The sequence below is a fragment of the Elaeis guineensis genome, chromosome 16 (assembly GCF_000442705.2).
Source record: "Elaeis guineensis isolate ETL-2024a chromosome 16, EG11, whole genome shotgun sequence".
Lineage (NCBI taxonomy): Eukaryota > Viridiplantae > Streptophyta > Magnoliopsida > Arecales > Arecaceae > Elaeis > Elaeis guineensis.
The window spans coordinates 44,204,939-44,349,117 of record NC_026008.2 but is presented as its reverse complement, the minus strand read 5'-3'; the positions used below and the strand labels follow the sequence as shown (position 1 = coordinate 44,349,117).

General features: G+C 37.2%; 9 protein-coding genes and 1 long non-coding RNA gene across 23 annotated transcripts; 3 read left to right on the top strand and 7 right to left on the bottom strand.

The window, feature by feature from the left end:
- Positions 1 to 1,346: 1,346 nt before the first annotated feature.
- Positions 1,347 to 1,984, bottom strand: LOC105059115 (auxin-responsive protein SAUR50). Its single transcript, XM_010942329.4, has one exon. The coding sequence runs from the start codon at positions 1,944 to 1,946 to the stop codon at positions 1,578 to 1,580; it is 369 nt and encodes a 122-aa protein (XP_010940631.1). The 5' UTR covers positions 1,947 to 1,984; the 3' UTR covers positions 1,347 to 1,577.
- A 9,053-nt stretch (positions 1,985 to 11,037) lies between these two features.
- On the bottom strand, positions 11,038 to 21,126 carry LOC105059113 (dolichol kinase EVAN). The gene is made up of 14 exons (XM_010942328.4): positions 20,900 to 21,126; positions 20,191 to 20,303; positions 18,681 to 18,887; positions 18,454 to 18,558; positions 17,835 to 17,905; positions 17,655 to 17,732; positions 17,351 to 17,580; positions 15,957 to 16,146; positions 15,811 to 15,876; positions 13,616 to 13,704; positions 13,404 to 13,518; positions 12,206 to 12,257; positions 11,994 to 12,094; positions 11,038 to 11,468 (listed from the first exon to the last, which is right to left on the bottom strand). The coding sequence occupies exons 1-14, from the start codon at positions 21,085 to 21,087 to the stop codon at positions 11,355 to 11,357; spliced, it is 1,719 nt and encodes a 572-aa protein (XP_010940630.1). The 5' UTR covers positions 21,088 to 21,126; the 3' UTR covers positions 11,038 to 11,354.
- Positions 21,127 to 22,689: 1,563 nt separating this feature from the next.
- Positions 22,690 to 29,699, top strand: LOC105059112 (cell division cycle protein 48 homolog). Its single transcript, XM_010942327.3, has 9 exons — positions 22,690 to 22,888; positions 22,992 to 23,157; positions 23,809 to 24,037; positions 26,553 to 27,319; positions 27,421 to 27,642; positions 27,742 to 27,813; positions 27,921 to 28,202; positions 28,293 to 28,652; positions 29,174 to 29,699. Exons 1-9 carry the CDS (start codon positions 22,854 to 22,856, stop codon positions 29,471 to 29,473), a joined length of 2,433 nt encoding a protein of 810 aa, XP_010940629.1. The 5' UTR covers positions 22,690 to 22,853; the 3' UTR covers positions 29,474 to 29,699.
- A 988-nt stretch (positions 29,700 to 30,687) lies between these two features.
- Positions 30,688 to 32,891, top strand: LOC105059111 (uncharacterized). Its single transcript, XM_010942326.4, has 4 exons — positions 30,688 to 30,841; positions 32,158 to 32,369; positions 32,449 to 32,597; positions 32,667 to 32,891. Exons 1-4 carry the CDS (start codon positions 30,790 to 30,792, stop codon positions 32,752 to 32,754), a joined length of 501 nt encoding a protein of 166 aa, XP_010940628.1. The 5' UTR covers positions 30,688 to 30,789; the 3' UTR covers positions 32,755 to 32,891.
- Positions 32,892 to 32,935: 44 nt separating this feature from the next.
- LOC140854338 (uncharacterized) lies at positions 32,936 to 38,408 on the bottom strand. Its single transcript, XR_012137544.1, has 3 exons — positions 37,445 to 38,408; positions 37,141 to 37,224; positions 32,936 to 36,900 (listed from the first exon to the last, which is right to left on the bottom strand). It is a non-coding gene; the product is annotated as an uncharacterized lncRNA (long non-coding RNA).
- A 34,831-nt stretch (positions 38,409 to 73,239) lies between these two features.
- Positions 73,240 to 89,603, top strand: LOC105059110 (pumilio homolog 1). 2 transcript variants are annotated; one of them, XM_010942325.4, is made up of 11 exons: positions 73,240 to 73,582; positions 73,697 to 74,366; positions 77,760 to 78,630; positions 78,722 to 79,307; positions 79,405 to 79,546; positions 79,632 to 79,739; positions 82,382 to 82,594; positions 82,689 to 82,799; positions 86,850 to 87,044; positions 88,901 to 89,075; positions 89,187 to 89,603. In XM_010942325.4, the coding sequence occupies exons 2-11, from the start codon at positions 73,707 to 73,709 to the stop codon at positions 89,219 to 89,221; spliced, it is 3,096 nt and encodes a 1,031-aa protein (XP_010940627.1). In that variant the 5' UTR covers positions 73,240 to 73,582; positions 73,697 to 73,706; the 3' UTR covers positions 89,222 to 89,603. The 2 variants fall into 2 exon arrangements, with proteins under 2 accessions (XP_010940627.1, XP_073106179.1); XM_073250078.1 differs by having other exon boundaries at positions 73,240 to 74,366.
- Positions 89,604 to 90,206: 603 nt separating this feature from the next.
- LOC105059109 (P-loop NTPase domain-containing protein LPA1) lies at positions 90,207 to 102,833 on the bottom strand. 8 transcript variants are annotated; one of them, XR_012137519.1, is made up of 10 exons: positions 102,638 to 102,833; positions 102,249 to 102,413; positions 101,323 to 101,639; positions 98,129 to 98,210; positions 94,735 to 95,151; positions 93,803 to 94,543; positions 93,119 to 93,311; positions 92,910 to 93,018; positions 92,419 to 92,523; positions 91,628 to 91,657 (listed from the first exon to the last, which is right to left on the bottom strand). XR_012137519.1 is itself a non-coding variant. In XM_010942321.3 (8 exons), the coding sequence occupies exons 2-8, from the start codon at positions 102,399 to 102,401 to the stop codon at positions 91,277 to 91,279; spliced, it is 2,196 nt and encodes a 731-aa protein (XP_010940623.1). In that variant the 5' UTR covers positions 102,402 to 102,413; positions 102,638 to 102,833; the 3' UTR covers positions 90,207 to 91,276. The 8 variants fall into 8 exon arrangements, 2 of the variants coding, with proteins under 2 accessions (XP_010940623.1, XP_073106180.1); XR_012137520.1 differs by having other exon boundaries at positions 92,910 to 93,012; XR_834227.4 differs by lacking the exons at positions 92,910 to 93,018; positions 93,119 to 93,311 and adding an exon at positions 90,207 to 90,816 and having other exon boundaries at positions 90,903 to 91,657.
- Positions 102,834 to 106,097: 3,264 nt separating this feature from the next.
- LOC105059108 (ruBisCO large subunit-binding protein subunit alpha) lies at positions 106,098 to 114,993 on the bottom strand. Of its 2 annotated transcripts, none has more exons than XM_010942319.3 (8): positions 114,737 to 114,993; positions 114,401 to 114,563; positions 111,446 to 111,567; positions 111,062 to 111,269; positions 110,761 to 110,906; positions 110,376 to 110,682; positions 106,744 to 107,195; positions 106,098 to 106,588 (listed from the first exon to the last, which is right to left on the bottom strand). In XM_010942319.3, exons 1-8 carry the CDS (start codon positions 114,788 to 114,790, stop codon positions 106,301 to 106,303), a joined length of 1,740 nt encoding a protein of 579 aa, XP_010940621.1. In that variant the 5' UTR covers positions 114,791 to 114,993; the 3' UTR covers positions 106,098 to 106,300. The 2 variants fall into 2 exon arrangements, with proteins under 2 accessions (XP_010940621.1, XP_010940622.1); XM_010942320.4 differs by having other exon boundaries at positions 114,401 to 114,560.
- A 2,299-nt stretch (positions 114,994 to 117,292) lies between these two features.
- LOC105059106 (OVARIAN TUMOR DOMAIN-containing deubiquitinating enzyme 12) lies at positions 117,293 to 130,537 on the bottom strand. 5 transcript variants are annotated; one of them, XM_010942316.3, is made up of 12 exons: positions 130,340 to 130,537; positions 127,082 to 127,358; positions 126,893 to 126,988; positions 126,621 to 126,790; positions 125,658 to 125,731; positions 124,950 to 125,004; positions 122,060 to 122,134; positions 121,834 to 121,907; positions 121,705 to 121,753; positions 118,649 to 118,733; positions 117,865 to 117,921; positions 117,293 to 117,611 (listed from the first exon to the last, which is right to left on the bottom strand). In XM_010942316.3, exons 2-12 carry the CDS (start codon positions 127,221 to 127,223, stop codon positions 117,550 to 117,552), a joined length of 939 nt encoding a protein of 312 aa, XP_010940618.1. In that variant the 5' UTR covers positions 127,224 to 127,358; positions 130,340 to 130,537; the 3' UTR covers positions 117,293 to 117,549. The 5 variants fall into 5 exon arrangements, 4 of the variants coding, with proteins under 4 accessions (XP_010940618.1, XP_010940616.1, XP_073105810.1 ...); XM_010942314.3 differs by having other exon boundaries at positions 126,893 to 127,358; positions 130,340 to 130,535; XM_073249709.1 differs by lacking the exon at positions 130,340 to 130,537 and adding an exon at positions 130,115 to 130,319 and having other exon boundaries at positions 126,893 to 127,358.
- A 6,095-nt stretch (positions 130,538 to 136,632) lies between these two features.
- Positions 136,633 to 139,212, bottom strand: LOC105059107 (uncharacterized). The gene is made up of 2 exons (XM_010942317.4): positions 139,060 to 139,212; positions 136,633 to 137,348 (listed from the first exon to the last, which is right to left on the bottom strand). Exons 1-2 carry the CDS (start codon positions 139,136 to 139,138, stop codon positions 136,870 to 136,872), a joined length of 558 nt encoding a protein of 185 aa, XP_010940619.1. The 5' UTR covers positions 139,139 to 139,212; the 3' UTR covers positions 136,633 to 136,869.
- Positions 139,213 to 144,179: the final 4,967 nt, after the last annotated feature.

The window sequence follows — 144,179 nt, the reverse complement described above, 5'->3', positions numbered from 1 at the left end:
GATAAATAAATTTTTTAAAATTAAATAATAAATTTTAAATATTAGAATGTGAAGGACTGCCGAATAGAGTGTATTCTGACAGCTCCCGCTGCTTTCTTTTTATTTTAATAAAAAAAAAAAAAACGTGGCCTTGCCATTCGGAGCTCGTCTGGGTGACGTATCCTGAGATATTGATGTTGATAGATTGTGGATTTCTAGAAGGATCCTCTGTGAATGGCACGAAGAACGCTGCATGATGACGTTTCAAAGTTATATTTATACTCCACCAAACATATTAATGCATGTTTTCTTGATCCACGAGGAACGTTGGTTTGACAAACTATTTTACCTGGGCATCTTGTACGTTTCCTTGCTAAACTTGCGATGGCCATACCTCCCTCTTGTCAAAAAAATAAAAATAAAAATAAAAATAAAAATAATATATATATATATATATTATAATATTTAATTAAAAAATTAATATTTATTTTAAAAATTTATGTAGATGTGCATTTAATCCAACATCGATTATTCATTGAAAAAATTTTGGATACTTATACAAAAATAAAAAATTTAAATAATACTTTGCAGCTAGTCTTTTCGAATGAGGTCCCGAATCATTATAAATAGTATTAGAATGGATCCGATTCATAATTCATGTAGATTGAGTGGGTTGATCGCGGGCCAATTGTAATGTTTATGGATGAGTGCATGAATTTGAACCCTTAGCTTAGTAAGGATGTTAGGATTTAAAAAGAGGGAGTATGTGATGATCCATACGGACGTATATTTAGTCTCATATTAATTATTCGTTGAAAAGATCCAAGATATTTATACAGGATCAAAAAATTTAAATAATATCTTCTAACTAATCTTTTTGAATGAAGTCATGCATCGTTACATTCATTCTTCTACCTTCTTAATTTATATTTTTTAAATATTTACTTGATAAAATCGAACATAAACCTAGTCCCGAGCTTAATGTCGAATTACTTTGATGCCTTTCACTAACAATATCATATACTGCCAACTCTGCCACCAAGGGATACTAGAACTCAAAACTTTATGGCTTTCCCATAGAATGTTGGCGTTAATTAGACTTGCATGTGCAAGCGAATAATGAGCACATCCGAACTGCTATGTCGGTCCTAATCAATACCAGACATGAAACCAACGGAGGAAGCTTCGACGGATGCAATTTAGGCACAATGTGTGAAGGTAATTTAATTTAAAACAACATGTACATTCAGTATTAATTCCTCGTTTCATACACAAAATTGATGAAGATATCATCGATCCCCCGGTACACCGATGCTGGTTCGGTAAAGAATATCCATCATCACCAATCACGAGAGTTTGCACATGCATTTGATCTTAATCATCCATATATATATATGCTACAATCATCATTCGCATTTTAATTGCTGGCCTAACAGTAGCATACCACATAGTACATGCTTCTCTGATTTCTGGTTGATAGGATCCAATGTGATCCTTGATCTTGTCATTAGATCAACAGAACTACATAAATATGTATATATATAAAGAGAAAAGTAGTGATGGAGGAGAACCAATTGACATGAAACTTGTCCTCTTCCTCATAGCTCTAGGATTATCTTCTCCAGGTCACTCGGCCGGCAGGGTACAGCAAGGGGCCCCTCTTGCCGGAAGCCAAACTCCTCTTCTGCCAACTCCAATAACCTCAGAAACATAGGATGTGAGAGGCAGCTCAAAGACACCACAAATCTTTTTGGCTTCTCATCAAAGACTGCCACCACTGCAAAGTGGCCTTCCTTCACATCCTCCGGCACCATTCCAGTTCTGTCAGCCTCCTCGAACTCACCGGATAAATTACCCCGCATTGGAGGAGCAGGCTTCATCTTTGATAATGGAAGACTGATCCTCTGCAGCACTCGAACTGCATGCTTGAGAACACTGCTTCTCCTGATGAAGTTTGCCTTGGCCATAGTTTTCCTTGGGGTCCAAGTCTTGGTTCCTTTGGCTGCTTTATATAGATGATCAAGGGAGAGGAACAGGACTGCTGTCTTATCACGCGAGATATGTTTGTGTTGGCCACTGGAATGCTTTCATAACTTGTGGTTTAAAGCATATCTATCTATTCGGATGCGATATTATTTATTTATTTATTTATTTATTTTTAATAAGATGGGTGAATCAAATCCTTCTAATATAAATACAATCATAATAACCAAGGCTTCAAAATATCTCGAAGAAAATTGGGGGCCAAAGATATTATCCAAAGTGCTCCACGATATATGTAGCCACCATTGGAAATGTTTACGAGCAGGAAGACATCAAATTAAACCGGTCATGTGAATACGAAAATTTCAATTGGCTGACAATGTTTGATTTGGCAACTTCATAATCAACCAATCTATGTGTTTAGCAACAAGTTTTGTGAGTCGCACCCATCCTCTCTTATCACATGGCTGGATATTTGTTCACATGCATATGATAGAGCTCCAGAAACATTACTCAAAATGTCATTCTTTTCTAGTCTGGTAGGGTACTAGGGTGAATCAATTATTGGTTATGGGACAACGACTCCTTTTCAGACCAAGAGTATGGAACTAATCTAGTAGGTTTTGATAGCACCCAACTTTGCATCATTTGTAGATAGAATTGGTAAAATATGATCCAATCGATCAATTCGATCCGTATTCGATCCACCATAAATAAATTTAAATTTGGGCTAAATAAATTTGGATCATAAACAAATCGATCTATTTAACCCGTTTAATAATTAGATCGGGTTTGGATTTTAGATATCTGATTCGTTTAACTGGTTTAATCCGTTTAATATTCAAATCGGATTGAGTCAGATAATCCATTTAACCTGTTTGATCTATTTCTGACCCATTTAATCCGATCTGTTTAATTTATTTAATCTTTTTTTTTTTAAGATCTGTTTAACTTGTTTAATCTATTTCTGACCCATTTAATCTGATCTGTTTAACCCTTTTAACCCATTTAATCTAATTTGATCTATTTCATAAATGAGTTAAATGGATCGAGTCGGATCAGATTACCTGTTTAATAAACAGGTCGGATCCAGATTTAAATTTCTGACCTATTTAATAAATAAATCAATTTGGGTTAACGATTTTTTGATCCAATCCATAATAATATGATCCGTTTATAATCCGATCCGACCCAATTGTTATCTCTATCCGAAGGGACATAACATATCTTATCTCCCGAGCACTGACCCACTGCAGATTAAATTGGATGGCTATGTCATGACCGTCAACACGTGTATGAGTTTTTCATGTCTATGGTTATAGATGACTCGTACCCTTGTCACATGTAACCAAATTAGAAATAGAAGGAAAAAAAAAAAAATGAAAGCCTCGTCAAAACTATTATCATGCAAACTCTCGTGGTGGGGCTCGTGGTCTCTCGCTTTTGCCATCTTCTGGCCTCCAGCCACAGTTCGATTGGTTTCACATGGGCCTTTCAAATGAATTGCTTGAGTGCGTCACTGTATTCTCTTTCAAATATATGTCATTATTTTTGCAAATATATTTCTTAATATCTACTCTAAAATAATTTTAAAATAAAAATTTGGGTATATGGCATTAGATACTTATCAAATCTACCCTTGTACCTAAGAACACAGAGATCCTATACATAACACAAATCAGCGTTCTTTCTTTTGTTTCTGGAGTGATAATAACAAAGAGGGGCACCATACAACAAAAGTTCTGTTGGCCTTCTGGTTACCAATCTCTTCATCAATAAGAAAAAGAACAACAAAGAGTAGGATAGATAGGGACGTTAATTGAAGCCATTGGTTAGCAGGCAAAGATCCTGAGACTTCTCTTTCACCTAATGGCCATTCAATTGATGGTGGAACCTTGTCTTCTTCTAGCTTGCGAACTTTGGTACAAAATTTAACTTGGAGGGTCAAGTTCCATAGCATTAGCAAGGGCATGATCAACCAAAACCTATAATAAAAAGCTATGATATGTGATATCCACAAGAGTTTGGAGACAAACCATGTGCTTGCCGCATTTATAAAGAAAGATTGCAAGTAATTCCTTGCGCGAGCAGCAAGCTCACCAAGGGTCCAAATCGAACTAATCATTTAATAAAAGCTGCATGATTCTTTGCAGGGGCAGGTAGAGATCGCCAATTCACCATCATGAAAATATAATACTCATAGCTTGAAATATCACAAATCATTGATCAAGTTAATACTGGCAATTGTGAATCCAAGAAGTTTGTCAAATAATTTTTAGAGTAAAACAACTAAGCGCTATCATAAATGTATTTATTTACTTTGCATATGTGCATCATGGAATTAACAACTGATGCCACGTAGCTATGCAAAAATTATCTGCGATGAAGAAAAAAAAAATTGTCAATGGCTGTCATGTTTTTTCCCTAATTGTTGATTGAGGAGTTGGAGAGAACTATTTATATCATCTTCTCATTTTCCCCTATATATCAACGTATCCAAGAAAATGCCATTAAATATTTATAAAATTGCCCCTGGTCATTAATTTCCAGATAACCCAAGTCACAGTGCAGTTGTAATCGACAAACACATCATTAGGTAAAGATATAGTCACCTCATCAAAATAACATTTAACAGAGATTGCATTCACCAAAAACAGAGAGACCAAATCAACCCCAATGACCTCCGGCCAGCTTCCTACAGGCCCTGCCACCAACCGAACAAGAAGAACCACTCAAAAGATTAGTGATTCGACCAATTTATGGAGAATTTAGCAATTCGTTTAGTCGTGAGCCATTGTCTACGTTAGCTCCTTCTGTTCCACCAGTCAGAAAGGCCAAGCTCCAAGTCATCCGAGTTGTTCATTTGAGAGAGGACAAGCTCCCCCAGCCTTCCTGTCTCCCTTTTTGTCCTCCACAATATCTTATAGCAGACATTAATTAGGCCTCCGAGTCCCCAAACTTGCTTCGCTTGAAGATATCCAGCTTTGAATGACTCCCTAATGGGAGTCGGCTGACACCTTGTCCCATGGTATAAGATATCCATGGTCAAACCCAGTCTCAGGATTGGTGGTAGGCCGTCCCATGTCAGATGGTCTCCCGGGCATCTTTTTGCCGCACGTTTAATCCAATTTTTGAAGATATTTTAAGCAAACGACGTGGCTTTGGAACGATCATTGCCGATATCCGAAACATGTGGGAATGAGACAATATGATATCCACTTGGATAAGGTGCAATAAGTGCCATTATAGCGAGAAAGGTGCATTAGCCGAAATAATTTTCAGCAACTCCAGATACATAATTGGTGGTGAGAGAGATGCCACACCAAACTAAGGTCTCAACGTACCTAATTTATGACAAGGCATGTTTGGTTGGAAAGAACTGGATTCTAAAATAAAAACGAAAATGAATGACTCTTATTTTAATAATTTATTCGAAAAAAAATTTATTTCCATTCTGATTCTCAGAAAAAATGAAAATATCTCAATCTCCTAAAATTCAATCCCCACTCTTTTATAGCAAACAAATCATCTTCAAATTCTATTTCTGATTTCAATTACGGATCAAAAATATTAGAGCACATGTTCAATTTGATTCCTATTTCGATACATTTCAATTTTGATTTCAGTTACGGGTCAAACTCATCCTTTGCATTGAAGTTTCTTCTAAGATAGATGGTAGATTAGAGCTAATTTGGCTCATAGGATTAGAAGAGTCGCTAAAGAATTCTAATCTACAAATTTTGCGGTCTTGGACTCGAAAACCGCATGCAATTGTGTGCGCACTAAGTATGCCATCATCTATCTGGGTACAAACAGGAAACTGCAAGCTCCGTAGCGCCGGCTGAGTGGAGCGCCGGACCTGAGTCACACCCGCCATGGTTATGTGCTATTGACTCGGTGTGTGTCATAGATTTTTCTTTTTAAAAGAGCAACCAAAGAACTTGTAAAAGGATAAGAATTCATAAGCTTCAGCTAACAGTCTCCATCCACCGGTCAGAGATGATTGAAAGAAAGATCACTCCAAGAAAGATATGAAAGAGAGATTTTATATCCAAAGCTCTCGGTCTTGCTAGGTCTCAGAAAGCCTCCAAACAGAAAGATAGCTCCAAAATTCTGCAAATTAGTGAAAAGAGGCGAAAACATACTTGTGCATCCTCTGAATACATCACACCAAAACAACGAGCATTTTATGTATCGTCATGGAATCAGATTATAGTATTTGGCATCCGCACTACTTGCGTACTGATTGCATGATATGTCATCAGCTGAGTTTACTCTTTGCACTGGCCATTCATATTGGTCATACATCTTATTCTTTTTGGAAAAAAAAAAAAAATCTCTTCGTGCTCCCTAACCTGTTGAATTTAGTGTGCTTTTGTTTTCAACATTAATGTTTCCACCTATCAATTTTTCAGCAATAAGTGCAATTGATGTAACAATCAGTTGGAGTCGAGACATTTTTATAGATTTAAGTTAACAAAATATCATGTATAAGAATCTGTGCAGATGTGTATTTAATTTCACATCGATTATTTATTAAAAAATTTTAAATATTTATGAAGGATTAAGAAATTCAAATAATATCTTCTGATTGATTTTTTAGATGAGATCATGGATTGTTACAAATAATATCAGAGCCGATCTGGTCCATAGCTTATGCTGACTAGAGGATATTGCAGCATAGATTGATTATGTTTAAAAAGAGAAAGTATGTGAGAATCTGTGTAGACATATATTTAGTTTCACATTGATTATTCATTGGAAAGATCTTAGATATTTATATAGGATCAAAAAATCTAAATAATATTTTTTAATTAACGTTTTTGGATGAAGTTCTAGATTATTACATCATGGCATCCTTTAAAAATATGGCCCATGAGACATTAGGAGGGGAAATTCTTTGGATAACTCAACCCCAATACTTGATTCTTTTTGCACGATAAACTTAAATTGAGTAAAGATATGTTTGAGAGGAACCCATTTTTATTATGGTTCTAGAGGGAATAGTAATGTCCCAATCCTTCAAAATCTAATTCTTGCACTTTCCTAATATTCAAATTCTATCCCAGTTCCAATTTTGAATAAAATATAATAGAAGATATAATCATTTTGATTTTCATTCTCATTTCTTCCAATTATGAATCTTGTGACGAAGCAAACGCACTCTAGAATGATTGGGCTTTATGCATTTTGATTGTGGGGCTCGCGCCATTTCTTGGTTAGGTTTCAGTGTTCCGTTACTGGAAGGAAGACAGAGAATGAAAGGATGCAGAAATGGAAAGAAAAGAAAACCTAAGCAGTAGTAAACATGTAATTGATATCATGGCAGATAGGTGGACCATGGATAATTGATGTGTTGATGAAATATTTACTGAAGAAAATATGACTAAAGGGCATCAACAAATGATTTTTTTTTTTTTTTTTGCCCCCCTCAACAAACAAGTGACTAGATTTTGAAAACGCTTGGTGGACTGCCAATAAGGCCAAGTTGTTTCAAACCACGGTCTCTCATAAGTGAAGGGGGATGCCAACCAGCCATTGCCAAACTAACGTACATCGAGCTAAGTGGCAAGGAACTATAGAATATCCAAATAGGTAGGAGGGAACTAATAGGATGAGAAGCCAACACAAGCACCAGTGCTTCTGGCAGCAATTGTCTCATAAAAATTATATAACAAACGTAACAATGTTGGACAATGTCTAAACATTATATAAATACCTTCATCCTAAACTATTCAGCCATGCAACCTGAAATGAAAGTAGATATATAGCAAATATTCTTTGTGATTCTCGTCACAAGTGTACGGTTAATTGCTCGTGATAACCCAGTTTTGTACATTCTTCAATTGCCAAAAAAAAATTCCCTCAGAAAAAGGAAATACCGCAAGAATTATGCATATTACTTGTTATCTGATTCTACTTTGATGTTCATTCTTTTATCATGTTAATAGATCGAATTTGAACATACTTAATAAAACATGTAAGATTATTTAATAATACTATCAGAAGACCTTCTACATTCATGATCTTTTATATCTTGTTTCAGTCTAAACCCTAAAGCATTAGACGGAAAATGCCAATTTCCCCTACCAAAACCGGAAAAGTTTCCTATGGTTAAAATTCCTGTTACAAAAAAAAAAAAAAGAAGAAGAAAAAAAGAAAAAGATGTCCTTGAATTTGCTTATGAAAATTAGAAACGCTGCATATGTTAATCATCATTTGTTTTCCTGCCATTCATTTCTTTGTTTCAATTTAACAGAGAAAACCTCCTTGCTTCTTTCAAAGACACTAAAATAGTGGTAAGCCACATGTCCATACCATGCTAATCTGTTGGTTCAGAAATTTAGGGGGAGAGAGAGAGAATGAGAGAGAGAGAGAGAGAGAGAGAGAGAGAGAGAGAGAGAGAGAGAGAATAAATAGAACAAGAAAATTAAGTAGGAGATCAAAAGAAGCTAGCATGAGATACAGTGCAAGCATACTTGTTTCATGTGACAACTCCAATCCTCAACTCCTTTTAGGACCAAATAGCCAGGAAGCCATACGGAAGAAGATAAGAAAACTTGGGAGCTTCATGCAAAATAATACAACCCTTCACTGAAAAATGGCTGGCCGCCTTTCTCTCCTAATGGCTTCAAATATGGTATCATGACGACGGTCTTTGGTCGTATCAATAAATGAGGTTGGGCTTGCAATAAAGGTTTGTCTACGGAGAGCACGTTCCATGTGCGAACATGCTTTTCTACCATTGGATCATTCTGACATTCGGATTTTGGTAAAATATATGGCCGATCTGATGATGAAAAATCTCATTCGCATATGCGAACGGGCTTTCCGAAATCCAACCCAAACTTAAAAGGAAGCCGAGCCGGTCGTATTAATTAATGAGGCAGCTCCATGAGTTGGGTTCGCATTAAAACTAACTTAAAAAGGAAGCCTAGTGGAGAGACCTCTCCGTGCCGTGCCAATGGCCACGATCCACATCCAGCTCGCTCTCGATTTGGGCACGCGTGGCATGCAGCCAAGCGCATGGTCATTGTGAAAATTGACGCCGTGTTTGGCAGCACGTTGACGGGGTGCAGATTGTGTCGCAGATAACATGACACGGAGCAATCAGGGGAAGGTGCACCAGCTTCAAACAGCGTTGTGAGGAGGAGAACACGTAGACATGGATAAGGATCTAATTAATCAGCTTAGTAGTTGGTCAATCCAATCACAAAAGAACACATTAACATGATCAAAAAATAAGTAGGAGGAAAGATGGGGTCGTATGTTTCGCATGAAAAAAAAATACATCTTGCTTCATATGAATTCATCTTTGGACTCATTTGATTCACGAGAAAAATTTTTCTTTCCAGAAAATAACTTTCTGAAAAGTAACTTCTCAAAAAGTTACTTCTTGAAAATAAAATTTTGATATATTTGGTTGATCATAAAAATGTGACTTATTATAAAGTAGCTTATATTTAAATGAGCACTTTTTTTAAAAAAAAATTATATAAATTATTTATTATATCCTTAGTAGATATAAAATCATATATTTTTACTCATAAATTTTATATAAATATAAATATTATATTTATATTAATATAAATATAATATTAATATATTATAATATAACATTAGACCATAATAATTTATTGTGTTAATATAATACTATTATATTAATATAATATGAATATTTTAATATAATAAATTTATTAATATAGATATAAATATTATATTAATGTTAATAAAAATATTATATTAATATAAATATTAAAATAATATTAAAATATAATAAATATTTATATTATATTTATATAAATATTAGGATAATATTAATATAATATTATATTATTATTCGGTATTTTATCCTAACCATCTATTGATATTTTACTAAATTTTAGCTATGGATCTTAAAAGGGTATTTTAGGAAAAAAAATACCACCACTTCTCATGTCAGAGAAAGTGCTAAAACCTACCTCTCCCATGAGTTTCCACTTCTCATAAAATATGAAAAGTTACTTTTTATGGGAAGTACTTTTTTCATTCTCTCTCCTCTTAAAACTCCAACCAAACAAGAGACCCTTTTTCCACTTCTGAGGAAGTGTCTCTTCCCCTCTCCACTTCCTGTCAACCAAACAAGTCTTTTGGAATGTGCAATGGTCATTTTGAGATCTGTATGATAAGATGAATAGTATTTAGAGTGTTTTGAAAGATGTGAAAGATACGATCTAAACCTAGAAGATAAAATAAGCAAATCTAAACCTAGAAGATAAAATAAGCAATATAAGCTTATTCCTTTGATCTATCATTGAGATGGTGGATTCGGTCGGACCAATAATATTTCATGTTGGGGTTCAAAAGAAGGCATGATTTTTCTCTACTTCTCTTATTCTATGTTACCGATGAATTGCATATGAATTGAAGTTATTCTCATGAGAATCATTAGCTTCCTCTAGAAGGAATCCAATCCAACAAGAGATCAAGCACGATGACTTTGTGCATAGGAGAGAAAATCTTCTTCGACAATATGAGTGAGATTCTTGGCTTTCATTGCAGAGAGACGGCAGCAGTCGCAAATCCATGTATGCAAACAAAAATTTTATCGATAGAAGGGCCTCACCTCGCACTTCCACTCACCCAGGCGCTGAACCAATTTGGTAAATGGAATTTATATAATTAGGTTGTCGTATTGCTTTAATGGAAAGGAAAAAGTGGACCTCTGGATTTAATTAAGAACCGGGTATGTATTTAACGATAATGGATGAGGGTATGGAGATACCAGACATTTGGCATGGCTGTGGCTCAAGAGCAAGCTGCAGCAAACTTCAAAGAATCTTTATGACGGTTCACAAGAAATAGAGGCTAAAGGCCAAGTTTTGGAGGTGAGGAAATCATCTCAAGCAGTGCCATCAATTTCACCACACATCTTGCTCACCTTGTGAATAACATACTAGCATCCCTCAAGCATCCAGTTCTCTTGAAAGATTATTTTATACAAGAATCATTTTCATGAATATCTCTTTTTTTTTTTTTGGCGTGTACCCTTCTGACACAGGAAAACAAAACAGTAGCAGTATTACAAAAACCAAGAAAAAGAAAGGAGGGTATTCCGTGGCACAATGGTGCCTATATATGCTTAATTAGGAGGAATTTTGGGTTCACACCAAAGAAAAAAAAAAGGGAGGATTTACAGATGCAAGGAAGTTGTGATCATTTAAAATGGACGAATAAAGGCGAAGAATAATAACTATGACAACAACGTAATGATACAACTGACTGCTCTACTACCTCCTGTTGCTTGTCGTGCTTCTATGTACACTAGCGCTTGAAAAAGCACAAGACTGTCAAAATCATAAAATTGGGATAGGATGGTGAAAAGCCACCCCGGGAAGGTATTCCTCGTGCTCTCATAAGCAAAGGAGGCTATAGAATACAAGGGGGATGAAAGCATTGTCAAGCTGTGCTGTATAGGCCTCCAATAAACCACTCACAGTGACTGCCAGAAGCAAAGATAACCAGTGCTGCACCAATAGAAAAGACAAGCTTGAGCATGATGTGATAAACTTGCAGACAGGAAGCATAAGCATTCATTAAGAAACCCCCCCCCCCCCCCCCAAACAAAAAAAAAAAATGGTGTCGTGAATGTCTTTTCAGGTATCACTGGCTTAATTGCAACATGGCCTATCCAATTATTACCCTTGAAGGCTATGCAATTTCTGATAATAATTTGATGAGAAAAATGCCAGCGATCACCTGGCAATTCACTGGTCCTGTGTGGAAGTGGGTGATTGGCTGAGCAGTACATGGGGCCTCGACACTGCCACCACCTATCCCCATGTACCATACCAATTCCCAACTGCCACATCAGACTAAAGAAACTGAGCAGTGAATGGATGGGTGATCGATAGCAGTACTTGTTTAATAAACATATGCAACTCCATATACAAAAACTGTGGAGTTCAGTCTTTCGTAGCAATCCAAATAATATCTATACATCAGGCAAATATCCACCTTAAAGTTTGATGGATTGAGGAGAGAGATTGAACCTGGGACAGTATGTAACCAGTGGATGCTAAAAGAGGAAGGAGTACTGAGCAAGCAGCTAGGACTGATGTTATGCCAGCAGCAGTACCTTCAATAGTTTTCTCTAAGAATGGAAAATGCACATGTTAGTAGCCTGAACAAGGAATATAGGCTCAAACCAAATTTTAATGATCCATGTAACCAAAAATGTACAGGACAAGAAAGTTCGACTCACTCCCAGTTTTGCTCCACCTGAGAACACCATACTTGTGGCCAACCATTGATGCCTGTGGAAAAACGAGCCACCATTGTGGGTAGGGTCACAAAGCACTCGGCACAGCAGAAAAGCCATGGCAATACTTCAAACATACACACACAGAAAAACAATTTACCAGTACAATAGCACCAGTCATCAGGAAAATCAAAGTCGCATCTATAATTCTTTCTTATGATTTTAATAGAAAACGACTCTTCTCCTTTTGCTCTAATATTTCACGTGCAAGTGGATCATAACTGCAGTTCATTAGCTACTCAAGCCTCTCTAAACCATATCCTAAAATGTGGAAAACTTGGTTCTCTTTCCTTCTCTTTCTAGCAAATTTGCTAAAAGTTACAAAATAATCAGAAGAAAATGAAAGGAGATGTTCATTTTCATTTCTTTTGTCTACAATTTTCTTTCAGCAAGTCAATTCAACACTGGTGAGAAAGGAAGTTCTGTTGCTTATTATAAGTTTGGGATTATTACTCGTTAATCTCAGGGAGAAAATAATGAAAGAGATGAAAAATAAGATAGAGGAAAACAAGACATTTTCCTCTTTGAGCATCATCATCCATCATGTCAAAGTGAATAGTTTTGATCATCATCAAGATGATAACTAATATATCTTTTCCAAAATATGAGATTAACAATAAGAAAATAGAATGTTTTATCCTATCTAGATGGGATTGGACAAAAGCCTAAAATAGAAATATTTGTTAAAGAATATACAGCAGCCTAAGTTGTCCTTTTTCACAACTATCTGCTTCACAAACACTCTGCATAAATGCATAAAGATAAAAATTATTATAGTAGTTTCTTACCCACTTAACAGTATAATGCCATATTATGGTACAATGATTTCTCATGCACCATGATATAGTAAAAAATAAAATGTCAAATCAATTACAAAAAATCCTAGCCTTTGGCAAGGTTCAAGATGACATATTCAAAAAATATATATATTGATTGGACCTACATCATAAAAAAAAAAAAAAACAATAATATGAGAAAGTAACTAATAGCAAATCATCAGTGTCATACTTTGTTATTTCATAAACATAATCCAATTAATCCCATTTTCTCAAATCGCAACGTAAAAGTCAGAGGCATGCAAGACAGGGATAAGTGTACAAAAACTACCTAATGAAAGATGAGTATAATACTGAGTACTGACCATGGTATCACCAATTCCTAAGCTCAAAATTCCAGCAAAAGGGGCAAGTGGTCGATCATTGAACCCAGAAGACATCCATTTCGGAAGAGCACATCCTAGTAAGAGTGAAAAATGACTGAACAAACCAAAACAGAAACCCCAAAAAAAAAAAAATCAATAGTTAACCAAAAATGAAAAGAAATGATTTGATAAAGTGCTAGAAAAATTCATGCCTGATGATAAGAATCTCAGAGTCACGATGATCAGTAAATGCGGTCATGAACTGATGTACAAGGTGCCCAAGAGGCCATATCTTCCATACCTGTCCACACAGTGTATGTTTAATGAGGCTTGAGAACAATTCTTTGGTTCTGTCATTAATCATGTGATGCATTCAAATGAAGACATTTACAAAGCTATGTGTGTACACTGTACAGACATACACATGTTGACATTGCTAAAGTTAGAAGAGTAGATAATACAGTCTAAAGGGAGCTTACCGTTTAACTTAACTTTTAAATATCTTCCTGTACAAAACCTTATCACAGATTTTCTACGAAGAACTCACAACCACTCCCTGTGATGAGGAAACTGTTTTTATATTAGGGTTTCACCAATATGATGTCTTGCATGAGCATACCACCATAGAGGGCTCATCTAATCAATTATCCCAGTTTTTTTTCCTAGCAATCGCTTCTGATTCAACTGCCTTAGAGAAGTGATTCTTTACCATTTTCACAATTATCTTCCCAGCCTAATGCATTATCATAGAAAACTGAAAAAAGACGACTCCTTTGAGAAGCAAAAGTACAAAGGGTAATCAATGAGGATCAGTTTTGTAGAGTTAAGCAAAAGAAATTGATTCCATCTGAATGACGATTACTCGGTTCCCAAAAACATGAAACATTTTGTCAAAAACCACCATTTACCCCACTTGCTGGCGATGTTCTTGATAGAACTTGAGTTGTTTCTAGTTCTAGACAAGTGCATCGGAAGGTTCAAGACCTGATTTTCCAACTTGACCGAGGACTCACGGACATGCATTCCTTCTTCTATGATCTCTTCCACCAACACCAAGATGACGAACTCAAGATAAAATCTTTAAAAGTCAAGGACCAAGATAAAGATGACACCTTCCCAGACTTTATCAATTATTATCAGATAAATATGAGTTAGTCCGACAAGTGCTTCTAAACCACCTTTATCACCAAGGATAATTGTAACTGATTAACATTCTTTCTGATTATTAATGCATCATTTTTCCATCCTACCTACTACATGGCAGGATAATGAGGTCGTAAATGGCTACAAGCATATCTTGCAATCTTTTCTACAGATCAAAAGTTCTAACCATTTAGGATGATCTTCAGTAGCTAAAGGACATCAATATTTTGCTTTGGTGCTTTGAAAAGCCCTTAAAGGACAATGTAACTGTTTGTCAATAATCCACAATTAGAAGATGATGTACCATTATGGTTAGCATTTGGGTCCATAAAAAATATCCTGGTTTGAACTCAACAATATTCATAAGGTGACAAAATAGGAATACATCATCATTGTTGACAAAACACTAACATATGTATAATTGGTGTAGACCATAATAGAAGTGTGTGCAATGAGAAGATCGAAGTTAAGCGTTGGTAACTTGATCTAACATAATTGTACCAATTTTTCATGCTTATAAATGGGAATTATCCAACCATAAAAGCATTTATAGGATAATGTTGCTGTGGGTGTTCTGAGGCTGGACCACACTGGCAAGTGGGACTTCAATCAAAATTTCATTTGGTTCAATTTCAGGAAGAAAGATAGAAAGCAAAAATGACAAAAATGATGTGGTTTTGCACTTCTGTTATTTAATTATTCACATCTTAAATCATGTGCCTATCTTTTCTAACGTTTACGTGGGTTGGAATTTTATCTTATTTATCTACTAATTTACTAGTATGCATAGTTGAACAAAACTAGAAAACAAAGATTCAAAAAGCTAATTTTTCAAAACAACTATTCGTGATATATCTGTCAAGAATAGTGGAGACTCATGTAAGGACCAAGAAGCACCGGGAAGCACAATGAAAGTTGCAGATGAAGTGGTGGGCAGAATACTCATGCAACTACTTAACTTCAAAACTCCATAATCAGAAAATATACTTGCTTCAATACTCTTTTAAAACACTAAGAAGAACATAAGTCTGAAAATCATTTGACACAATTTGGATAGGTAGTGGGCCATTTCTTCATTTAAAAATTTAACACAAGCAGTAAAGGCCATATAATGCATCAGCAGTAAAGGGGCCATATATCAAGTTTATACCATAGTGAGAGAGCTAGACTTCTTTCTACAGATTGATCATGTTTCAGCATCTAATTATGGAAGTCAACATACACAATATTTTAAATAATAATTACTATCTCGTCGAAAACTTACTCGAATCATTTCCAATACTAAGAAAACTGCCAAAGCTGCACCAAATGCTAGGTCCAGAAAAAATGGCTGCAAAGTATGGATACATTAAGCATTAAGAGGAACCTTGGGACTACCGAAGGCATCAGCTAAAAGATTTAAGACATCACCTGAAACAGAAGAGCAGGCAAAAACATTAGAACTGCCACTAGATGGTAGTATTTTCGGAGAAGAATCCTCTCAATCTTGCTGTGCTTTGATATCTTGTAGAACCGCAAAACAGATGCACATATCACAAATATCCAGTATATGCATAATGCCAGCCGTTTCAGTGGATCAGTGAACACAAAACTAAATACCCTGCCAAAATTCATATGATATACTTACACATCCTGATCATTTGGACCGCAAAAGTAAGATGTATTGCACCATAACTCTTCAACCAAATATAAAGAACTCATCCATCCAATCAATTAAGTTATTATAAATAACACAAATTATAGTCAGTGATACCTATAAACAGTAATTTATCTTAAATGGTTCTCAGACATCACATGCTAGCTATCATCGGTCAGCTGGAGGCTGAAGCATGCAAATAACTAGAGGTGAAAATCGGCATACAGGCAGTGAAGCCTAGCCTGAAACTAACAATACTGAAAAAGACAGGTATCACTCAGAAATCAAATATATATTTGATGCTTATATGCATTCTTCGAGTGTTCAGTGCCTGCACTTACAATTATCTGCTCTCCACTACATATTTTATAATAAGGTCCATATCTTGAAATGCAATAAGAAAGATTCATTAATTGATCACCTAAAGTAAGAAAAATTAATTAACCTTTTTCTTTTCTATCCAAATTAGAGTTTCTTCTTCAAATTAACATCACCTGCAGCTGACATGTATTCAGGAAAAATAATTATAGATCAGACAAATACTCCCACTCTCTGCAGGTTATTAAAGGTTAGGGCAATCTTAGGTTTTGCAATTTAGAATGGTAGCCGCCTTTTGTTCATAGCACTATATCTAATATGAACACCAAGAATTCTATGACTGGCAGAAAAGTGATACACTAACAAGTGATCATAATCCCAACAGTGTTTATAAAGCCATTCAGTTAGCATATTACTAGCAGTTTCTATCAAGAATTTAATTGCTTAAAGATAACCCTTTTTGCAGCAATATAAGAAGCCCTCTAGCCTTCTGACATGGATAAGCTTTCTCCTCCTGTCATGAGAATTTTCAAATACGAACGTTTGTTATTTATTGAAAATTTTAAAAATATCACTCCAACAGGAAATCTTAATCTGCAACTTCATATTTGCATGGTCATGTTCCAGCAGAAAATCCACAGCTTTAAGCATGACTTGAACTAAAATGAATGACATAAGAAGTGCATTTAGAAGTACAGGTATTCTTTCTGCAGCTCGAAGGGAAAAGCCATTTATAGCTATATTATGGACAGCCTATTTCATTTACTCGATGTGCTTGCAACTGGGAATAAGACTAAAAGTTTCCGCTCAAGTAAAAGCTACCTAGGATTCAAATGTCAGGGATGCTTACCATAGCAAAGGATGCACATGAAAATCCTGAATGAAGTACATCCATGCTGGAACTAAAACCATCAACATAACTAATAGAGAAGCATAAAATACAGCAGAACTTCCAATCCTTCTATATGTCCATCCTGCAGCAGCTTGCTTTTCAGGCTTATTCAAATTTACAAAGTAAATCCAAATTTGAAGTAGACTTTTGTAAAATACTGGCAAAATGAGAAGACCAAGTATGAATCCCTGCAAAAAAGATATATCCTCCCATTCATTCAAAGAACTGATAGAATTCATTCAACCATTATAATGGATCTTACCTGAATAACTGTGGCTATTTCACTTCGAGTTCCATAACTTATGAAATTTAATTTTGATGGTAAGAAGAAAACATTGATCTGTTAAATTATTCATAGGAAGCAAGTTAGTTTTGCTTGGATTTCTCAAAACACGAAAGGGAAGCAAAAACCAACAGTCAACTTATGAAGCAAACCATCAACCTTTAAGAGAGTCTGTCCCAACATATCGCCAAAGTAAAGAACCAGACCACTTGTCACCAGAAGTGCTTCTCCTGACATTAAAACCAAGGGCTAAGCTTTAAAAAATAAAAAAGGCAGTACTTCATATTCAACTTAGAAACCGAAGAAGGATTTTTCAGCAACCAATAACAGCATAGTCTTGCATCAAACAGTCTAAATTAGGAATAGGTTTAATCTGATTGTTTGCTGCCTTAAAACCTGGGCAGCAGTGATAGATTTTCAGATTATGGGAAATAAAAGGTCAAATAAACCTATTCTAGGGTTTTGACGTTGGGAACAGAGAAGACGAATGTGGTTTGAAAAGGTTACAGGTTAAAGGAGAGTCCATAATATATAATTGAAATTTAGAAAATAGTGTGTGTGGAGGCTATTTCCATGTTTCAAGCCTGTGACACCCAGATCAAATCTTAAAATTGCACCAAGGCCTGCCTTCGTGCAATTTCAAAGATTTGTTGATTAAAATCTTAATTTAAAATAAAAGGCAATAATGCAACTTTAATAGTATATAATGTCATAAGACCAATGCAAATATGCTTAGGCTATAAAACACGCCAGTAGAATGTAGGATTCAGATACAAACCTAAGGAGGCACATGATGGAAACATGTGAAGAATATGCTGGATAAGAAACACAGTAGCCAGTCCATGGTTGAGTAACCACAATAAATTATTTGTAATAAACCAGCCTGTAAAAAGATCAAGAGTTAGACCAGCTTCATAACATGAGATAGATTGTTTACTATAATTTAAGCCAATAACATGTCAGCATGTTGCAGCAGAGCAAATCTTAAAGGACTTATGGACTGACCACTGTCTGATTTTGTTGCAAAGGACAGATAGCACGTAAGTACATACAGAACTGTGTGGAGTAAGCTGTATCTTGAAGCTCGAGAACTCCCCACATGAAAAGAACTTGCACTGTTGCGAGAATGCTTCAGTACTAAAAAGATGAAGATTAGCACACCAAAGCAGCTAACCGACACGGTCCAATATTGCATGTTCTTATAAGCAAGCTCTGCCCATGCAAAGAGAGATTATTAGATTCAGATAAAGTAATAACATAAATTATTCAAGGCAAGAAAATGAAGATGAAATATAAAAGAAGTACAAGACACTGCTAATTTTTTTTCCAATAACAATAGACAATTTAATTTCTTTCTCAGAAAAAGGGTGCATTCCCAAGATCAGACAACCTTCATGTTTAAATGGAGACCACAAATCCACAAGCTTGCAATCAATCTAGAACAGTAAAAAATTATTAAAGAACAAAATAGACTACATAAGTGTATGCAACCAACCACTTTTCTAGTCTAATAATAAAACCTGCGAATGAAGGCAATTGTTTATCATTTCATCTATATCGGCAAATAAAAGACCCAGCAAATTGCAATATTGGCAAACCTCTTATCCAGCTATTGATTGATCTCTGGACAATTCTCTGGTTTAGAAATAGAAAGCATTTGATAATCGATGTATTTAGATTAGATGAAATCAAGTTTAGTTTAAAGCACGATGATAGAGACTAACTAGTTCGGAGATGGACATTTGATGCACTTCTTCAATGGCTCCAGTAGAGCTTTGTTGTTGTAGAAGGTATAAATCATCCAGTTGCCATATTAATTTAGAGGAAATATTGTCTCTCAAGAAGATTCAGGAGTTTGCAACAGTTGTTGCAGTATGCCCTTGAAAGATGTCATTTTAAAGTATACTTGGTTCTTGCAAACATTAGTCATAAGTTTTTCATCGGCTCGCATAGCTGGGAAAGAATAGCTAGATATTTGAAAGAAAATTTGAATCCCCAAAGGAATAATTCAAGGTGTGTTTTGGGGTATGGGTTTCTGGAATTGCTGCTTGCAGTCCTAATTCTATCTGTTATGATTTCAGAAATATGTCATCATATGTATTTATTGTTTCAATTTAGTCAAATGGCAGCACATCATCCTTCTTTTGGCTTTTTCTTGAAAATCTATGAACCAGTTGACAACTTCAATATAAATCTAAATCCATCTTCTGTTGTAAACAAAAACAAGGGCTTCCCGAATCAAGTGGATAAAGTTAAGATCTTATTATACTATTTCATATAATTTATCATTTCTAGATTGACAACACAAGAGTTGTTTGATATTTGCATATCAATCAATTCTTAACAGATATGAGCACATAACAATAGAATTAAGCAACTGCAAAAGCTACAGGTCTACAGGGCAGTGGCCTCAGTTGCAACAACGCTGTCAGATTCAAATTTTGAAAGTAAAATCTGATTGATCTGTCAATAGTAATACGAGTCATGAAACTCAAGCAAGATCAGGCACTCTTACTTTCAGGCCCAGCATCTTGCGTCAATAGTGCCCTTGAGAGTTGTATCAACCGTGATAGCATGACAGTAGGCAGTGTGACGGTACCAAGTAGTATCCCAGATGAAGCGCCAGGCCTAAAAAGACAAGGGGAGAAAGAAAGGTCACAACATCGTCCCAAAGGAGAATTTTCGAATTCCCTCCAGCAACCTACGGCTTCAAGATGTCATAAACTTCTTCAAAAAGAAAAAAAAAAAAAAAAAGAATACTGTTCCGAAAATCATATTTCACGCAGTCTTCTTGCCGAAAGATACGAAATTTATCCACTACAGTTTGCAGAAAAATAAATTAAGAAATATTAGCACATAATAAGTAAGGCATTAGATGTATAAAATGAGAAACATCACTAACACTAAAGCATCATTGTTCAGCAATGGAGTTCATACGCTTTTTAAACCTAAAAGAAGACCGAGAAAAATGGAGTTTTTGGGAGGATATTAAATGAAAATGAAACAACAGCATCAATCGTACGACCAAATTATCCCTTTAGAGGAAAACAGAAATCAAACTCAAAAGAAACGCCAGAGGGGAAATTTGCCAATTAATCGGTGAAGACCGATCTACGATCCGTTTCTTGGAAGCATTCCTTCGAAAGAAAACTTTTGTGATTTATTACGAAATCTTAGCAATAATTTCTGAAAGAATTGTGGGGATGGGGAGGAGAAGGGCGGACCTGGTCTTGAAGCGGTCAAGGGCGGTGGAGCTCTCGGCGGAGATCTCGACGACAAGGCCGGACACGGTGAGAAGGACGAGGGCGGCGTTCTCGAAGAAGAGGGAGAGGGGGGCGGAGAAGAGGACGCGGGAGACGAACAGGAAGACGACGGCCCTCTCGCCATTGCAGAGCTGGGCCACCCCGGCCATGGCGCAATGAACAATAATACGAGGGGAAAAAAAAAAAAAAAAAGACAAAAAAGTGTTGGGTCCGGAAACGGGGTGTATACGCCAGCCGCCGTTAGCGACCCGGGCACGCGTACACGGACGACTCCTGGGTAAACGGCGGTGTGGGCCCGGTTTACGTCATCATGTGGGTTTCGGTACTCGTATTGCATGGCGACATTCGTAAGCATCTATTATTGTACCAACTCTATGAGAACCGACGTGGCAAGAGTCTATTGGAGTAATCTATGGGAACAACTAGTTGGCGCGCCATCAGGAGGCGACACATCAGGCTGTCATGGTTTGGTAAGTACTTTGGGCCTCAAACTTTTCTTTTATTTTTGTTGGTTAGTTTTTTTTTTGGTGGATAGCTTTTCTAATATATAAAAAAATAGCACAAGGATACCTCCACAATGACCGGTAGATGAACTATTATTGAAGGAGACCTAGCTGAGAGGACTGGTTCAAACAAACACCATTTAAACGCAAGCTTCGTTTTAGTATCCATCCATCTAAAGTTGCTGTTGAGATGGATCTAATCTTGTATGGATGAGTTTATTTTGAACTCGAGCTATGCCTAAATGTTTCCTGATGCGGCTAAGTTCATTCCAAAGCTCCGCTCATTTTGATTAGCTCATTCTATGATTAAATTCAGGAGTTTACTGTGATTGAGTTACGTCAAATATGGATAAAACTATCATTGACCATGGAATTGGGTTAAAACCACTTGTTGCAATGTGCTCTTGCACAAAACCAAAGGCATAAAGATATGCCGTAGTTTGGGGGGTAAATCAAGGAATCTTTTGAGAACTTTTTCTTTTTTTTTTTTATCGATGAAAAGACACTGTCGAAATAGATGGTCATGATTTATTTTATTAATTGAAGGATCCAGATTACTTCTGAAAAAAAATTATTAATATCATATAATTGAAAATCATAACCAATGCTATTATATTACAGTCATGGAGCATTCAAGAATGTGATTGAATGGTCAGTCATTGTGCTCATGTACGTTAGCTGTTGAGCCATAGCAGGGTCAAGCCCTTTTGCATGTACCCATGCAAGATTGATTGTTAACAATTTATTAAGACATAAACGACAGAAGTCACAAGTTCTTGACACAATTCACAATGGTCTATCTGCTCGTTTGTTTGGAAGGAGGCATGCTGAGACCCAACTGGCTATGTTTGAGACTACCTTACGACTTGTAAGTTGTAACGGGGTATGGGAACCGCATTCAGTCTTCCCACCAAGATTCGAAATACTGTAGATAACGGTGCTGATCCGCCCACGTCAAACCAAATCCGTTCTCGACTGTGAGTGGCCCAGCTGAGGGGAAGGAGGGTCCGGGTTGTATCCGAATGATTCAACTTCTTTTGTGATTTTAACCGTTGGATTGAGTTGGGCTGGCCGATGAAAGACCGTTCGCATGCTTTGAGATCTGTGTAAGGTATGATCCAGTGGTTGAATTCCTGGAAGAACATCAATCATTCATTCGAGCGGAAGATACAACCCGAGCTTCGGGAGGAGAGGCCACGGAGATCTCATAGTACTTAGCACTCATCCAACGGCCGAGATTTTTTCTTTGAGAGCAAGCAGAGTCCAACTCTGACCTAGGCCAGGAAGAAAAGCATCCCCCCTTGGAGTAATCCCCTTCGGCTCCTATAAATACATACCCGGGAGAGCTCTTTGCTACCCATTAACACTCTATTTATTTATTATTTTTTTTCTGCATCGATTTCTTCTCCTCGATGGCGAATCAGGGCGAGGCCTCCTCTTCCGATTCGTAAGATTTTTTATTTCATTTTTTCTTTTTGGGTTCCTTTATCTAGGGTTAGGGCTTTGATTCATGAAGTTTTATTTGTTTTATTTTGTTATTTTAATCGCAGCAAGGGCACGAAGAGGGATTTCAGTACCGCGATTCTTGAGAGGAAGAAGGCCCCGAATCGGTTGATCGTGGACGAGGCTGTCAATGACGACAATTCGGTGGTCTCTTTGCACCCAGAGACGATGGAAAAGCTGCAGCTTTTCCGTGGCGATACGATCCTGTTGAAGGTAACGGTGTATTTTTTGTGGTTATTATTAGGTTTAAAATTCTTAAAGGTATTTTTTTTATTTTTGGGTATTGGAAACCTGGGGTCTTGTAATCTTGATTTGTGTGATGGAGTTACTTTTCGTAAGTTCGAATCTATCAGATATAGTTTTTTTTTTTTTTGTCTGTTGTTGTTGATGCCTTCGTTAGTGGTGGAATCTGTGGATCTATAAATTTTGTGCATTCGTCCCCAGTGAAAAGTTATACAATTTCCTTTTTTTTTTTTTTTTTTTTTTTTTGAGGTAGCTGAAGGATTATGGGTTTTCTTAGGATCTTGAGTTTTGAGTTATAGAGACCTTAACCTTATAGAAAGGTCGCGTCTTTGCTTTCGTCTCTTTAGGGTTTCGTTCTAGTTTTTTTATTGCCGATTAAGTTTCCAAGCTCCAAGACACAATATCTGTGCTATGAGACATACTACGGATATCTTTTCAAATTTTTCAAGGCTTCCGTATATATGTGGTGTGACACTTACGTATATCTGTCGTATGATGTGAGATTTAAATTTTTTTGGGCAAACTCAAAGATCAACGAGTTTTGTTTTGATATATTTGTTTCTGCTGTTTGCTTACGTGGTAGACCTGTCTAAATTTTACTTGTTAATTGGATAATTTTAGGGCAAGAAAAGGAGAGATACTATTTGCATCGCACTTGCTGATGATGCGTGTGAAGAGCCTAAGATAAGGATGAACAAGGTTGTTAGATCAAATCTCAGGGTGAGGCTTGGCGATGTTGTTTCTGTCCATCAGTGCCAGGATGTGAAGTATGGGAAACGTGTGCATATACTTCCCATAGATGATACCATTGAAGGTGTTACAGGAAACTTGTTTGATGCATATTTGAAGCGTAAGTTTAATTTTCCATTTCACACCAATCTATGTTGTATTATTTCTAAAGTTCAAAATCATTCAATTTTAGTTTTTCTTATAATTTCTTTTTTGTAAATGCTTGATGATTTGGACTTCAATTTTTTTTTTTATTGAATTATTATATAAATTTCATGTAATCAGCTTAGGGTGCTTTTGCGTCAATGTATGACATGCATTTTGCTTTTGATTTATTTATATGTGTGATGATTTGTACAAGTTTATATGGCTGCTATTATCTATTAATTGTATAGCCTTTTGAAGGTGCAGTGCCTTATACTCCAGCGGAGTGGAGTCAGTATGGTTGCTCACAATGATTGTTATTACTTATATCAAAAATTCCAACTTTTGTGCTGTTATTCATGCCTTTCTTCACGGCAAACATCTTCTCCCACAGTGAAATATTTGGTCGAACCGGTTAATTTGATCAAGGGCTCCACTGGTGATCACCGGTATGGGGAGCTAACATGTAGATGATTTTAGGGGGATGTTGCAGCCTATTGTTGCCTGTGTTGTCTTGCATAACAGGCATGCTAAAATACGATTAGAGAAGAAATCTTCCCACTAGATAGCACATGAAAGCAGTTGAGCATCAAATATGATTTTCCTGTATACTGTCATAACTTGCTGACTGCAGTTAGATTGCTCGAGATATTGATTTCTTTTGCATTAACTTTCTTAACTTTATCATAGCTCAGTGCTTACATGAGAGGGAGAAGTGCCTATAGTAATTTGTGTTGGTGGGAGAATTGGCACATCTCAAGTAAATTTGCAATGCCTTTTTATTCATTTGTGTGGAACCGACTTTGAAGCTAGACATCTACTTCTGTTTTCACAAGGACAAACTGTCTTGCTACCTAAAAGAATTTGCAGATGTAACTTATACTGGTCATATTCAGTTTCAAGCATCTGTATAAAATTGAATGGCTGGAGTTGAAGATGAGTGTTGTGGTCTAAAATTTAAAAAAAATACAAGAAGAAAGGTGGAGATTTTTCAATAGATTGAAATGCTGAATGATTGGTGAGGACAACCTTGGAGCATAAAATGATGGTAATGCAGATGAGGATGTTGAGATATATTTGAGGTAAGTTATTAATGAGTTTGCTAGTGAAAGTATGGGAATGGCACCAGCAGTTGACATAGTGAGGGAAAACACTATTAAATGGCACACAGTTGGAAAGGAAGGAAAAAAAAATTATCATATATAGTTGTAGAACTAACCACAGTCTATCCTGAAGGTGGAGATATGTTGGCTAGGTAGGACTAAGGAGGATCTCTGGGCATGTCTTGTGGTTGAGTTAAGATGTTGAATACATAAAATTAATTGACGTATTCTATCCTGTGAGGTTTGCTATTATTAATTGAATCTTAAGATCCTATAGTGTCAAGTGTAGCTTACTTGTGATGATTGATAATTATTCTTTGCCTGGTTCATCACCTCTATTAAAGGGTCTTTTTCTAATTTTTGACCTTCTAATGGAGATAAAATTGCACATAGTAGGTTGAATTCTTTTGTGATTATTTTGCATTCACCTTTTGCAATCATTGGCTAAAGGAAATTTCAATGATGCTTTTGAGCTTGCATGTGCATAGAAAGCCGCATGTTTTAGATGAGCTTGTGTTAGTTCGTCCCTTATTATTTGATGTTCTATAATCTTAAATAACTTATGACTCAACTTTGAAATCTAGAAGAACAGTTCAAAGATATAAATGGCATATTCTGTTGACTCTCTTCTTGGAAAGCTAGAAATGACCAAAAACTTTGATATGAGGTTGTTTGTTGAAGGATCATGGAGAAGATTTCCAGGATTTCTCTTTCTACTGGATTTAAATATTTTCACTCTATCTGTTAGAAGATATATTGGTTGAGTAGTATGCAATATTTCATGGGACATACACTGTACTCATTGCCCATCTGACCAAATAACTTTCTCGAGCTTAATTTTGAATGTTCTTTGACTGTTAGTATGCTTTTAGGGATTAAGTGATATGGGAATTCTTGTGCGTAGCCAGGGGTTGAGATTTCTTATTTTTGGGTTTGGACAAGGTGAATTGCAATTTTAGTAAGTTAAAATTGAGAACCATATGTGAGATTCATTCTTTTCTTTACTCTCCCCTTTGCATGAAAAAGACAAAGTTGTAAGAATCTTTATGTGCTTTACGTGATATTGATTTACAAGGCATCATTATTTAAAATGAGTATTTTTTGGCATTTTTTAATATCTGGGCATAACGTTGGTCGCAAGCATCTGCATGTGCTTTTGGTTTGACCCATATTTAGTTAATGTAATTCTGAATTGTGTCCTTCTCTTTCTGAAAGTAATGTATAGCACTATATGAATATGATGTTTGTTTGGGAGTTTGCAGTCCTGCTGGATGTGTTGTGCAGTCACTGTCATTCCTTCTCAATAAAAATATTTTGGTAGCATTCACGGACCTTTTGTACTTGCTAGATGTTTTATCTTGACCTTTTATTTTCCCATATGTTTTGCAGCTTATTTTCTGGAGGCATATCGCCCTGTAAGGAAAGGGGATCTTTTTCTTGTTAGAGGTGGAATGCGAAGTGTAGAATTTAAGGTTATAGAAACCGACCCGCCCGAGTACTGTGTTGTTGCTCCAGACACTGAGATCTTCTGTGAGGGGGAGCCTGTGAAAAGAGAGGATGAGGAAAGACTTAATGAGGTAGGATACGATGATGTGGGTGGTGTGCGAAAGCAGATGGCTCAGATTCGAGAATTAGTTGAGCTTCCACTAAGGCACCCTCAACTTTTCAAGTCTATAGGTGTAAAACCTCCAAAAGGTATCTTGCTGTATGGACCTCCTGGTTCTGGGAAGACACTTATAGCCCGAGCTGTTGCAAATGAGACTGGTGCATTTTTCTTCTGTATTAATGGCCCTGAAATTATGTCAAAACTAGCTGGAGAAAGTGAAAGCAATCTTAGGAAGGCTTTTGAAGAGGCTGAAAAAAATGCCCCATCAATTATTTTTATTGATGAACTTGACTCCATTGCTCCGAAGAGGGAGAAAACTCATGGAGAAGTTGAGAGACGTATTGTTTCTCAGCTGTTGACTTTGATGGATGGTTTGAAATCTCGTGCACATGTAATTGTCATAGGTGCTACCAATCGGCCCAACAGTATCGACCCAGCTCTCAGAAGGTTTGGGAGGTTTGATAGGGAAATTGACATTGGTGTTCCAGATGAAGTTGGACGTTTGGAAGTTCTTCGCATTCATACAAAGAACATGAAGCTTGCTGAAGATGTAAGACCATTGATTGTTCCTTGACTTTCACAGTTTTCCATCCTTTTCTCCAAGTTTTTCTTGAGTTCATGGTAGTGATTGACGTTCTATTGCATATGCAGGTTGATTTGGAAAGAATTGCCAAGGACACACATGGGTATGTTGGGGCTGATCTGGCTGCTTTATGCACGGAAGCTGCTCTTCAGTGCATACGGGAGAAAATGGACATCATTGACTTGGAAGATGAAAGCATCGATGCTGAGATATTGAACTCTATGGCTGTCACCAATGAACATTTCAAGACTGCTCTTGGAACCAGCAATCCCTCTGCACTCCGAGAAACAGTAAGTGACATGTTCCTTTTTTTTTTTTCCCCCAGCATCTGCAATAATTAAGCGAGTACTAATATGGCTGAATAACAATCTGTTTCCTTTGATGAGCAGGTTGTTGAAGTGCCCAATGTCAGCTGGGATGACATTGGTGGTCTCGACAATGTTAAGAGGGAACTGCAGGAGGTGTGTGGAAGAAATGAACTTATTGTCATTCTAGCTATCATGCTGTAGTTCCTCACTAATGCTCTTTTTTTTTTTTTTTTGGTCTTTTTTTCTCCTTTTTTGAACAGACTGTTCAATATCCAGTCGAACATCCTGAGAAGTTTGAAAATTTTGGCATGTCACCTTCAAAGGGAGTCCTGTTCTATGGACCTCCTGGTTGTGGGAAAACCTTGTTAGCCAAGGCAATTGCTAATGAATGCCAAGCAAACTTTATCAGTGTCAAGGGTCCTGAACTTTTGACCATGTGGTTTGGTGAGAGTGAAGCGAATGTTCGAGAAATCTTTGATAAGGCTCGGCAGTCTGCACCATGTGTCCTCTTTTTTGATGAGCTTGATTCCATTGCTACTCAGGTTTGTTTTGACATGTATATAACAATTAACTGGTTTCTGACTTCTTATTTTCTTTTATTGTTTTAATTATAATTTTTTGGGGTACTGCAGAGAGGGAGTAGTGTTGGAGATGCAGGAGGTGCTGCTGATAGGGTTCTCAATCAGCTGTTGACAGAGATGGACGGCATGTCCGCGAAGAAAACTGTTTTTATCATAGGGGCAACCAACAGGCCCGACATCATAGATCCAGCATTGCTCAGGCCAGGCCGTCTTGACCAGTTAATTTATATTCCACTCCCAGACGAAGCTTCTCGTTACCAGATATTTAAAGCTTGCCTAAGGAAGTCCCCTGTTGCAAAAGACGTGGACCTGGGGGCTCTTGCCAAGTACACTCAAGGCTTTAGTGGGGCAGATATTACAGAGATTTGCCAACGGGCTTGCAAATATGCTATTAGAGAAAACATTGAGAAGGTAAGTTTCAGTTTTGGTTCTAATTAGAGCAACTTTCATATGCTTTGCAAGGACTTAATTGACATAATGAGCTCGTTTGAGGTTGCATTTTCCTGTTCTCTATTTTTTCCGTTTAGGTTTAGTGCATGATGCACCTGATACTAAGTATTTCTGATTGTGTGGAACATTACACTGACTTACAAAACCAGCCTTATCGCATTAATTTGCTATCTACGTTGCCATTGTCGCTGTCCCATGAAATTCTGCAATTACTTCACACTATCCCAATCCAATTCGCGCTCTTTGATCCCTCGTATTTGTTCCAGCTGTTCAACTCTCTCTCTCTTGTGGAAGGAATATGGTATTAGGTGACCTTCAAAATTCTCAGCCTCATAACTTGGTTCACTGATTTCTTTGTCAAAGGTGCAAGGACATCGTGCATGTGTTTAGCTCTTGCATTGTGTTTTTTGAACGGACGTCCATGCATAAAACTTTGAAGCCATCTATAGGGACTTGATACATCTCCATTCGGAATGCTGTAGGATATTGAAAGGGAGCGGAAGAGGAGCGAAAATCCAGAGGCTATGGAGGAAGATGACACTGATGAAGTTGCAGAGATCAAAGCTGTTCACTTTGAAGAGTCCATGAAGTTTGCCCGAAGGAGTGTCAGTGACGCCGACATCAGGAAATACCAGGCTTTTGCACAAACTTTGCAGCAATCGAGGGGCTTTGGAAGTGAATTCCGTTTCTCAACTCAGTCGGACGCTGGTGCTGGGACCACCGGATCCGATCCATTTGCTACGTCAGGTGCTGGAGCTGATGATGATGACCTATACAATTAAATTATGAACATGTATTCATGTACTGTTCTACCATTTGTCGTTTGTTAAATGATGACGCTACTTATTGAATTATTATATGTTAGGATGGCTTTTGGGGCAACATATACAAGACTTACCGGCCGGTTTAGAATGGAGTTTACAGGAATTCTATGGTTTAAGATGTATGGCCTTTGGGGCCTACAAGACTAATGCCAAAATTTCAGATTCTAGTATCTTAAATTGTTTATGTTGTTTTGCGTTTCTGTTGTTTTGCATTTATTTCGTCAGAACCATCTCACTGCATGTGTTTTGATAAATTTCTGTTTTAGAATGCATTTTGGATCTTAACTGACGGTTGAGATTAGAACAAGTGATATATTGAACTGGCCCATAAGGTAGTGGCACATACTGTTCTCGATGGACGGTGACCAGGTTAGCGAGATGAAATATGCGCTTTTCCTCTCATGGAGAACAAATGGAAAGCTTAGCTGTATTGGCTGTGCGCTATGATTATAGTTTCAAGCCAGTTGATTTGTCAGTTGCATCGCTTACCTTGGCAAGTCAGGAGCACCTGACCAAGTTTACTTGAGAGACAATCTCATGCACATTGTGTCAGAGACCTGATATTCTCAAAGGTAGTATAATATGGAGATCATGGAGTTCCTTGGTTGCGCACTTTATGCAGGTCAATAGAGTTCTTTTTTTTTTTTTTTTTTTTTTTTTTTAAGCTGTTTGGTTGGGAAGGGCGGCGTGTTGGAGTTTAGCAATGAAGAAATCAATTTAAATTAGAGTATCACATGGAAGGAAACGTTTTTTTTTTTTTTTTGCCCTCCTCCGAAAGAATCGTTGATTAGGGTTTCTTCAGGCTATAAACTTGGAACTTGAGATCTCTTCATTAAGGAGAGGAGGGTGCTATATGGCTGAGATAGGTCCGGATGCCTTCAAGCCATGAATCAACGAAAATTATCACTGCCTTGCAAATATAGCGGGTGATAAAATTCGAATAGTTTCATTATCCTGTAACACAGCACCAATTTATCCCAATGCTTTGTCCCACCAATAACGGGTCAGGTCTTGTGCATATCCCAGTCCGAGGCGTATAGAAAACCCAGCCCGTTAACAGCCTGCTGGAACGTGGTCGAATGCTGGTGCTTATCACCCGACAATGTCGCCAAAGATCGTGCAAAGCCGGTCGATTTTGCCCTTGGATGTTTCAAAGAAAAAACCGGGTTTACACCTAGCACTATTTTCCTGGGCGGTCTTCCCCTTCTTATCAGCTCCACGATAACGAGAGGTGAAGGCGAAACTCCCCAACCCCTTCTCTTCCTGCTCTCCAAATGGAGCTCAGACCACTGACCCCTCCATCAACGAATTGCTTTACCAAAAGGGGTACTCTACTAGCCTTTACTCTTTAACTTTTGTAGATGGATTCCTTTGTAACGCCTCGATATTCTGTACCCCTCCTTCCTCCTCTGGATTATTGTCGGTACTTCTTTGGGTTGGCTCCATCTGATAATCTGAAGCATTAATTCTAATTTAGATCGTCGTTGGACTCTATTTTGTTCTTTTGTTTGTGTTGTTTGGAATTTGATTCATGCTCAATTCATTGCTGGCCTTTTGTGACGTTAACACGCGTACTTTGTCAGATTTTGGTGAAGTCCGTATAAAAATATTGCTACGAGCTTTTAAGCTCTTCGATGTTTCTTTTAGCACGATTTTCTTCGTCTGATGCTTTTAAGTGATCCAGTGGTGATGCTTAAAGGACTATTATTCTGGAAGAATTATTCTTTGTCAGACTTGAGATGCCGGTGCGTTTTAATTTATAGTTCGGAGAGGTTTTCGACGCTGTGTGTTTAAGCCAAGGAGAAATGAGGACTCTGGGCAGAAGGTTATTAAGAAAGAGAAACTTTCTATACATCTATATTTTGTGAATTATATGGTTCATGACTCAGACTAGAATAAGTAGGATTAGTTGGAATAAGAAAAGGGCAAAGAGAGGAACATGAGAAGTTGGGAGCAGAGAAAATGAGAACGCTGGTGTGTAACTGCTACAACTTGTTTTCTTTGTTCATGTCTAAGTAGCTTGAACTTGTTAATGGTTTCATCTGGATTTATTTATGTCTCTTGAGCTGGAAATGGGTGTAATAAAATGTTCTGACACAGTATCAGGGAAAGCATATATTATTAGTTTATTACTCTCCAGAATGTTAGGATCATCCTAGAACATAATAAAAATAACTCCAAATGCAGCACAACAATTTCACAAAGAACACTTTGTAGCCTTTTTCTGAAAAAAATGAAAAAGTGGTTTGTATATAAGAACCATCATACATGGAATTATTGATTTATTGATGCTGAATTAATTGAAGCAAGAACAGACAATCTTGACAGAGTGGGTATTGAGGTGTTGGACTGAGATTATGTGGAGAAGGTAGGTAGCTATATCAATGTTTCTAGGTCTCACCCATGGTTCATGGATACATTGAGTGCAAGGAAAGATAGCCCTTTTTTTTAACCATACTCACTTCAGTTATTCCAATATGTGAGAGATTAAGTTTTGATTTCAAAAGTATATATTTTGTTTATGTTTTCATCTCTCTCATGGATGTTTTTCCTTGGTGAATTTCTTTCAGACTTTTGCACTTAATTTAATTTTTTCCCACTAATTTGTATTCATTCCTGATAATAATATGTATGCCTTGAAGCCATTATGATTTCAAATTTCAAAGTGCAAAGTGGCAGCAATCCTTCCACAGGGCCTCCATTTCACTTTAACTCACATGGAAGGGCACAAAAAAATTGCTTGGTGTCCTCTGCATTACCCGAAACTGCTGCATCAGTGATAGTTTCTGCAATTGCTGTGAGTGCTGCAGCGGCACTTCTTGCAAGGAGAACAAAAGCTTCTGATCCCACCATGGTGTGTTCTCTTATCGTCATGTAACATGGATCCTGTTGTTTCTATTATTATTTCCCTAACTACATTCTCAACTAGGCAGAGCTCTTTAAAAATTTGCGAAGATTGTGGTGGTTCTGGTATCTGTGCTGAATGTAATGGAGAGGGATTTGTACTTAAGAAACTGTCAGAACAAAGTGCTGAGAAGGCAAGAATGGCTGCAAAGAACATGGCCACTCGGTACACTGCAGGGTATGCCAGACTTTTCACCGTCCTCCACACAATATGATTTTGGAACTCATACCTGTTTTGGTTCTTCAGGCTTCCGAAGAAATGGAGTTACTGCTCAAAATGCTCTTCAGCTCGGTCTTGTCGAACTTGTGGAGGGACTGGGCGAGTAAGCTTTTAAGCCTCTTCAGATTGGGTTATAACCAAGTACTAAAGTCTTGATTCTGTGTTTGTTGCGAACATATGTATCCTATGCATAACAGCCCTGTAAAACATCAAAGCATAATGGATATGAAAATTTTCTTTGCCAAGCAAAAAGTTTATGAAATGGATGGATTGTTGATTTATGATATATAGCTTGTTGGTTGCATTGTTTCAAGTCTGTCCTGCTTTATGTCTTCTGTAAAAGTTTAACAAGACCCTCTTCATTACACATGCAAGGATGTCTTCCTTCCTCAGAGCCTGGCATTACTTGGAAAACAAACACATCATCATAATTTTTCTCCAAAAAGAATCATACTTTCATATTATTTCCTGTTAACATGTGGTTGCTGAAAGATCCCATATTCGTTCTCAAACTGTGATCCTCACCCGAACATCAGAAAGCACTCTGGCTTCTCTCTTTTAACTCCCTTTCTTACTTCCTTGATATGAAGAAGAGGAAAAAAAGGGTCATCACAACGCTTGTTGCCTGCTGTTGGTAGCTGCCACTCTGGCTCCACTGCTGATGGCTCAAGATGTTCTGAGATACAACACGACCTGCTGAAAACCAAGCTGAACTTGGTTGGAGAAGAAACAATGTACCCACTGCCATAACCTTCACATCCACTGCTGCCACTGAATCAGTGAAAACGATCCAAGTTCTTCTCTCCGAGCTAACATGCAATTCCTTCATATCATATTCAATTGGCAATATGGATTCATGCAACAAGAAAACAGAAATAAGTAAGGTAGTATAGACTGGAGAAGAGGGAGAAAACATCGCAATCAAGAGAGGTGAGCAAAAGAAATAATTGGGTTGTCCTGAGCATATTTCTTCAAAGAAGGATACAAAACGTGAAAGAGAGGATTCTGGGTAATCACCTGCGGTGCTTGACTAGCCAATGGAAATGGTGATGACGACGGCATGGGAAACACATTCTGGGGAGGTTTTGGGACACTATTTCTGACTCTTGTGGTTGTTTTTGAGATTAATTTAGCATTGCTCAGTGTTTAAATAATAATAATAATAATAGTAATAATAATAATAATAATGAACTCCCTATGATGAACAAGGGGCTTAGTAGAAGATGCCTCTCAATGATAAATGCATTAACAAACTCAGCTATAATTTAATTAGAAGTAGACAATATGATCATATGAATATAGTAAAAAGAAAATGAAAATGCATACTGGATATACATTGTATTGCATCCAAGCAGAAAAGCTAATGCATAACTTCCTAGGATATTGATCAATAGTACTTGTTAATTGGAGTTGCTATACTGCATCTTGAAAAGATGATACAGCAACTAACATAGGTATTGTTCTTTGAGGAGAAACTAACGTATATGTATTCAAACACCTCTTTTGTAGGAAAACCTATAGGAAACTTGTATTTTCCGTTGGCCAATGCAGTATCTGACATGAACTCTGGATGAATTAATATGCGCATTTTAAAGAAAAACAAATGAAACAATGTTACTTAGCAGTGATTCGGAAAGAATAAAAGATTAAAAGGAAGTGTGTGGAAATTATCTTTTGCGTACGTTAATGTACTACACGGGCATGAGTTTAGCTGCTCTTGTTGAGTGTTTAGCAAAACATCGCATGGTTCAGCAGTCTCTGTAGCCCCCACGAGGGCCTGCGCCTTCACATGCAATGCTTGCAGGCTAAAGTTATATTCTTTAGCTACTTTGTACTAATTACCACAGCAAAGCAATCAAGCAAACAAAAAAAGGAGCGACGTTAAAAGATTATGATCTCAAGCAAAAGAGTCAGAGAATTGGTGCAAAGATCTTCATATGGTCCATTTTCCTTAGGACCACTATTTGAGTTGACACACAAATTACCTTGGAGTTGGTGGCTGTTTTTTTTCTGAAGATTAATGAACCCAATAAAGATTTGTTATGGTAAAGTATAATAACAACATACTTCAATATAAACATCACCTTGAGAGATTAAAAGCCTGAATTAATCATAATCCAGTGATAAAGAGATAAGTTTAAAGAGATCTGAAAACATGCAGTACCAAGGCCCTTTCAAGTCCACTCCTTTGAGAATAAAATCAATGACAAGCTGGCATTGCAATAATAATGTGTACCTTCTAATCAATTATCCTCCAAGGTCTCTTTTGATGGCTTTCGTGCTGGATAATACCAACATAAGCTTCTTTATTTTTTCTTTTAAAAAAAAAAAGCTAATATTGATCTTAAAGCATAAATCTTGTCAAAAATTCTAAGAGCATAAATTCAAGGAAATACAAAATGCAAGTCTCTATCAAAAATATTGTCAAATCCTTGATCAAAATATTCTAGTGAAAGCTCATTGAATAAACAAATCAGTAATGGAAAATGTAATCCTATTAGGACCAACCAGTTGAGAGCTTTAGGTGTGCAATGGAAAAGGTATCAAAGAGAACAATGAAGGAGCATTGCAGGCAGATTTTTTTTTTTTTTTTTGGTGACTTACAAATAAAACGCTTCAGTGACACGGTAAACGTTGCCGGTCCTCTAAGGACACTGTTCATAAAGCTACTTGCAGTGCCTTGAATGAGAATATCACCTTGCAGGACTAGGTGTAATTCATGAGCTCCTAAACTTACCTATGAGATTCTGCACTTTATCACAGGTACGTAATGACAAAAAGTATCTGCATGTCCAAACTTATATGAAGACCAAACTAAATCCAGTCTGGTGCATATGAGAGAGAGAGAGAGAGGAGCATATGTTATGCAGTAAGTGAACAGTCACATACAAAGGTTTTTGTGTATGTTTGAGTTACAGTTATTTCTTTCTTTTTATTTTTTGGACAAAATTTATTTACTATCATTTCTACAATAGATAATAAGATATGTTAGAATTTATAAAGCGTTTTAAACACAAAACATTGGAGAGGCGGATTGTGCATGAGTTTATGCTCTTCCAGTGTATATATTCAGAGTCAATTAATTAATACGTGAAGAAAAGGGGTGGAATTCACTTTCCAGACACCTACCTGTAAGACGTCCTGAGAGTTCCACCACCTTACATACAATTATTAGCAAAATGTGCCTTATGCTGGGTGCCCGTGCATGTGTCATGGGTAAGTTTTAATTAATGGATACCCCTACCTTGCCCTTGATATCTCTTTGTTCTTTTCATTCTAAGGGCATTTCCATGTGATCTCCTAGTTGTTTCATCCACAAATAAGCTCTTTCAGAAGGCTCAAGAAAGATTTTCCTTCACCTTGTGTGACTACATTTTTTTTTGAAAAAAAAAAAAAGAACAAGAAATGAAAAGATTGAGAGGATAAAATAGTACATCCAGAAAATAAGTAAAAGAAATAGCTGATATACTCAAAACTCGTCGATGGCCATTTGCACACATACAAGAGGATGAAATATTGCAATCTTGAACACAAAATAATATGCACTCACAACTTGTAACCATACAACCGTATACATGCAATGGATAGGAATACTTATAATTTGTTGCAGCAATATTGTATTGATCTCTTGGACACACTTAGTTCTCTTTTTTCCATAACTTAGATCGATCTTAGATATAAGTTATAATCTGTCACTCTGATTAATTAAAATTGTGTAAAACTTTTAGTAATATTGTTTTAAGGTATCCACTGCTACAGAAAGACAAATATCCAAAAGGATCTCTAGACCATTCATCCAATATAACCCGTATTATCATTTGCAGATGTACTGGAAGTTCCACAGATAGATAAGGAAAGCTCAGAAACAAATAAACTTATCCTTTTGATGCAAAAGATGGAACAATCCATCATCCATTCATTAAGAAATTAAAGTTGATAACAGATAAACTTAATAGTCCGAGGCTCAACCATCCAGAAATGGATGCTTAGAAGTGTGATCAATGATGATATATCTGCGATGTTATCATTGCAATAATGTAGTATATATATTTGATCTACAAAGCAAGAAGGGCATGGAATCATTCTTAGCAGGGAAATCAAATGCTTTGCAAGTTCTCAAAAAGCTTAGGTGGGTTCTTTCTCCCCTTTTATCAAAAAGAAATGCAAAATGGGGAGATCAAGAGAAACCTCTCTCTCCTTTTATGATGTTCCTTAGATTGATGGGGTTCATATGCCAAAGCCACAGAGTCCAATAATCCATCTGCACAATTAATGAATTCAATCATTGTGAAAAATCAACCTTAAGAAGTTCACTAAAAATTTCCTCAGAGCCGAATGCCAATATCTAACAAATTAGGCATAACAAGTCTTTGGCCCTTCTTGTTTGCTCACCTATATTTCAGTAAAAATTCGTTTGATGCAACATTTCCAAAAAAAAAAAAAAAAAATCAAGGCCATAAAAAGATGAAACCAAACTGTAGTGATGCTGGAGTTATATTACCTGCAATGGATACTCACTGGAATGTGCCCTTGCTTCATGTGGCATCACTCCTCCTTGATGTTACTCTCCCCGATTCCCCAAAAGCTAACATCCAAAGGGCCACAAATGAAGAGGAAGCTACTAATATAAAGAATCAAAACTTTGGCACCAAATAATCACAACTTATTCATGGAAAGATCCAGCATAAAATCATAGGCATGGGTTATATGAAATCATTATGAATTCCAGAGACAACGCATTTGAATCTCTACCAAATAATAGAAAAAATATATAATATATACCAGCTCGAGAGAATAGTGAGAACCTGGAACTTATCTTGCCGGATTAACAATTAATCCACCTTGCAAACAGCATAGCATCTTAGGCGTCAAATACGCATTCCAAATACTTAACCCATCAGGTTATTCTCTTTATACTCAGCTAAGGAATAAGCATCCTCATAGACAAATAATAGTCCCAAAAATTATATGAGAAGAATGACATAAAGAAATCCAACCTCAGTGGAGTGGATAAAGAATGGCAGTGAAGGCAGCATCTTCCAGATCGTATAGTCGCTTATTGCTGATGCAGCATCATCAAGATTCCCATTTGGGACCATGACACGAGCTTGGATCGCCCGGCAAATGTGAATCTTGATGATGCTACACCCGCAAACACCGACTGTTTCCATCCATCCCATGCAGTATCGTTGCATCCAAATGACATGGACAATAATAGTCAAGTCCATGTACTCGGATATAGATCCAAAAGAACAGATAGCAGCAACAAGAAGGTAACGATAAGATCTATCCCATCTATTCCATGCACCGCTCCCCAACCCAATGAACACAAGATCCAGCCGTGCTGTGGGCTCCACAAAGGTCCGGATTCTGGCTTGCACGGTGCCACCACCCAAATCCCATCCCGGAAACCAAAGGAATCGAGATGGAAGAAAAGAACAAGGAGATCCAAGATCTCATGTTATTCTTGCCTCGCTTCACCTCTCCAGAAGAGACCAGGGACTAAGAATAAACAGATACGTTGGAAAATAATGGGGATCATAAAGGCATGAAAGAGAATAAGAGAAGAAGGATAACAAACGAATAAAGCGGAATAAGAGAAGAAGGCGGCCGGATTCCGGCCAGGAACCGGCTGGATCCTAACTTTCCCCCCAAGATCTGACACATCTCTACCCAAAAAGCCATGGCTATCTAATCAAGGATAGCGAGAGAAGCCACCACCTGAGTGGGTGGAGGGAGGGAGGGAGGAAGGTAGAGAGAGGGGGATAGACTATAGAGGGATCGATAGCGAGAAGGAGAACTCCTGGGGTATTTATAAATGGAGCCGCAGATCTGGGTGATGATATTTCAGCCCACATCTTTCGGTGGGTCCACGCGCGCTTCTTGTTTCCTTACAGCTGTAGTTTTTTCCTTCCCCACAGTGATTCGGTGAACAACTAGATATTTAACAATATATAGATATATATAGGTTTTTTTAAGACGAGAAGACAATTATTTCATTAAGTCATAAATAAAATACAAAATAAAATTTCATTACGATAGTATCAGAATAACAGAGGGGATATCTTCCAAACGTTATAATAATTTTCAGTTAAAAGATGCGCACATTCACAACTAGACAGAATTCTTTTGCATGCATAAAATGTTATCGTAGACTAATAGTTTTCTATAAAATTGAACTAGCTAGTATAAAATGATTATGTTATATTATTATTCTGTCATGCTAAGCTAGCTGTTATAATAACATATAATAACTTGCATAGAAATAGCATTGTCATCTAATAATTAATCAAATTATACACACACACATACACTTGGATATTATTGAAAAAGGAACAATAATTTTTGATATTTTCTTGGTGTCAAATGGTGATCTAATGTTTGTAAGATAACAATATTACTGGTAGCTGCAAACTACCTCCTATACCTTTCAAATATATGTCATTATGTGATCCTGTGAGGAAAGCCTTTTTTTTTTTTTTTGGTAAATTTGTAAGGAAAGCTAAGACTTGCTGTATGCGGTTTGTGACAAGTTGCCAAATGCAAATGAACAAAAGGTCTAAATGAGTCAAAATGCTCTCCGATTCAGTATTGAACAAGAGAAACCCAATGTTCCAATGATAGCTACGGTCAAAGAAGACAGGTGAAGGTTACAGTGCGCGTGAATGGGGTATACGCGGCTGCCGTACTGCCATCACCGTTATCTATTCGTATACCTTATTCGCTTGTTCCACCGAGAAGGAAGAATAAATAAATAAATAAATAAAAGAAGAATCCTGACTATCTAATTTCGGGCTTATCCTAAACAGATGTTCCTCCAAAAATAAATAAAACTATCTAATTCCGGATTTATCCTAAAAAACAGATGTTCCTCCAATGGTTGGTCGGAGAGAGAAGGTGCACGAGATGTCCCAGTGGGCTCCTATTTCTTGCTTCACTACTATCATAAGTTTTGTTCACGCTCGGTGGGAAAAGGGATGCAGCAATGGCATTGGTGAATGGCAATGGTGGTCAAACTAATTGCAGGGAGAATTGTCCATATTGAAGTAAATTAAACATGCAATGCAGACTGATTCGTTGGCATTTGATCTGACATATTCGTCATGGATAAAAATATCCATTCAAGCATTAACAATGCCATCATCAATTTAAATAATAGGCTTGCTTGTCCTATCCATGGATGTACCGAGGAATCATATACGAAACATCAATCACTTGGTAAGTCATGATCTTGCTCGAATCCCGAGCAACGGTCGTGAACTGCCAAGCTAATCCCCCCTCCACCCCCCACCGCCCCAACAAAAAAAAACGCCAAACCATACTTCCAAAATTGCATTTGATAACACGCAACCTATCCAAAATACTGATAATTTAAAATAAATCTATCAAATTATTATATTTGATATATTTTTTCGATGTTAATCTAGATTATCTTTTAAGAAATAATCTAGATTGTCTTAGAGAAAAATGACTAGCTATCTAGATTATCACTTGTTTGGTAATATTGAAAAAAAAAATTTAGATAAAATTATTCTTAAAAAAAATCACATAAAACTCATCCCTCCATCCCTCTTCCCCGATGGCTCTCACACTCTCCTTATTATATATAACTAGCTTAAAATCTCGTGCAATACACGGCATATATTTATTTCTTCAAATAATATTTTTATAAATTAAAAACTCAATATAATATAAAAAAATATAATAGATGATATTAAATAGTTTAGAGGTTATAACCCCATGTGACGCATAAGATGTAATTTTAATAAAATAATATAATTATTTTAAATATATTATTTTTTATTATTTATATTTTTAATTATTTTTAAATTCTTCTATCTCTTCTTTTCTTTCTTTCTCGATCCTCTTCTTTAAAAAAAGATACATTTTAAAATTTTTTATTTTTTTGATTTAGGAAGAAAATAAATTAAATAAAAATTTGATCAATTATTATATTTGAATCCATCTGAATATGAATAAAATTTGAACTTGTATATAATATCTATATCTATATTTATTATAATTATTTATTTATTATAATTATAATAGATAATTATTTATTATAATTATTTAAAGAACAGAAAAAATAAAATTAAATTAAATTTTATTATAAAAAAATTATATTGGACATAAGCAAAAGATATGATATTAAAATATCCAATATATATATATATATATTTTAATGATCTAAAACTTTTAAGTACCAAATATGAAATAAATTTAATAAATTTTTTAACCTATGCAATCTCAATGGAATTGAACCCTCCAAATTCTTTCTTAAGATGCGAGCTAGGGATTGCGAACTTTGACATAGATTAAAAAAAAAGTCGATAAAAACATAAAAATTGAGAGGAGAGAGAGAAAGCAGCAGCTGTAGCTATTGGAAAGAGAAAGAAATAAAATAGCAAAAAAAAAAACAGAGAGAGATGATGGTATAGGCGGTAGCGAAGAAGGGTCGGATCGCACACCCCGATCTCCCAAGCCCCATCCTCCTCTGCCGTGCCCCTCACCCTCCCTTGTCGGTAGCCAAACCCCCTCGCCGCACCCTCCACCCACGCAGGCTGCGCCGCCCCCTCCACGACTTCACCGATGACGAAGTAGATGGGGTGGAGGAAGCTCAAGCTTGCGGCAGTGGAGCAGCGGAGGTCTTCCTCATCGTCGTGGAGTGGTGAACCCTCCCTTCCTTCCCCCCCTCTCCGCAAGTCGCTCCATCGCCTTCCTCTTTGATAGCACCAACGGCCTCTCCTGGCCCGAGTGAGGCTGCTATCGGTAACGGGCCTCACCACCACCCACTCTCTCTCTTCACGAGGGCCCATAAGATCAACGCCCTTGTCCTCTCGTCACCATGTTCCTCTGACGGCGACCGCGGACGAATAGGGAAGCTTCAATGAAGACTATTTTTTTCACCGACGATATCACCATCGGCACCTTCGGTCTCATCGACAGCATCATCATCTGAGAGGTGGGAGGCTTTCGTCGGGGTGCTGCGGATGATCAGGGAGCGAAGAAGGGCAAATCGCAAAAGAAGTGCAAGGGTTGGATCGCACACCCTGATCTCCCAGTCCCCTCCTCCTCCGCCATCCCCCTCACCCTCCCTTGTCGGTGATCAAGCCCCCTTGCCGCACCCTCCACTCACGTAGGCTACGCTGCCCCCTCTACGACTTCACCGATAACGAAGTAGATGGGGAGGAGTTCTCTCTTCCACAAGCCGTCTCGCCACCTTCCTCTTTGATAGCATCGGTGGCCTCTCCTGGTCTGAGCGAGGCTACTGTTGGCAGCGAGCTTCACCACCACCTACTCCCTCTCTTCACGAGGGCTCTGCTTTTTCTTGTCCATGTATCTACCTTTTTCTGTCCCTAATAAACCACGTGTCAAATGGAGGCTTTTCCATTGAGAGGCCTCCATATATATATATATATATATATATATATATATATATATATATATATATATATATATATATTAGATATTATGATATAATATATTATAATATAATATACTATTATTATACTATTATTATATTTATATAGTAACTATATTATATTACAATAATATAGTATATGATAATATATTATAATATATATTATATAAATCTTATTATATATAACAATAAATTATATTATATTATTATACTATTTTACTATATTATTATAATATTATAGTACTATATATTATTATATTATTATTATATATTATAATAATATATATTATATTTATATTAATATCTTAAATTAATATAATATAGTATATAATATAATATTATTATATATAATAATATAGTATATTATATTATATTATAATAATTTATTATTATATTATCATATAATATTATATATTGTAATATATATTATATAAATATTATTCTATTTAGCAATATATTAATTATATTGTTATATTATTATATTATAATAATTATAACATATTAATATATGAATATTATAATATGTTATAATAATATCTTTTATTAATATAACATAATATATAATATAATATTATTATATAATAATATAGTATGATATATTATATTAGTATATTACATTAAATAATATAATATATTATATTCTAATAGTTTATTATAATATCATAATATAATATTATAATATATTATATTAAAATATATTATATTATATTAATTATATAAATATCATTAAGATTATATTACTATATATTATTATATTATTATAATAGTAATATATATTATATTAATATCTTATATTAATATATTATAGTATATAATATAATATTATTATATATCATAATATAGTATATTATGTTATATTATAATAATTTATTATTATATTATCATATAATATTATATATGATATTAATATATTATAATATATATTATATAAATATTATTCTATATAAAAAGTATTAATTATATTGTTATACTATTATATTATAATATTATAATATCATAATATATTAATATATTATAATAATATTTTTTATTAATATAATATCATATTATTATATATAATAATATAGTATAATATATTATATTGCTATATTATTAATATAATATAATATAATAGTTTATTATAATATCATAATATAATATTATAATATATTATATTAAAATATATTATATTATATTATATTATAATAATTATATAAATATCATTATATATAATAATATATTATATTATATTATATTATATTATAAAGTTAAGGAGATATTTTAGAAATTTAATTTTATATTATCGGTAATCTGATTGTCCTATCAAATATGTCAATCAAGATTTTTAATAATTTTACTGCAACATTACTTATATGTATTAAACACAGTAATTAATATTATTAATAATTTAATGATAGCAATCTATTTTAAAAGTAATCCAGATTATCTTCCAAGATTGTCTGACAATGTACCAAACGCAACACAATGTCGAACCTACTGCATTTGGACCTTAGTAAAATTTGTTTGTGTAATCTTTTGATTTCTTCCCTTCAACATAATAATAATAATAATAATAATAATATTATTATTATTATTATTATTATTATTATTATTATTATTATTATTATTATTGGATAAATAAAAGAATCTCCAACAGTAAAGCTTCATAGGATCTTTCTGTCCAGGTGCAGGTAGTCCGCATCTTCACAGACATATCTATTTCATCGAGCTTCTCTTCGAGACAGTGCCCAGATCGTTATGCCTTTCGTGCGGGTCGAAACTTATCCGATAAAAAATTTCGCTACCTTAGGACCGTTATAGTTGCGGCCGCCGTTCATTGGGGCTTCGGTCGCCGGCTCTCCTGTCATCAGGTCACAACTTCCTTGATCTTCCGGCATTGGACAGGTGTCAGCCCCCATACATGATCTTACGACTTTACAGAGATCTGTATTTTTGGTAAACAGTCGTCCGGGCCTGGTCACTGCGACCCCCTTTGTGAGGAGGCACCTCTTCTCCAGAAGTTACGGAGCTATTTTGCCAAGTTCCTTAGAGAGAGTTGTCTCCATGAGGCATGGAGAATCTCGCCTTCATGGATGTGATCATGGCATCATGCATGCCTTAATTTGCCATCCGCTAAGAAGTTGAAGAATGGCTCAACTATAATGGAGGGGCATGATTAATGTCTCCTTTAGAGATGATGTTGCTTTATCAGCTAGTGTTGGCAAACATTATGAGACTCACCAGTTAGATCAAGGAGGAGCAACGCACTTTTACCTTCATACTTGAACACCCCCCTGAAATGGATCAGAATTTGGCATGGCCTAGGTATGCAAACATTTCTTTCATGAGTTCAATCGATCCACTTTGTGACTGTAGTAGTACACCTACTAGACTAGCTACCACATGCATATATTCTAGTGATTTCCAGAGGAGTAGCCATTTCTTGCGAGTTTTAGCAAAATGATGCTACCTTCATATTTGGTTTGGGTTGGCTCGGGAATGCTGGAGCACCCAATAGCTGATTTAGCATATGGTGATCCACCAACATGGAGAACAAGATTCCAATCCACCTTCGAGTGTTGGGCTGAAGATTCGAAGGTTGCGTGTGTTTGATTCTTGCTCACCGCGATATTTTTTCCATCATTTTGGTCAAGCAGATTTCAATCCACATCCAAAAAGCAACGTTCATCTTTGAATTGAAATGACAATAGTACGGTCAATGGTGATGCCTGGACAAATTATATTCTATACTGAATCCACCAACATGGCTGTACACCATTTCTTCCGATGCATTAAATCATCCTTAAGACACGTGGCATCATCATACGAGATCAAAGAGATATCAATCTTGAAGCGTCAGATCCCAGCATATTAAGTTACCTGTAAATCGGATTTAAATCGGTATTGTATCTATAAACTCTTCTAACAAAAATGTTCAAATCGGGTATATGTCGATCTGAACCCCGATCTTCTCTATCTTGGAATGTTACGGTATTCTTATTTCATCCTGATCTTCTACCGAGGTGAACTATTTTTATGACAGACTTGGCTATTCTGCAAACACCCATAGTGGTTTCTTTTACCAGACTACAGCTGGCCATAATCTCATATCCAGCCTGTATGCACAGCTGTACACCAGTTCATTTACAGATAGCTCTTTAATCGCCTAACAAACTCTCCTAATGGCTTAAAAAACTCTAGAACGGCCTCATCATTCCCTCTATAAATAGAGGGTCAAGAATCCTCCATCCGTAAGTCCAACTCTTGAAAACTAGAAAAAATTCTGTCAGTAGGACATCAAGCCAAATTCTTGCCTCCTACACGTTTCTCCTCCAGTTCCATCCAAGTTCTCTTGCTCTTCAACTTTTTTTCATCTTTGTTCTCAAAGCTCGAACTGACTTAAGCGTCGGAGGGTCAAAAACTGAAGGATCTCCATTCGATTTCTTGATTGATTTTATAGATTGAAAGAGTTTTCATCAGATCGCAAGGATTACTCCAACTCTATCTCATCCAAGTCAATTCACTCTACCTCAAATTTTGAGCTCTGAAGCAATAGATTGGGGCTAGAAGAATGGCTTCTAATTTCTTTTGTGGAAAAGATAATCAAAGCAAGAGCTCAGCATCCTTCTCCCTCTGCTCTAGAAGGAGCACCGGAGGTGCCACCACAACAGTCAGTTGCTGTTGATCCTCAGTAATTCAACTTTCTTGTTCAGCAAGTCTAAGTCCTGACGGCCGCTGTTTAACGGCTTCAAAAGAGAGAGGAGCAGCCATCGAAAGAAGTTTCTTTCCTAAATACTTTATTTCAGCATAGCCCTCAACCAACCCATCAAGACAAACACCACATTGATGAGGTTGACAGCGAATTTGTCCCCAGCATTTTGAAAGTTCAAAAAGGGGGTGACTTGGAGCACAAAGTCCTGGATCTTGAAGGGTGGATAATGAAACTTCAGATAGGGGGTCGATCTCAGAATAAAGATAGTTTCAATCTTCGATCTCCTTTCTCTCATAAAATCTTAAATGAACCTGTTTCGAACCGATTCAAGATACCCGCCATCGACTCTTTTAATGGTTCTGCTGATCCGATGGATCATATCGAGGGCTACAGGACCCTCATCGCTTTACAAAGAGCTTTTGATGCCTTATTATGTATTGCTTTTCCTACAACCCTCAAAAAGACAGTGAGGGTTTGATTTTCTGAACTCTCACAGAAATCCATCTCTTTTTTTGAGCAACTTGAGAGATTGTTTGTCACTTATTTTGACACTAACAGATCTCATTTGAGATATGTGGATAGTCTCTTCTTTGTTCAACAGCAGGAAGGAGAAGATCTTCGAAAGTACGTGGCTTGTTTCAATGCAGCCACCCTAAAGGTAAAAATTTTTAATGAATCAATTGCCATGTCTGCCTTGAAAAGGAGACTCCAGAGCAACCGTCTGATTTTTTCTTTGAATAAGAACTTTTCGGATACCTATGATGAGATGCTCGATCGGGTACATAAATACATCTAGGTCGAAGAGGAAGAGGCTATCTTAAGGTAGGCGAAGAAGGATAAGAATGGAAAAAAATGGCCAAGGGAGAATGATGAACGGGCTAAAAATTCAAATCAACCCCAAAAAATTTTGAGGTCAAGGAGCCCACCTCTGCGTTTTAATTTCTATGCCCCTCTGTCTGCTCTTCGAGCTCAGATCTTGATGAAGATTGAAGGGGAGAGATATCCCTGAAGGTCAGATATTTTGAGAGCCCCACTTGAGAAAAGGGACAAACAAAAATATTGTCGCTTCCACAGAGATCATGGCCACGACATCGAGGAATGTAGATAGCTGCAAGATGAAATAGAAACTTTGATATGTTGGGGTTACCTCGATAAATATATCAGACCAATCAAATTCGGAGAATACAGACCTCCAGTAGAAGAAACTTCTGATAATCACAACCGATCAACTACTAGTGTTATCAATATGATATCCAATATCTTGCCTGGCATCGATGACCGATCCCTTAAGAGGCAAAGAACTGAAAATATTTTTTTTTTGAAAATGATATAAAAAAAATTTAAACCCCTCATAATGATGCTGTCGTCGTCTCTATGACGATAGCAAAATATGATGTAAAAAGAGTTCTTGTTGATAACGAAAGTTCTACCGATGTATTGTTCTATGATATTTTTTCAAAAATAAATCTGGTCGGACGGCTTAGGCGGATCAGTACTTTCCTCGTAGGGTTCTTAAGAAATTCAGTGGCAGCTGAAGGAGAAATTACTCTATCAGTTACAACAGGGCAAGAACCACGACAGTCAACAGTACAGCTCATTTTTTTGGTAGTCAAAATCTTCTCTGCTTAAAATACCATCCCCGACCGACCTGGTCTTAATGCCCTCAAGGCTGTTGTCTCTACTTACCATCTGCTAATACATTTTTCGACTAAGAAAAGAGTTGGTGAAATACGTGGTGACTAGATGGCAGCTCAGTAATGCTTTATGATTTCTACTAAAATGAATCAGAAGGCATAAATCGTGCCAGTAGATGTACCAGATACATTGGATGAAGTCGGAAAAATCCAAGGTGAATCGGTGAAAAAGCTTGAAGCCATTCCTTTGGAAGATGATCCGAAAAAAAATGATTCAGATCAGTGTGAATCTTAAACCTGACTCAAAAGAGAGACTGATTAAGTTTCTACGAGTAAATGCTGATATTTTTGCTTGATCGGCTTCTGATATACCTGGCATCCCAACCAAGATGATTATTCATAAACTAAATGTGGATCCAAATTTCAAATCAGTTCAGCAGAAGAAAAAAATTTCACCTTAGAAAGGTAAAAAGCCATTGATGAAGAAGTTGATAAGCTTTTAAAAGCTAGATTCATCAGAGAAGCTCATTATCTGAAGTGGATAGCCAATATTGTTATGGTCAAGAAAGCCAACAGCAAATGGAGGATATGCATTGACTACAAAGATCTCAACAAAACTTATCTGAAGGATAGTTTTTCTCTGTCGAAAATCGATCACTTATAGATGCTATATCTGGTCACAAACTTTTCAGCTTTATGGATGCTTTTTTTGGCTATAATCAATCCAAATGGCTCCAGAAGATGAAAAAAAATACTGTCTTCATCACCGAAAGAGGTTTGTATTGTTATAAAATGATATCTTTTGATCTTAAAAATATAGGTGCTACATTCCAGTGCCTCGTCAATAAAGTTTTCAAATAATAAATTGATCAAAATATGAAGGTCTATGTTGACGATATAATAGTAAAAAGTACCGAGGAGGATCGACATATTACCGACCTGCAGAAAGTATTTGGAGAACTTAGAAGATGCCAGATGAAACTAAATCCCAACAAATATACTTTTAGAGTTGGCTCAGATAAGTTCTTCGACTTTCTTATTAATTAAAGAGGAATAGAAGTTAACTCTGAAAAGATTAGAGTTTTATTGAAAATGAAACGTTCAACTTCTATTTAAAAAATCCAATAGCTTATCGGGCGAGTGGCAGCCCTCAGTCAATTTATTTTCATATCAGCAAAAAGATGCCTTCCATTCTTTAAAGTATTGAGAAATATCAAAACTTTCAGCTAGATAGAAAAATGTCAGACTGCTTTTAAAGATCTGAAGAAGTATCTTGATTCTCCACCTCTTCTTTCTAAACCGATCGAGGGTGAAGAATTATGCATATATATCTCTGTCTCACCTTTTGTAGTTAGATCGATTCTTATCCGGGAAGAAAAAAAATTTAGAGACCTATCTACTACACCAGCAAACTGTTACGAGATATAGAGACCTGATATAAAAAGATTGAAAAAATAATATATGCTTTGATCATGGCAGTCGGAAGACTCAAACCTTATTTTCAAGTTCATACTATGACCGTATTAACAGATCAACCGCTCAGATCGATTTTACAAAGAGTTAATACCTCAGGTCGGATTGCTAAATGGATCATTGAATTTAGTGAATTTGACATCTAATATCAACCTCGAACTGCAATTAGAGGTCAGGTATTAGCAAATTTCATCACAAAATGTACTATCCCAGATAATGAGTCTATCCCGATAAGCCCTAAAAGTGATGATTTATTTTGGATTCTTCACGTGGATGGAGCTTCAAATTTTCAGAAAAGTGACACCGGATTGAATCTAGCTAGTCTTGAAGGGTTCGTAACTGAGCAAGCCTTGAGGTTCAATTTTAACACTTTCAATAATGATGCTGAATATGAAGCCCTAATGGCAAGTCTCAAAATGGCAAAAAAGCTCGGGTTCAGAAAATTAAAAGTTTTCACAGACTCACAACTTATGATCGGCTAAGTCTAAAGTCAATTTGAAGTCAAAGATTTCACGATGGCTCGTTATTTATAGAATGTCAGAAAGCTATCCGAAAATTTTGAGAAGCTTAAAGTGCTCTAAATTCTTAAATCAAAAAATATCCAGACTGACACTCTATCGCATCTCACCACTTCTGATTTTTTCAAACTAAATCAAAAAGTATTGATTGAATAGTTGGACAAACATAGTATTGAAGTACTATCCATATTTCAGATCAGTCATGAGTCAAATTGGATTGATCCCCTCGTGGATTACATATCTAAAGATATCTTGCCCAATGACCCAACCAAGGCCAAAAGTATTAAAAGACAAGCTCCATGGGACGTTCTCCAAGAAGGCCATTTATATAAAAAATCTTATTCTCTTTCTCAGCTTCGATGTTTAATGCCATATGAAGCTAACTACGCACTTTGAGAAGTGCATGAAGGTATATGTGGAAATCATCTAGGGGACAGATCACTTGCTTATAAAGTAATCCGACGAGACTATTACTGATCCATTATTCAAAAAGATGCAGCTGATCTTGTCAATAAATACGACCAATATCAAAGGTACGTTAATATCCAACATCAACCTGCTACTGAATTTATCTCTATTACTGTCCTTTGACCTTTTGTAATTTAGAGGATAGATATATTGGGGCCTTTCCCAGTGACGGCAGGTCAAAGAAAATTTTTGATGATGATTATTGATTATTTCACAAAATTGGTAGAAGCAGAACTATTAGCCCAAATCACAGAGAAAAAGATACAAGATTTTATCTGAAAATCTATAATCTGCTAATTTGATTTATCTCGAGTCATTATTACTGATAATGATCGGCAGTTTGACAATCTCAAATTCAAAAAATTCTGCTCCAAATTTCATATTGATCACCGACTCACTTTCATTGGGTATCTACAGTCAAATGGTGAGGCTGAAGTAACCAATAGAACCATCCTTCATAGTTTGAAAATAAGGCTCACTAATGCTAAAGGTTGTGGGCTGAAGAGTTATAGAGTGTATTGTGGGCATACCGAATCACACATCAGATTCCAATAGGAGAAACTCCTTTCAAGCTCACTTATGGGATTGAAGCTGTGATCTCAGTGAAAATGGGTTTATTATCTGACAGAGTCAAAAATTTTTATAAGACAACCAACTCTGATCGGTTAAGGACCGACATGGATCTTCTCGACGAAGCGAGGGAACAAGCCCATACTAGAATGACGGCCTATAAATAGAGGATCGCTAAGTATTACAATATCCGGGTGATGCTGAAATCATTTTAGAGGGATGATCTCGTTCTGAGACAAGCAGAAGTTTCAAAATTTACTGAGCAAGGTAAACTGGCTCCCAATTAGGAAGGACCCTATCAAGTCACTGATATAGTTTGCCCAGGGACTTATAGAATTAAAAATTTAGATGGGTTTGTTGTTCCCCGCACTTAAAATTTTAAAAATCTCTAAAAATATTATCAATAAAAATACTCTAACGAGCTCTTTCTTATACATCATATCCTCCCATGTATCGAGATTTGGTTCTTAAACTGACAAAGCTCCATATGGCACAATACATCAATCCAGATTTCAATCTGATAAAGTTCTATAGGGCATGATATCTTAATCCAAATTTTAGTCCGATAAAGCTCCGTAGGATACGATATCTTAATCTTAATTTCAATCTGATAAAGCTCTATAAGGTACGATATGTTAATCCAAATTTAATCCGATAAAATCCCATCGGATATGATATCTTAAATCGAATTTCAGTCCGATAAAGTCCCATAGGGCATGATATCTTAATCCGAATTTCAATCCGATAAAGTCCCGTAGGGCACAATACGTCAATCTAGATCCCAATTCGATAAAATCCCGTAGGGCATAATATCTTAATCCGGATTCCAATCTGGTAAAGTCCTTAGGACATGATATCTTAATTTGAATTTCAATCCAGTAAAACCTCATAAGACATATGTGTTCCTCTGAATCTCAATGCAGAAGAGTCCCAGAGGACTTTATTCCCCCATCGACTGATGACTTGTGCCGGATACAAAACTAGAGGGGTTTTACATCAGTTTCTTACTGAGGTTACATTGATATCTAAAGCGGGATTATCTTTGGGTTCTCTTGAAAACTCAGACTTTCGAATTGAATTTTAAGGCTTGATCCATCTGCGATCATGCAAATAAAGGCATGCCCAGTCTGTTTTTTAATTAATTGATGATGGATGAATTTAAAGTTATCAATCTTCAATTCTGTTAAATTAGTTATCAATTTCTAATTCTATTGAGTTACAAAGATAGATTATTTCATCTTGATAAATGATGAGGTTTGCTAGACTACATAACTCAAAAATACTTGAGAAAATATCCTTTGCATTGATTTTTAAAGAAGTTACAAAGATAAGAACCCACATCGAATTTACATATTTCAGAAAAGAAAGAAAAACAAAAAGACCTATATCAGGTCGGTATATCTCGAGAAGAAAAAAAATTTCTACTGAATAATCATCGGTGCGTTGGAGCACTCCTTAGTCAATTCCTTCTTGGGTTGCTCTGGCTTCTCGATGTCAGCAATGACAGGTTCCATGGCTGGGGCAGACTCTGGTTTCTTGCTGACCTCAAGGTCTTCAGTCTCCGTCGGAGGTACCATAAATATGAGCTCCGTAGTGATAGCTTCTGTTGCATTCACCTCGGTAGTTGGCCAATCAGATTCTTTTGCTGGCTCCTCTGCCACTTCGGGGGGTGATTCAAAATCTCCCTTCATGCCCATCTCAATATCCACCTTTGGAGTAACCTTGGAGATATCCACCTCGGGATATAGTTTTTTGATCAGGTTACAATATTGGCTTAAGGCATAATCATTGGCACCCTTGGAGCTCTCGAATACTTCATCCTCGAACTCTTCGAAAGTCTTGTACAGTTCCACTATCTTTGCTGCTTTATCCTTCTCCTTCTTTGTTTGTCTCTTCAAGGCCTCAATGGCCTTTTCATGAGCTTCATTGGTTTTTTTCGTCTCTTTAAGCCTCGGCTCTGGTTCTTTATTTTTCTCAGCAACAATGTGTAAGTCAAAGATCTTCTTCTCCTGCTCTTTTATTTCTCACTGAAGGTCCAACAAGTTCTGGTTCTTTTCCTTCAAGGCCTTCAGCTTCTCTTCAAATTGATGTTTGAGTCCGACGGTGAGGTTGAACTCTTTCTTTTTCTCCTCTTAGAAGATGAGTAAATTTGCATCCATGGCCTCTTTATTTTTCAGCAGATAGACCATGTTCTCATATATATCTTTAAAATCTACAGCAACCTGCAGGATAAGAAATTTAGATCAGTCATACACCAATGTAAAAAAGAAGAAGAAGAAGAAGAAGAAGAGAAGAGAAGGAAAAAAAGAAATACTTATATGCATGAGTTGTTCAAATCCATGGTTGGCGATCTCCTCAGGCTTATTCTTCCAACATGCCTCCAGGTCGACAGTCGGCATGACAAGTTCGAGGAGGTCTTGATCTAGTCAGGGTCGCTTTAGGAGTGACATTCTTGTGATGGCATCCCCTTCAGCCAAACTTAATGGTGCCTCAAAAAATGTGGTCAGTTTGTGCCCGGGCTCTTTGGCAGGCAGTACAGGCCGAGCGCTGTTGTTCCTGATCCTCACCAAGGAGGGTTGGTGAGGTGGCTCCAATGACAATGCCAGGAGAGAGTTCTGTGGTCCTCGAGGGGCTTCACTTCTTCCCAAGATAACTGGGGAGGGAGTCATTGATGAAGACCGGGATGGCATCGGGGCAAGAAGAGGGTCTGCACCTTTAATTCTTTTTGGCATGGAAACAGTAGTAGATGATTTCAATTGATCCTTCCTCATCCTTTCATCCATCTTTGCCGGATTGAACCTCATCTCTGCATCAAATATATGATTTAGAACATTGGAGACAAAAAAAAAGTTAAAAATAAAACAATCCAATCTTACCCCAAGGAGAGTACAAACTGATTCCGATGTTATACAATGCCTGATCGTTTATCAAAGTGGAGAGCTTGGGTGTTTTGGTGGTGATCAGGGTTAAATGAGCCATCTCATCTCCAAAAAAAAATTTATCATGAGAATTATGTTTGGTGTCTGGATGCTCCTATAAAGTCCTAAAATCTCATGGAATGGAAGCTCGAACAAAGAAAAAAGAGCATTTCCAGTCGTAAATGGAAGAAGACAGGCTAGGTCTGAATTTACAATCCTTCTGAGGTGAGAAATACCACCAGCCCTTCTCACTCGAATGTCTTTTTAAAAGGACTAGAGATCTAAACAAAGAGATCCTAAGGTCTATACGAAGGAGTTGCACACGATGATGAATACAATGATCATTCTAATGATATTTGAAGTTATTTGAGTGAGGTGGACTCTATAGAAATCAAAGATATTATAGAAAAAGTGATGCAATAAAAATTGTAGGCCAGACTGAAGAGACTTATCGTAGAAGGCTATGCAGCCCTTAGGAGGTTCAGAGACTCGACCTTTCCGACTTGACACTAGCATTTCAAATGCATTGGATATGTCGTACTTATCTCTAAATGCTGTGAGGTTCTCCTCGGTCAAGACAGATTCTTCTGTCTCTGGACTGAGGTAGTCTGTGAGACCATGCACGGGAGACTCTACGCTGTGATTCGAACTCTCCTTGCCTAATAGGTCGGTCTCAGTATCCCAAATACATTTTCTAACTCTATGGCCAATAGGGACTGGGTCGACTTAATCTGTGGCTCATCTATAGTCTTCTTCCCCTTTCTGATTCTACAAGACATATTTCTCGAAAGAAAAGTACAAAGAAAAAATAAGAAGACTTGAAAGAAGAAGAAGGGCTACTCTACTGTTGAAAAGGAGAGAGTGAGGGAGGACTGGTATCTAAACAAGATAGATAAAACTCTTCAAGAGATGAAATGGACTCCTCCTCTCTCGCTCTGATGAGGCTCCTCACTATCTTCAGTGATCGTTCGATGTTGAGAAGCTTCTAAAAATATTTCAACAGTGCCTTCATAAGGTAACAAAAAAATTAAATAGTGACCCGAGGGCAAAAACCTTTTATAGGCGAACCAATAGCCAAGATTAACTGATCCCCTTGCCAATTTGTGCCACTTAGTGTCAATCCAACACTCGATCAAATTGTGGTTAGGCATACCTTCCCTCAGATCCGGCCACGTCAGACCGATCCATGCCTAAGCTGGTAAACCTATCGAGTGTAGACATTTGTCATGCTATTATTTGATATTTTCAAATTGCTCGTCCAAGCAATGATGAGAAAAGATATGATGGATTATTTTCTAAAAGATCAAATCCCTTCGTTTTTAATCAAATAATTAATTTTTTTGCTCTCGAGGTACGGCGCAGGTGGCGACGACATCCATTCGAAAAATTTTGAGGTAAAATATGAAGATAAAATATTCTAATCGGTTGAATACTGAACTAAAAGTTAAATACAGAGATAAGATCTCCTAGCCGGTGAAAATCGGATCAAAATTTCAAGCACAGATATAAGATCTTTTGGTCGGTAAAAAATCGATCTTAAAATCAAATGTAGAGATAAGATCTTCTAGCCGATGAAAATCGAATCAAAATTTTAAGCACAGAGATAAGATCTCCTGATCAGTAAAAAATCGATCTAAAAGCCAAATATGGAGATAAGATCTCTTGATCGATGAAAATCAAATCAAAAATTTAAGAGCAGAGATAAGATCTCCTAGTCGGTAAATAACCAAGTCAAAGCAAACACGGAGGAGATCTCCTGGATGGTTGATATCCCGACTAGAAAAGGCTTATTCAAAAATAAAATATCTCGATTGGTAAAATTTAGTCTTTATTGCGAATACTTCTCAAATTAATGAAAATTCTATGAAGATACTCTTACTTCCTAATCCAATCAGAAAATTATCACCTCGAACATAGAAAGTGGGTGTAAAATGTTCGTACATTAAATCGTCCTCAAGATATGTGGCATCATCATACGAGATCAAAAGGATATCAACCTTGAAGTCTCAGATCCCAGCATATCAACTTACCTGTAAATTGGATTCAGATCGATATTGTATCTATAAACTCTTCTAACAAAAATGTTTAGGTTGGGTATATGCCGACTTGAACCCTGATCTTATCTATCTTGAAATGTTACAACATTCTTATTTCACCCCGATCTTCTATCGAGGTGAACTATTCTTATGATGGATTTGACTATTCTGCAAACACCCACAGTGGTTTTCTTTACTAGACCACAGCTGGCCACAATCTCATATCCAGCCTGTATGCATAGCTGTATGTCAGTCATTTATAGGTGGCTCTCTAACTGCCTAACAAATTTTTTTAACGGTTTAACAAACTCTAGAACGACCTCATCATCCCCTCTATAAATAGAGGGTTAGGGATCCTCCATCAGTAAATCCAACTCTCAGAAACTAGAGAAAACTCTGTCAGCAGGACATCAAGCTAAATTCTTAGCTCCTACACAGTTCTCCTCTAGTTCCATCTAAGTTTTCTTGCTCTTCAACTCTTTTCTATCTCTGTTATCAAGACTCAAACTGACTTAAGCATCAGAGGGTCAAGAACCAAAGGATCTTCATCCAATTTCTTGATTGATTTTGCATATTGAAGGAGTTTTCGTCAGATCACAAGGATTGCTCCAGCTCTATCTCATCCAAATTGATTCATTCTACCTCAGATTTTGAGCTCTAAAGCAATACCAATTATCGAGAAAGTGCACAATGAATGAAGTTCATTGAAAGAAGATAAGATGATAGGCGTGGTGGACAGCTACATGGTGCACATGATATATAATGTATTAATTTCTTTCTACTAAAAATGAGTAAATATTTATTGCAATGATGATACCACGTCAAACTTGTAACAAGCCAATCAAAAGTCGAAAATCGATGGGGCAGTATGGGGTATCATCACGGGCAGTATGGGGCATCATCACGGGAGTTGATAAAATGCAAGCATTTTCATTGGCTTGTTACAAGATTGACGTAGTATCACCATTGCAACGAATATTTACTCACTGAAAATACATATATAATTGGCATTTACTACAGTGCTCCTCTAATAATATTTTATTATAAAAAATATTTAAGATATTATCCTACCATCATTTTTTTATATTTTATTATTTTTTTAAAAAATAATATTTTATTATTATTATTATTATTATTCTTTGTAGCTTCTTCTCGCCACTATCCACCATTGCACGCCACCCTCCATCTTCCTCCTCCTCCACCCACCTCTCCACTCAGGCCCATCGCTGCATGCAGCCATCCCTTTTCCTCCTCCTTCGCCATGTCTCCGACGTTTGGTCCCATGGTCTCTCATCATCAGGGCATCCATTGGCGACATCATCTCCACCCTCAACCTCATTCGTGAGCACTTCCTCAAGGATCCCACCATCTCCCTCGACAACCTCCTCCTCTCTTCTCTCCCTCCACCCCCTACAACATCATCGTCGCTGCTACCTTATTGCCACCCCACCCCACCCCTTTTTTCCTCCTCCTCTTCTGCCCATCTCTCTATTAACTGGGCCTACCAATTACCTCCCTACTGCCATCACTCATTTCTTCATTGCTCACTTCTCCACCCTATTTTCTTTTCCGTCGCTCGAGCTGACTGTCCCCTTCCTCTTCCTCCTTCGTTGCTCGGGCCTGCCACCTGCCTTCTCTGCCCAGCCTCCCCGCTACCACACACCAACCTTTGGTGGGAAGAGGGGTGGTGCTCAATCGGGTAAGAGGTGGGGGAGAGGGGTGCAACTTTCAAAATATTCTACCATTTTTTTTCTGAATTACATTTGAAGTTTGAGTTATTTACCGCACCAACCATGCAAATGACCCGTTAAAACTGATTGCTAATAAATAGATCAATACCATCTATTGTGAATTTGTACCTTGGCCTCAGCTACAACATCCTCAACGCCAGTCGAGCTATCAGGGATGGACGCCTATTAGATTACGGGTATATGACAGATATGAAGGTCATCGAACGCAACTCATTGAGTTAGCAGCGATTTCTGATTCCTTGGCCCATTACCCTGCTCACCTTGGCCTTGGACGATCTATCATAGCTCGTCCATGGCCGAGCTATGTTTTCTTTCAACACAGTCTGCCTCTCCTAAATTGAAAAAGTTCAGATAGAGAAGAATTATTCCGTGACAAAATCTTCCACAAAAGGAAATAACTTCTCTGAATCATTCTGCACGCCAAATTCGGAAAGCTATCCAAACTCTGAAACGAATACAACTCTAACTCCTCTCCTATAAATGAAGGGGCTCTGGGATCCTCAAAGTAAGTTCTCCACCCTTCGTTCTCTTGCTCTTATTATTCTCCATCCCTTGATTTGAGCATCGGAGGGTCTTAACTAGAGAATATTTCGATGAGGACTCTTTATAGGTATTCGGATGGAGCCCTAGCGGCGGCCTCATTTTGGTCATCTCCACCTCGACGTCCGACCTCAAATGAAGAGATTAGGAGCAACACCATCTATCTTCAAATAGATGGCTAGAAAAAAAATCAATAATAAAATGATCAAAATAGACTTTGAAGTATCGTAGTAAAACTCTACATAGTTTCACATGCTATCGCAAGTATTACTTCTTGAGGGGATAAATTAAGATTTCGGCATGTTTGTTATCCGAAAGCAACATCAAGGTGCAGCAAATATTCTTTAGAAAGTCCAGGAGGGCACATACTGCATGAGCAATTAAAAACCTAAAACGGAAGTGTGGATCCGTGTAGCTACCTCTATTAAATAATATAACTACACTTGGAAGATTACAAGGACTCAACTGCACCGGTCAAGTCTTTGATGCCTCAATGCTGCCTATAAAACTTTAAAAAGAGGATTGGACTCGAAGCATGTGTCTGTTCACCTAATGAAAATAGAAAAATAATTAATATAGAAATATAAAAAAATAATAAAATTTCATTTACAAATATGTAGTAGGGTGCAAACTAGAAAAGTGCAAGTTTTCATGCCAAAAGTGCAGGTAAAAATCACACCGTGGTCCCCTTGATGACATCCAATCTTATAACAAGTCAATCCAAATAGCTATTTCCTTTGTTACGATCTTCCTCTCTTTTTTTTTTTAATGCTGAGAACTCTCATCTAAATTAGTAATCCCCCACTCTCCCAAACTAAAGGAATTATTGGATGCTAATTCTTGAAGAAAAGCCTGTAAAACTTCTAGCTAAAAATCTTACCTCCCTCTCTTTCTTCTCCTCTCTCTCTATATATATATATCCCTCTCCAAATTGGAGAGGCCAAAACCATCTAGATAGACAAGAGCACTGGGCACGGCCAACCCAAACCCACCGGACCTGAGGCTAAACTGGTCGTACTAGGTACAGCACGATTAGCACCAGACCTCAGTCCGACACAGCCCTAGACCCGGTTGATAGTGGGCCGTGCTTGGAACAGCCCATTGACCAGCGGGTCTTTTTTTTAAAAAAAAAACAAACGGGCCATGCTTATGAAGCTGTTACGGGCCGGGCCCAGCCCAAGCTCGGCATGGCCCAGCCCAGGCCCGTTTCAGCCTATAACGGTCAAAAATGGTCAAAATGGCTCTTTTTCAAACTTTTTTACCTTTTGACCCCTCCCAACAGCCATAAAACGACTATTTTGAGGGGTATTTTGTAAAAAAAAAAATGAATTTCTATAAATAGTCTCCTTCTCTCCCATTCTCACCATACTAAATCTACTCTTCTCCCTTCACTGCTACTACTATTTCTCTCTTCTAGCAATATTGCAAGTGTTCTAATAATTTAATTTTTAATTTATATTTAGCAAGTGTTCAAGTACTACATAAGAAGATGTCTTTGTTGAGAAGCACAAGATGAGGTCCTTGTCGAGGAGCACAAGAGAAAGCTCACAAATCTCTATGCTGTCTCTATTCAATTCCTCCATCTCTACTCAATTCCTTCACCTCCAGTTTGTTTTTATTTTTTGATTCATAAATTTAGAAATAGCATCTTATGATGAGAGACATTTTGGTGTTCCTCCTATTTTTAAGGAAGAAAAAACAAATCCATTGCTCCTACTCCTTCTGAAACTACTCAAGATCAAATCTCTTCTCGTAAGAAGACTAGTACAATTTAGAAGGATTTTGAAAGAGTTCTTGTTGACGGAGTCTGAAAAATAAAATATAAAAAATATATTAAATTTTATAGTTGTACCAGTAGTGGAAGAACTGGCCATTTAAGGAGACATCAAGAGAGTCATAGGATGAGTGACTCTCATCTCCAAAGTACCCTCAATATACAAGGGAGATCTCTGGTAGGTAATTTTGTATATAATCATGAAAATAAAAAAAAAAGCACTAGTTAAATGGATAGTTAGGGATGAATTGTCTTTTTATTTATGCGAGTCTTTTAATTTTGAAGAATATATTCAATTAACCCTACAGCTTGCTTACAAAAAAATTAGTAGGCATACTTTTAGAAGGATAGTTATGATAATTTTTTAGCAATGAAATAAAATTTAATTAAAATTCTCTCTATCTTAAATTTAAAAATTTTATTAACTTTTGATATTTGATCAGCATTAGTAGGTGGTAATTATTTTATTTCTATTACTGCTCATTATATTGATAATGACTGAAATTCAAATAAACGTATCCTTGCTTTTCGTGCTTTTGATTTTTCATATTCTAGACAACAAATTTTAAATATTATTTATCAAACGGTATATTCATTTGGGATTAATGATAAAATCATATATATTACTTTGGACAATGCATCTAATAATAATTCTTCTATTATATTATTAAAGGACTCGTTGCATCCCATTTTAAATGACCAGTTATTGCATATTTGATATGCATGTCATATCTTAAATCTTTCTGTTCAAGCTGGCATAGGTATGATCCAAGATGTAATTTTAAAATTTTAAAATATAGTTTCTTTTATTCATACTTCAAGAGCAAGACTTTAAAAATTTAAGCAACTATGTGTAGACCATGATAAATATTTTAAAAAATTTAAACTTGATGTAATGACTCATTGGAATTCAACATATACTATGACACATGATACATATCTATATAGATACTTATTAAGTGTATACATTAATGACCATAGATTAGGTTTTATATTGACTGAAACTGATTGGACTAAAGATAAAATTTTGAAAGATTTTTTAGTTCCTTTTTATAATGCTACTAACGTTCTTTCTGGTATTTATTATCCAACTTCATATTCATTTTTCTAACAAATATTTGATATTAGTAGAAAATTTATAGAATATAAATTTGATGATATTTTAATATTTATTATTAAATAAATAGAATATAAATGGAATGAATATTAGAATAAGGTATGTCCTATGCATAATTTAGCTGTTGTATTTGATCCATGAGTTAAATTGAGTGGTATGCTAATTTTACTTGATGCATATTATGAAAACATGATACTAGATCCTGAACTTGCTAAAGCTGAGATAACAAAATTTCTTTATGATATTTATGTATTATATGATGAAAAAATTCGTAGATCTAGATTACCAGCACATAGCTTAATTTCACTTCTTCTAGTAGTTCTTGTTCATCATCTATTTTTAGTTTTATTGCACATAAGAGACAGGCATATGCTTCAAATTCATCTATATCTTCTTCATCTGCTTTCAGTAGTGAACTAGAATTTTATTTACGAAATGATCTTCATTCTGTATATGATGAAAATTAAATAAATAATCTAGATATGTTAGCTTGATGGAAAAATATTAAAATTCAATATCTTATTTTGTCAGCCATTGCATGCGATATTTTAGCTGTGTCGATGTTCACAGTAGCATCGAAATCCGCTTTTAGTGCAAGTCGGCATATTCTTGACGAAAAGAGAAGTTGGATGACCAGTGAGACAATGGAGATGCTGCTCTGCTTCAAAGATTGGTTAAATACAGAGGCGAGGCTTCAAAATAAAAGTGAACATTCTACTACATCCTCTGATGAAGATACAAATGAGACCGACAATTAATAAAATTTTTATCAAGCTAGCACAGAAGAGCAGGGAGCAGAAAGAAAGTCTTGAAGAAGTTCAATGAGAGCAGAGACAAGCTGATATGATTTTATCTTTTTTTTATTAATTATATTAAGTTTTTTAATTATTGAGGTGAGTTATCTCTATAATTCTATTTCTTTTCTCTCCCTTCTCATTGTACTCTGGAGGTCAGGTCTAGCCCTCCTCTCTTTCTATATTATTTTGATATTATTAATAAACTGGTAGGGGTCCACGCTAAATCCTCCCACCTAATAAGATGGCTTTACGTTTAAATCCCTAGTCTCCAATCTTTTTTTAATTTATTCATGCATATTTTTTAAAAAATTTTAAAAAATTCTAAACAGACCGTGCCAAACGGGCCACGCCATAGCACGGCCCATTTCAGGGGAGTTGGGCTGGCACATGGGCCATGCCGTGCTTGGCCCACGGGTCGTGCCGGGCCTAAGCTGCAGGTCAGAAAATCCCAATCCAGCCCGACCCTCCTCTTATACGCCTTGCCGGGCACGGCACGGCATTATAGCCGATGGGTTGTGCCTAGCACGACTCGGCCCGTTGCCCATCTCTACATCTAGAAATGATAATAGGTCGAATAGATAATTATCCATACTCATTCTGCGATTAGGAAACATATATTTGCACCCATCCTGTATCTATCTCAGGATAGGGTAGAGTTAGATGGGGCCGCTTAGATGAGTCAAATCGGATAAAACTATGAGAATCAATTTTTTTGCACATAGAATAAATAAATAAATAATATAAAATTAAATTATAATACTTCATAAAAATCAAAGACTTAGAACCTAACAAATTGAATTTTCAACAATAATAAAAAAAATATTTTTAGAAAGTCAAATATCTATTAAATTGAAAAAATAATCAACTAAAAAATGAACAACTAAGTATCATACTATGTAACCTTTTATACGTCTAATCTTTTTCATAAGTGCATCGATTAAGACAAAGGATGGAGCAGAAATTTGTAACAAGTTACATATTCAGGTTAGATTTGGGATGAGTTTTACCACTATTCGTATTTACGAGTTTTGGAAGCAAGACTCATCATTGTCGTCGACTCTAAATAGGTCAGGCAAAAACATGTCCCATTAGAATCAAAATGGGCCGGGTATCTGATAAGCTGAAGCAAATTGCGATCCTAAAGCTACCCAGCCCTTATCCAACCACACTCCACCCAGGCTTTAATCTATATATTCCTAAGGACGGAGTATGCTGTCAGAACCAAAACTATTTATCTAATTGGGCAAAAAAAATGGAGTGTCACAAAAAAAAAAAAAAGCAAAAAAATTGAGAAATAATATCTTTTAGAATTAAATCTTCAACCTCTCATCAGATGGGAGAGGATTTATCGCTGAGAACCCTACCTTGAAAAGGGGTAGGGAAGAGAGCAGAAAGGGAGGGTGCATATATTATATATTAGTTTTGAGAAAAATTGAGATATACAATATATTTTTATTCTTGTCAGAGTCCTGCCCATGCCATGAGCATTATTATTTTACATATCATTTCAACTATAACATGGGATATATATATTGCGATCAAGGGCTCATGAGTCATGGCTCGATATGTGAAATATTGTCCATTTTGACCCATGAATTTTATGATTTTATCTTTCAAAAGGCATCTCATATAAGAAGGATGATCTCTTTTTATATAAGCCAGAGTTCTCTTTGACTGAAAAAAATTTGTGCATGGATGGAAGGTGTCCTCCTCTTTATTTTTATCACAAACTAATGTACGGATGGAAGAAGTCCCATAGTTACAGTAGTGATCCCCTTTTTAGTATGCCACTATTGAGATCGAGGATTTATGGTTCGATACATAAGATATTGTCTGTTCTGACCCATAGATCTTATGATTTTATCTTTCAAAAAATATCTCAAATGAAAAGAACAGTCTCTTTCAATATAAATCAAAATCATTCTTAACTCATAATAAATGTAAGGCTAATGATATTTTTTTTCTACATCATAATAGAATATATGCAATAGAAGACGTAAAGATGATGCATTCACACGACAGAGGTAACCATACGATGGTTCTTAAGAAACTCCGCAAATTAGATTGCTAACTCATCCAATCAAGATAAGACTCCTGTAAAGTTTATGCCCATCATCGTGGATGCGACCAAGGATAGTTTGAGTGGATAGATAAAGTAAACCCATGAGATTCATTGAATAGAGTTTTAAAAAGATAGAATATATATATATATATAGACATACTTTTTGAACTAAGATAGAAAAATGTCCGACAAAAATTAGATTTAAGAAGAGAGACATACTTGGCTCATTGATATTCAATCTGCAATAACTTTACTAACCACATTTATTTGTACCCCTTGAAAATTTTATCAAATTCTCTTTTTGCTCCAGCCGGCAAACCTAGTGAAACACAAGCTTCAAACAATAGAACATAATATTTTCTTTTAAAGAAAGAGAAGGAAACCTAATTTCTTATCATTTTAAATGTTTAAAATTTTGATGATGCATCGTCTAAGATATGAACCCAAGACTTCTAACGCCGGCCGGTAAATAGAGAGATGTGACCATTGGGATAAGTCCAAGTTTAGCAATAATATATAATTAATTCATTAAATTAGCTTAAAACTTTGACTAAGATATAGCAACACTAGGCATGCCCTTAAACTCGAGACGTGGAGACTCATCGAAGAATTGGTTTACCCAGTGGACATTATAACAAGTCCAAATTTATCCTTTCAGCATGCAACATTGGCTCATAAATTCTGATCTTTTTAAATGATGCCTGTAAATTCTGATCTTTTTTTCTCGATAAAACGGGATAACTCTGCTACCTCCTGTTCATATTAAAGGAAAAAAACATTTTGGCTTATAAATGCCCTCTACACTAATTATCCTTCGCACCCTTATCCTATTTTTCAAATCAGTGACCCGTCATCCGGACGACATGCACCATCCATTGCTCTTAATCCTAGGCCATCATTGGTGCTCTCAAAGTTTTGGTGACGGTGCGGTGCAACACCGACCACCAAACATATCAAAAGATGACCAAGTACCCACGAGTTTGAGGCGTCATCGCCCACTGCAGCGCGCCATAATATGTTTAATATATATACCATGTCTTGGACGGCGCCGGATTCTCCCAAAAAAAAATCTTTTGGTGCACTTCACTTGGACGGGATTAGACTGAGAGCAGTGTTTTGTGACACATGTCCACGCGGTCTACGGTGTGTAGAATAATCCGGCTTGTGTTCGACGGAACAACGCGAATCTTTTCTTGCAGTGGGGCACCCTTATCATCTTGGCTTTTTCTTTTTAAAAAAATTAAAGTCCATGTACCCATGCCTCTTTCTTTGATGTAAAACGACCATGTTGTTATTATGGGCAACAACCTAGTACTATCAATCACTAATGGGCACTGTTCTCCAAATCTAGGTGGCCTTTTTCCTGGAGAACCACAGGGCCCAACTGGCTTACATTACATTGATATGATTGTTTTGAAACGAAGCATTAGCCTATAAGATTTGGTAGCTTCATAGACTAATGGATTCGAGAATCCGAAATTTTATATACAAAAGTATGTGCAGGTTCTCACCCGCCCCTTGTTTCATGAGAATCCATCTGGTTCTTTGATAATAATGAAAGGATGGGTCCGAAATCATCCCATGGTTTGGTATTTCTTGTGTTATTATTATTATTACTTTGTTTGTGCCGGTGTACATGTAAAGTGCCTTGTATAAAGAGGGGGATGCATGTGGCAAGCATATCCATGCACATGGAAATGAGCTTGGTATAGTGCGTATCCTTTAATTTTTGATTCATTAGGGCACATGCGCTTGTCTTATCTTATAGTCTTAACATGTGATTATGCGCACATAATCATGCTTGATGTGGCGGGGCATGATAAAATTATAGATTGTTTGCTTGACTCTTAAGTCGCCTAGTTAATTGTTTTACGGTACAGTTAAGTGGATAGCCCAGGAAGCATGTAATAGGGATGATTATGAATCCATAATTTTTATATTAACAGGATCTTTGGATGGATATACTAATCAAGCCTGTAAGGTCTGTACAGACTTTAAGCAATCTATTGTGTTTTGCTAATTGTTAATTTAACCAATTGAGTTGAAAGATGGCTTTCTTTTCCACTTAGCTAGTGCCCAGACATGATGCACATAAAGGAAGGCATGGATGGTTGTAATTGCTACCTAACTTCTATATTGTAATTTTTTATTTTTATAATAGGTCATTTATACAATTTAATAATTAAACTTCTATTTTGGATGATATTTTTCTCTTCTTTCAAAAAGAGAGCAAAATTTAAACCAAGATCACGTATATGTATTAAAGATGGGAGCTTATGGTATTAATCAAGATATGCTTAGTAAAAGTTCTTATACCTTGACAAATTTACTGCTATCATGGTCCTTTTTTTAGACTTAATTTTTTTTTTGGTAAAAAAAACTGAAGTTGGAGAGGCACAATTTGGCGCATCTATTTTTTTTGGGCATGACCATGAGGCCCCAACCTCTACTGAAAAATGTTCGATTCAAGACCGAGCTTGAGTGAATAGACGGTCTCCTCTCTACCATATAGGCAAATCCAACACATGAGTCTATTTCTCTAGACTTAGTTGAAGCTTAATAATTCATATGATTGATTGTGATGTTTCAAATATTATTCTATTGGTGAAAAATTAGATTTTGATGTATTGATGTCAACGTATTTCCTCAAAGGCTTATGTCTCAGCCTCTCAGGCTGAAATTGCTGTAAGTTTAGATCTCTAACTCTTAATTCTCTTGTTCATCGGAATAAATTAAAAAAAAAAAAAATTATGTACGAGGGATCATTAGTTTTATAAAAAAAACTATAATACTATATATTTTGTTAGTGTTTTTATTGGTCTAATTTTAAAGGTTTGTAACATCGCTGTGTAAGTTGAGTGGATTGTACCTTTCACAGTCTGCTTTACCCAACTGATACAGAGCTTGACATGAGAGACAGAGAGAGATGTAAGGTTTGTTTAAAAGAAAACTAATTAATTAGCTAGTGATGACATAAAGAAAACTAATTAATCAGCATAGATTATCCCATAGCCTACAAATATGTGTATTTTTGACAGGGGCATTGAAGATTTTTTTTTTTTTTTTTTGAGTGAAGGGGAGGCGAAAAAACTACCACCCATAATTTATTAAAGAATGTTAGAAGGTGAACAGTGGAGGAGAAGTTAGTTTAAAGACCAAGAGAATGACAAAATAAAACAGAACTCTCCCATAGAAAGACATGAAACCAACAAGAGAGCAAGCTGTTCGATGGTCGCCAAAGGATGGGCAGCACAAATAATTAAGGACTATAAGTCAGAGAGAGCTCCGTGGATGAGCTCGACCTTCTCACAAGCCTCGCCGAACTTGGCCTGAGTATTTTGTTGACAGTAGATAGACCCATCATTGAAGTCCTACAAGCAACGAAGAGCAATCCCAGACTTCCTTCCAAATAGAGCAGAAGAGTGGGCATTCAACAAACAGTGGCATTGAAGATTGCTTTGCATCCACTTGCTAGTTCCACTGCACCTTTAGCCATGTTATGTTTCTGCAGGGAAAACAATAAAACTTGTTGCAGTCAATTCCCTCATCGTCTGGTCATCGGGAACGAGAACCTGCAAAGAAAGGTCCACACTGACTGGAGATACCTCCGGTGGGGACCCTCCAACGGTCAAGTCAGAGAGGAGACTAGGCAACAGTAGAGAGGAATCAGGGGACTCAGCGGTGGAGAGAGCGAGAGAGAGAAAGGAATCCCCCCTCAAGCTGCTGCCTTACCTCGTTTTATAGTAAGGGGTGGTATGGTCCCGCCGTTGATGATGTAGACAACTGAAGAGTTGTCAAATCGCTGGGGTTGTCATGTCGTTGACAAGCTGATAGGTCTTAAGAATTAATTCTCGTCCTTGGTGGGACAGTGCCCCAGGTCTCTGGCAGGACAACGCTCCTCGACGGTTGCACGGCATGTCCTTGACAGGACTGCAGCCCACGCCGCTCGTTCGGCATTTAGAAGGACCTGTAGAGGTCGGACGTCGATTGCCCAAACCGACAGGAAGTCGGCAATGCAAGATCGGCTTTCAGATGATCTGAGGCAGTGTCGGCCTGTTAGGCCGACACACCCCGATCGGACATGGTCGGTAGTTACCGTTAGTATTGTCCGTCGTCAGTCGGGCGAAGTCAATCGGTCCACCCTTGAGGATGGGTTGGCGTCGGGACCCGTCGGTGAGTCAACACCGATGAGATGGCATCAGGATCGGTTGGTATATCCCAACAAAACTTTACTTGCAATTCTATCTGAAATCAAAACCGAAGCTTTGATGGTTTGGACCGTTGCTTCGGCAGTGTACTACTATATTAAAAATTTTAAATGGCGCTGCCAAATAACTCCAACATACTGACTTGACGATGAAAAAAGAGATTGATATTACCTGCAGCAACCTACCGTCAAGCAATTTGAAGTAAGCTATTTCTTTTGGAGAAATGATGGAACTTCTTTGGTGATTGCAGCTCTCAACCAAGGTAAATGCTCATGTCCATCAGGCATGTCACAAACACATGCAGACCGATATCACCACCAATAACAACATTAAGAAGAAAACAACAGACTTAAATATTTTTTTCATTTTGCTGTCTTTTTTTTTTTTTATCAAGAAGAAGAATATTTTGCTATCTGATTTAGCAAACAAAATTCATTCATATGTATCAATTGTATCATAAGTCAACACCCCCACAATGAGTGACACTGAGTGGTAATTTCTCCATGAAACATGTGCTTGTAATACAGATAGAACGCAATAATTTTTCAAAATATTGGAAGATTGAAATTAATAGTCGATAAGGTATATGCCTATTAAAAATTATTGTTTTCCTTCCTAAGAGCATAAAATCTAAAAATCTAACTCCTTCATAGAACTTAGCATCTTCATCTTCAATTGTGATCCTGATAATACAATCTTCTTAACAATTAGAAGCCCTATCTAGAACTTTTTGAGCATGTTTGGTTGCTGAATAAGTGGCGGATATCTCTCCAAATGGGTGGATATCTCGTCAAATGCCAAAAAGGGGCTAGATAAAAGCTTACACAATGTGGGGGACCTGGGGATTTATGGTAGCGTGGAATTGCATCCGGAATAAAGGAAACTCAATCCCTCCCGTTACTGTTTTGCACTTATCCATGCAATAAATGCACAAAAAAACTGGGAAGGCAATTCTGTCTTTGTGATAAAATCAAAAAAAAATCTCAAAATTCAATGCACTCACTTATTTCCAGCCAAACACCAAAAAGCTTATTCTGCGGAATAAGTTTATCTTTCTGATAGCACGAGATATTCCTGCTAAAATTTATTTTGCAACCAAGTACAATGTTGTGCTCTTTCTCAAAGCAAATTGCCACAAGTTAATTATTCTGTCAGATACTTTGAGAAGCACCCTCTTTATCTTCTTTCTCCTTTCCTAGAGAATTGAATTTAACAAAATGGTTATCTATATAATGTAGTGGAGAGACATGTTATCACTTTATGTAGATAGCAAGATGTAGACTGAAATCTATATTCTGAAATATCATCCATACCACAATTTGACGTCCACAATGAGTCAAAAGAACTTTACCTGATCCTAGCTTTATGAGGTTAATTTCATAATGTGAACTCGGATTCAGACAATATGAGATGCCTCCATTCCTCTATATGTCATGTCAGCGACTCAATTTACTTGCATCTTATTAATAAATTTCTTTACTTAATTATGATACCCAAGATTCAGTCCAAGAAAATATTCTTTCTTGATCAGATTATAGAAACCAGCAAACTATTCAAGAAGGTTGATCCAAGAAGCACCTTACCTTAACAGGTCTTTTTTTCCTCCTTACTGATTCAGGCCGGCCCACTCCTAACCGCTCCTAAGTATTTATACATACAGGCCTAGCCCAGTTTGTAAACTTATGATTTTTTTACTGATTGTATGAGCCCGATCTACAAATTCAATAAAATTTTCAGCCCAATTATCCAAACGGACCATAGTCTGCTACATCTAATGATCAAGGTTGAACCTCTGTAAAATATTCAACTATTATATGAGTTTGACTCGAAGCAAGGCCATGTTTATAATATTTTTTGAGCCAATCCAGTTGGGGTAAGGCTTATTCATTGAGGCCACAGTTATCTAAGGTGGATGATTGCTTCTTGTTTTTTTTCTAACTTTTCTTTTTTTTTCTTCTGTAGCCATTCAAAAGAAACATTTTTTTTTCTTGATCTGGGTTCAATCAACTAAAGAAGTGCAATGCATGAGAAGTTTCACATGGGGCTGATTTTTATAAGAGCTTCAGCCAATGCTGTAGAATGTGAATTATTTGAATATTTTGTTATCTGATAATAGTCAGCAAGTTCTTTTTTCTTCTTTCTTTTTATTGTTGGGGGAACTTATCATTATATTCTTAATTTATATTATGTTTTTAGTAGGGGCAACAAAGCAAGGTAAGAGATCCACAGGCCAGATTATATTCGAGTAAGCTGATATGTTGCAGATTTGACAACATCTTAGACGATATTGAAGTGTATGCCCCAGGATTTAAGAGTACTTTTGAGGGTAAGGGTCTAGACATGCTTCATTACCCACCACATGCATCACACTTACTGATTTGATAGAAGATGGCAGCTTAGATGCCATCGGTAGCTATTGATAGCAGATCCCGACCACCATGAGCACCGCAATGATGGTACATTCCTTGATGCCATAAAGAGTTAGAGGGTAATGACTGGGGCCCTCCCAAGGTCAGTAGCATCCAATGTCACACTAACTGGCGTTAGTTGTGTTCTAATAGTGCCACATTTGTTGTTGGAAGAATCCCGAGCCCTATTTGCTCTAAAACTTTTCTGAGTTGCTTTTTGCTCGATTTTTAACAAGTTTCTACCTGAATTTCCACTATTTTCCTGAGTCCCACCCACATAAGATGTGCAGCTCAAAGCCTATCCAATAGTACTATATAAATTCCCAACTCCCAAGCCTCTCAAGACCAAACTCAGTCCTAAATTACTGAGAAAAATCAAATGAACATCCCTAAAAGATCTCACTAAGGAGCTTTGAGCCTTGTGATGGTATACTTACCAAGGCTATCCTGTGTTAAGAGAGGCCATGAGTAAGCTTTTCAGCAATCGTGGAGGATGTGAAGGACTAGGTGGTATGTAGTGGGAGTGCTCGGCCAAATTTTGTACATCTTAGGAAAGTCTTTTAATCTCTTCTTTCTTCGCTGCAGTTTATTTTCCTGCATGTTCCTATAGTTTAGGCATATCGGAGAACTCGGTCCTTTGTTTTCAAGATTTTAATGCGGCAAGGTCTTCCAATGCCTCTCTTGCCCACCAAATGCCCGGATTAGTATCATAGCAAATATTTGTTTTTTAGTTACTAGTTTGGATTTAGTTTGTTAGACCAAATTAGTCTAATTTCTATTTTTTTTTTCTAGGCCTGTTCTTTTGTGAATAAAAAATTTATATAAAAATTTATATTTTTTTAGATAAATATTTTTCAGATAATATTTAGATACAAAAATAATTTATCCATATTCTTTTACTTATAGGAAAGTGATTTTGAAATCTGTTATCCATGTTCTTTTGCATTATTATTTTTCTAAATAAGTTGCTAGAATTTATCCACATTTTTCATGATATCTTTTATACTTTTTAGATTTGAAGAAAATGGATGGCTGAGTTATTAACTATTGAATGATAGAAACACCGAAAATGAAGATAGGACATTTTACGAATAAAATTAAATATCGATTTTATTGACTGATGAAAAAATGATTGAGCCACCTCCTATGTAGATAAGATTTTGCTTCCATTTTATAGATAAATACTATCTGTGGAGAGTAACTTATTCATTTTAAAAGATATTTATCTATGAAATGGAGAAAAATCTTATCCATCTGGGAGGTGACTAAATCATTTCTTCATTAATCAGTAAAGTAGATATTTAATTTTATTCCTAAAATGTTCATTCTCATTTTCAATATATTTATCATTCAATGCTCGATAACTCAATCATTAACTTCCTTCGAACCTAAAAGGTGTAAAAGATATTATGAAAAATATCAATAAATTTTAGCAACTTATCTAGAAAGGCAACAATACAGAAGAACATAGGCAATAGATGTTAAAGCCACCTTTTCATGCATAAAAAAATATGAATAAATAATTTATATATCTAAATATTGCTTGAAAAATATTTATCTACAAAAATATAGATTTTTAGATAAATTTTTTATCCATAAAAAAAAATCCAAAGAGGTTGGATTCATAACAAAATTATCTCCCATAGAGTGTTCAAGTATCTCGATGGTTAACACAAACGTCGAGTGATGATCACAGAAGTCATCTTGCAGCGGTGGGATTCTACGGATAGATTGGATATTATATTAAATGGCAATCCTTCATCCCAGAGCCAAGAGTGGTGGTACACACGAGTCTAGCAACGAGAGTAAATATTTGTTGTAATGGTAATATCACGTCAAACTTATAGCAATCCAATCAAAAATTAAAAATCGATAGGACAGTATAGGATATCATCATGAAAATCGATGAAATACACGATAATTGATAAAATGCAAGCATTCTCATTGTGTTGTGATAAGTTTGACGTGATATTACTATTGCAATAAATATTAAATTGGAGTGTAAGATAGAGCATGCTCAAACACCGAGGTTTTATTAATAAAAAAATTATCGGAGATAATATCAGAGGATTTAAGAAACATGCACCGTCGGTTAGACTCTCCTTATTGATTGATAACAATGGGTAGATAATTTAAAGTGATTGGAACAAGCATAAAATTCTGTAGCTGAAGTGGGTTACTAGCGTAGCATATATCCACTTTTTTTTTTTTTTCCGATGCTCTTGAAGATAGAATTATGGTACTCCAAATGAATCTGTAGTACATACACAAACGTACATGAGGCATGCCACTGAGAATGCCAAAAAGAATGTGGTAGTTCAAAGCTCTTGAACGAGGAAAGGATGAGACAAAAGTTTCAAACGAGTGAATGTAGGCGATCGAGCATAAATTAAGGATAATTGTTTTTATGCATAAATTGTTCACGTTATCCTCACACCGTTGCTTATACTTTGCCTCCTTATGCTTCGCAAGCGTATGCATAAAATTAAGGATGGCGGATGTAGATAATTGTTTGAGGTCATATGTATATATCTTAGAATCATCGATCTTTTTTTTCTCACGACATCGACTGTTGGGTCGTAATTTGTGCAGATTTTAAGGCATCTTAATCTTCTTAATCTTTTTTATGCCTCTTAAAATGGACATTATGCGATTTAATGATTGATGCTGCGAATCATTCTCAAAAGTACGACCCTGATCCTAAAGTTTATACGGATGCTAGTCTAGAAGATTTCTTCTTCTGCAGACCATGAAGAAAAGCGGACTGTTTCACGGTCTCGCAACACAGGCGTCACCGAACCTTTTTTTTTTTTTTTTTAATGAATAAAAAATGGTGTCACCGAACCTAAACCGATATATTGGACTGGCTTTATCCGCCAGCGGTTGACTGGTTTTCGGGCTCCTGCCCGTATCGCTCTTTCGGCCCGCTTCAATCTTCATTGGTTCAGACCGAACCGCCAATCCGGCGTCCCGGACGTGCTTGGAGGGGGGACCAACTGGACCGCCTCGCGGACAGGCCTGGATCACGTGAATGCACGGCGTAGATTTATTCCGGGAAGTTAGCGGACGGCTGTGAGTCCATCAGGAGTGCACGTCCCGAGCCGTATAAAGCCGGACGAGCCGGGAACGTAACGCCACCGATCATCTCAAGCCCTCCAAAGCCGATCCAACGGATCAAAGCTTCCTCTATTCAATGCGATCATTGGTTCGTCCACGAGCTGTTTTTTCTCCAAGCTCTCTCTTCTTTGCGCCACCACGTTCGCCTCTATCTCCCTGCTTGTCTCAAAGCCGCCTCCGATCGCTTTGGTTTCTAGATCCGCTCTCTCTCCCTCCCTCTCTCTCTCGCGGCGATCCGTGATCGAAAATGTTTAGATTTTTAGATTCTTTTGTTTCTTGATTTCATCCTTGTCTCAGCTCGAATCTTCGGTGCATTAAGGAGAACCCCGGTTTTCTTGATTTTTCTTCCGTTGTCAATCATAAAGGTTCTATCTATCCAAACCAAAGAAGGCGTTATTAGGTGCCATATCCGTTCCGTTAGATGGGGGACTTGATTAAAGGTGCGAGCTATGAGCCTCTGATCCTATATTTGTTTCAAGATTTTTAGGTTTTCGTTCGTCTTGTGGTTCTGTTTTAGAAAGGTAGGATCTTTATTCTGGATTTGGGCAAATTAGGGTTTTGAGGATGGCCACGGGGAGCTCTTTCAAGATGGAGCCAGTAACCCTAGCGAATGGGAATTTCGACGATTTTGAGAAGGATCTCGAGGCTTTGCTTCGGGAGCAGCAGCCGGGAAGAGCTGCCTTCGATCTAGAGCGGGATGAGCTCCATATGTTCCGGAGTGGCAGCGCTCCCCCGACTGTAGAGGGATCAAGAACCGCTTTTGGGAGCTTGTTTGGGCATGCCGGACTTGACGAGCCCGGCCGCTTTGATGGCCAGGATGGGGGAGATGTGTTGTCTGAGGAGGAGATGAGGTTGCATCCTGCCTATTTATCCTACTATTTTTCCAACGAGAATTTGAATCCCAGGCTTCCTCCTCCCATGGTATCGAAGGAGGACTGGCGTGCGGCACAGAGGTTCCGTGCTGGTTCTTTTGGAGGGATTGGAGATCGGAGGAGGAAAGAATCGGGGGATGGTGATGGGAGCGGCACCTCTCTCTTCTCGTTGCAGCCAGGACTCCCAATGCTTGACAGGGAACAAGAGATGGTCGAGTCAAGTGGAGGGGTCCAGCGGGATCTGTCCCAGCAGCAGTCAGCGGAGTGGCTCGAGCGGGGCACTGACGGGCTTATTGGGTTGCCCGAAGTCGGTTTAGGCAGAAGGCGAAAGAGCTTTGCAGATGTCTTGCAGGTTCTTTTTTCTTCCCCTCTTCTTCATTTACCAGAAGCATTATATCGCATTTTGTTATATATGTGCTTTGCCAGTTATATATAGCTGCATCTGAACTTAATGATAGGTCATCATATAGTTGGGGAAAATAATTTCACTGCCGGCTTGATTGTTGACTGGTTGCATGATCTGTATTGCAAGTGTTCTAATTAGATAAGGATAATCAGAATCGACATTAGCATGTACTGAAAATTTTTTGAGATGAATGATTCTCATTAATTAATGTACTAAACTACTCAATATTAGTTAAAACTAGCTGCTGCGGTATGTAGAATAAGAATTTCTTTATTCTGGGTTCTTATTATTAAGGATAGTATTTTTCCTCCTACCATTAACTTTTCACAAAAGAAAAATAGAATTAAGATTTTCTGTTGTGAATATTACAATTGCCATAGAGATTTAAACTCTTTTATTTGTCATATGCGGAGCCTAAAACTCAATTGGTTTGGTAAATGTTACCTTATTGATATTAGATACACACTGAAGAGTATTAACACTTAGGGGTTCTATTTTTTCTCTTAATAGGAGTTTTGGGTATGGGTTTGTTTGGTTCCAATGAACCAAGATTAGATTTTGAAAGATTGGCTAATCAATTATATCTTGTGGTATTGAAATTAATACTATATTTTGGTTTCTTTGATTGAAACTATGTTGAATGAGATTCAGGCATATTTTAGAATGGATTTTTGATATGTAAAGAGACCCTGGCATGTGGATGAGGCCATAGGGAGCATATGTTTTATGTTGCTCATGTAAAGTTGCATGGCAGCCTTCTCTTTTGTCTCTTTTGCTTCTTGCTTCAGATCTGTTCTGGTATACTGTCTCGGATAATTATCTGTCTCAGCAACAGGCATTGGTAACACCATTTTAGAAATTCTTTTCATCTCGTCTACGGTGTCTAATTCTCTTAGTCATGATTGCATCTATCTCTTTAGTCGTTTGTACGATAGATTCAAGATAATGAGAAAAGTCCTCTAGGGTATCCCTTGGTTGCCATTTTCTTGGGCCTGCTTTTTTTCTATATACTCTATTTATGTTCTATTGATTTTATTCCCTTATTCTCCCCAAAGCTTTCGTTTGTAATTCCATTCTTGTGTTGAACCCTATTTCTGTTATAACAGTTAACAGATTGTCTCGTAAATCTTTTTAACCTTTTTTATTTAAAGTTTCTTTTTAAGTTACAAAATGCTTTTTGTCCTTTGACCAGCGAAAAATGGAATTCCAAAGCCAGGGTCCAAAATTCACTTTGTTTTATGAGAAGTTTATGAGGTATTGGCCGTGGGTTCTATTTCCATGGTGGTTGTGTCTGTGCAAGATTTCTTCTTTCTCTGCTTATATTTCCTATGAAGCATCTTAGTCAATTGTTATTTTCCCCAAGATGGTACAGATTTCTTGTCAATGGGAACTCATCCTTTCCCAAATAAATTGGTTCTCTCATGGGAAGTAGCACATCAATCTTCTGATACTCCTCTCTGTAGAGTTCCGCCTGAGACAGACCCTAAAGTAGGTGTATTTTCTCTCTTCCATTATAAATTTTCTTAATTTATAAGTGCTATTGGTCTGCAACTGGCTGAAGATGTATCTTAATTCTATAGGAATGAAGTGTTTCTGGTTCCCCTCAAGAAGTCTATATACTCTAGGGACAACATCAAAGACATCATGCCCAACAAGGGCAAATCAAAATCTTCTTTATCTTATTTTTTATTATTTTCTTCTATCTGATTGACAAATAATTACTCCAAAAAAAGGCTAAAACAGTATAGTATCTGACAATATCATCAGAATTGTTGGCTTGGACACGTGACATGGATGTCAAGTGTCCAGAAGAATCCAACACAGGAATCTTTTAAAAACTGGATTCAGTGAGTTGCGTGTCTTGTATATGTATGTGTATCTATATTAATGTGTTAGATGTATGGATAAAATGAATAATGAGCTTACTTATGTTGCTTAAGTTCATAAAATTTAACAAAATGGTTGCTAATTGTTATTTTAGATTTAATTAGTTTCATGTAGAACTGCCAAAAGTAGAAATATAATGATGATGACATCATGATTTGATAGTATTTAGTGTTGTGAAGTGTCCCAAGTGTCCGACATGTAAAAACAAAATCTAGTATGTCCAGGTAACACGATTCATCAGCAAAGAGTATCTTCCATGAGACTTCTTGAATACCAAATTCTACTTCATTCATGATAAATTTTGAGAGGAAGAGCTTAGAGATAGCTACTACTGCAGGCTCCTTGCAATTTATTATTCAATTCTGTTGTCGCAAATACTTCTAATATGTGTGTCTGGTCTTTGCCCTCAAAATTATATTACACTCTGGGCTGTACATCTTTGCCTGGTCTCTGCACTAGTTACTTCTCTTCATAGCCTATAATGTGCTTACTTCAAGACAATAGAAGCCATATATGTATTATTCACACCATATGTATTTATTGGTTGTCTAATTAGAAAACCGACTTCAAGATGTATCTTGCTAGTATGAAGCCAAGTTGGTGTTGGGTATTGTGGTCACATACTGATTTTTGTCTGATGACTCTGATCACCACTTCCAATAACCATTTCAGTTACTAAGTTGCATAATAATTTGTGCAATTTTGTGCAAAGGTATACCACAATACTCGTTGCCAAAGATGTAATTTTTTCTTTATAATTAAAAAAGCTAGTTAACCAAATTATAACTTTTTTTTCCTGATATATGGTTTTGTGTATATAATGGCTACTTTGCCTCAGGGTTGAGGAAATAAGACCTTATAGTACAAATACTTTCATAAAAGTGTGCACAAATACGTAAGGCTCAGGCTTGCACTATAGCTCTGTTGGCAAGTCATTATTACTGGAATTTGTGGCTGTTCTGCAACAATCTCTTCCCCCTTCTTCTCTTCCCTCCTCTCTTTTCTCTTTTGTCCATGTTTTTTTTCCTTTGTCCATCAAAAGCCGAATCCTGTGAAATGAAAGCTGTCTCAGTTCTCTTGTTCCATTAAGAATATCTCTGATCCATTCCCTCTCTTTCTGCATTTCAATCTGAAGACAGTATTTTGTTCCTAACATGCTAAAAATGTAAGCTTTTGTTTATGCTTGTCTTTGACTCAAGCATCACTGTACCGTGTATATTGATAAAGAAATGTCCATATGACCAATTTGGTTCCATAACCCTGCAGATTAACTTATTGCTTTTTATTTTTGTTTTATTTAGTTTTATTTCTTGCATGTTACCTGGTTCAGAGTGTGATTTTCCATGGTTTTGTTCCTGTTGGCTTGGTAACACTTGTAGTTCTCTACTGAACTTTGTCATTGATGGTATGATTTTCTATATCATTGATCGTATGAAAATTGTTTTAATGCAGGAGGAACATGGCCGCCCTGCTTATGTGTCTTCACATATTTCATGCCCAGTTAGTCGTAATGTTCTTGACAATGTTGATCCAGTGGTAGTTTCTGATTCACAACTAACACAGCTTCATAATGGATTGGACACAATTGATGGCTGGCAATCTGGAGCAACTTCCTCTGGTCTTGTTAGGGTCCAAAGCCTTGGTTCATCACTTTCTCATTCCTTTGCATCCACTGTTGGTTCTGCTGTGCCTAGAAGTACAACACCTGATCCTCAATTAATGCGGAGGGCCCCAAGCCCCATCCTTCCTCCTGTGGGAGTGAGGATTAGTAATAGTGATAAAAAGATGGTAGTTGGATCAAATGGCTTAGGTGGTGTCTCCTCTTATTTGTCTGATTCTGGTGATTGGGCAGCTGCTATGTCTAGTTTGAGCCTATCCAGGAATAAATTAACTGATGGAGAAAGTCATGTACAGGGACGGCTGCATAAAGAATTTTCTGATCAATCTCAATTGCTATTCAATATGCGCAATGATCACAGGCAATATCTGAAGCAGAAAGTCGCAAATAAGTCTGAGGCAGATTCACTAAAACCTCTGTCTCATCCTTCTTTGCCATACAATGATCTTTCCAAGAAAAATAGTAGTTTAACTGATCTGAATTCACCTAAATTAACTTCAGATAGGCAAATCAACTTGCCAGAGCAATCACCATATCCAAATATTTATAAGAAAGTAGCTTCAGTGGGTTCAACCAGTTCAACAGGATCTAATCATCCATTTCAGAACTCTGATATTCTAAATGTTGACTTCATTGGATCCAATTCAAAGAGTTATTCTGACGAGTATGGACCACCAACAATATTGAATGGTCATCCTAAAGCAGGTAGCCTCTCTTCTTTCCTCCAACTCAATAAAAATTTAGCTTGTGCTGCTTCTTCGACCCTAATACCTGGGCATGTGCTATACTTTTGCAGGTGCAGCAGTAGCAGGAGCTGCAGAAGGACCATATTTGAATATAAAAGGAAACCATGGGGGATCTGGTTTCCCGTTACCAACTATGGAGCCGCTATATACACAGTATTTGCAAAGCACTTCTGATACTGCCATGCATTCTGCTGCAAGATTGGAGCCTTCTTTAGGCGGGAATTATCCTAGTACTTCACATACGGATTTGCCGGACTATCAAAAGGCATATTTTGGAGCATTGCTTGCAGAACAGAAATTGCAGTATGGCATGCCCTTCCTAGGAAAATATGGTGGCTTAAATAATGACTTCTATGGTGGTCATGCTATTAATCTTGGCATGCCATATCTGGCAAGCCCCCTATCTAGCTCTTTTCTTTCTCCTTTGGGTTCTGGGAATCCTGTGAGGAAAATTGAGCGGCTGTCACGTGCCCCTTCCTTAATGAGAAGTGCTGCTGCAGGATCCATGGGATCACGAAATCCAGACAATGGCGTTGTGGAAGAGAATTATGCATCATCATTGTTGGAAGAATTCAAAAACAACAAAACTAGGTCTTTTGAACTTTCAGATATTGTAGGTCATGTAGTTGAATTCAGGTACCTTTTTGTTGTTCCCATATATATTTTCTTATTTTACGTGCCAGTGAAGGTGATTATGAGGGCATAGCTGATTACTATCTTTCTCCTTATGCAGTGCGGATCAGTATGGAAGTCGTTTTATTCAACAGAAACTTGAAACTGCCTCAGCTGAAGAGAAGAATAAAATCTTTCCTGAGATACTTCCTCAAGCTCGTGTTTTGATGACCGACGTTTTTGGAAATTATGTTATACAGAAAGTATGTTTTCTTCATGTTTCCAAGTTAACTCCATAAATTATATTTTTAAATATTCTGAACTTTTGTATCATTGTTGTATTGGCAGTTCTTTGAGCATGGTACTGAAATCCAGAGAAAGCAGCTAGCAAGTCAACTTAAGGGTCATGTTTTGCCTCTCAGTCTTCAAATGTATGGCTGTAGAGTAATTCAGAAGGTTGGGTCGTTATCCTTGTTCTGCTATGAAATTCATTGCTTTCTTAAATGTTAAAAAGGATATTCCAACAGATGTATTTCTTTGTGATCTTCCAATCTGTTTGATGTTCCATGTGGCTTAGATAGTATCTGTGTCATCTGTTGCACTTCACATGATAACTGCAATTTGTTTGTATAATTAGGTTTGATTGTCATAGCTAAAGCTATCTTATGATTCTTATCGCTTGTTGCTGAGCACGCCCTTCAATAGCGTCCACTTTCAGTTATTTATCAACTTTTTGTCTTAATATAATTATTATTTCTATTCTTGTATAAATATTTTAATAATAAAATTGTAAGTAATAGTGTGTATGGTGCCAGGGATGGTGTTTCAGTTAGTTAAATCTTGAGATGTTTGCTTGTCATGGATTTCACCATTATAACTCTATCCCTTCATAGAACTAAGATGTTGCCATCTGAGAACTTATTAATTTTCCAAACCCACTAGTAATAGGACAACAGAATTCAAATGAAGGCCGGAATCACAGTTTAGGAATTGACCACAACTACGTGAAGTGCCAGACAGACTGAATAAAGTCCTGCACCAGTACCTTTCTACTTAAACAGCATTTAGATTGATATTTTCCATGTAACAGTTTTGAAGATTCACTTATCCTTTGTCTTGGAGGTTCCTTCACAGGAAGAGGCCACGTATTCAATACCTTCTAACAAGCCTTCTTTGTTGCTATTTTTCTTACATAATCATGAATATTGCTTCTCATATTTTCTATTGGTACAATCCAAGTTTTTGACACAAACTATTGAGTGGTGTTGCATGTAAAGCAACCAAGTATAATTGATTAGAAGTGATAATATGAAAAGTAATACCATAATGATAACAATACTTGCCCATAAGATTTTCCTTATTAGTATTTTGGCTCTGATAACAGCTAGGGTCCTGATCAAGCAAGATGAAGTCCAATGTACCTCTACAGACAACATCTCAAGTACCTGGAACCACGTTCAGTGCTGCAAAAGGATGGTCTCCTAACATCTTTGGTTCCTGCCTATTTTCAGCTATGTTACATTAGAAGCATTGGCAGTCTATGGAAATAAAATAATTGTGCTTTGAAAAGAAAAATACAAAAAATAAAAAAAGGGATATGTAAAAAAGAGGTAGTGTAATGGTTTATATTGATCTCTGACATCTTCAGTTAGTTAATTGTTGACTAAGAGCTTATGGAAACAGTGACTTATGGTTATGTCTATGGCACCTATTTCTATGCCCTTATAGCTTCATTTGGCATTGCTTTTAGAGGGCCAAAAAGTGCTTCTTGGAGGGTGAAAAGCCTTTTTGGGTGATTTTGAGGTGTTTGATAAAAATTCTAAAACAACTTTCTAGCTCCTTCAAAAGCTAAAAAAGGCATATTGGAGAAAAGCTTCAATTTGGAGTTTTTGGCCAAAAGTTCTACTTGAGATGCATCAGAAAGTTGCGCTTTGTCAGATGGGAGATTGAGTTCGAATCCCGGCAATGAGATTTTTTTAAAAAAACAATTTAAAGATAATTTATAAGTTAGCATACTTGATAATAGTTTCGATTGTACAATATAATATAATATAATATAACAATAACATTATTATAAAGTTATATTATACTATATGATATTATAATAATATTATATTATCATCATCATAATCATATTTTTATCATTATACTATAATGGTATTATAATATCATATTTTTATTATATACTAAAATAATAATTTCATTTTATTATTCTATAATGATATCATTTTATTATTCTATAATAATATCATTATGGAATAACATTATGAAATATTATTATATTTCTATAATAAATTTTAAAATTATTATCTATGATATTATTTACATCAAATGTTGAAATAAATAATTTATAAATTAAAGATTCTTTATAATAATAGTTTTTGATAATATAAATAGTTAGTTTAAAAAATTATGCAATATCCTTTATTATCATTTTCTGATGCTAAAAGCACTTTTTTAGTTTGGTTATCAAACCGATGCTAAAGTTCCACAAAACTTCAGAAATGTAGTTACCAAATAATAAACAACTTGTTATTAAAAAGCTCTACTAGTGAAAGCTCGACTAACCAAAGCTCTACTACCTACAGTAATGCCAAATGGAATCTATGAATTATAAGAATGGTTGACCAGCTGTCCATCTAATGCTTTTGCTTCTTGCTTGTCTTAACTTTTCAAAGGTGGTAGGCACCTAGGTATTGGTTTTTCAATGCACGCGTGCATGTGTTAATTTGCCCCTAGCATGGAGTGTTTTCTAAGAATTTATGTGCCCTGCTGCCCTAATAAAATTTATATTTTTCAACACTAAACTTTTTCTTAGACGACTAAGCTGTGAAACATGTCTGTTATATTGATGTTCATATTTTTTTTTTTTAAATATATGTTTTCAATGTTGGTAGTTGAATGTTCTACTTCTTGTCATAGCTCTGAATTATGTGATATTGTGTAAAAAAGGATTAAGGATTACTTTCTTGTGTCATGAAATACTATTTCATTTTCATTATCTACTATTTCCTGCTAAAACATGCTGTAAAATCAAAGGTGGATTCTGAGACATCTGGTATTACCTTGAGAAAGCTCAATTGTTTTCTTTTCTGCAGGCATTAGAAGTTGTTGATGTAGATCAGCAGACTCAAATGGTGTTAGAACTTGATGGATCAATCATGAAATGTGTTCGTGATCAGAATGGTAACCATGTAATCCAGAAATGTATTGAATGTGTTCCTCAAGAAAGGATCCAGTTTATTATATCGTCATTCTATGGACATGTTGTCACACTCTCGTGCCATCCATATGGTTGTCGGGTAATTCAGGTGAGAAAATTTCTTCTCTAGGCCATAAAAACCCTTCATTCATTTATTTTCCTCCAATGATTTTGCTCTTTAATGGATGTTTAAATCCTGGCAGAGGGTCTTGGAGTACTGTGATGATCCAAAAACACAAAGCATTATGATGGATGAGATCCTGCAATCTGTGTGTTCTTTAGCACAAGACCAATATGGGAATTATGTGATTCAAGTAGGGGTTTTCTCCCTTGTGGCTTGATATGTTTGTCTTACTGTTTCTCTGCATTCTGTTATGGGAACATTTCTTTTAATTAAAGGTTATATTGGCTTTGTTGTTTTTAGCTTCACGCCTTGCAGTGAGATTGTCATAGCAATATTAGTTCATCCCTTTTATTTATGAATTTTGTATAGATCACATGTTCTTTATGATGTTGCTTTGATGTGGAGATTACTTTATCTGAGATAGCTTGGTGAACTTGGTCATACCATTCCTCCTTGTAGGAGTTGACATATTGAATGCAATAGCCAAGTTCATCATGCTGCCTTGTCAAAATGCTGATAATTTTATTGCAGTTATACAATCAGGAGACATATGACTGGGAGTAAGGTTCGCCGTGCTGGTACTAGACCCCATGTCGGTTGTCCGGTGGTACAGTTCGGTACGTCAATATACCATTCTATATTGGGCTTGAACCGACATGGTAAAGAAATCGAGGGAGACTGAGAATCGAAGAGGGGAAGAGAGAGGGAGAGAGACGGTGGAGATGCTGGTGGTAGTCGTTGGAGGGGCGCGGAGGCCTCTAGAGGAGCAAAGAACTCCGAATCGAGAGAGGAAATGTGGGGGGAAGGGGGCAAGGGCAAGGAGGTCGATGGTGGCCACCCGAGGGTCGCGGAGGTCCGATTTCTCCTCCCCACCTTCTGTCGATCGAAATAAAGGCAGTCGCCCCTATTTCAATCATGATTATAAATTTTTTTGCTGACTTATACTGAAGTTGGCAATAGATTTGCCAGCTTCACTGTTTGTCGGTAAAATAAAAGAACCCAAGTGAAGTTGGCAATGCCGTTGCCAACTTCACCCGATATCCAGAAAAAAATCCTCCACTCTATCTTCCTCTCCTTCCCTCCCATCTCTCTCTCTCCCCCCCTTCTCTTCCTTCTCCCTTCCTCCTCCTTACTAACCCTCCCATGGGTGCAGTAGCCCTTTGGCGGCCTCCAAAGGGATTTCTTTTCCTCTCCCTTTCCTTCCCTTCCTCTTTTTCCTTCCCCCTCCTGTTGGTGTTCCAAATTTTACCCCCGAACCATATCAGTGGGCTGTCAGTACGGTTTAACACGCTCTGAACCAGGGTTTGCCATACCGGGCCGAACCGCCCGGTACGAAGCTTGCCGAACCGTCCCGGCGGGGAACCGAGACGGTTCCGGCATGCAAAACGGTACATGCCGTTGCCGGAAAGAAAAAGAGAGGAAGAGAGAGAAATAGAGAGGGAGGAAGGAAGAAAAAGAAGGAAGGGGATCCGCCAGAGGGGCCGCCGGAGGGCAGCCATGGCCGTCGGGCGGCAGAACGGCCTCCCGCGGCTCCTCGCGGGGAACAGGGGCGGATCGCCCCTGTTTCTCGGATTTTTTTTTTTAAAAAGCTTTTTCAAAATGAAGTCGGCAAGTGGTTTGCCGACTTCACTTAATTAAGTTGGCAAACCACTTGCCGACTTCATTTTGAAAAAGCTTTTTAAAAAAAAAAATTCGAGAAACAGGGGCGGATCGCCCCTGTTCCCTGCGCGGAGCCGCGGGAGGCCGTTCCGCCGCCCAACGGCCACGGTTGTTCGCCGGAGACCCTCCGACGGATTCCCCTCCCTCTTTTTCTTTCTCCTTCCCTCTCTCTCTCTCTCTATTTCTCTCTCTTTCTCTCTTTTTCTTTTCCGGTTTCTTTCGTCAGTTCGGAACGGAACGGAGGCGTGCCGTATCGTACCGCCGGCCGGCCGATCCGGCCATCGGTACCGGTACAGGAAACCCTGCTCTGAACCATCTGGTTTAGGATAGTTTGGTAAATGCTGACTAGGACCATAATAATAGTTATGCTAGTTATAAGTTGTACAATCCTTGCTGCTTTTGTTGAAGTATGATTAACTTTAATCCTTCATAGGGCTTAGTATATATTGATTTCACCCCATCAGTGATTAGATCATTGTCGTCCTAATGAAACTAGCATCATTCTAATGAAACTAGCTTCCTTTCTATGTTATCATTGCTGGCAGTTCAATTTTAGTAGTTTTCACATGTTCTCCCTCGTCATCTACTTAAATTATCCATCTTCAAGAGTTTACTAGATGTATCAGAAAGCAGGACTAATCCATGCTCCAGAGTGTCATGACTGCTTCTTTGAAGCAAAATCTTTTGGTTAAGAACCATATAATTAGAAGTCATGTTTGCAGAAGCTGAAGGGTGGCAGGGGAATTAGAAAAGAGATACGAGAAGTAAATGAGGAGTGTTATTTACCAGCATTTGCACATGAAGATGTATGTGTAACTAGCACAACCATGAGTAACAAGCCTTGTTGAACCATGTCAGCACTCACTCTATCTACATTAGCTATTCAATATATCATTTTTGTGAATAATATTAGGTTAATCTATATTATGTAAGTGCTAGATATACCATTTGAATTAATTACATGTGTTAATTGGGGATTATCAAGATGATGCTTAGTATTTACATTCTTTTACAAGTGATTCTAGCACATGATTTAATTTTAACAATATGCTCAATCACAAAAATAATATGCCAGCATTTGACTAGACCGAAGTTTTGGACTAATAGTGGAACTACTGAGGCCTATTTGGCTATTGCTATAGGATTGGGGCTGAAATCCCTGTAGGATTCATGAATTGGGCCATCCATTTAAACAAGGCCCTATATCAACCAAACTTTACCCAGCCTAAATCTTGAGGGAAGTAAAAAAAGACATCCATAAGTCTTTTTTCCCCTTCTCACAGCCCAAAGGCTAGACCTAGGCTGGGTTTGGATAGGCTCTTAGAAAATGCAAGTTAGATGGACCACCAGGCCCGATTCCAGCAGGATTTTTGGCCCAATTCTTATTTTGGTTTTATGACCACAACTATCTTAAATAAAAGATTAATTATATCGGTCTGCCCAGGCATGAATACAATCTACAATGGGAACTCTTCTTTTTCACAACCATTCACTGAGATTCAGGTTTTAGTTAAGATAAGGGCTGCTCAATGTGGGAAGGTTCATATTTTCCTTGGATGGTTAAATATTGCTCTCAAACCTGCAAAGACATCTGAATTCCTGTTCTTGCATTTCTGAAATAAGTTAGCAATTTGCTTCTTTTATTGCAATCTTAGGTTTATGGAACACTGTTAACTAAGATATATTTTGGATTGAGATGAGTTATAAGTTAAAGCCAGGTACAATTCAATACATCTTGACAGTTTCTCTTGTCCAGGACTCTATAATTGTACATCTAACTTAACAAGGCTGGTTCTTGTTCATTTTGAGCTGCAAAAATTATCCCTGTTGACGTAAATGGGGCCAAATCCATCTCTCTCTCTTTTTTTTTTTTAGTATAACTTATTTTCGTGAGCAGGTTTTATTCAGTAGATTGTTATTTTTGTTACAAGTATCTGCTGCAAGGATTTAGATCCAAAACATTCTTATTGTACCAATTGATCAGTTTGCTGGTTGGTACTTCTCTTTCTGTGCAACAATTTCTTTTGCCTCTTACCATCCTGAATCTGGCTGCCTTTCTTCATTCATTATTTTCCATGTTCATGGTGTATTCTTTTGGTTGCTTCTTAAACATGTCCTGGTGTAAACACTTTTGACTTAAAAAAAAGTACATATAAAATAGAATCAACTATGAAATGAGAACTTCAGAACCAATTATAACCTTTTGTTGCTACTGAGTTGGATGTTATTCGTGAATGTTTGTTATTGTTTATAGTCTGAGGTGCATGGTATTTTGGTCTCTCTCTCTCTCTCGCTCGCACACAGTTTTTTAAAATATTTGATTCACAAGATTTGATTGCTTACTCATGGTTCTTCCCATGATGGTAGTATCTTTTTCAGTTTGATTTTTTTCCTACAAGTGCTTGTAAATCTTTGTGTGGGATTATCAGCATGTTATGCTCAAGCTTTTCTTGTTTTCATGCTTGCCATGTCTGTATATCTGATTCCTGGCAATCTATGTATAACCATCAGGGTTATTGCATTTAGATAATGTTCATTTCTAGTGGTCAATTGACTTGCTTTTCCTGCTTCGTTTTATTAGCATGTTCTGCAGCATGGTAAACCTGAAGAACGTTCTGCTATAATTAGCCAGCTTACTGGGCAGATAGTAAAGATGAGCCAGCAGAAATTTGCTTCAAATGTGGTTGAAAAGTGCTTGGCATATGGTAGTCCCGAGGAACGACAACTCCTAATAAATGAGATGATTGGTCCAACTGATGAAAATGAACCGTTACAGGTAACTTCTACCCTTTTTTTTTTTTTCATTTGGAATGATATAGATTGTCAATTTTTAAAACAACACCTGGGTGCTTCTTTTTCATCCTTAAGAAATATATTATTTTATAGTTGTGCTTTAAGCTGAATATTTGAAGGTTGGTTGGTGTCAGAAGACTGGTTTAGAGTATTTTGCAGCGGCAGAACTTGTATCTTTGACTCATCCACCCCATAGAACCCTGTATCTTGGGACATCACATTTATGCATGGCCCTAGTACGAGTTTGCACAATTTTAAGTTTCCTAAATATGCCTCCTACAGCCTTGTGTTTGTTTTCAAATTAAGTCCATGGTACTTAACATACCATGTTATGGTAAGTTATGACTATTATTTGCAGAACAATTCTACAATGCTTAAACCTTTGCTTGTCTTGCCTAGTAATTAAGCAATGTAATCTACACCATTAGACCATACATTTTACTTTCTGGTTGGATGATATTGAAAACCTAAAGCACAACCCGTGTACACAATCTCGCTGGGCTCATGCTGATGCAACTAGGCGGCGAACATGCTAACCTTGACTTGCATAGAGTTAGCTGATGATTGCTCAATACCATTGGACCTTGCACTTGACTGAAAGATGGGAAAAAACCTAAAGCACGTCAACCCAGGATTCATAGCAGTGAAGTATGGGGTTAAAATTTCAAAGCTCCACGTGCAAATCATTTACTGAAATATTAGCACCCTTGTAACAATTTACATAGACAAGAAACCTTGAAAAATATAGGATGTTTAAGCTTTGGCTGCAACCTAACTAATTGTCGTTATAAAGATATCTCACTTTGCATAACATGTTTGTTGATGGCAAAGGGAGAAGTTACATTGAATTTTTATTCATGCCCCTGCAATAAAAGCTCCATTTAGTTGCATTCAATTGCATAATTGAAAGACTTGCTCCTGTGGCTAAAGAAGTTGTATATATGTCTATTGGTTGGTTGTGGCTTTAATCTCAAGTGTTTCAGCACCAATACAACAAGACCGTTAACATTTGTGTGGATCCCTGTTAGAATAAGCTGATTTACAGTTCCATAAAGCCTGTGGTTTACCACTTCAAAATATAGACAATGAAAACTTGTTGCAAACCTGTTTATTCTAATAATTTTAAACAATAAACCTGTTCTAATCAAAATGCTTATGTAAGCTTGTAAAATTGCTACTTTGTTATGATCAAGCAATTGGAGAACATGAAAATATTGAGTCTAATTCAGTTTCACTTGAAACTCTAGATGGTTATTTCATTCATAATACAATTGACTGCATATTCACCTTTTGTCCTAAAAACAGACTTAATCTGCTACAAACTGCATGTTAGTGGCTTAATTTAGTAGCAACATGCATGCTTTGGCTGAGAACAAGAAACTAGATCAGGCAAATGGGGTCATTAAATTATCTTTATGCCTGTTAGGGCATTCCTGCAGAGATGCTGGGGGGAGAGAGACCGGGGGATTTTTTTTTTTATTGGGGTTGAGGACCCGAGCATCGCTGGATTAAAAAAGACCTCAAGAGATCTTTTTATTTTTAATTCTATCCTGCAGGATCTGGGCTGCGGGTTTGGAAATCTCTCAGCCCACAGTTTCCTGCAGGGTCAGGTCGGGCTGTTCCCAAACAGTCCGTCAGTGAAATTTTGCCTCTATTCTAGCAACTGAGAGTTTGCTTGTTTATCACATATCTTTTGTTATGGTATGATAACAACAAAAACATCATAATTCTTTTTCATGTAAGCTGGCCTTCTCAGCAGCATACTAGTGTTTTTCATGCTAATTGTCACAATTTTCAACCTCCAACTGATAAATCTGAGTAACTGAAATGACTTGGCAGGTGATGATGAAAGATCAGTTTGGTAACTATGTTGTACAGAAGGTTCTTGAGACCTGTGATGATCAAAACCGTGAACTGATCCTTTCACGCATTAAGGTTCACTTGAACGCCTTGAAGAGATACACATATGGGAAACACATTGTCGCCCGTGTTGAGAAGCTTATTGCCACCGGAGGTAACTTGCTGCCTAAATATTTTGGACTGTTCTCTCAATTCTGCATGGTCTTTTGTAACTGATAATGCCAATTGCTACTGTTTTAACTGAAGCACATGCTTTGCTCTGCAGAGAGGCGCATTGGGATCTCTTCACGTTCTTCATGAGAAACTGCAGGAGTGAAAGCAATGAAATTTTTGTACAGATAATAAGGCTAGCTTTACCAGCTACTTAGTCTTTCTCGTCAGCATAAATGGGTAAGTTAATCATGTGTGGCCGTAGTGTAAATAAATGATAGGCTTGTTTAAATAAGAATTTTGTTTGTTCTCTGTATGTATATTGGCGCCTGTATCCAAGATATGGCCAAGGCAACAGCAATACCGGTAGAAAAGATATTTAGGTTAGGAAATGGAGAGCAGAGGCACTGTAGATGTTTGCCTTTGATTCATGAAGTTGTGTAAAGATAACAATGTCTAATGGAACTATCATGAGGTGCAGGGTGCTGTTTTATTGAGGTGATACCTGCATCTTGGAAGATATTTGTTTTCATGATTTGTGTTTTGTTCGTTGGTGATTCAGGAGGTTAATCCTTGCATGACCACCGATTGTTCACTGGTCCATTGCCGACTTTGTTTTCATGATTTGTATTTTGTTCTATTTCGTTGGTGATTCTGGAGGTTAATCTTTGCATGACCGTCCTTGGGTCACTGGTCCAGACCGGTCGGTTATGGAATGGTGCAGTGGTTTCATGCATGTTACAGTTCACAAAAATTCCACTGCTTACATGAGGTTCTGTCGGATATTCTTGTGAAAGATGAACGTCAATTTGCAAGTTTCTCATGGGTTATTTTGCAAAATAATTTTCTTCTCGATTTTTGCTTTGTTAAATTAGGTAAAAGCAAATCGTTTTTGTTGATTGTTTTTCTGGGTTGACCATCCCACCACCGAATACTCGGTCTCAAAATTGCACTTTTCACTATTCACTTATCAAACAATATGAGTAACAGAATTACACTTGCCCTTGAAGTCACTTTGTCCTAAAGTTAGTTCTCGAGAAAGGCACTTTAATTTTCACCCACTTTCTTGCAACAAACAAACTCTTAGCCATGAAACCATAGTCACGATTGGATGCGGTTGGCTTACCATCAAAGCTGGTTGATCATTATTCAGCCAGTGATAATATATTCTAAAAATTTGACTCAGCAAGCCTCTGTTTAGCCAACTGATTAACGTGGGTTTGACTTTCCACATCTTGGAACCATCCACCGGAGATTCTCTTATAAAACAGGACAGGCCCGTGACTGTCATTCTGTTTCTGTAAGAGCACATTGGTATCGTTTTTGCTTTGTATTATTGTTTACAGAAAACCAGAATGAACAGTGACGAAGACTACAAGAAGCTTTTGGTAGCAAAGATTAAATGCTTTCAGATAGGAGTGAAACATAAAAGAAAGTAATAGCGGAAGATCTGCCAAATGCTATCTTTAACATCAATCTCCATCTGACGACATTTCAACGGAAACATAGAAGCGACAATGCCAAATAGGCCAATGGGCCCAAAGCTTTTAGGATATGATCCCTAACTTGGTGAACTGAGTACTGCCCTAGTCACACCACTTCGCTACCTGAGGAATTTCCAGATTCAAATTTTTGGATGTTATATCTTAAAATGTGTGACCTGGATCTACCATGGATACCTCTCCATCCTTCTACAGAACCCAATGTTACCAATTTAAACAGCCTCCATGGCATCCCTCGGGCCTCTGATTAAAAAACCATGCAAAGGCAACATCAAATAGTTGCTTTCAATCTTAGTATCAGGGAAATTAAATGGACAAAACAATATTACCAGATCATTTAATGCACACTTTGCCGATGGAGCGAACAGCATGACTGGGTATTCCTACATCACCCCTTTGTCGGTAGAAAATTCTGAGAATATTCCTATCTTTCCAAGCAGTGCACAGCACTGATGGATACCCATCTTCACAACAGAACGTTACGTTCCCAGATTGAGCAAGATTAAGGTGTTGGGAACCCCTGAGAAATGCCATAGAAGATAATCAAAGGCAGACAAGCTAATGTCGACCAAATCCTCTCAAACCTGACGATGTCAACAAGCAAAACAGGAGATAGATTTAGTACCGCCTCACGCTTTCAGACCTCGCTACAAAAACTTCGTCCAGCAGTCCTTTGGTCCAATATACCACGTCTGAGGTGCTACTAAAGGACCGGGCCCCTGTACATAGGCTCAGACTCACCTATGGCTGGAATGCTTTGCGTCTGGCTTTGGAATCGCAAAGATCCACTGAATGAATCTTTTGTCATTTTCATGTCCAAACCTCTCTCTGAGAGGAGGGAGTAGGAATATGGCAGTTCAGCAAAATGCTCACTCATCTTCAAGAAGAGATCCAGATTATGTCGGTATTTCTCTGTCATTCCTGAGTCATCCGCTGTTTCCATTTTCTTGACTACTAGTTTCTTTTCATTATTCGGGCCCTCATCATTTTCAGACCAGTAACCATTCCCTAGGCCATCTCGCATGGCCAAGTCATCATACTCCTCATCAGTCTTGGCTGAGTTCTCATCGACAGAACCTTCCATCTGAGAAACAGACATCAGTCAGAGACAGGTAAGGTAATTTGGCTTAAGCAGATAGTAACACGAAAGAACTGGTACTCTTTGGAGGTCCAAATAAGCTTAGCACTGCCATCCATAGAGAAACAATGAAAAGGAATTACACAGGCAAGCAAAACATTGCACTAAACAGAGGGTGAAATTTCAATTTAACAAAAGATGCATATTTCAACTTGCAATCACATAGTTCATTGTCATTTAATATCAGAGCCCTGTATAGCTGAATATTTCATTATTTTCATATCCATCCTGTAATAATGCCGCCTTCTTCTTTTTCTCTGTAAAATTAGTGCAGTACATACAGCATAAAGTAATGGGATGGCATGCTAAAGAATAACGACTTGTATTACAGCAGAGTAGCTTCCTTGCTCATCATCCATGATTTAATGGACTTGCAACTGTTCAATGATCCCAAAGCCTATCTGGAATCAGATATGCAAATTCTGGACTGGTGTCCGTGGCTCAACAGAGCTACTGACAAACAACTTGGCAACTCATGGATATGGCTTACCACTTGAGACATGCTATCAGATCTCAACTTGCATTGCTGTAGACTGACAGTAGTATCTCAAACACCATGTATAGGATAAATACTGATGAATGGAACCAATTTATCTACCACAGCAAGTCTTCTAGCACAAATAACTAAACAATCCAAATATGCTTAACTACTAGAAAATTGAAATACACTAATTCTAACAAAATAGAAATCCTTTTTCAGTTCTTACCTCATCCTGGAACTCCTTATTGTCAGTTAGATCCTCATCACTGTCGCCACCAGGTGGATCATCAGCTTCTTCTTCACTACCAGGTACCGACAGTTCCTCCTTGAGCTGGAAGGAAAAGTATTAGCTAAAAGAGACAACAAACATAATTGTTTCATGTACCCAGAACTTATTCATATTAATATTGATAATGAGCATTAGGATACTTGCACCTTTCATGACAATATAAATTAGATAACAATTTAACATCTTAACAAAAATTAGTTTTATTGTCCAGATAACTAGAATTTATGACTGGAACACTTGGCATATTTGCACCTCTGATGACTATAAACTTTTACAGCTAGATGAATTAATTTGATGATATTTAACATCTTAATGAAAATTAGTTTCACTGTCAAGATAACTAGCACTTATTACCGGCACACATTTTAACATCTAAGTGCATCAGTTAACAGGAACCTAAAATACTGTGCAACATAATCTTTTGTTACCTGGAAACTTGATGACTCATGAGTTCTGACAGTGGGTAAAGGGTTTTCTTGGAGACTTTAGAAATCCAGAAAAAGGGAAGAAGGCAATGTTTTGTATGCAGAACTGCAACTACTCAAGAAACGTGAGTACATAACTTGGACAAGAACCTTGGTAACTGACATACAGAAATTTCCAACTTGTCTGGAGGGCATTAGTTCAATGTATATACCATGAGGCAAATAAAGCAGTCGAACTGGCTATCAACATGGAAAAATCCTTTGCAGTTAAATGCCTACTAGCACAATCCTGGTCTGCCCGGTACACCAAAGTAAGTTTGCTTTGATGCTTCTGTTGGACGTATTGAAACACAAATGTAGCGCCAAAGATAGTTGTTTTCTTCTAATCACATAAAATATGGGGAACTGCAAATATTAAGCAGAAAACTGTGAAAGCCTATCAAAACAGAATTGCTGGCTTTGCCTATTTAAATACATTATGAAAAAACATAAAGGAACAAAACCTGTGCAGATTGGATTGAAGAAACCATGTTTAACATCAGGATTAAAAACAGTTAAGATAAACTGGAACAAATTCCATAGTTTCAGGAAAAAAGAAACACCATTATAAATGATTGATCATTATTAAAAATTAGGTTAATCCTTCTTCGCTCAATTATACATCCAGGACTAAATTAATAGACAATTGAGTCAAGTTCCACTAGGCTTCAGTTAACGAGAACTGGAGAAAGTCAAACAACATATATGAAACTTACAGCTATCATGTTAACACTCCACCTAGAAAATTGGATTATATCTGTATTAAAATTTAGTAAGTTTCTATGTAAGTCTAACTGCAAGTTATGGACTTTTTCCCAGCCAAACACTATACTGAAAGTAACAAGAGTAAGACACACCTCTTTAGAAGGCCCACCTGACATCTTTGGAGAGCTGCAACAGGAAGAATAATATCTACTACCAGTGTTAGTGCCATCACCCCTTGAGTCATTGATGCTTCCTGTGTGACTTGTACCACCTATATCACTTGGCCATGCACTGATCCCAAAATTACCAAAATGAAGATTAACCCGCTCTGCCTTCTCAATCTGCATGGGACCATACATAGGGTTTCCCACACACTTCTCACTGCCCATTCCAGATGTGGCCTTTCCATGACCACCAACTGACTCAATAGGCCAAGCCTTGGCAACAGATCCATCGGCATTAATAAGCGCTATCAAATGCCTAAAGGACCCATTCCTCTGGATCAATTGAAACATTCCCTTCGAACTCAGAGAGTTAGCAGCACACTGGTTTCTATATTCTTCACGTATTACAGACGCCGTATTAGTGGTTGTATCATACAGCTGCTCTCCTGCCTCTCGCCTATGTAGGCAACTGAAAATGGTGGCATGGATAGCTGCCACACTCCGATCAACATTTGTGTTATTAATTTTTGGCACCAGATGCTTGTCAGCACGATTACAGAGATACTCCTGAATGGATCTGATATTGCGGATGTACTTAACATACTTATTTTTGGCTGGATCCAGGGTCATATATTTTGCACGTACTGCAAATCGTTCCATGTGTTTGTCCTCATTTGCAATGTAAATCATGAAAGGAATAATTGAAGGATGCTTCTTCATAAGTCCCATCTAAGATATGAAAATAAAATAAGCCATCCATTAGCAATTAAAATGAACGAGTTTATGCATGAAGACTTAACGGAGTTGAAAATAAGTCCAATCGGACAATTTCTAATAATTTAAAAAATGCCAGAGATATCATCCAATTAAGGTTTATATAAGAAAAATGGGGAAAAACAGACAACTGCACGAGTACCAACCACAAAATTAAAGCTTAGGTGGACACCCTCAACAACAACAGATTCTTTTCGCTCTTCCCATGCAGTAATCAACTGATCAAGGCTTTCTATAACCAACTCACTTTGTGCTTTGAATCCCTCAATGGCCATTTGCTTTTTGCCAATCAGTTTGGTTCCAGAAACTGGATCTGCAGACTGACCATCAGATTCATTTAAAGTACCATCAGATAATTCCTCAACCATCGGGTGAGAGACAACAGCATGCTTCTTTGCTTTCCGTTTAGCCTTTGCTTTGGCGACTGCCACTGGATCTAAGCATTCACCAGCATGATATGTTGAAGCCCAGAGAAGCGGATTTTGTTTTTCATCCATAAAGCTCCTCATCATGTGGCGTATCGAATCCGTAGAAACGACAGTTGTGACACCCAATCTGCTTCCCTGTTTGGAAGTACGCAAAGACTGCAATCAAGAATCTAAATAAAAGCAATGATGCTATATCATACAAGGAATTTCCAAATGGAATTAATTCTTCCAGGGTTTTGCTTAGGCACAAAACCTGCCTATAACCGTTGTTAAAATCTAATGATTCATGAGCCAGTTCTTGTGATCCTGATCAACATGGCCTTAAACAATCTAGATCTCATCTTTGGATCAGGATTAGTTTTGAATAAGTATCTAAATCCATGTTATGAATTATATATTTCCTTAGAACATAAGATCCACATTGGTTATGCTATTTAGACATTAAATCAAGTATACTCCATTTCCTACAATTCATTCGACACTTTGAAAATACTTATTATTAATAAAAATCAAATAGTAAAGTAACAAGCTTGTAAATGGAGTCTATGGAGTTAAAAAAAAAAAGAGATGCAATTTTTGTATTTTTACATCCATATCTTAATGTCCTATCATTGTTTCTTCCTTAATTGGACTCGAATGATAATTAAGTTAATATGTATTATATAAAATATTGTTAATAACCAAACATGATGTTTGTTTAGTTAAACATGCTATATTAGGCTTATGTTGGTGGAAACTAGACTTCCCATATTGTTTTGCACTGGGCCCAAACTGACACGAAGAGAGATCAGAGGGAGAATGGGAGAGGAAGAGAGGGGGGAGAGGGGGAGAGAAAGAGAGAGGGCCTTTGGAGGCTATCGAAGGGCAGTCGAGCTCGATGGAAGCCAGAGGGTTGATCCGTATATAGACTTGAAAAATAGAGATTAGCGGAAATGAAGATGGCGGACTATTATTGGGATCTCCTTATTTCTTTATTTTTTACAACTCCTCAAAAGAGGTATTTATAAACCAAGGGACTCCCACACAGATCGGGATCTCTTTGGCACTTACAATTAGTGGAAAACAGAAAAACAGCATGACCTGGCTGAAAAACAGAACGGAACGGATTTTTGGAATGAAAAAATGTTGCAGCAATTATCGGGGCCCACCACAACTTTCACTATGCGTGAGAAGTGGAACAGAAAAGAAAAATCCCATACGACGTAAAACAATACTATGAAATCTTTTCCGCGATTTAATTTTGAACCCACATGGGATCTTCTGCGGAGCAAATCCATATAACCTTCGTATGGCTTTGCATTCAGCTTCATTATTGGTTGCTTCTCAGATCATCCCTGATCAAGGGTGGAGGGAGGATAGGGAGGGGGAGAAAGAGAGAGGAGGCCACCGCGCTGCCGTTGAGATTGGTAATACCAAAAAAAAAAACAAAAAGAAAAAAACAAATGCGAAGCCCTTCATTCAATCGAGAGGAGCGAAGCCCCTTTTCTAACATTCACCTACCTTGGCGGTGGCGCAGCAACCTCGCCGGCCTTCCAAAGGCCTCCTCTCCCTCTCCTTTCCTCCCTCCACCCTCCTCTAGCTTCCACTGAGCTTAGCTGTGAGACAACAAGCTCGGCTACCCTTCAATGGCCTTCGGAGGCCCTCTTCTCCCTCTTCTTTCCGACATTCACCTACCTCGGCGGTGGCACAGCAGCCTCACCAGCCCTCCAAAGGCCTCCTCTCCCTTTCCTTTCCTCCGCCCTCCTCTAGCTTCCACTGAGCTTAGCTGTGGGACAACGAGCTCGGCTACCCTTCAGCGGCCTTCGGAGGCCCTCTTCTCCCTCTTCTTCCCTTCCCGCCCCCCTCTCTCTCTCTTCCTCTCTTTCCTTCTCCCTCTCCTCCTTGCCAATTTCTAGTTTTAAATGCTAGAACTGTCTCGATCAACTGCCAATATGGTTTGGTATGCCCTGAACCAGGCAATTCAGCAAACCATACTTTTTTATTCTTTATTCATCTAATCTATATTGTACTCATATCCCCTTTTTTTACCTTTCTTATATGTTTTTGGAGTTTTTTGAAGAAAACCAAAAAAAAAAAAAACTTATGATCTGTGATCCAATCAGATCCCACCGACTCAACAATTTCTGACTCGATTCTGATCCTATCAATGTTGCCTATAACAAATATGTACTGAAAAAAGTTCCAACTACATCAGAGCTAAGGCCCTTTTCTGGGCATATATAGATCAGTGCCTAAGAGCATTGTTTGATATACACTAATGTTGGAATGACAACTGACAAATTTAAGTAATCAGAACATCTAGACAAAAATCAACCATTCTTTCCGCTGGTTTGAACAGTATGCAAGTTGATGATCTTCACAGTATAAACCATAAATGAGCCTCTATCTGTAGCTTGTCATTGCATTCAAAAACTGAAGCAACTAAATAAAACTATGACCAATTAATGGGGAAAAGGAAGTCAAGTAGATAAAGAACGAAAAAAATAGCAATTCAAAGGTTTAGAGGTGCTCCATACAACCTATACTTGCGCAAGTAGCCTTATCTCGTATGCTTCTGCTCATAAATCTAATACGATGACTATGAAAAAAGTATGCAATAGCCTGGAAATGAAGATACCAGAAATAAAACTACAAACCTCTGAAAGACCAATTTTTATAATCAATAAAGGTCTATTAGGAATTTGTAAGGCTGTATAGGGAACAGATAATTTGTGATGGCCCAGAAAACAGCACTCCAAGCAGGATTTCCTACACGAGGGAGAAAATAAAGCAAAATGCTTGTCCAATTTGCTTTTTGAGTAAAAGAGGAAAAAGGGGGGAAGTTACCAAATTTTCAGTTGACATATAAAGCTTTTGTAATGCAGCCATAGCAAAATGCAGCTACCAAACCAAAATTTTAGTTTGGAAATTGTTTTAAATGTGAGTGGAATCATAAAGCTTTTTTATAATTTCAAAACTAATTCAGAAATCCAATCTGTGATGGCAATGTAGTTCACAAATTATTTTAAAATGAATTGAAATATAAAGCTTTTTTAGAATTTCAAACATATAATTCAGACATCAAATTTGTGATGGCAAAGAATTCTATATTATAAGGCCATGATGCACGCACCAGCAAAGCTGACAAAGTAGATTTGCCACACCCACTTGTGCCGCACAAAAGAACTGTTACAGATTCCTTTCTTTCACGAATTCTGCAAAAGGAAGGGATGGGGGAAGAAGTCAGTATTAGGGATCACATTGAAGTAATTCAAATGCAATAGGTTGAAGAACTAAAGAAACCTTTGTTAAGCTCAAAATTTTAATTGGCTCTATACATAAGTTAACGAGAAGCACATAACATGGTACATTAGGCATCATTTCATATTGGCGTCAATATTGATGCCATTCACAAATTTTAATCTTGAATCAGCTTTATAAGGCTTCCATTCAGAACTTTCCACAAAAAGCTTTGAATTTACTCAAAACTCCTTGATACAAAGCAAAGTCTATGTTAAAGAAGGTATTGATGTGAACTCAACATGACTACAAGTAAAATCTTTATCCATCAGAAAATTTCAACATTGGTCGCATCAACAGTGAGTCAGAATGACTCACACTAGATGTGCACGTGTCCAACTATACAGGACAACTTTAAATAATCAACTCTGATAACTCTAACATAAATGTTAAAAATTGAGGACCAGGCATTGTTGCTGCCAAAGGCACCATCCAAAATGTGTGCCATCTATATGTTCTAGTAAAAATATAGAACAACTTTAAGCATAAAACCCACAGAGAGATCTAATTCTCTTATGCCAAATATGATCTTTGGCAGTATCTACTAATTTGGAACTTAATTTGAAGGCCACATCTTGACCTGGATATTTTCGAGATGCTCCTAATAACTAGCAAGTATTTTTTCTTGTGTAGATCCTATTAGTCATCCATGCCAATTATGTTAGAAAAAAAGTAGAGGTATATAATGAATCTTCAATTAAAAAATGATTGGTCAAAAGAAGGAAAAAAAAAAAGAAAAGAAGAATGACTGAGCAATCAACGTATACATTTTTATTTTTTTACTGTTATGCCAATCAACCACCAAAGGGATCCAAGTTTGCCATAAGTGGCTGCCTATGCCTATGAGGTCCAGCCTAGTCACTAGGACGACCTAACCACCCAAGTGCTTGGCATTTTTTTGGTGACAGTCAGCCAAGCACCTAGGTTAGTGCTTAGGTGGGTTTTTGGCCTCCTATGGGCAACCTTTGTCCAGAGAAAGCACCTTGCTCATTGGTTTCTTTTAGGCTTTATTGCTATTTGAGTAAAACAGATTTTGCTTTAAGAGATAAAGAAGCTGGGCCTGCTTACAACATATCCCCTAAGATACTAATTGAAGCTTGAATGTTACGTTCCAAGAAGTTTTAGATTTTTTAGGAAAAACTATTACATAATTCAAAGGTGTTATTATTTGGCAATTACTTTTATGGCATTCTTTGAAGTGCCTTTTGTGAACTATCTATGACTCTGTAACAAAAACATACAATTTTATTTATTTTTTGATATTACCTTTACTTGGATGCCCACCTAGGGGTGGAGCAAGGATTTCAATCTAGGGGGCCCAGAGTAATGCATTAGTCAAATAATATAAGTTTTTTTGTAAAGAAGTTATTTTTAATTATAAAAAATAGCATAATATATTAAGGATGTCCAAACATCTATAGGACTGCATTTACTTTTTTTGGTAGGAATTATTTATCACATAAAACAAATTATAATTTAAATCACTAAATATTAATCATTTTGATTATTTATTTTCAAATCTCAAGAGACTCTATTTTCATTTTCCACCAACAAAAGGAAAAAAAAATGAAGTGAATAAAAAATAGAATTAAGGGATGTCCAGACCATGTCAATTAAGTAGTAATGTTTCCTTTATTTTCTCTTTTGCTAATTTCACCGACCTACTATGACCTATAATGAAGATGTATTATGTCAAAAGAACATACAATACAAAGCTAGAAAAAACTTACAACTAAAAATATAAAATTACTAAATATATGAATATTTAATAGAGATTTCTCAAAAACAAAAGCTAGAGGTAAATGCAATTCCAAAAAATAATGTTAGTGAAATGGTACTATAGGTGTTTGAGACAATTCCGAATTAATTGTTGATGCTACAAATAAAGGACAATTTACCTATGGTCTTTCACTAGTCGTGAAGGTAAAGAAACATTTTTTGTGGAAACATAGGGTTCTTTTTTTTTTTTTTTTTTTTGTGCGCGTGTGTGTGTGTGTTGGAGGGCTAATGCCTAGAACTGCCAAGGCGGTTTGACAACCTCTAATGGATCCTTAGCTAGTTCAGATTGGACCATATCGTATGATCACTTTACTACTTGTATTAACATGCGTACAGCCCCCTTTAGATTTATGTAGGACCGCAGTAGTGTAAAGATTTTTTATTTCTATTGCTATTCTCGGAAGGTTAAGGAAGCTCAACAATAATGGATAATTAATCATGACATATACAGAAGATGAGCAATTTATAGATAAGATACTTCTACACCTATGTACAAGAAGATGAGCAATAATTTTGTGTGTGTGAGAGAGAGAGAGAGAGGGGGGGAGAGAGAGATGCTATGGCTGCCAAATGAAAAATGTTAACATATATGTAGCTACAATATTGTGGCAAATAATAGTGCATACTAATTTAATTAATTGCATGGTATATAAAAAGAAGTAAAAAGCCTATCCTATTATCAGATTTCAAAAGTCAGCTTTACAATAAGATGCAAAAATAGCAAACACAACAGAGCATATATTGGTAAATAAGGAAATGTTATCAAAGCTTAATTGAGATTGGAAAATAGTTTTGGCTCAACAATTTGCTGAATTCACGTATTTATAGGAATATTCCTTCCTATTCCTAGAGTAGATGTAAACATCATAGATTTTTAACGCTCATCCAGAAACATCAGAAATATCATGGAGCTTGATCTAATCCTGATTTATTGAAAAAAAAACCCTTCTCGCATAAGGGGCACATAACAATTATCTGGTTACTCTTCAGTCATCAGAGTAAATTAGCCATCTTTGAGAAAATATACAATGACCAAGTAAATGATAACCAGGAGTGAAGTGATTCTGCTTGCTGTATATGAACCGTTATGCAATTAAACAACAAGTAATGATGTGAGTTATATTTATACAGTTTGACATTATTGTTCTGATGATCCAAAACATCTCAATCTAAATCCATTAGCATTCTTACTCGCAAAAATCAAATAAGACAATAGCATTCCCACAAGAGATAGAGATGACATCTTACCTGCATGCTAGAAGCAAGTCAGCTCGTTGATTGGGACCAATATACTTATATATGGATAGAGCATCACAAACAACATTTAAAAAGTTCTCTCGTGTAACAGCAACAGTTGCTAGTCTTTTGTACAATTCAAATGGTATTGTGCTACTGGTAACCATACCCTCTCGAGTCAAGTGGCTGCTGACCTCCTCCTGACTCAAGCAACCAGCTTGGCAATGTTCATTTTCTTTGCATTCATTTCCTTTACTAAATGGCCTTTCCAAGGCATCACATTTTGACATGTTTTCACTCCTCATCACTTCAAATACTCTTCGGCTAATCTGACAAGAAAAAGAGTAACAGTTAACAAAACAGAAAGGCCCAAATGAGAAAGATTACTTGGAAGAACCTAAACTGAAGTTTCCTTCCCAGGAAAAGATAGATAAATAAGCAGAGGCAACCTTCCCGGCATGGAAAAAAAGTGAATGGCTATCTTATTCTTACAAAGTTTACATCCCAGACCGAGATGGTGTTTCCAATCTAACAGGAAATTCCATTTAAGCAATACCAGAAAGGGATCCATATTATTGACATAAAGAACAATTGTCGGGATTATTTTCAATCTCGTTGGGGGCTTTATAACAGACAATTATAATTCCTTTAATCTAACTAGTTCAAGCATTTTATTAAATTGCAAATACTTGAGCATGCATGCAGTAACAACAACAAGGGAAAAATAAGAAATTGCTGCCTAATTTGTCATAGAGACCGCAAACCTAATACAAATATCTGAATCAACAAACACAAGCATTGAGATCACCAGTTGAATTCTTCTTCTTCTTCTCCTTTATCATAAGCAAAAAACAGAAAAAGAAGGAAAGAAAGAAACATAGGGAATATTCCAAGACAAAACAGAACCGAAAGAAACCACCAGATCTTGAGAGGTAAACCTTGAAGGCATGGCGAGCCTTGCATCCCATGAGCTGGAGCGTGCTCTGCAGCACCGGCCGCGTGTACCGGAACGACAAGCTCTCCCTCTCGTCCCCTCTCCTCGTTCCTTCGTCCACCACCACAATGTACAGCAGCTTCGGCAACTCCCCCATCTCCAAGAATCCCTACAAATCCCCCGCCACAAAACACACCCAGAAATCCATCAAGAAACCCAAATCAAAAACCCAAGGAAACAATCAAGAACACACTCACATTCCAATCCCAATCAAGAATCACATCCAAAACCCAAACCGACAGCAAATATGCTCAAGTAAGAGAGCAATGCCGCGGTACAGACGCCGGATCGAGATTCGAGACGAAAGAACGAACAAGAGATGGGAGGACGAACCTACGGGGATTGGAAGGGGGAACGGCGGGACGGAAGAAGGGTAGGGTCAGGATTTCTTGAAGAGAGAGGGCTCCATCCGCCACAAACAGAGCTTCCAACACGGCCTCGCCATCCCTCTGTCACGGCTTCCACGCATTGCCGCGGTCGCTTCCCTCTCTCCCACTCCCCTCTCAAAGTAAGCGGGCGTGTCCTACCCAGATCTCCTCCTACAAGAGCCCTTTCAATGCGGCCTCCCATCCATTGCATGATAGCCACGTTTCACATTGCTGACATACTCGAGTATCTATCAATCCTCGGATGGGACGCGTGGCGGGCATGTGAGCCGTCGGAGAATGGTTCTAGAATGGATTGCTGCGAGGGATTAAATCAGACTTCAGAGGCGGATTCTTTTTCTATTTCTATTTCTATTTCTATTATTATTATTAAGCCAAATATTATAATGGAAAGACGGGAATAATGGGCAACCGAAGCGATGCGGAAAGGCCGGACGGGTTCGTCCACTCGCGGGTCTCCGCGGAAGGGCAGAATTGTAGATTTCGTTGAATTTCGGGGGTTATGTAAGAGTATTCATTAAAATAAAAAGGAGGAAGCTTTGATGGGGACGCGATGATGGGACCGTCCCGCACGTGTAAGTGTAAGTGAGATCTGCGGGTCCCGCTGGCCATGGAGTGTGTCCAAGTTTGGTCCCCACGTGGCAGACATGCGTTTCAGGGAGGGGTCCACATGTCAAGCATCTGAACGCATGCATGTGTTATTCCTGGGAAAGTAACGATGAGGGAAGTAACGCCGGTCCAAGTGATCCTTTCTCCACTGCGTGCAACACAGCAAATTATATATATTGTCCAAAATATTATATATATTTATAAAAAATTTATATAAAATATTAAAAAATAAAAATATTATTTTTTTTATTTTATCTGTCTCATTACGTTATGGTACAATATGACGAAGTGGTGTATTTTTTTTCTACATCACACGTCGTGTACAAAGAATTTCTCATGCGAGTTTCCTTCAAAGGGTGGGTGCACATCTTCCATGCTTCCAATTTATTTTGCTTCAGAAAAGATACATTGTGATGCATAACTCACGTTGTCCTTTTGATGGGCACGTTCATATCACGTGATTTATTCAATAGGGAATAGAATTTTCATCAATTAAAGTAACGTTGTGAATGGAGATTATATTTTTAGTTGTTATTGTTTTTAAAGAGTCGGAGTCTAGAGATTACATCAAAATTACCTGCTTAAGGAAAAGGGAAAAGTCGGACAAAATTGTTTGCAACTCAACGTAAATGTCATATCGGTAAACTTTTCTCTCCCTTTTTTTTTTCCTTGAGAATACAATAAATTTGAGATTCATGAGGAAAAAAGATTACTTTCTTGCTGGATTTGTCTGGTTATGATGGTCCTGTCAAAGTCTTTGATCTGCTTGTGTAGCAATTAAAATGCCGAAATGAATTTTTGGATTATGGTGATTAAGAGCTAAATGTTCTGATTTGCAGTTAATTATATATTTACTTTTCTTACACATTCTGCCAAATTAGTCTGATGAGCCTCTTTGATTATCTTGAAACTGAGGAGAAGTCACTTAATATGATGAGTCAGACCTAAGGAGAAGTTACTAAATTATAAAAAATATTTTCATGGAAGTGACTAGCAAGACAAAGCCAGACACAAAGAGTTCATTCAAGGTTGGCCCATACCAGATCCAAGGATTCATGGAATTGAACACTAAATTATATCAACATTTATTACAAGCCAATCAGGTTTGCCCATATATTTCGTCTTTATGATTTTAGACACTTGTTCTTGTCACATCCATTGCCAATCCATATATTTTCTAGCTTGCCTTGAAGACTAGATTGCATTCAAGCGAGGTGCTCGCAAGAAAAGGCTGGGTGGTTGGCTTTAGATCCGGTACAGGTGTTGATCCTGCCTCCTATCAAGTTACCTTGCAAACCTTGTGCCCTCTCTTTGACATGGTCTTTGACATCATGTCCAAGTCCAATGGTTGGCCACCTAATATCCATGCCCTTTGGACTTTTGGAGAGTGAATACATTATTTATAGTTGGTGATGAAGAGGGGGTGGGACTAAACTTTTGATGGCGCATTGTTGAAAAATTGGCATGGGAGAAAGTCAAGAATCTTTCTTGGAAGGCACTCTTCCCTTATTCTTAGAAAACTCTTCATGCTTTCAACCTTTGGCAGAATCTATGCACAGGAAAATCTCTGCATGGCCTTAAGGTGCTTGCAAATCGTGTCCCGCCGTCTCCATTGATGTAAAAAGCTCCTTGAGACTACCACGGTAATTCTCCTACACCCTTGTAATTACCACTTTGTAAGTAATTTTTGACTTTTAATAAAGTTGGGGGAAGTGCCTCACTTCCCCCAAAATTCCTGAAAGAAAAAACAAAAAAGAAGAATAAATTAATGATATCAAGTTATCAACATTCGTTTTCAAACCTTAGTTAAAGTCAACGACTGTTAGCACAGTTTGCTGGACCGTCACCTCCAGAGGCCAGGCCTTCAGAAGTCCAAGGTTTAAAGTCCTGGATGTTGCTCAAAACAATTCTAAAAAAAGACATAGAAGTCTGACCCATGGAAGGAATAATTATCCGGTAATAAAGTGGCAGAGAAGAAAGTCACCAACAGTGACCATTTGATCTGAGGAAGTCAAGAAGGTCCAGATTAACCGCTTCCCAGAGTGGAATATGAGTGCTAGCGATGGCCGCCATTTAAACTTCAGAGCATTCCCTTGGGAAGAGCCCCTGTGGTCATCTCACCACGGTGCCATACGGATTGTTCTCCCACCTGGAGCAACGTGGAAAGCATGTGGCCCCTGATCAGCGAAGAAATGTTAATTACCACTCTTTCTCCAATTTGCTTGAGCACCCTTCGTGCAATTGTGGTCTTGCCATCCATCATGATCTGCCTTGGTGCCTTATTGTCTTTTAAAGACGATTCTATATTAGTGGCTTTTTTGCACAGATAAAACTAGAACATATAATTACCAGGCCTCCCCAAAATAGGGTCTTACGTTATAATTGCAACAAATGATACACTAAGGCCTCGAGTATCCCATTACGAGTTTCCAATTTGCTGCATCTCAGAAATAGCATAGGTCATAGGCTTAGCTCCTAGTCAAATTATCACTAACACACTAACACAGTCCAGAGAAAATAGTAATAATAAAGCTTGGCTGCAAAAACATATAAACCGGTAATGGAATAAAGATTTAAAACATATTCTCATCAAGGATGGATAGAAAAGTGAAAAAGAAAGCATGCAGACATTTCCCCTATGCAAATCAGCCATTCAGCCAATTCTTATATGAATATGAAAGACATTGCCTTGTCTGATCACATTATGCGAATCAAGATTGCTATTAACTCAGAACCATTCAGTCAAATTCTTATATTAACATGAAAGACATTAGAGTGCTTGTAGCCAGAAAACCTCATTATGGTGAACAATTACCCCATGCTTAAATTCATCCGATTGTATCAAGTGTTGATCTCATTAAGCATCTCAAAAATTCTAAGTAGAATATGAAAACACAAAATAGAAAAGTCCGCTTCAAGATAAATCCAATAACACTACTTCAAATGGCACTACCATTCATCTGTAACTTCTAACCTTACGCTCGAAGGAAAAAAGACCCAATCACACGGCAAGGCCCTGAGGTTGTGCAGCAGGGCGAGCCTTCGGCTTGGGCTTCTCCACCACAATGGCCTGCGTTGTTAGGACCATTCCAGCAACCGAGGCAGCATTCTGTAGCGCACATCTGGCCACCTTTGCAGGGTCGATTACTCCAGCTTCTACCAGATTCTCATATTTGTCGGTCATCGCATTGTAGCCAACCTCCCACTTGCTGTCCTTGATCTTCTCCACCACCACTTCCCCCTCCACTCCTGCGTTACGAGCAATCAAAGCTGCAGGTGCTACCAGTGCCTGCTTAATACAATTTAAAAGGCCAAGTGATTCAGTAGGCTACTCAGTCACAAATCCAATGCATATCACTTGTACCATGAGTCATCCAGGTGCAAAGTCATCTATAAGTACATTACAAACTGATGAACGATAAGATGAATCAGATAATAACTTACTTTCTGCACAATGTCGGCACCCAGGCGCTCATCTGAGTCTTCCAACTTGTCCTTGATGGCAGGAACACTGGTGGACAGGTGAACAAAGGCAGCACCGCCACCAGGAACAATCCCTTCCTCTATAGCTGCAAAAGTAGCATTCTTGGCATCTTCAATCCGGAGCTTACGGTCCTCAAGCTCCGTCTCTGTTGCAGCACCAACTTTTATAACAGCCACACCACCAGATAGTTTTGCGATTCTTTCAGCCAGCTTCTCAGAATCATAAACAGAGTCTGTCTCAGCAAGCTCCTTCTTTAACTGGGCAATTCTGGCCTGGATCTCATCTTTGGTTGCTGCATCTGCAATGATGGTTGTAGAGTTCTGAGAGATGGTAACCTTTCTTGCAGTGCCAAGCTGCTCCACAGATGCATTCTCTATCGACAAGCCAAGATCACTGGCCTGGAACTCAGCACCTAAACGGATAAGATGAAGCATATAAGGATACTTGGATAAGCTAACGGAAAGGGCTCATTATTATTGACAGATTTCCATGATAGGGACATTCACTAAACTAGGAATGGATTATAATTCGAATCATGATACGCATGGACTAACTTGAACAAGTAAAAAGTTGTGGAATGAAAAATGGCATTATCTTGTACTAAAAGACAATGATAATTGCAGTACTATCGACATCTGAGATTCTTTATAAAACAACATAAGCAAATGGTACCACATATTTCTAAAGTTCAACTTAGGTCATACACTCCCAAACTAACCAATTCATTAAACTATTAGAAGATGCTTCCATGAATGCATGCACAGAATAGACAGTCATTCAGAAGGCACATATTCCACACTCCCACATATTCACTAATGTATCACCAACATGCACATGTTTATATGTTGGAGTACGCATGCACCAAATCTGCAGTTCCTCTAGACAAATATGTAAAGCTGCTTGCATTAGTTATCTATGTAAACATCCATTATTTTTTTAAAGTAAAAATTACAGCATCACTCCTTCCAAAATTTCATGATTTGCACTTACATGCCAGGAGTGCTAATCTTTTTTCAAGTAGACCCCCAAACTTAGGCTTTGGTTGCAACGTGGCCCAGCTGTCCATCTCCATCAGGATCCATGAACACATAATTGTCACGTGAGATAAGTTTAGATACAAAATTCCATCAATACCATTGCCAGCTATATTAGAAAAGGAGTAGGGTTTTGGCGGAAACAAAAACCTAGAGTATATTAGTCATTGCACCCTCAGTTAATGACGATAGAGCTGGTATGGATGTTTGGGCCACCTTCCAATCAATTCATAACTTTTGGGATCTAATTGAAAAAAATGAAACATTTGGGTTGTAAGTGCAAATCGCAAAAAGTTGAAGGGTGTCTATGTAATTTTCCTTTCTTTTTTTTAACTAACAATCTTTTATTACATAAGGAGAAGAGCTATACTGGACCAGAACAAGTGAACACAAGAAACCAAGTACAACATTAAAAAGACGAGAAAGAAAAAAAAAATTAGAAGGCTGCTACGTGGCCAATGTTTAAGCCAAGGACCATGCCAACCAATACGAATGGGAAAGCTATAAGAGAGAGTTATGCATTGCCCATGTTCAGGGGAACTAAGATTTTGCTCTATGCAGTCCTCACCTACCACATGGCTGCAAAAGGATAAATCTCAATTCATTGAAAGGATAGAAAAGAATTTCAAGTATCTACGTATATATTTCACTTTCCTCAGCAGCAAGGTTGAAAAACCACAACCATAGCCATCAAGCCTGGGTCCCAACCATTCTGGAGTCGCTTCATAAATCTTATATGAACATACAGTGTTACTTAAGACTTTACAGATCCATTCTTCAGCTTCTGTTCATCTTTAGCCCCCTGGTCCCCCTCTCCTCACCATCTTTCCTTTTTTTTTTTTTTTTTTAATTGGTGAATACAAAGGATTACACCCCTAAGGTGCATCCTCTCAAACTCCCTTCCACATGCATCAGCCAACATTCTGACCCCCCAGAACAGATGTCTAGAGAATCACGTTTGCCATCAAACACCTTATAACATGGGTCTGAGTACCTCCTATTACCAAGGCATCCTTAAATTTTGCTGCAAATGCTCATATCATCAGTTTTTCTCCAGTAGTTATGTTTATATAATGTAACATACATGCTCCTTTTAAAATACTCATTCCTCACTTTTCCCTCCTGGCATTACCATGCAAACACTTCAACATTTTCTTTTATATCATGTCGATCCTTTTAGTCGAATACTCTACTGTAGAACATTTTGAATACGAAAATGAATGTCTTATTGCTAAAATATAATTTGGTTTGTTTTAGCATGTATCTGTCTTGTAACACCACAAAAGCACCTCAACACCTTATCCACCATCTCAACTATTACCATGTGTTTACATAATACAAGCAAACATAGATTAAATTTAGGATCTCAATGAATCTACTGAACAAACTGTGAAGACAATACTCATAAATCAACCAAATAGTAAGAAGGTCGTCCCTACACAGACTTCCAACAAAACAAATTCTAAATCAATTACCAAACAAGCTGCCAACAAAAAGTTTCACCACTTTGGTTTCACCAAACAACCATAAAATGATCTTCCAAAAACTCAAAAACTCCAGTTTGATCCCACATTGAGACCTTAAACCAACTTATGACCAACATGATGGCAAAACTACCTAAAACTCTATCACCAAAAACTTGTATAATGAAATGGGTACACACACATGAAAGAACATACACACTGCTATATATGCCTTTGAAAAGACAGCTCCATTTAATTAAATAACTGAAAATATACACAAAAAATCCTAAAACATATAGGAATTTGTGATTCGCAATATCTTTCCATCATTCATCTGATGGACCCAAGATAACAAACTGATCGCACTATAGTATCTCATGACCATCAATTTTAAGGGTAGCTTATGTCAGTCTTTATTGTCATGGATTTACATTTTTCTTAAGAATAAACATAATCAATTCATAGGAACAATAGGCAAATTACCCATGTCAAACACTTGGAGAAAAACCTCCTGGGTTTGAATGTAAACCTCCTCTCAGTGGAAGATGCACACAAGCACTGGGTTGTAACTCCATTTGCAAAATAACATCACACCCTATGCTGATTTCCAGAGTTTAGTCCCTTATAAAACATTCATCTATAATTCAAATGTACAATAGCACTTTCTCTCTTCTTATCAATCAATGGCATATCCTCTGTATGAAGCATGTACACCACTACACAATTAAATCAAGTATTAAACAAAAATCAAGTAAACCTACGCAACCAAATCTAGTTTGACTTTACAGGTCCATAAAGAATTTGATGCATATTCACTAGTAAAGTCAGAAGTGATGCATGCTGAATTGACCAAAGACAAGAATCTTTTTTTTTTTTTTAAAGAAAAGCATGGAACGACACTTTGAACCTAAAGAACTATGCTGACTTTCACAGATTGATGTCAATTCCTCATAAGAGCAATTTTAAAAGATTTAAAGACTGGGTGACATGTTTAGTTAAGTATAGCTGCTTCATGCGTAAAGAAAGAAGCAAGACATGATTTGCCAAGAATAATGCACAATTATTTCTGAAAGAAACAAAGCCTTCCAAACATACCTGTCAGAATTGCAATATCTTGAAGCATTGCCTTCCTTCTCTCACCAAAACCAGGTGCCTTGATTGCAGCAACATTAAGAACACCCCGAAGCTTATTCACAACAAGGGTTGCCAAAGCTTCCCCTGTTACATCCTCAGCAATTATGAGCAGAGGAGCTCTCAATTGTGTTGTCTTCTCCAACAAAGGAATAATTTCCTTTATCGTTGAAATCTTTTGATCGGTCACCAGAACTTTGGGATTTTCAAATTCCACAATCAACTTCTCAAGATTTGTAACAAATTGTGGGGAAACATAACCTCTGTCAATCTGCAAGCATGATTACAACACTACATTAGGCACGGAAAACAAACACAAATAGTTTCTAATATTTCAAACGTGACACACCTCCATTCCTTCCTGAACCTCAACAGTTGTCTCAAATGATGATGAAGACTCAATGGACAAAACACCATCAGGGCCAACTTTATCGATAGCATCAGCAATCATGTTGCCCACGAAGTCATCATTGCCAGCTGAGATAGAGGCAATAGCTGCAATAACAGATAACATAATTTTAGCAAATTTCACTTGGGAATTAATACTTCTTAATTGAAAAAAGAAAGACATTTATGATACATTCATGATGTTCACACAAGCATCTAACACACACAGATTCAGCTCAGACATACAAAAGGGAGGTCAATACCTTTAATATCAGAACGTCCCTTAACAGGCCGAGCTTTCTTTTCAAGCTCCTCAACCAGCCCCTGCACAGTCTTGTCAATTCCCTTCTTGATATTAACAGGATTTGCCCCAGAAGTCACACTTAATAAACCCAAGTTTATGATTTCGCGAGCAAGAACTGATGCAGTCGTGGTTCCATCACCGGCTGTGTCATTTGTCTTGCTTGCAACCTTCAAAAAAGATAATGAAACACATAAACATCACCCCCTATACAATTGCACTTTAAAATCTGTCAAGACTTAATCTTCAAAAGACAAAAAAAACACCTTGAAAGATCATGCCATGACACCCTAAGTACCAGAAGACAGTACATAAGAAGAAGAATGTAATGCAACAAAGTGTTTACCTCTCGTATCAAGGCTGCACCTGCATTCTCCATGGGATCAGCAAGCTCAATAGCACGAGCAATTGTAACGCCATCATTAACCACCTTCGGATTTCCAAATTCATCCAACACAACATTCCTCCCTGTTTATTACAAGCAAACATCAACAAATAAACCCACAGATATAAACTAATGAATCCAGTCATGCAAGTAAGGCATAAACCTGTAACACCCCTGGCCCAAAAAATTCAGTCCAACCTCGCTTGGACTTGGACCTAGCCAAGCCCATAACCTGAGCCCTCTTGTTTTTTTCTTGTGGGAAAGCCCCAACCCCTTTCGCTCATCGCATGCATGAACTCTGCCTTGCTCTCCTCTTAGCTTCTCTACTCAACCACCATCCATCTGGCTGCTCTGCAACCATCCATCCACCACTTCCATCTCTCTCACATCTCTCTTTACACATTCTTCCTCGTTGCCCCATCCTCGCCTTCCTTTTCTTTCTCTCTCTCTCCTGATCCACCCTCTTTCTCCCTTTTCCTTCTCTCATTTTCTATCATTTTCCATCTATTGGTGAGATCATCCATCTTCTAACTCTCACCCTCTTTATTGTAGTACTACTTTCCCTCAATCTCATTCTAATGTAGGACTTTACTGTGCTGGGAGAGGTGACCAACATCTTGGACAACGAGATGTCAAATTCGAGGCCCCATGCCTGATGAAGGTAAACCCCAATTCTACTGCCTTTAATTTGATCGAATGTTGTAGATGTGTGGTAGATTTGGAGAAAAACTTAGGTCTAGGTTCATGTTGCCCGTCACCTCTAGTGAGTTTCCAATGACATAACTTATACCCTTAGAATCCTCATGCTCCAACGATTCTGATAAAACAAATATTATAATTTTTAGCGATACATTTTGATATTTATGGACCATTTTTGTTTAGAAAAATCTAGACATAAAGTCGACAATATCTGTTGGGGCCTCTCGATACTTCTAATTCAATTTTTTTTAGAATTTTATTTTATTAATATGAATTTTTTTTATCTTGCATTGAATTTTTAGAAATTGTGTGTTTCGATGAGGTGCATCCTGTTCCAATAGTTTAGAAGCTAAATTTTGATGATAGATTATTTATAATTGTTAAATGTGAGAGAGAGATTGAATCGAGTAGAAGGGATCTTCTTGTTGGATTGAACTTGTTTGGTAAGTAACATCTACCTGACTAAAGCTTTAACACTATAACTTTAAAATACATACTTACATTAATTTCTTACAAGAATGCATTGAAAATTATAGATTATACATTTTGGAACACTTCTTTCACATGAAATACGGATATGCCCTCTAAATGCTAAGAATTTCAGACCATGCAGGTTCATATCACTGATATGGAATCAGTATTTGCATGTGATGCGAGCCACCACTAGCACACATCCATCTTGGTGCTCTCTTGTTGGCACAGTCATGCTCGTCAAATACAGCACAATATTAGTTAGCCATTGACACGACATCGAAAGTAGAAACTTTAACCATTATTCTTGCAAAATGTTCCTTGGTATGCACACACTTGGATCATGCAAGTAAAAATTGTGAAACAGAAACTCCTAAATTTCTTTAAAAATTATATGTTCATAATTAGGGATTAGTACACATGTTTAACAGAATACTGTAATTATTGAAAACTTTTACATAAAAATTCAAAACCTTATACCCTTGAATGTGCTTTGGACTCTTCCTTGAAACCATGCATGTTTGTTAACTATGTGAAACTCTTGGATCAATTACGCATGATTTGAAAATTTGGTAAACTCCTTAAGCCATAATTATAATTTGGAAAGCACAATGAGACTAAACTTATGAACATTGGAATTAATTTTTTGTTTTGGACTCTCAATTTGGCTATGTTTTGGACCTCGCCAATGGGATTATACATTAGCACTTTGATCATTCAGAACTTGAACATTTTGGACCTATTCCGCGAAGGTTAAATGCGATACTTTTGACTACCCCATAGAGATTAAATGCGGTATTTTAGACCTAATGTCTAGGGGCTAAATAAGGTACTTTGGCCTTTTAACAAGGATATTGTAGCCACAATCACATGGACTAACGAGTTACAAATTGTTTTTGCATGGTTTATAAATCGCCTATTAGAATTGTATGTGAGATCTTGATTTTGGAAAATGTCTTGTAAGTTGCACTTTAAAATTATAAGTGAAATTTTGATTATGGAAATCCTATTTTTGTTAAATTATCTTGCTTTATGCATTCATAAATTGTTTGAAGCTTCTTTTACCATACTTAATTGATCCCTCCAATTATGGTTTTTGTTTACTTGTCTTTAAGCTCACTAATTCTCTCACTTTCAGAGCCCAATGCTTAAGATTTGGCAGGTAGTACTCTGGGATGAGCTTAGAGCAAAACCGGAGATACTGTGTGAACCAACTAAGTTGTTTTAGTTTTTGCTGTTGAAAGCCTCCTTTTATAAATGTTGTCTTGTAGAAGTTGTTAAGCTTGGAGAACTTGACGAATTATTTTGCTGGTTGGGTGGTAGGTTTGATTTAATTTTTAGATTGTGACAATGTTAAATCCAGTTACTTTTGAATTGGCGTGTGGCCAATCTAGATAGTTTTGAAGACTTACCCTGCTGCGTTTGTTGGATGGTTGTCAAGATGGGTTTATAATTATTGTTAGCAGGTTTCCTTGCATGGCCATGGGACCAACCTCATGCATACGCAGCCATTGCCATGTTCCTCGGCGCTTGCTGCCAGGTCGGGAGCGTGACAAAAATAACGCAACCACAAGTGCAAGACATATATTCGGAGTAACTCTATCATGAAAATGCCATCTCCTTCCTAATCCAATAAGAAAATCATCATCTAATATAATGATAGCAGAACCGCGAGACATGGCATGGCAGAATGAACATAATAGAAGATTGATATTTTCCCAAAGAAAAATAGAGATCGTGGAATACCTCGAGGGCCAAGAGTGACTCCGACGGCATTGGCGAGTTTCTCGACGCCGGACTGGAGGGAAGACCTCGAGATCTGGTCGAAAGCGATCTCCTTGGCCTTGGCGCGCACCACCAACCGCCTCGGCCTCTGCCCTTGGCTCACCCTCCTTCTCAATCCCTCCTGCTGCACACCAGAACGCAAAACAATAACATCTAAAGAACGGGAAATAAAACCATCAGATATAAACAAGAGAAGGATTTAAAGGTGACACCCAATAACTACCACAAAGAGCTTTTTTAAGTACAAAATCCCACAACAAATAAATCAAATCCGAAACTCTAGCGAAGGATAGATACCTGGAGAGGGGACCGAAAGATGGAGGCTGAGGAGATCGCATTCACCGTCGCCATTTCCGTGGAAACGGATCGATAGACTTTCGATCAAAGGCGGCTGCTTTTTTTTTTTTTTTTGCCCCCTGTCCTGAGAGGAGTTTGAGTTCCTGGATCGGAGAAGTAGCGACAGGGTAGAAGAAGTTTTGCCACTTTTTTATGTACCGCTGGGGTCGGAATGGAGTGCAGGCCGGAACTTCCAGAACACTCCGAGTTCTGGACGCCTCCAGAAAGAAAGACGAAGCGAAAGAGAATTACTTTAGGGTTTGGTTCACGATAACCGACCCTGCGCACTAGGCGCAGCCTTGGAATTCGGTACTGTTTCCCGCTACGGAGCGCCTTGCATGGAGCAAGAGACGTGTGATTCACTGACTGAGACGGACAGGAAAGACTCGGCCAAGAAAAGCTTCGGGCTCGGGCTCATGGTTTACGCTCCTGAAACGATCCCTACACAAATCTCAGGACCTGATTGGCTTCATCAGGGCTTCTTTGGTTTTAGCTCTTCGGTAGCAATTTGCCTGAGCAAGATCTGGTACGAAAAATTATTGATTAAAATATATATTTTGCACCATCTAATAACAAATCAGTGCATCATCAAGTATTGAATAAAGATACATTGTTATCGAAATTTGATTAAAAATTTTTAATTTAAAAAAATTACTGTTAATTAAAATTGGCTAACTGATAATTTTTATTATTTTAAAAGAAAAAAATCAATATTTTTGGATGGTGTATTGACTTGTTACTGAATGGTGGAAGATATATGAACCGTTCTAATCAATAATTTCTCGGCCTAATACAGTCTAATAATTTTATCCCATAAATAATATATATTTTTACATTTATATCCTTCTCAGGTCATGTAGACCCTTGATTGCACTTTTAATTCTATATAGTGTTTTTCTTTTCTTTTCTTTTCTTTTTTTTCCTTTTTGTTTTCGGTGGGATTCTGAGGTTGGATCCAACTTTTGAGATTTATACCAGATCTGAGATCTCAACCGCTCAGATTTGGTGCCAACCCGATCCTTGGTGCGCAGAGCTTGAATCGAAATTTTAGATATAAACCTTACATGCATTTGAATTTAAATCAGCAGGTATCGATTCTCGACCCATCTCGATGACATACGTAATTGGCATCTTTTTGTAGGTCATGATTCTCGACCCACCGATTTTCGATCCATCTTTCTGAATTTTTCTTCTTCATCGAGCTCTTCACCTACCGCCTCCAAACGTTACTTTTTTTCTTTATAGCAACGTAGTTACCAAACATATCTTTTATTTTTTTTATTTTTATTCAATAATAAAAATTAAAAAAAATAAATAATATTTTTTAAAAATTAAAAATTAAAAAATATAACCAAATGCAGCCATTAATGGCTGCGAGGGACCCGAGTTTGGCATAGCCAAATCATGCTACCGCCACGAGCGCGCATGAAGATATAGTCACGTGCTAACGATACCTCCAAGGAGTGTTCTTTTACTCAATGCGGCTATTTAACACTCATATCCTCTAAAACAATTCCAATTAAACGCCGACATGAAAGACATCATATGAAATTGTCCGCCGGCCTTGAAGCCCTCCTTTGCTCGAGACAACAAGAAAGTGAGTGCTATCACGTGCCACATGGACGGCTGCAGACCTTCATAGACTACGATGGCGGCTCTAAAATCTCTTCGACTTCTGTTGCATGACCCTAGTCAATCGTCATCCTCGATGCCTCCATCTTCGCTGTTCTTGGCCATTTTCTTTATAGAGCATATCTTCTGGCTGACAAGGAACAACCGTCTGTTGAACAGAGTCCACCGCACTCGACTCAAATTGTTCACTCAGCTTTGCTACTTTGATACCGACCACGGGCCTGCACTATTTACCGAGAGGTTGCGGGGGAGATTTGGGTGTCTCCTCCCCCTTATTCCTGTAGGACGGTGAATTCGTCGTGGGAGAACCTATCCTTTGGCATTCTCTAGATGAAGATGGCTTGTAATGCAGTGCTCAGTATGTGATACACAGCCACGCGAGTATAACATTGGCAGCTGGTGGTAGCACTCAGTCGAATTCCGACGTGCTAATGGCCGAGCTTCGAGCAGCATGGTTGTTTGTTTTGCCTTCGAACAGCTGCAACGAGCTTCTCACAATTTAGAGCATCCACCACGGTTGCACGACATCTTCTGTGTCTTCCCTCCGCTCCATAGCATATAGCTGAATCACGTCTACAGAGAAGGGAAGAGGCGAGCAGACTGAGTGACCATGCAGCTGATCATGGAAACCTGACCTTTGACACTTTTTGAACTCGACACCTCCAGGATCTGAAGATCTTGTTCTTTCTGATAGCTTGGGTTGTATATACACTCGTTGTACTTGGTCACCCACTTTACTAAAAGGAAAAAAAAATTGTACGACAAGGTGACATCCTTATGCAGGCTAAGCATAGGAGCTGGACTAAGCCACCAATGCACAAGCAGCAGCAGGCTCCAAACAGTGCCGAACCATATCCTAATGTAACCACATTACACAGGCCAATATGAAACAAATAAACAGCCATTTTTGGGGAATTATATAGATAAATATAGCAAAGCAACGTCAGGTAAGAAAATGAATGTCAAGGGCAAAGCCCACGGGAATGTAAAAGCAAATGCGAATCGAAGGGTGGATAGCACAGGGGTCGTGCCCTGTCTTGCAATGTGCTTCACCCGCTGCATCACCAAAAATAGCTTGCACTGAGAAATTCTTCGTGGGAAACAAGAGATGTAAATGAAGGCCGCTGTAAAGACCTACACTCCTAGTACTTGTTTCCAAAGTGCCACCACCTTCTCTTCTTCTTGGTTTCTGATGTTGGTGGATCTGCACAGCCAAAGAAGAAAATGAAAAGCATGCTTCACACAACATCCGAATCTGACCACATCAAGCATTTTCGATCTAGTCCAAATGATTCTACAATGATTGTGGTCATATTTTGATATATGTAGAAATATTGGTGATAAAAATGTGAATAATCTCAACATTGTCAGCGTTGCCGAAAGTATTGAGTAAACTGATGGACGTGCAATTGTAGCAGTTAAACCAATTGCAGTTAAACACAGTATCCTTTACTTACCCCCTTCAGGATAAATCGAATTGTAATGCACCTCAGCCCAAAAGCTCAAAAACATTACTGCCAAACAGTGAAAAAGAAATTTCAATATGGCGCTAAATGGCCAAGTAGGTGAAGCGACATAAACAGTTTCATTACATAATTCCAACCCTGAAAATGGTTGTCCACATACAAGGGTTATATTAAATTAAAGCGATATACATGGTTAAGGAAATTTCAAAGGCATTTGCACGAACGAACAAAAGGTTATGACAAGCCAATTGTATTGCACAAGTAATAGACTTCTGAACATACAGGTGACAAGGTCGTCAAAACACAACCATACATATACATGGCAGGATGGAAAATAACCATTCTTCCAATAGATCCATGGCATGCATGGCAAGGCATGTACCAGAGCACTCATGGGACACAATACTAAATGCCTTCTCAGAGAAGGAATAAGGATAACAGCAACTTTTCAGTCTCTATCAGCTGCATATATTACTACTAATACCCCCAAATTGCCACTAAACTCATAAGGCATCAGTATTTTGATACTTTAAAAAAAATTAAAAAAAAAAAAAGCATATGATGTTTAAAAATAATCAAATGGACCAAGCCAGATCAGTAATTGCCACCAGGCATGCTTCCAGAAAGTCAAACAATTACAAAGCCAGGCTCCATTTAAGCATGATCAGATTTGCAAAACTTGTTAGACGTTCACTATTAGTTTAATCAAAATGGCTAAAACAGAAAAAATACATTAAAAAATTATAAAAAACAGCAAGCCACAATTTGTACACACCTCGTTTAGATTTCTGAACATTTGGCAGAATCTCAATATAGCAAGTATCCTTGAATGATGTTATGACAAAAATTTTTACGCCATACTGCATAAGATCATTAAACTTGATAATCACTAACTAAACCTTGATTCATATATAAAAGGATGGTGATCACCTGGCTTCATTTCATTAAATATTGAAGGAAACATTTTATTCACAGGTAGAAAAACATGATCAATTAACATATGAATAATACAACATGAAAGCAATATTGAGTGAGCATGAAATTATCAGCATAAGACAGAACTACTACCCTGATAACAATCGTTAAAAATAAGATCTGCATAAGAAAGAGATAAAATTCATATTACAGAATCAACCCTTTGGGCCTTTCCCTTCATCAACAATGCATCCATGAGTCAATATTCAAGTTTGCTTAGTTTGTTTTTATGGCTGGAGCTCAAAATCCAACCATTGCAAAAAGTGGATCACTGATAGGATCACCGGTATACACGAAATGAAGATGGATTCCATCACCAATGCATGAGTCATACACGGCAACCAATCGACCGAAGAAGAATATTCATAGACTCAAAAAGGTATTCATTTATTTATCTGCAATTTAATGAGCTCTCATGTGGGACATGCAGTTTTGCTCTACCCAATAAGCTAAAATGAAATACCAATATGTAATTCCAATATAATAGTTCTGATAAGTGTTTTCCCTTATTGCACCAGATATATCTTAAAATACAGATAAATCTTATAACAGAGAAGTGATCATTCTCAGATCTAAGTTCAAGGAGATGAAGGCCAGAGTCATCAATATAATATGACTGAAGCCCAGTAGAGGTATCACGAGTAATAATGCAAGCAGCCAGACTTTAAAGCATACACCACAGGAAAGTAAAAGCTAGACAAGAAATAAAGTTCTGACAACCTAAGAAGATTGCAAACCAAATACCAATCCCATGTGTCTAAATTAAAATTTTCATCAACATAATTTGGTGCCATTTAAATATAGATTTTAAGCAAATAATGTAAGATTCAAGGACAGATGAAATTGTATTCCTTGAGTTAAACAACTAAAGGCCAATCAAAACAGTGTGCCAAAGGTTGATATCACCTTATTAAGCTCAATGGGAGATAGAAGAACAAGCTAGCTTCAAGCATGAGGTGCCAACTCAGAAAAAGGGAGAAACATGGTCATAAGATGAAAATTTTAACTCCAAAAAGTCTAAACCAAACCCAGCCAAGATGCAAGGAAAAGCACCGATACATTGAGACACCAAAATCTCAATGCTAGAAGAAATTCACAAGAAAAATTGAGAGAGGGTGGCTGAAAGTTGCCAAGACCAAAGAATACCAATAAAGGCCAGAGATGAAGTCTCAAAGAGAGTTTTGCAAGCTACTTAAATAGACCCCAAAGTCCATGAAGAAAGTACAGACCACAAATCTCAAACAGGCCAAGTAACCATTCTGGCAAGCCAGAGAATTTGGGTAACTCATAAATTATTAAAAGCTCAATTTCAGGATTTGGGCGTCCATCAAGCAAATTGCAATAAAACAAGCCCCATCAGATAAGATTAGAACAGTCTTGGTTAACAAAAATAATGGCCAGTAGTTCTTTCATAGTCTTTCCAAAGGAAGAGAAACCCAACAAAAACCTAACCAGCAATACATGTTACCTCAAGCCAGATATGAAGTAAAAAAGATCAAAATTGCTATTGCAATATGAACCTCCATTCAAAGGGACTAGAACACAGTAAACAGCACTGCCAATGAAAATGGTGGACCATGCATCAACTACAATAGCCTTGAGTTCTTGATGTCAGTCTCATGCATTATCATCCAGCGATAAAGAAGTGATAAACAAAACTTACTGATAAAAATTATTCATCAAAATTTCATTGATCAGTTACTATCTGGCATTAGCTAGAGGCCCAAACTGAATCTAAACTTAAGGATAACTAAAACAAACTCATAAGGTTTAATTCAGACAAAACGACTAATTCAATGATCAATGGCACAGATTCACATGCTCCCAGCAATAGTTCAGCATAGGGATGTCCATAGGCCAATTCACAACCCTAACTTCATAGTCATACACCAGGAATTGAGCCTATTCAAAATCTTGTAAAAAAATCTCTGCCCAGATCCAGCTAATTGACACCCCCAGTTCAGCTTCAGGCAATAACAACAAAAGCACATCAAGTGACCAAGTCAATCCAGTGACAGTGAGGTTACAAGATCGCTCAAACATGCCCCAAAGTTGATCATTAGTTTGCGTGTATCACTAAAAGTGACAGCATAGAAAGAAAGCTAATAAGAGTTTTTGACCATAATGTCTCATTCACAATGAAAAAAAATATGTGGTTACTAAAAATAAGAACTTGCAGGCAGGATTGTCCAGCTAAGGGATGTGATTTCAGAAACCATGTAGGCCTTTCCAACATCCACACCTTGTATAAGCTATTACATAATCTGAAACATAAGCAAAACCAAACTATAAGTGTAGCATTTAACATTTTACTCTTTGACTTTAAATGTCTAGCTAAACTTATCTCATTTAAGTCCCCATTGTTTAAAGGTAAATCAGCAAAAAGGAAAAGAATCTGTCATTTGCTATTTGCTTCATGAAATGTTGGGAACATCTCTCTTGAGAAGAAGATCTTCTTTTCTTTTCTCTTGACATGGATGAGAAATCCTATCTAATTCAATGGATAAGAAGTCCTATCGAATTAAGAAGAAAAGGTATAAAATAATCCTGTAAAAGTTTCCAAAACTGATTCATATAATTGCCACATTGTGCACTTCATTCTTATCACCAGTAGAGTCCTGACACAACTTGTACTCTTAGAGAAGCTCCTCACTCCAAAACCCGCACCAACATTATCATAAAATTTAAGATATCCACATTACAGTAGACATCAAATTAAGGGGAAATATATAGTATGACCAAAAGCATCAAAAAGGGAAAAAGAAAATAAAAAAAAAAAGAGCCGAACAATACTATAACAGAAAAGAAAAATGAATGAAACAGTGAAAAAATTGGCAGAAGAAAAGAAAAACATACTGAATCCGCAGCAGCCTGTAAGGTGACATGATCACCCCATTCCCCGCTCCTGTTATTCACATTAACATAAATTATTACACACTTAGTGTTTCCAAAATGGCATCATAGATCATAAGATATAAAGCATACTTTGAAATCTTTTTCAAATAGTCACCATACGCCATGGGAACATATCCCTCATAGATCTCAGGGTGAGACTCAAGCTGAAAAATGAAAGAAAAAAAAAAGACACGCATTCATTGAGCATGAAAAATGCAGATCAACATAAAAATGAAACGACAAGACACCCAAGAAATACCAAAAAGATGAAGATCAATAAAAATTTTAAGAATGATACTGGCAGTAAAGGACAAACCTGATTAACAACTTGCTGCCTCACAAACTTGTGGTGCTCAGGGGTACGATAAAATTGATCAGACAGAGCTCGAAACTGTGATGGATATGAAATTGACATTTGACATCTCAGTTGATAAAAAGAAAGATTAAGAGTTGACAAAATAGGCCTCACAGCTAATTTTGAACGTGCGCACATGCACACACACATACTAACAGATTAACCAATAAGTGAAAACTGACATAATTTTGGAACATTTGCATGCACAAGTGCAAATATAATAACATGCAGAATATATCGTAATATGCATGTGTTTGTCACTGCAGGGCTATATTATGGGAAGATCCAGCATCTATGAAGTGATCATACGAGATCAACCAATCTAAAGTGGTTATATCCAACTCAGACCATGTAATGCCTTTCAAGAAGCTTCCCTTGTTTCTATCTTCTCATTCTAACAAATAGAGGAGCAAGAACAAAAACAAGAAGCATATAAGAAAATATTCAGACTCCAATTCTGGCAAGGTAGAAGCAAGAATGCTCTTTCATGTTTGATTGAATTTAAAAGATGCAATTGTCATGTAAGACCTTGATTTATTTGAAAACTTTGAACTCCTTCTATGGTTATTGCTTCATTCAATTTGTCATGCATGCATATCAGTCTTTTTTTTTAAAAACAAAAAAGAGAATGGTCAGGGGGTGGTCACCAGGACATTAATTCCCAAGCCCAAATACTAGGAAATGCAATGCCAAGGTTTGAACCAAAAACCTCTGATTGCTAAATAGGGGGACGTGACCAATGGGTAAGCCCCAATTCACCATGCATATCAGATTTGATGTTTAAATTTTATGCTAACTATTCTTTTACTATGCATTAACCTTGAAAAAATGATTTTATCATGCATTCATACCTTCTTTTTTTTAAAAAAAATAATTAGAGAGAGAGGAGGAGGAGGAGGAGGAGGAAGACTCACCAGTACATTAATTGCCCAAACCCAAATACTTTGAAATGCAATGCACAAGATTCAAACCAAAAACCTCTGATTGCTAAGTTTAGGGGTGTGCCCCAGTTCACCATAAATATCAGATTTGATGTTTGAATTTTGGGCAAACTATTTCTTCTACTGTGAACTAACCTTGACAAAATAATTTTACCAAAAATATAGAAAAATGTACAATTTTAACTAGGACATGCAAAAATCATATTGATATCTAAAAGCATGTAGAGATTAACTTCTGAGAAATATAAGGTCATGCGTTCGTAACAAATTTTATTTTTCTGGACTTTATTATTCTCTCAATATTTAATTTTTAGCTTCATATATTTTTATTGCATTCGTCATACTCATTCAACTTTTTGGCATATAAACTGTTGGCAACAATTTATATGCCATAACAATTTAATAATATAATATTAGATAAATCTTTCCATATAAGGCTGTATATTGGCCAAATTCAAATGAAATACATGCAAATTTTGACCCCAAAATCATTACAAAATGGGTGGACTTGAAATCGAGACCTAATCAGAAATCAATACTCAAACTTGATGACTAATGAGCTCCTGTCCAGCTTTAAGATATGTTAAGAACCAACCAGAAGTGATGAAGACCAAGAGAGTAAAACCCAGACTTCATCTAATACAAAATTACCAGTATCCTCCACAAAGTTATGTTCTCCTATTCCCCTACTTCCACCAAAGAATAACCCCTGGATTAAGATGTTGCTGCATCTGATGAGACAATGCAAGAATTGCCCCTGACTGCCTCAGAGTGAAGGACTTTAGGTTATAGAGGAGACAGAAGGGAGGTCAGATGGGTAGCATACGAAGAAACAACAGCTTGCCTTGCTTCACCCAGGTAAAGGAACAAAACCATAAAACTAAAACTAATCAACCTGTGGATGTACGATCAGATTTTGGGCAAGGCCATCCCTGGAGCCTGATAGACAATGAATACATCAGTCAAGTTGGGTCAAGGTATCAACAAAGTTGACTCATAACACTTCGAGCTGTGTTTGGAATGTGGGGGAGTGAACAGGCTCTCAGTGAGCTTGGCCCAAGTTTGGACAGATCTAAAATCACCTGGCTTGGCCAGGTTTGCTTGTTGTGTACACCAAGTTTCAGGTTTAATGACAATTCCTGGCAACACTTGAACCCAAACAGAGTCTATTATGCAGAACCAAAATGGACCAAATCTGACCTAGTGAGAATTGTGAACCAGCTTCTCAAATCCAAACCCAATTCATAAACAAAGCATCAGGTAAGATTACCTGAAATCACTTTACATCCCCACTTACACACTTGCCAATGATATGAAAAAAAGAGAAAAAAAAAATCAATGCATCTAAGATGAAAAAGAATAGCAGTCATAGAAGGCATGCTTGTTGCCCAAAGCAAGTAGGGATCTTAGATATGGACAACTAATAAAAGTTAAACCTTCAGACCCTTAAATTGAGTTGGCCAACAGAAAACAACCTCAACATTTTATAAGATGGCCACGGAATTCAATTTTTAGTTTGTTGAGAACTGTAGGTAATCAAAAGTTTTTATGTTATTCATTAATGAGCATACAATGAGAATTCAACTGATGTAACAGATGTAGTTCCATGAACAAAATCGTAGTGTTGACAACTTGACATATCGATTCCCATACGATGTTATTACTATAGCAACACATCAGGAGAAAAGCCAAAAATAGCATGGTGAGGCGATGGAACACCATGGTAGCACCTATCCTCCCAGAATCTTAGTTGAAAAACTGAAGAATTAGAATACTCAATTGCCAACCAGAATTTATGTATTAGCTGCAGATTACAAGCTTATGTGCTAAATAGTTTCTTTAGTACACATCTATGTCATTTAACTGCGACAGAAAAGGAGAAGAAAAAAGAGACCCAACACACAACTAACCTGACAGTTACCATCTCCTTGAACCTTGAGCTCAACCAAATCATAGAGCCGCAATCTACAGAATATATAGCCTCAAACAATCATATACAGAAAAATTTACAACATGACAATATCATTTAAGACATGTAGGTGTTTTACTAATAAATAACCATAATCATCAAGCCTCTTTTTTAAACCAACAATTTGGCGTCAATTTTATGAATCCTCAGTCACCAGTGCTCATATCAAGTGCAACTCAGGTATTACATGGGTCAACTGATGAATTACACCCTTTTTTGCATATATTGGTTAACATATATTACACATACTTGATCAAGAAGGTAAAAGTTATTTCAGAGATAAATATATTCCCATATGAATCCATGGAAATTTTTCTGCAGTCCTTAAGTAGCTAGCAATGCAAGCTCACAACCAAAATTACAATTTGTCGAAACCAGTGCACCTAGGAGACCAGCCATATTGGAGCAATAACTCAAATTTTATTATGTTATGCTGCTTCCATGGTGTAAACCTAAAACCGCTGAAGGATTTTTATAACATCAACTAAATTAAAACATAAGTAATAAAATCAATCAATGTGAACCCTTGGAAAGAGCATTTGAACCACTAATATGGGACACATCTCATATTAACAGACTTACACATAACCTATCAAAGTTGGATATGTCTCACAGTAATAATTTGAAAATATAATGCTACAGGCCATACCTATCTATAAGCCTTTGATGATCTGAAGTAGCTTCATCAACAGAAGGAATTTCTCCATTAATTCTAGGAACATGCTGCACAAAACCAAACAATTTATGATGTCAAAACGAACATGCACACTCATCATTTATAACTTCTTAGCTTTCAAGTACATAAATGTGGAGCAGCTCTATATGAAAAAGGCGAGAGCTCATGATCATGGCCTAAATGAAAAGAAATATACAATTCATAGTTCATCATATGACAAGTAACACTGTTAACGGGGCATTACCACAGAAGTTAAGTGTTGGAATTCTTCAATATGGAGTAATAGGAAGAACCAGAAAAAGCTAGTATCTGGCAATTTCAAATGCCAAAGACGTACAGCAGCTGCCTAGATAAGAAAGGCACATAGACATGTATAAAGTGTATGCATGTGTTCTCATGGTGCAGTGCTGTCATTCAGTAGAAAATGCATACAAATTAAATATTCATTTCAGTTACCTCAGGTCAGTCTTTGTTTGGTCAGGTACCATATTTCAGTCTTGATAATAGATAAGTCTGATTCATTTCAAATCAGATCAGACCATATTCAGTGCTTTATTCAGAGAAAAAAGATAATAAATCCAACATTGTCGTCTTAGGATATGTGATTAACCAAAATACTAGCCTATCAACAAAAAATAATCAGATGAATTTCCAGTGCCAAAGTTATGCAGAATACCATGTGTACTTAGTTGCACATACGCTAGAACCTGAAACTAAGAGGGAAGTTCAACAGCTTCCTTTTCATGGTTTCACCTAAGTGATAGGAGATTTTTTCCTCACTTTCACTGATCGGTCAAGAATTTCATATTACAAGATCATAAGCATTCTCTAATCCTTCAAAACAATTTTCCAAGGAAATGTTTCTTTAAGCTACTGATGGTTAACTCATATTTTTGATATTGGGATTTGTCAGCTCCAAAGTATGCATAAACTTACAGGAATGGAAACCATCTGATTCAACCTCTTGCCTACTTCACCATCTATGTCAGAAAAGTCATCTGTGGGTTCTAATGGCCATTCCACCCCTTCATATGAGTATTCCCCAGGACTCGAACATGAACTGGGAGATTCCATCTCATCTGCCTCCTGCTGACCACATTCATTCCCTACATAAAAATGACAGACACAATAATAAACAACAGTACAGGAATATAGGAATTGAGAGACAAAATGAACAACCAAACAGGAAATTATGATCATCTGCTTACCTGAACTATAATTCCTCATTGATGGACCAAACCAATCTTGTGCCAGAACAGATGCTTGCAGATGTTCTTCATCCGAATGTGAAGGTCCAGTTGCTTCTGCAACAGCAAGCCGCGAAAATTCTTCTTGAAGAGCATGAGCAATAATCTCATCATTCTCTATAGCAGTATAGCCTGTTGTGCCAATATTACCTTCTCTGGCATAACTACTACCATAAAAGCTGGCATCATGTTGAGTAGTTCCTCCACAATATCCAAAGTTTGAAAATGGATCATCATGAAGGATATCAAGACCCCAGTGGAGAACTTCAGAATCTTGCTCGTACATAATCATCAGCAACAAATGTTTTCCCAGCAGAATACTGTGCCAGCAACAAGAATCCTGTATATCACCACTGACAGGATTATCTTACTGTAGCTTAAGAGGATGTTTTACAGGTGGCATATGATCATTCCTGACATTCAATCCCTGCACATACATGAAATTAGCTTCACCAGACAGGCAAGTGAAATATACATAAAATCACCAACCACATGAAGAACAATTCAAATGATCATTTCTGAAACTGAAAAAGAAATAGTGCGAAACATGACTCTCTCAGATGATATAAAACTAATCAAAGGAATAATCAAAACTTCATAATCAGGACAAACAAAAAAAAATGTAATTCCAAGATTATTATTATATCACATTCTTATGGGCTGACATTTTTCGGACATACCTCTACAATGTATCATTTTTACTAAAAAATAAAAAATATATTGACATTAAAACATTTTTTAGAAAAAAAAAACTTATTTAGAAGCATTGCAGTTTGAGAAAGTAGCTTTTCAGATATATAAACTATTAATGTGACTACATGATGCACAATAACCATGATTTAGTTGAAAGCTGGTGTCAATCAGGTAAAAGATTGAATTTAGGGCCAGAGGAAGAAAATCAGGGCTGGATGATATACGCTCCCGGTTAAGACTTTAAATGTTAAATTCAGTAGTTGAAAGAAAAAACAGTGTCATGTGAAAGGTTTATTCTTCTGAAAACAGATAACTTCTTCCACACTAAAAGAGAAAACAAGTTCACTTATGCACCCCACCCCCCCCACACACACACAAAAAAAAAAAAAAAGGAAACCTATCATCCATTAAACTGATAACTTAATGTAATCTGCTTCGATTGGCATATGGTAATCCCAATATCTTCAAGGATGATAGTTGGAGGTTGGGGGAGTGGGGATTTGAATGAGATCCAATAAATCCCCAACCCACCCAAACTGTTGCTTTGCTGACTGCACTCAGAGAAGAGTGAAATACATGCAGCCATCAGATCCAATTACACATCCCTGATCTACCTACCATTCACCCCATTCTCATCACTATATGCAGTGACATGAGCCGTTATCCAATTCAATGACCTAACTATCATCAAACATTAAAAATAAAACTTTTATAAAAAAAAAAAAAATCAAAATCGCAAAAGCAAGCTCCACCACACTCCAAGGAATGTTGAAGGATGTCTGCTTAACACAAGAAGATTCAGAAATAGGTTTCACCATGAAGGTAGAAGTATTTTTTGTCCAATTTGGGTTGATATGAGAAAATCTAGTTTTGTAGTGGAATTTGCTAAAACAGGACAACTTTTTTTCAAGCACTGAAACAGAAAATGGAGCAGCTAATGACTTCTTGACCAATAAATCAGACAATTTCAGTAATCTGATTCTCTATCCTTCAACATTAGCAAGAACTTGAGAAATGACAAAATAGAGAAAACCCCAAGAATTCAGAAACTTGCAACAACACAATGGAAGATTATTTCGGTGCTCACTTCACGAGCACAATGTTCCTCAAGCATACTTAAGCTGACTTGGAGATTTATTTAACATTTAAAAACCCCTAGTACCACACCAATTCCCACAAGTCAGACCAATCCCCTCATGCAATATGGCAAGAGGAACTTTCATGTGCATGACATAGGCACCACCTCGCATTACTCCTATTATAAATAGATATGTATAAAGGAGAAAAAATCCTTCATTAATGACATATTAGCAGGCCATTTATCGATATTTGACTACCAAAATGTAATTGAATGTTTTTTTACTTTTTTGAAAATTCTTTATTGCACTAAGAATCTTCTATATGATCAATAGCAAAGAATGTCATAACAAAATGCTCTTAAAAAACAAAGCTAGAGATATTACTATGTAAGAAGTAATACTAGTCAGTGTGAAATATAGTCTCATTAAATCAAGCTCATGCAAAGAAGTCCAAACGTCCCTTTTGAGTTGCTCTAAAGCTGGAGACAAGCCAAGATCGAGCAAGGCAGACCATGCTCCCGCTCAGCTTATACTGTAACTAAGCCAAGCTCAGGTTCAGTTCGATCAAATTATAAGCTAAATTTGAGCTGTTCAATAATGGTTTTTAAGGGATTAAGCGGCGAGAGACTGAGGTCCCAGGGCTTTCACTTCTGTCTAAATATTTAAATAATAAATAAGATTTTCATTTATAATAATAACTGAAAGAATATATATTCATAGTATTTACTTATTTACTAATCAATATTTTTGAGTTTAATCAAACCAAGCATGAGAAAGCTGGGCAAATCTTAATCTCATCTGTTACAGCAAAGAAAAATCTTAATCTCATCTCGTTTACCAAATTTCACGCCAAACACCAGCTGCTGGTGAACGCGCACTTGTTAGACACCCCTAACACATTAATTCCCCTTTTTTCTTCTAAAGGAAGTCCGAAAATCAGACAAAAGAGGTCACTGGTGCACCAAAAACACAACATCAAGATTGGTTAGTCAAAGTGTTCTACCACATCAATAATCACTGGCGGAACATGGAATCGGTACTTACTTCGAGAGAGAGATTGCAGTAAGATGCAAGCTTTTGGTGTTATTTATCTACTCGATAGCCTAAAAAATAACAGCTATGGATTTCAGATCAACATGGACAGGATTCGTCTCTGCAGATCCTAAAAATTACAAACCGTATAGATATATGAAGAATTAACTCAAAAGGCAAAAGATACCGAAAATAGGCAGGTAACAGTACAACCCATAAAGCAAAGAAGATATCATCGCACTAATAGGAAAAAAAAAAATCACCGCTGTAATCTGATCACATCTTGAAGTGAAATAAGACGGCAATTCAACCACAAGAACTACATCAAGAATCGAAAACAACGACAAAAATCACAAAACAAAACTAAAAGAGCACAGACATTATCGAGAATCCGAGATCTCCGAGCCGCAATCCTCCATCGGAGACTTCAAGGAAAAAAAAATCAAAGACCAACGTGAAGAAACCAAACACGATCCATCAAACTTCCGTGATCGGACCACCCCTATACCATAAGATCCTTTTCAATGAAAGGAGAACACACCACTGGCAAAATCACACCCAAAAAAATCCTTCAGTTTGTTCACCAATCGCAGCAAGAACTTACTTCCCAATCTGATAAGACGAAGAAGTCTCTCCGTTACTGGAAATGGAGACGATCAAGCGAGCCACAGAGAGAGAAATAAATCAAAGAAACAATAAAAAGCGGCTTCGAGACGCCACGAAGGAATGCAGAGCGAGAGAGATAACCGCGAGGCCCGATGAGAGAGAGGGGAGAGGACTAACGCGGTCGCGGACGTCACGGGTTTGATAAGCGTGGTTAGTGCCGCGCGGCCTCGTTTAAATGACGTTTCGGTTTCCGTATCGGGCCGGGTCGTATCAGGGAGCCTGGCGTGGTGTGCCGCACGCGAATCCCAACCGGTTGGATGCGGGGACGCGTGGACGGAGAGGATGCGTCGGGGTTTTAGGCACTCGGAGTGGCTCTGTTTGTTTATATCACGGGGGGGAATCTCCGCCCTTGGTAACGTATCTGACCGCTGTCAGTCGTGGGTCCCACTCCTCCTGGTACTCTTCCGTACAATAGGTATAATTTCTCGGTACGATGGGCCCGAGGCTGGCCTCATGCGACGCCACAAGGACGGATAGGAATCAACCTTTTGATCTTTATTGGACGGTCCTGATCTCAGGATCTCGCATTGTTATTGCCGTTGCTTTTCCTGTTTGGCATTCATTCCAAGGACTAAAATGGTGACCTAATTTTAGCTTGGGTTGCTTTTACGAGATGAAATTAGCAGCGCTAGCACGTAGATCTCATTTGGAAGTTTTGGAATGCTTATCTGTATGTTGACTGGTCAAATCCGGCATGACGGGGGACGGAAACTGACCAATTTGGCCTGGGTTGGATCGGCACCAACCAGCATAGCATGGACTGGGTTGACATGTTTCACATGGGTTGGATGAAAAGTTACAGAAGAGACCTACGTGCCCCCCTCCACACCCCCCACCCCCCCCCAAAAAAAAAAAAAAAAACTCATATAATAATGCTATAAGGCAATTGAACCGGATCAAATGAAAAATGAATCGAGATAAATATAAAATAGGTTAAAAATTTATCGATTCAAATCCAATTTGCCAATTAAATAAATCAAAATGAAATCTGATGATTTTATAGCAGATATGATCTAATTCAATTTACAATGGATGAAATGATCATAACTAATGTATAACTAGTTCGGTTTCTACTCTCATCAACAGCCTCTGTCATGCTAATGAATATTTGATGAATAGCTACTTGCTATTATTTTCTATCATTTTTGTTACAAAGATGATTAATGCATGTTGTAAGTGTTAATTATTGCATTCTCAAACAAGTATTGTAACGAAATTGAAATGTCAACGGTAAAGGATAATTTTAGTGGGACATCGTCTTCAACGCCGTCGGAGAAATCTTAGATGGTGTCCAATTTGAATTGGACCATCTAATTGCTTTCGTGACCTGACCAAATACCTGAACTTGATGCGAATTTGGTGAAAAATCTAATATTGTTAGTCTAAATTAGGTATCTGTTACGTCGAATTCATCATACTCTAGTCACAGATGACATGGGTCCAGCGTGTCTGCGTTGAGGAATGGTTAGGCTTTGACTATTTTGTTTCTATATTTATTTTCTTATTCCGATATTCAAAGGCTTAGGTTTGTTGCCTTGAAAAATGGCAGGCGGACGTGACATAAAGGAGAGGTGTGGTGGGCGTAACCCGTTGGAAAGCTGAAGTTCTATTTTATGTACCAAAAAAAAAAAAAAAAAAAAAAAAAACAGTTGTAGCGAAAGCCTCACAAAATATTGGGGAGGAATTCTTTGTACACCACCCGCGGTGTACAAAAAATCCGGTATGCAAGGTATCATTTCATTCGATCATCTAATTATTATTTTTTAATATATATTTAATATTTATAATTTTATTTTTTAAAAAAATTATAATATTTTTTATTAAAATTATTTTCTGCATAAAATCTCATAATTTTTTCGTAGAATATCATTAAAAAAATATATTTTTTTTGTTATTGTAAAATTTTATATAATTTTTTTAATAATAAAAATACTCCTATCAAAATTATGTCTCGTAAAAAATTATGACATCGTATATAGAAAGTCATAATTTCAATGCAGGATGTCATAATATCAATGCAGGATGTCATAATATCAATACAGGATGTCATAATCTTTTCATAAGAAAAAAAATATTTTTGTCATTCAAAATTTTAATAAAAAAAATAAAATTATAGATATTAAATTCGTATTAAAAAATAATAGCTACGTGATTTAATCGGACAAAGCGGTACACTACACGTTTGATTTTCTACACCGCAGGTGGTGTACAAAGAATTTCGTAATATGAGGAGCATAGGTGGATCGGTTTGGGCTGGATCCGATCATATCCCCACCTAAATTTAAATTATTTGTATTTAGATCTAAATTTAATTAAACTTGATACCCGCATCTAATATTGTAAAGAACAGGATTTTAAGTAAAAAATAAAGTATTTAACAAGTTACACATTTTAAAATCCATCTAAATTAAAATTATTTAATATATCTAAAGTACTATTTTATAAACTGTGAAATAAAAAAAATAATGACAACAAAAAAAAAATTATATTTAAAAAAGGGTCTATATTCAATTGTCACTTTTGTTATCCAAGTATGTATGCAGGCCAAGAATGTCAAGAATAAAAAAATATCATATGATAATTAAGTTTATTATAAATATAAATCACAATAAATATATTGTACAAAGACTACTAAAGAATTTTGATAGAATGAGATCAGTTATGGTCTCATTATTCTATTTGATTTTTATTTATAATTAAAAATTAATAGATATATGCATAGAATATTTATATATTTAAGTGTACATGTCTATATAAGTTTTTGTGTGTGCCTATATTATATTTGTTTGTATGCTTATAAATGGATCTTTGCCTTTCAAGTATGAATTTACTAAAAGCCAAACCTAATCCAGCCAGAGTCTTGGTTTAACTTCGAAATCGAATCCCAACCCAATAGGTTATTAGATTTCTCATATCCAATTTTCAAAACATATTATGTGAAAAAAAAAAATTTACTGATGAAAGATAGTGTTAGCATGATTTTAGACGATCATATAATTTTAGAGATCACATGATAATCCATATTAGATCATAATATTTTTATTTGTTGGCATGATTTTGTATTAGCCTATATTATTTTGCTTCTATAAAATCTATATAATAGTATATATAACCTTGAAATGTACCAAATGTTTTACGGATTAAATATATTTCTCTCCCTTTCTTAATCTCTTGTTTTCCTATTTTTCTACAAATATTTCAATATTGGTATCAAAGCTACTAATCACCTAATATGATGCTGCTATTTTTTCTGCCTTTATCGTGCCTGTCTAGAAGCCTTAAAGACTCATGTTGCTGATCTATCATTCTTTATTTTATGGTAAATCAATACTTAAAGATCCTCAATTTTGCAGTGGATCTACAAATCCTTATTTTCTAGTGAATTAATACCCAAAAATTCCATATTCCTTAATAGATCTGTAGATCTTTTATTTTTGAATAGACTAATAAGTGAAAATCCTTTGTTTTCTAATGGATCCGCAACTTCTCTCCATCATTTTTCTCTTTAGCTTCAAATCTTCCGTTATCTCTCCTCATCAATTGCTTAGTTCCTTTATCTCCATCTCCAATTTTACTTGCTAGCTTCTACTCCTCCACTATCGAGTTTGAGGTCTCTTACTTTTCTTCCATAGTGTCTCCGTCTATAAGGATCATCAACTTTTGACTATTATCTCTCTAAACATCAACCCTTACCGCAACTGCAACTTTCTATATATCTCATTGCCACATCATATAAAGTAGTCATAATAATCGACATGTTACTTTGTTGTATCAAAATAGATAAGCTACATCATCGTTGACCATATGTGAAATTCTACCACACTATTGTCTGTTTAGTTATAAAATTTAGCATATCAACTTTTGCCATGTCATTGTAATATGAGAGCTAAGTTAGCTACTAATTAAACACAACAGTCCATGTCATCAGCTATATTAGTTAATCACATCATCAAATATGTTAATTAGCTATATTGACAAGTACATTGGTCTGCCTTGTTAGTCGGATATGTTGGTAGATATACAGCCTATCATATCAGTCTGTCATATTAGTTAGCTACATCAATATTGCCAAACATATCGATTTACTGCATTAGCTCCTTGATCTATCACATTAATTTTTGAGTTGCCATATCAACTCCTATTTTATCTAATTAGATTCCATATTGTCATATCAATTTAACACCTTAATTTACTATATCGGGTTATGAGCTACTATGTCAGCTTCTGATCTACTATATTATCTTTTGAGTTGCTATATCAGCTCATGATCTACCTTGTTAGATTTTGTGCTGTCATATTAGCTCGGCACTTCAATCTCCCATATTAGCTTATAAATTGTTATATCAACTCATGATCTACTATATCAACCTTTAAACCGCTATGAGAACTCTTGATCTGCCTCTCTTTACTGCTACGTCAACTCTTAATCTATCACTTCAGCCTTTAAATTACCATTTTGACTCTTGATCTGGCACCACATTGACTTCTAAGATACTATGTCAGCTCCGATCTATTACATTAACTTCTAAGTTGCCACTCCAGCTTCTAATTTGCTATATCAACTATTTAGTACATTGATGGCCTAGTTTCCAAAGTTAAGTTGATATCCATGATATCACCTTGAGTTTGAGGGATGTATTAGAATGATTTTAGATGATCATGTGATTTTAGAAAAATCATATGTTTTTAAAGGTCTAATTTTAAGAATCACATGATAATCCATATCAACCGATAATATTTTTTTATTAGTATAATTATGTATTAATCTATATTATTTTTTTTATATAAACTCTGGATACTGGTCTATATAATCTTTGAAATATATCGAATATAACAGAATAAAAATACAAATTTCTTTCTATTCCTCTCTCTATCTCTCGTCTTCTTTTTATTCTACAAATATTTTAGCCGATAAAAGTATTCAATGGATCCCTCATCTTCAATGCTGGGAACTTTATCAGGTTAAACAACAGTAGATATATGCGGGCACAATTTGTTGTGTCACTTGGAATCACACTTCAACGCATTTATTAGCGTTATGACGAAATATACTTAGCGTATGTCCAATGTATGACAAATTTAAAATCAAAGTTACTTATGAGCTCTCTGTCCCTCTATCAGTATGCACAAAGAATGCTCTAATGGGACTAATTTTTGTACTGCACTTACTCTGATTATTTCTGGGAAATAATGAAATTGGATATGGGCTTAAACTGTTCTGGAGCTTGCACTTTTTAAGAGAATATATGCTGTTTTAAGAAGTATTTCTAATAGAAATTCATAATTCTTCTCTTGCTTCCATGTAGATTGGTAGAACCTACCTAAGTTAATTTTAGTTGATTTAAGTGGACAAGATGAAATGAAAAGTAGAAACTTAATGGTCCTAATCTCTTATCCATTTTTATAAATTAAGAAATAAAGAGTAAACCAAATAGATGACACAGAAATTATTTTATTCCCTTCTCATTGGACCGATTTTTGAATTTCTTCTTTTTTTTTAAAAATACTGTAGAATCATCATAATTCAAAAGGACTTGAGGAAAGAATATTTATCTCTTGGTTACACTAGTCCAACAATGCCGAGCATTATATACTAGTCAAACAGTATGTACTAGTCAAACAGTTGGACTAATTGTTTCCTATATGTATATATGAACACCAGCAACAAGCATACTCCATCAAATTGGGATTGGTTCTTCAACGACTGCCTTTTGATCGGTTTGTAGCAGAAGGCCAGGTCCTACAAAATCAAAAATCCCTTCAGGTCATTGACCTCCCTCCAAGTTATCTTGTAAAGACCTCTCACCTGAAACTAATGCTCACCACCTAAAACATTAAACCATCAAAACATCACCATCTGTAAAGTATATTTCTTGTGTTTTGCCCACCACCTAAATATATGATCTGCATATTAATGCTTTGATTTTTAATAAGGCTCAACTGTATTAGAAGACCAGATAACACTTGAAAAGGTCCATCTTCACTTCAACCACTCCAATCCTATGACTATGAAAGCATCTGCTTCTCTCTATTAGTTAATTAAAGAGATCCAAGATACCGAAACCAATCCATTTGGCCAAAATCTTATCCCTAGTCCTCGTTGCATCCTGGACTGCTTCCATATTCCTACCAGGCCTCTCCACATTACCAGACTTTATCCTTCTCTAACCTCAGCAGTTGACTCTAGATTTCATTTAACAAGTTCATGGGTCCTCCCAACCACTCAAAATGTTACATCAAGGATGAGGCTCTGCTATAATTCCACTCTGTTCAATTTAGAAATGTTACACAGTCATGTGAGTTTATGTTTCCGGTCAGAACTTGACTCATGGATACATGATACATGATACCCAAGAACAAAGAAAACACAACTACCAAATACATGAACGTTGAAAACAACTGACTGCCAGAACTGGCAAATGCTCATTCCCATATGAAACAAGGATTGATCCCTTGCATTTTCAACAATCATGAAGACTTACTTCCAGCAAGATCCTCTAAAGTAAGATTCAGGGTGTCCACCGAACCTTTCCTCACCTCCTCTCCTCGTGCCGCTAACAGATCTTCCACACTCCCAGGCTCCCCAAACCAACCAAGTCGATCTGCAATGAGATGGAGATTATTGCACCCTCCACAGCGAACCACCACCACTCCCTTTTCATATGATTCGCGGCAAAGAGTCTTCACAGATCTGGTCTCGCAAACCTTGCATGTATAGATCATGGCAAGATCATGCCTCTTGGATGCTTTTAAGTTAGTGAAAGCTGCATAATTCACACTGGACTCCTTAGCAATAGGGCTAAGCCTTTCATCTAAGTCGGAGATCTTTTTTGGATCATCCTGGCAAGGTTTCAGGTCCCCAGCATCTTCACTGGTTGTATCTGTTAATTCCGCCTCTGTTTGGATATCTCTTATGCCTTTTGTTACATGGGAAGACCAAGCAAGTCCTGTTATGATGGTAAGTTCTATCACACTGGCTTCAAGTTATATGAAAATCAACTAGACTGCAAAATAAAGAATCAATCAAAAAGTGACTAGACACAGATATGCATATTACATAGGGGAAAGGAAAAAGGTTGTCAAAACTAATCAAGCAGCATGATGTAAAACAGAAGTCGCGTAGTTTGTTACTTTGGAAGTCTGAATTACCCGGTTGGAATATTCAACCTAGAGTGCTGCACAAGTCATGACAGTCAGATGGTTGTTGATTCCAAAATACCATGAGGGTTTCTCTATAAGAAAATTAAACCTAGAGTGTTGCACATGCTTAGGGCTCCTACTACAATTTCCTAATGCTTCATGCCCCTTTTGTCCACTCATCTTTTACTATTGAGTAATGGGGCACATGCAATACTTAGTTAAGGAATTCAATCATGTAGGCAGGGTTATAGTTTACCGAGTACACTTTTCTTATCATACCACCAACCCAATTAGTTCTAGGAATCAAAAAATTTATTGGCAAATTAACTTCACATGTGATGTTTTCCAAAAGGAAGAGTGAAATGATCAAGGTTGCCGTTACCACTTCTTTTGAAATAACAACCACGTACACAAGTTTACCATTATTGAAGAACTTTCAACCAAACTTGTGAGACACCAAACCAAGATGGAGGGAATGAAGGAACAAAGAGAAAGACACTGATGGTGATTTAAGAGTTGATTTATTAATATGTTTATGTTAGGCAGGCCAAATATCATGGTTGTCTTCTTGTTTGGGTTTTTGCTAATTGATGGTACGATTCATTCATATAAAAAGAATTTCTACATTTTTACTAATTTTGTGAAATTTTGTTATTACTGCAAAAGGAACTCCCTTTCCTTTTCAGAGAATAAATGATGACCCCAAATTCAAGACATATCCTGGGGATTGCTTTTCACAAATTTGATGATTCTCTTGAAGGGCTTACACTTCACAAGGGAACCATACTCTTACTCAGATATGATGAAACACAGTAAACCCTCCATATGCTGAACGATCACATGAACTTCCCATCCAATAAATTCCTCCCACTGGTATCTTTGTTTCGCACTTCAGGAAAGAATTAGGGATTTATTCTTGGGTTAGAATCACAAAGCCATCTGACTTAGGCTATAATGTTTCAATTCCTCCCACTGGCATCTTTGTTTCACACTTCAGAAAAGGATAAGGGAACTAATGCCTGTTCTTTGGTTGGAATTACACATGAAGAGAATAACCCACCGTTTTAAGCTTTGTTAGATCTGAAACTGAATCTGAATTAGGTCAAAAAACATACTCCATCAATCTAATGTTTGCTGGCATCGAGCCTACTAGATCCTCCTCTTCCAAGATAGGCATAATTTTCAACATTTAAAAAAAAAAAACAACCAAAGGGGATGAACAAAATCAAAATTTGAGAATAGAAAAGAACCACAACAAATCTAAACATAACGTAATGAATTTCTAAAAGGCTTTTTGTTTTCTATCGGATCACCAAAAAAAAAAAAGCTTTTGTATCTACCGTTCTTATAACCATTCACCAATCCACCAAAGAACGCTTTTTTGACCGAAATCAAACAACCATGAATAAAAAAAAACCATAATTTCAATTCAAAAACGTAAACTTTTAATAGAGGAATGATTCCAGATCTTGACGAATAGCGCAAGAATCGAGGTAAGGTGGGGTATGAGAGGAGTACCTTGCGAAACGAGGGGTTGGAGTCGATCTCGGCAGAGGAGGGAGGCGAGCCGCCTCTGGAGGAGACGAGCGGCAGCCATGGAAATTCGCCGGAGTTCCCAAAACCCTAGGCCCTGGGCCGCTCTTTACGTCATGAGGTCGACCCGAGCCCTAGCATATGTCCAAATGTTGGACCGTCCGGCCTTACAACATTGGGCCTAAGCTAGGCCCAGATATATGATCCGTAATAGTAACATTGGAAGGTTAGGTCACGCAGTCCACTCTTTGTATTAGAAACACATGTTTAGTTGGACAGAATTAGACTCTAAAATAGAAACAGAAATCGATAGACTTTATTTTAGCCATTTGATTGGATGGAGGTCATTCTGATTTTAGAGAAAAATAAGAATATCCCAATCCCCCAAAATCAATTCCTATGCTCTCCTAGCTTTAAATTTCATTTCCATTCCTATTCTATTACGAATCAAATGCACCGGAGAACATGACTGTTCTAATTTTCATTCCAATCCATTCTAATTTTGATTCTAATCATAAGTCAAATATGTGTTAATACAATTTGAATTGATTAATGAAATTCTGTAAGTGCTCGTGCAAAAAGAGAAATTAATGATCCCATTTCAATACCTTGCTTATTAGTGAATGAAATGGTGATAAATAATAGTTTCTAAATCCCCGCTCCCCCCCCCCCCCAAAAAAAAATGTCATTAAGAATGTTTCAATTTAGATAAGCTCTAAAATAATCTATGGAAGTCAAACACTTGAACAAGAATAGATAAACAGATGGTGTAAATGTAGGACAATGCATATGTGATTCACGGGTGAGGTCATTGGTGAGCATGCAGGACGACATTCTCCACCTTGCTGGTCATCTAGTATTATCAGCATTTTTCGTTATATTTTGATAAATAAACTCCAATTATGCGGCAGAACAAGGAAGAATGTCTACATATCTACAACCCTCGTGCCATGGATGCATCATAAATCTAATCCTAGCTCAAAAAAAAAAAAAAAAAAAAAAAGACACTCCCCTGCACTCTAATCCTTGACATGGTTGATTCTAGTGTCGTCTTCAAAGCCTCCTCATGGCCCGCACTCCACCCAACCTCATTTAGGTTTGACTAACCCAAAGGAAAAGATCATAGCAAAAGTGACAACTCTACTAAATCTAGTGCCTGGTCTCCGTCAATAGTACGTTGAAAAATCCATGGTCATGAAAACAAATTCCCTCAAGGAACGGCAAAATGCGAAGAATGAATGGCATCAAAGGGCATAAAGTAACTTGCGATGGGATCCTTCAAAGTTGCCTCAACATGCTCTAATTTCTTCTGCCATCCATGAACATAGGTCAGTCTCCACATCCATCACGTCATGGATGCAGACGTAGAAAATGAAAACTTGCAGGCCCTCCTCTCGGTCGATAGTCGGTAGCAGTTCTTCGTGTCTGGCCTCTGGTTTGGGGCAAAGTCTTACCTTAGACTGGGAACATAAGCAGACAGCATTATGTCCGCTGAAAGGCAGACATATACCAAATGTCCAATCTAATATGAAACTAGCTCAATTCTATAGGAGCATGATCCTCTACGGTGCTCGGACTGCATCACAGAATGCTGGGCAGCTTTGGATGGTCGCTGTCAAAAGATAGACGACCATCAAATAAGATAGTCCACCAAGATATATTGTATCCATACACGGTGCACATTGTTTGATAGCAGCTATCCAAAGGTACACGGCACTCTACAATACAGCCTGCGCACCTAGAGAATCTTAGATGATTCTATAAACCCGCACTCGATGTCAAGGATTTTCACAGCCCGCCGCTGGAACTCACCTCCCAAAACCTCATCATATGTGTGAATTTTTTGCCACAATTAAAAAAAAAAAAAAAAAAAAAAATCAGCTTTGGTGCATACGCCAGACTTTCGGCTAGGCCCAAAGGTGGCAATTCAGCATTCGATGAGCCTTCTTCCACTTACCCACGTTGTACCTTGTGCATGCTGGGTGGGCTGCACTACCCAGAGGTTCTTCCAAACACGATCCTAGTTAATTGCATCTTATGTATTGATGGCAATTGTAGCTGACCCATCAAGTATTCAACTCGATCCAATTCAAATGGAGTGGATTTTATCCGGCTCTATTAAAACTTGACGGTGTGTATAGATTTTGTTAGGATCGTAGCTCCTAACCAATTTTTCAAAAGACAAATATTCATGAGAATATGAGGTTTATTAGTTTTTATCCATTAGACACAGGGATTTTATACCTGAATTAATCTGCATCAAGCTAGATCACCCTCAATCAGCAGGCTTGATGGTTAGATCAATTTAATCTTACCAACCAGGCATCAGTCGATCTTTCCTATCGACTCCCACAATTGTTGTTAATACATCAGTCTCCCTTCGGCTACCAACCCCAGTCAGAATTTCACCAAATCTCTTCGACTACCATCCTCTCACAGAATCTTCTTCGGCTACTAACCTCTTATCGGGTCTCACAGAATGTGCGCTGAAACTTTGCACAACAGATTCTAGATAAAACATCCAAAATAGATTCCAGTCAAGTAAAAATAATGATATGTCTGGTCTCCAATCCAATCCGATATAACTTTAATCTAAATTCCCCTTTCAAAATTAAAATTATTTTATAATATTTGCATAATGAGTTTCTTATTCGGCCCTATCTAATCCATCTTACCTATCCAACTCGACCGGATCTGCACTATTATTTGATCCAACCTAACTTGACTCGGGATGGATATGAGATAGATATGGGCATTGAAATTTTTAGTTGCAGAATAGATATGAATATTGACGGATCCGATCCATACCCTACATGTTGCGTTCCCAAATCCTATGTTATGTTACACCATGGGATGGCAGAATGGGCTCTCAGGCCCCTGTGAAGTTAGCATCACATTAAGTTGGGCCACGTATACCAGAACACTCTGGCCTAATTATAATCATAATAAATTGGTTGTATCCTAATTATCTTAAGTCGGCTTTACAGGTCCTCATCGCTGAGCATCCTTATTCATAATCACCTATAATGTCATTTCATGTTTTTTTATAAACTAAGATATCTAAATGTATTGGAGGTTTTTAGATCTTCGTGGTATATTTATGTCGTCTCAGTTGATTCCATGTCTCCTCATCCAATACAGGACTCCACCTAAGTTATGAAAAAAAAAAAAAAAAAGCCAATCCATCTAAACTAGGCAGGGGCGGCTGAAGGGTAAGGCCACCGAAGCCCTTGCCTTAGGCCCCCGCCCCCAGGAGGCCCCCGCCTCCGTCTCCGACGTCCTGGTCCCGCCTGAGCCACCCTCCAGGCCTCCGGCGCTCCGCGGCTCCGCCTCCATGTCTCTGCGGGACCGCGGCTCCGCCTCCGACCGGACGGCCCCCGCCTCGACGAGATCCACCAGCGCCTCCCCTCCCTCGAGGCCTCCGTCCGCCCGATCCGCGCCCACCGCGACGCCCTCGCTGCCGTCGGCGGCCATATCGACCGCGCCGTCAGCCCCGCTGCCGCCGTTCTCAAGGTGTTTGACGCAATGACGCCGTCCACGGCCTCGAGCGGCTGCTGCGGCCCCTCCTCTCCGACCCCGACGCCGACCTCCCCGGCTCCCCGGCTACCTCTCCGTCCTCAAGCGCCTCGAGGAGGCTCTCCGCTTCTTCTCCGACGGCAACAACTGCGGCCTCGCCGTCCAGTGGCTCGATGACATCGTCCGGTCAGCCGTCCAGGACAACCACCGGTAAGTTTCTTCTTTTTTTTTGTTTTTCGGCACTCCCCCTCCGCCCCGCTTGGTGCGCCGGGCCGGCGGCCAGCGGGCCGCCGGTCTGCCTTCGTTTCTCGAAAGCCAGAGCCCGGAAGAATCGAAGAAGGCTCCTCCCTGGCGGCGGTCCACCCCCCGACCTTCACCGGTAAGTTTCTTCATTTTTTTTTGTTTTTCGACACTCCCCCTCCACCCCGATTGTGCGCCGGGCCGGCGGCCCGCCGGTCCGCTTTCGTTTCTCGAAAGTCGGAGCCCGGAAGAAGGCCCCTCTCTGATCCCGCCTTCATTTTTAGCTTTAGGCCTCCAAAGATGTTGAGCCGTCCCTGAAACTAGGGATAAATTGATAGACAGCCACAACTAGATTTGTTCCATAATTGGAAGGGTGAAGATTTTCATTCGCTTCCCATGAGTAGCTATCCTTAATCCTCATCTGCCATGTGGAGTCTTAAAACTTGGCAATCCAATTCAAGACTTGACTCTATCTCTATCCATCTCAATTGATGCCAATCTTTGGTGACCTAGAATTGGCACACATTTCAAAGCAAATTCCTTGTCAGACTAAGTCCAAGCCATGATGGATTTCTCTTTCAAATTAACGCGATCATTTGAAGGAGCTAACATCACATATAACTAACACTAAAATATGCACCCCTAATCAATCTTGAGCCGGGCCAACTCAAATAGCTTTTTTCAAGTTCAATCCAAAGCAAAATGATTAAAGACAAATTAAGGGACACTCTATTTAAGACATATTTGGTTAGGGAGAGTTGGATTCTGAATAAAAATGAGAATGAATGATAAACTTGCTTTAGCCTATGCATCTTGGTGGTAGGTAAGGTTAGGCCAGAGATGGTTCTGAACTGGTCCTTCATAAAGATGCTTACATGGGTCATCTTGGCCCAAGGTAACAAGGACATAGTTTGGATGTTTTGAATCTAGAACCAGACTTAAGAGGGAAGCAATGTTTTACTAGCTGGATTACCAACTAGATTGGTTATCAATAGAGGACTCATTGTAACAATGCAACTTGTCAAAAAAGTTCTTTCAACATTCAAAAAGAGAGTATCACGAAAAGTTTCTCGGTTGCATCATGTTGGCTTTCAAACAAGTTTAGCCAAACGTAGCTTATTTCTTTTCTTCCTCCAATTTTAGATTGATGTGTACTTATAAAATATCTAAAATACTCTTAATTTGTTGGCGCCGTTGTTTTTTTTTTTTTTTTTTCAATCATTTGAGATTTATATTGATGAAGTTATTTTGGTCATGACCATTTATGATTTTATTTTTTTTTTACACCTTCTTATCTCTTTCATGTTCTTAGAAATTGAAATTTCTCTACACAGTAGAGTTTTTTTTTT

Excerpts from the sequence above, each read along its gene's own strand:
- LOC105059115 (XM_010942329.4), bottom strand. The coding sequence starts at position 1,946 with ATGGCCAAGGCAAACTTCATCAGGAGAAGCAGTGTTCTCAAGCATGCA.
- LOC105059113 (XM_010942328.4), bottom strand. The coding sequence starts at position 21,087 with ATGGCCGGGGTGGCCCAGCTCTGCAATGGCGAGAGGGCCGTCGTCTTC. Across the intron at positions 17,733-17,834 it reads TGGGACAGACTCTCTTAAAG|ATCAATGTTTTCTTCTTACC; the intron begins GTTGATGGTTTG and ends ATAATTTAACAG. Across the intron at positions 13,519-13,615 it reads TCTGAGATTCTTATCATCAG|TCATTTTTCACTCTTACTAG; the intron begins GCATGAATTTTT and ends TGGTTTGTTCAG.
- LOC105059112 (XM_010942327.3), top strand. The coding sequence starts at position 22,854 with ATGGCGAATCAGGGCGAGGCCTCCTCTTCCGATTC. Across the intron at positions 27,643-27,741 it reads CCTCTGCACTCCGAGAAACA|GTTGTTGAAGTGCCCAATGT; the intron begins GTAAGTGACATG and ends TTTGATGAGCAG. Across the intron at positions 28,653-29,173 it reads TTAGAGAAAACATTGAGAAG|GATATTGAAAGGGAGCGGAA; the intron begins GTAAGTTTCAGT and ends GGAATGCTGTAG.
- LOC105059111 (XM_010942326.4), top strand. The coding sequence starts at position 30,790 with ATGGAGCTCAGACCACTGACCCCTCCATCAACGAATTGCTTTACCAAA. Across the intron at positions 32,370-32,448 it reads AAGCTTCTGATCCCACCATG|AGCTCTTTAAAAATTTGCGA; the intron begins GTGTGTTCTCTT and ends TCAACTAGGCAG. Across the intron at positions 32,598-32,666 it reads GCCACTCGGTACACTGCAGG|GCTTCCGAAGAAATGGAGTT; the intron begins GTATGCCAGACT and ends TTGGTTCTTCAG.
- LOC105059110 (XM_010942325.4), top strand. The coding sequence starts at position 73,707 with ATGGCCACGGGGAGCTCTTTCAAGATGGAGCCAGTAACCCTAGCGAAT. Across the intron at positions 79,547-79,631 it reads GAAATTATGTTATACAGAAA|TTCTTTGAGCATGGTACTGA; the intron begins GTATGTTTTCTT and ends TTGTATTGGCAG. Across the intron at positions 89,076-89,186 it reads GAAGCTTATTGCCACCGGAG|AGAGGCGCATTGGGATCTCT; the intron begins GTAACTTGCTGC and ends TTTGCTCTGCAG.
- LOC105059109 (XM_010942321.3), bottom strand. The coding sequence starts at position 102,401 with ATGGGGGAGTTGCCGAAGCTGCTGTACATTGTGGTGGTGGACGAAGGA. Across the intron at positions 95,152-98,128 it reads CTACTTTGTCAGCTTTGCTG|GGAAGCAGATTGGGTGTCAC; the intron begins GTGCGTGCATCA and ends ACTTCCAAACAG. Across the intron at positions 92,524-93,802 it reads CAGGTGGGCCTTCTAAAGAG|CTCAAGGAGGAACTGTCGGT; the intron begins GTGTGTCTTACT and ends TTTTCCTTCCAG.
- LOC105059108 (XM_010942319.3), bottom strand. The coding sequence starts at position 114,790 with ATGGCGACGGTGAATGCGATCTCCTCAGCCTCCATCTTTCGGTCCCCT. Across the intron at positions 110,683-110,760 it reads AGGTTCAGGAAGGAATGGAG|ATTGACAGAGGTTATGTTTC; the intron begins GTGTGTCACGTT and ends TCATGCTTGCAG. Across the intron at positions 106,589-106,743 it reads GTGCCGACATTGTGCAGAAA|GCACTGGTAGCACCTGCAGC; the intron begins GTAAGTTATTAT and ends TGTATTAAGCAG.
- LOC105059106 (XM_010942314.3), bottom strand. The coding sequence starts at position 127,223 with ATGATTATGTACGAGCAAGATTCTGAAGTTCTCCACTGGGGTCTTGAT. Across the intron at positions 121,908-122,059 it reads GGCAGCAAGTTGTTAATCAG|CTTGAGTCTCACCCTGAGAT; the intron begins GTTTGTCCTTTA and ends TTCATTTTTCAG. Across the intron at positions 121,754-121,833 it reads TATTTGAAAAAGATTTCAAA|GAGCGGGGAATGGGGTGATC; the intron begins GTATGCTTTATA and ends TGTGAATAACAG.
- LOC105059107 (XM_010942317.4), bottom strand. The coding sequence starts at position 139,138 with ATGGCTGCCGCTCGTCTCCTCCAGAGGCGGCTCGCCTCCCTCCTCTGC. Across the intron at positions 137,349-139,059 it reads CCAACCCCTCGTTTCGCAAG|GACTTGCTTGGTCTTCCCAT; the intron begins GTACTCCTCTCA and ends CCATCATAACAG.